The sequence below is a fragment of the Sander lucioperca genome, chromosome 22 (genome assembly GCF_008315115.2).
Source record: "Sander lucioperca isolate FBNREF2018 chromosome 22, SLUC_FBN_1.2, whole genome shotgun sequence".
In the NCBI taxonomy this organism is placed as follows: Eukaryota; Metazoa; Chordata; class Actinopteri; order Perciformes; family Percidae; genus Sander; species Sander lucioperca.
In genome coordinates, this window is record NC_050194.1 from 11,777,712 (window position 1) to 11,918,457 (window position 140,746).

The 140,746-nt window shown below is 40.5% G+C and overlaps 12 protein-coding genes across 26 annotated transcripts in view; 7 read left to right on the forward strand and 5 right to left on the reverse strand.

Annotated features, from left to right (window-relative positions):
* Positions 1–19,250: 19,250 nt before the first annotated feature.
* lyrm1 (LYR motif containing 1) lies at positions 19,251–22,970 on the reverse strand. 2 transcript variants are annotated; one of them, XM_035997228.1, is made up of 5 exons: positions 22,846–22,970; positions 21,526–21,664; positions 21,370–21,430; positions 19,810–19,841; positions 19,251–19,706 (listed from the first exon to the last, which is right to left on the reverse strand). In XM_035997228.1, the coding sequence occupies exons 1-5, from the start codon at positions 22,917–22,919 to the stop codon at positions 19,593–19,595; spliced, it is 420 nt and encodes a 139-aa protein (XP_035853121.1). In that variant the 5' UTR covers positions 22,920–22,970; the 3' UTR covers positions 19,251–19,592. The 2 variants fall into 2 exon arrangements, with proteins under 2 accessions (XP_035853121.1, XP_031147063.1); XM_031291203.2 differs by having other exon boundaries at positions 21,526–21,707; positions 22,846–22,939.
* Positions 22,971–23,290: 320 nt separating this feature from the next.
* On the forward strand, positions 23,291–31,280 carry dcun1d3 (defective in cullin neddylation 1 domain containing 3). Of its 2 annotated transcripts, XM_031291201.2 has the most exons (5): positions 23,291–23,694; positions 24,836–24,918; positions 25,994–26,035; positions 26,205–26,751; positions 29,273–31,280. In XM_031291201.2, the coding sequence occupies exons 4-5, from the start codon at positions 26,309–26,311 to the stop codon at positions 29,814–29,816; spliced, it is 987 nt and encodes a 328-aa protein (XP_031147061.1). In that variant the 5' UTR covers positions 23,291–23,694; positions 24,836–24,918; positions 25,994–26,035; positions 26,205–26,308; the 3' UTR covers positions 29,817–31,280. The 2 variants fall into 2 exon arrangements, with proteins under 2 accessions (XP_031147061.1, XP_031147062.1); XM_031291202.2 differs by lacking the exons at positions 23,291–23,694; positions 24,836–24,918 and adding an exon at positions 24,933–25,677.
* A 246-nt stretch (positions 31,281–31,526) lies between these two features.
* katnip (katanin interacting protein) lies at positions 31,527–52,754 on the forward strand. Of its 3 annotated transcripts, none has more exons than XM_035997226.1 (29): positions 31,527–31,686; positions 32,250–32,404; positions 33,890–33,978; positions 34,266–34,441; positions 34,864–34,976; positions 35,090–35,191; positions 35,344–35,493; positions 35,752–35,992; positions 36,254–36,385; positions 37,083–37,234; positions 37,501–37,607; positions 37,815–37,911; positions 38,025–38,234; positions 38,977–39,114; positions 40,217–41,078; positions 41,624–42,391; positions 42,490–42,698; positions 43,001–43,079; positions 43,169–43,346; positions 43,539–43,704; positions 44,348–44,514; positions 44,609–44,673; positions 48,778–48,888; positions 49,300–49,439; positions 49,525–49,626; positions 49,718–49,878; positions 50,524–50,550; positions 50,885–50,970; positions 51,090–52,754. In XM_035997226.1, the coding sequence occupies exons 2-29, from the start codon at positions 32,393–32,395 to the stop codon at positions 51,146–51,148; spliced, it is 4,899 nt and encodes a 1,632-aa protein (XP_035853119.1). In that variant the 5' UTR covers positions 31,527–31,686; positions 32,250–32,392; the 3' UTR covers positions 51,149–52,754. The 3 variants fall into 3 exon arrangements, with proteins under 3 accessions (XP_035853119.1, XP_031147058.1, XP_035853120.1); XM_031291198.2 differs by having other exon boundaries at positions 32,286–32,404; XM_035997227.1 differs by lacking the exons at positions 31,527–31,686; positions 50,524–50,550 and having other exon boundaries at positions 32,393–32,404.
* Positions 52,755–52,919: 165 nt separating this feature from the next.
* On the reverse strand, positions 52,920–55,469 carry LOC116044191 (cytochrome c oxidase subunit 6B1). 2 transcript variants are annotated; one of them, XM_031291205.2, is made up of 4 exons: positions 55,213–55,469; positions 54,413–54,528; positions 53,853–53,953; positions 52,920–53,167 (listed from the first exon to the last, which is right to left on the reverse strand). In XM_031291205.2, exons 2-4 carry the CDS (start codon positions 54,516–54,518, stop codon positions 53,114–53,116), a joined length of 261 nt encoding a protein of 86 aa, XP_031147065.1. In that variant the 5' UTR covers positions 54,519–54,528; positions 55,213–55,469; the 3' UTR covers positions 52,920–53,113. The 2 variants fall into 2 exon arrangements, with proteins under 2 accessions (XP_031147065.1, XP_031147064.1); XM_031291204.2 differs by having other exon boundaries at positions 54,413–54,526; positions 55,210–55,341.
* Positions 55,470–56,410: 941 nt separating this feature from the next.
* On the reverse strand, positions 56,411–62,245 carry fam234a (family with sequence similarity 234 member A). Of its 2 annotated transcripts, none has more exons than XM_031291413.2 (12): positions 61,940–62,245; positions 60,901–61,206; positions 60,708–60,818; positions 60,397–60,579; positions 59,600–59,724; positions 59,255–59,387; positions 58,829–58,961; positions 58,573–58,716; positions 58,223–58,304; positions 57,964–58,116; positions 57,774–57,876; positions 56,411–57,641 (listed from the first exon to the last, which is right to left on the reverse strand). In XM_031291413.2, the coding sequence occupies exons 2-12, from the start codon at positions 61,169–61,171 to the stop codon at positions 57,430–57,432; spliced, it is 1,650 nt and encodes a 549-aa protein (XP_031147273.1). In that variant the 5' UTR covers positions 61,172–61,206; positions 61,940–62,245; the 3' UTR covers positions 56,411–57,429. The 2 variants fall into 2 exon arrangements, with proteins under 2 accessions (XP_031147273.1, XP_035853701.1); XM_035997808.1 differs by having other exon boundaries at positions 60,901–61,209.
* A 147-nt stretch (positions 62,246–62,392) lies between these two features.
* Positions 62,393–70,653, forward strand: luc7l (LUC7-like (S. cerevisiae)). Of its 6 annotated transcripts, none has more exons than XM_031291417.2 (12): positions 62,393–62,633; positions 64,412–64,482; positions 64,800–64,907; positions 65,624–65,718; positions 65,887–65,985; positions 66,654–66,764; positions 66,924–67,067; positions 67,196–67,372; positions 67,522–67,610; positions 67,713–67,742; positions 67,856–68,017; positions 69,440–70,653. In XM_031291417.2, the coding sequence occupies exons 3-12, from the start codon at positions 64,874–64,876 to the stop codon at positions 69,552–69,554; spliced, it is 1,056 nt and encodes a 351-aa protein (XP_031147277.1). In that variant the 5' UTR covers positions 62,393–62,633; positions 64,412–64,482; positions 64,800–64,873; the 3' UTR covers positions 69,555–70,653. The 6 variants fall into 6 exon arrangements, with proteins under 6 accessions (XP_031147277.1, XP_031147279.1, XP_031147275.1 ...); XM_031291419.2 differs by having other exon boundaries at positions 64,800–64,883; XM_031291415.2 differs by having other exon boundaries at positions 64,841–64,907.
* Positions 70,124–80,391, reverse strand: LOC116044309 (epidermal growth factor receptor kinase substrate 8-like protein 1). Of its 2 annotated transcripts, XM_031291409.2 has the most exons (20): positions 80,291–80,371; positions 79,552–79,595; positions 79,193–79,278; positions 78,934–79,092; positions 78,659–78,808; positions 78,452–78,537; positions 77,202–77,314; positions 76,905–76,945; positions 76,681–76,810; positions 76,499–76,587; positions 76,334–76,408; positions 74,891–75,039; positions 74,199–74,343; positions 73,607–73,659; positions 73,408–73,516; positions 73,185–73,310; positions 72,855–73,011; positions 72,239–72,404; positions 71,917–72,049; positions 70,124–71,139 (listed from the first exon to the last, which is right to left on the reverse strand). In XM_031291409.2, the coding sequence occupies exons 3-20, from the start codon at positions 79,220–79,222 to the stop codon at positions 71,053–71,055; spliced, it is 1,998 nt and encodes a 665-aa protein (XP_031147269.1). In that variant the 5' UTR covers positions 79,223–79,278; positions 79,552–79,595; positions 80,291–80,371; the 3' UTR covers positions 70,124–71,052. The 2 variants fall into 2 exon arrangements, with proteins under 2 accessions (XP_031147269.1, XP_031147268.1); XM_031291408.2 differs by lacking the exon at positions 79,552–79,595 and having other exon boundaries at positions 80,291–80,391.
* A 607-nt stretch (positions 80,392–80,998) lies between these two features.
* LOC116044310 (sodium-dependent neutral amino acid transporter B(0)AT2-like) lies at positions 80,999–94,837 on the forward strand. Of its 2 annotated transcripts, none has more exons than XM_035997807.1 (15): positions 80,999–81,120; positions 84,181–84,400; positions 85,163–85,320; positions 85,612–85,732; positions 86,267–86,442; positions 87,438–87,548; positions 87,645–87,886; positions 88,138–88,321; positions 88,426–88,627; positions 89,394–89,553; positions 89,734–89,896; positions 90,267–90,821; positions 91,784–91,962; positions 93,046–93,048; positions 93,486–94,837. In XM_035997807.1, exons 2-12 carry the CDS (start codon positions 84,181–84,183, stop codon positions 90,513–90,515), a joined length of 1,986 nt encoding a protein of 661 aa, XP_035853700.1. In that variant the 5' UTR covers positions 80,999–81,120; the 3' UTR covers positions 90,516–90,821; positions 91,784–91,962; positions 93,046–93,048; positions 93,486–94,837. The 2 variants fall into 2 exon arrangements, with proteins under 2 accessions (XP_035853700.1, XP_035853699.1); XM_035997806.1 differs by lacking the exon at positions 80,999–81,120 and adding an exon at positions 82,632–82,997.
* Positions 94,838–96,494: 1,657 nt separating this feature from the next.
* Positions 96,495–99,057, forward strand: LOC116044314. The gene is made up of 4 exons (XM_031291422.2): positions 96,495–96,792; positions 96,978–97,197; positions 97,627–97,776; positions 98,402–99,057. Exons 1-4 carry the CDS (start codon positions 96,703–96,705, stop codon positions 98,635–98,637), a joined length of 696 nt encoding a protein of 231 aa, XP_031147282.1. The 5' UTR covers positions 96,495–96,702; the 3' UTR covers positions 98,638–99,057.
* Positions 99,058–100,043: 986 nt separating this feature from the next.
* LOC116044327 (vesicular glutamate transporter 1-like) lies at positions 100,044–113,220 on the forward strand. The gene is made up of 13 exons (XM_031291441.2): positions 100,044–100,548; positions 106,089–106,341; positions 107,012–107,130; positions 107,233–107,347; positions 107,461–107,548; positions 107,881–107,967; positions 109,034–109,170; positions 109,678–109,827; positions 110,016–110,148; positions 110,764–110,874; positions 111,088–111,215; positions 111,722–111,791; positions 111,979–113,220. Exons 1-13 carry the CDS (start codon positions 100,487–100,489, stop codon positions 112,269–112,271), a joined length of 1,746 nt encoding a protein of 581 aa, XP_031147301.1. The 5' UTR covers positions 100,044–100,486; the 3' UTR covers positions 112,272–113,220.
* Positions 113,221–118,696: 5,476 nt separating this feature from the next.
* On the reverse strand, positions 118,697–127,096 carry LOC116044331. Its single transcript, XM_031291445.2, has 8 exons — positions 126,974–127,096; positions 122,528–122,566; positions 122,127–122,348; positions 121,740–122,018; positions 121,235–121,513; positions 120,858–121,076; positions 120,106–120,219; positions 118,697–120,027 (listed from the first exon to the last, which is right to left on the reverse strand). Exons 1-8 carry the CDS (start codon positions 127,005–127,007, stop codon positions 119,546–119,548), a joined length of 1,668 nt encoding a protein of 555 aa, XP_031147305.2. The 5' UTR covers positions 127,008–127,096; the 3' UTR covers positions 118,697–119,545.
* A 13,619-nt stretch (positions 127,097–140,715) lies between these two features.
* LOC116044268 (SH3 and multiple ankyrin repeat domains protein 1-like) overlaps positions 140,716–140,746 on the forward strand; it is a 43,607-nt gene continuing 43,576 nt past the window's right edge. For both annotated transcript variants that reach the window (XM_035997543.1, XM_035997540.1), the window contains exon 1: positions 140,716–140,746. This exon is cut by the window's right edge and continues 160 nt beyond it. The gene's annotated coding sequence lies outside the window, so the exon portion shown is untranslated.

Consider the following 140,746-nt stretch of genomic DNA (forward strand, 5'->3'; position numbering starts at 1 on the left):
CATGTATGTGTGCCCAGGAGAGAGTGCACACTGAGCTATTTGTAGCAGGTCTGGCTCCCTGGGAACCCATCCTCCATCTGTCAATTCCACACAGCCGAGCCCAGCGAAGCCCTGATTTTACCCACAATTTACCAGCAGCTGACCCTTTTTCTCAGTGGCATCACAGACCCCATTATTTCTAAGCATCACTCTCTACTTTAGCTTTGCTTTCTCACTTACACCATCTGCTTTACTCTCTTTCTCGCCGAACATACACACTCATAAAGACCTATCTTTACTCTCTGTATGCTTTTTCACATACTCAGGCACAGTCGCTGTCACACCTACACACACTCGTCTGTAATGCCACTAGAATAGACACAAGAGACAAACAGCAGATGTATACTAAATGGCAAAGAGATTTTGGAAGTCCGAGATGTAATCACGTGCTTTAAGTGCCATGCGGTACTGAAGGTTGAACAAAGGTTCAGAAGTGTGCTGTGGTAACACTGGTATGTTGAGATGCTGAAAAATAGGCCTGTGGCCTTGGAAAAATAAATTAACCATTGGGGCATATGGTGCTTTTTACAGGCATATGGTGAGATGCCACTTTCCCCTTTAGCTTTGGGCCTTTTTGGAGAGAGCTACAAGATGCCATTCATAAGACTGGACTGAGAAGCTCTTCTTTACACATGAGAGCTGGAGTAAAGAGGACATGCCAGGACCATGTACTGTATTTATTTAAAGGGCTGTACCAGGGTTTTTACATCTTTCAAACCATTCATTGGAAATGGCCATAGAAATGGCATACTGTACTGCTGCTTCCTTTTAGGCAGCCATTGATTTCCATTCATATAATATATCAATAATATGACAATCAAACTTGGAGAGACATGCTACTTGCTTAAGATATATATCAATGTATAGTTCATTGCATCACTGTAATTGTAATGGTAAAAGTACATTTGTGTTATAATGTAGTTGCAAACCAGGGACTTTTTGAAAAGTTCACCCATCGGTGGGTTCAAGGACACTTAGACATCAAGAATATCAGATTTGGGTGGCAAAAAAAAATTGCTTTTTCTTTTTACCATGTTTATATTGGCTAGTTGTTTGTCTTCTGGGTTTCATTATCTATATAGCTAACTGAGATAAGATCCATATCAATGCAAATCAAACCAGCTATTAGGCTAACTGAAATAAAACCATGCCAATCTCTAGGTATGGTGAAGGGTATGTGATGATGTGGGGCTATTTTAATTCCAAAGGCCAAGGGAACTTTATCAGGATGCATAGTATCCTGGATCCATGAAATAACTGGCCTTTAAAATTAAAAATCTGCCTTCCTCTATGGGAATTTAACATAGGGGTATGTATAATTATGGCCCCTGTATTTTAAGGAAGAACATTTATTTATTCACAATACATTATTCATTCACAAAAAAAATTGGTATTCTTAAAAGGTTGGATTTTTCCTAATTTTTTTTAATTAAGGCATTAAGATCAATTTCCAAAAGATGATTTTTTTATTCCTCTTTATAGTCAACTTTAGCATGGGTATGAATACTTATGAGCAGCACTGTATATATATATATATATATTTAAACTCTGAAGTTTTTTCAGGTTAGGTCCAGTGTTCCGTGGGAGCAAGGCCAAAGCAGTGCAGTTGTGTCAGCTTTATTCTCCGCTGAGGCTTTACACTAATTCACTGCATCCGATCCCGCAGCATGGCGCTCAATGGCCCAGTTCACCGGCTTCAAAGGCCAAACATTTCTCCCATTGTTCCGTTGAGAGAGGCTGGATTTAAAGGGATGGCTGTGGAAGGGGATGATGTTCAGCAATTTTTATTTTTGGACTGCTACTCTTTAAAAGGGTAAAGTTCATCAGAACTTTTTGTCAATTGTCACTGATGGCAAAGTCCATGTAGCTATATGTGCATGTGTGTGTTTGGGTGTCACTCACCCAAGGTAATCCACTGGAATTCACTTTGGCTGTGTGTGAGATTAAGCTTATTGAGTTGCTGTCCCTTTTTAACAGCTCTCACTGTGGGCGCATGGATGGAAAGTGAGAAATAGACTGAGGCTGTGTGAAATTATTAAAATTCAGCTCTCATTTTAGTTGTGGGAATCACAGAGAGCATACAAACTCTGTCTAAGAGTCATATTTTAATTACAACTATGGTAGTAGAGAAATCAGAATAGTACCTGCTAATTATAATACCATCAACCATCATTCTCAGTGTGTTTTGCCTTTTTCTGTTTGCCAAATTCCGACTTTCTATCAGTTGTTAAATTCATGGTTTTAATTTAATAGTCCATGTGACACTTGGCGAGTGACATTAGTCCTTTGGAATTAAGCCTGTAGTAGGCCCACTGAAGATATTGCTATGCAATACAAAAAAAGATCTAGATCTATGGCAAAAAATGTATTCCCTTTAAGCAACAGGTGACTTCTTTGCCTTTAGCTTTCGTATATACTATATGTTCTGACCATGTATAACCCAGTTTTGTTTTTCAAATGCAAGAAAGTATAAGCAAAGACAGCCATAGAACATTTTAGACAGCCATAATCTATTCACAAATCTTTACATGCAAATAGTGAATTAACGTTGCATATTTAATATGATATAATATAAACTTAATTTGGACCTGAGGTGTTGTACCCTTTGAAATTTTGATGGGGAGAGGACTCATTCTCGTGCTCAATGGAAGAGTTTTATTACTCTGGAGACTTCAGAGATGGAGCACCCAAACTTATGTAACATTTAGCTTTAGTGCATCTAATCCTCTGGCATTAAAGCCTAAAGCTGTGCGTCCGCTCCTAACATTATCCAACTTAGGAGACACGTTGATGGGGTCCTCACATTACAGCAATGAGCCTCCTGAGTGAGTCCTCATGTCACCATTAGGTTCAGACCCGCAGCACCATGAAAGAAGAGGTGCAAACTGACAGCCACCACTCTTCTCTATTACACTGATGAGGAGAGGCTGTTATTAACCCAACAATGCACACGTCAGGAAGACTAGGTACAGAGAACACCCTCTGAGCTTTTGTCTCACCTGTAACTCCATCTCACCCCTTCTAAACTCATCATCCAATTGCATATCTGACAAATTGATGTTGGATTCTTTTCAAGTAAACAAGTAACCACAACTCAGTAACAGCTGTTTTTATGAAATACTGGGCCTAGATCAGTCCTAAAGTCGTACATTATGGCTCTTTTTACAGTGTCACAGTGGACTTCAGTTCCAAGGCATATTCATGAAGCACAAAGTCTTGAGTAGTAAAGCAAAAAACAAAGACAACAGACTTTAGAATTCAAACAAGTAGTTCAGTTTTATCATATATATTGATCTCTACATTCATTGTATCAATGTAAATGGTAAAATTAAAAAAATAAAAATAAGTCCTAATTTTTATTTCTGATGCAAATTTCAACAAATTTTGATTAGCAATTTTTTGTGGTCACCATAATATTCCACACCACATATAATCATAATTAAGCATCTTATTAACCTTGAAGTGACAATTGTCTGCTAATTATACAGTATCCACAAGACTCAAAGCCTTTTTTAAAGTTAGATCCTTTATTAGACAGAAAAGTTATTCAAAATTAGTCAAAGTGTTATTAGACAGCAGTTATGTCAATTAGCCTGCACACACATAAGTATATATAGTAAATGAAATAGTAAATGGATAGTTATTACAATGAGCTAGCAAATGTGGATTTTAAGAATGATTATAGGTCTACCTAGCTCACTTAATGTTATTTACTTCTGGTCATTGTTTTACGCACTGATGCAGCTGCATCAAACCAGAAAAACAAATCCATATCTCTCTCCTTTAGTTTTTGAGTGTCCTTTTTGTGTTGGGGTGCTACTTAGCTGCAGCACACTCTCTGACCATAGTGTCCTAACACTGCAGGATTATTCACTGCGTTGCATCAGAGCTTCACAAGGCAACAACAGTTAGAGGACAGGAAGATCCCAAGTAGTGATGCTTCATGCTCTCATTTTGGAGGACTTGTTTTATTTTTGGCTCATTCGCCACACAGAAGAACTCAAGTGGCTGTGCCAAAAGCACTGCACAGTAACCTCAATGGCCTGGCCATTAATGAATGACAAATAGAGCTTGCTCTACCATGAAGTGCGTGTCATTGTGGTAAATTACTATCATCAAATGTGTTGACTTGGTACATGTAAGGAATCCGACCTGAAACGTATGATCTTCAACATATTTAAGTCATTTTCTGTTTTGTTAACACAATAGCGATTCAGCCTACAGTTCATTAAAGCATTGTTTTGTAATACCCAGAAGAAAAACTGGTCAGTTTGCATAAGCTGTGATCGTTATACCTGGATACCATATCTATATGTTATATGTACAAGTGATCTCTGGGAATTGTAGTGCAACACCACTACAGCAAAACTCGCACTTGAAGCCCACATAATCAACAATTTCTCATTCAATTTCATATCATATAAATATGCTATGAATCCGCTGCATATATTTTGCAAACAGTTTCATAACAATTTCACTTTCCACGCTGATGCTGAAACATGTCCAACAACAGCTATCTTAGCAGCCAGGAAACTGAGCGTTTAATCTTTCAGCAACTGGAAACGATCCTCTAATTACTGTAATTGGCTGGTGAGGAGGCGGGTGTGGTGGCATGGCTCTGACTGTCCTCTGAGCATCATCGCCTCGGCTGCTTTATCAACTCTAACCACTCTATCCTCCTGGATTGTGTTCACCAGTTTGCTCTTCACCTCCACCCGCCGCCACGCTAAATCGATGATTGATGTTGTCGATGCGCATTGGGATTTGGAAGGGAACAGGCTAAAATCCAACCCATTAATTAACCACTTAATCAATACAAAATAATGTCACAGCTGTCTTCCCTTGCAGTCTTATGGTACTGTTGGAATTTATACAGATCAGTACAAGAAGGGGCTCTATTTATATTACGTCTATTTCCATTATTAACTAGTCCAGTTGTCTAATAATTGTTTCCTGAACTGACACAATTGGTCACGTCCATTTTGCCCCAGATATTTTGATATTTAGATGCACTGTGTACCAACTCTTTTCAACTGGGATGAGCAAACAGAACAAGAGGCGATCAAATTGAAGGAATAAGGCAAAACTCCAAGCTAGAAGTGTCTTTATACACAACATTGCTTCAATCAAAACTTCTTTTGAACGTGGCCGGGTTGGCTCAGTGGGTAGAGCAGGCGCACATATACTTTGAGGCTTATGCCTCAACGCAGAGGTCCAGGGTTCAAGTGACAATTTCCTGCATGTCTTCCCCCTCTCTCTCCCCTTTCTCACCTAGCTGTCCTATCCATTAAAGGCGGAAAGGCCCCAAAAAATTATCTTAAACAAAAAGAGAGAGATTTTATTAACCAAGACAGTTTGGGAAGTAACTGAGGTGGGAGGAGTGCGAAGTAGAGCCAACAGTATGGTGCTGTCAGTCGGGCTTAGTGTCAGGGCCTGTACCAACGTTGCTGAACTGGTGTCACAGAGAGTCTCCAAGGCAGTGCACCAGCAGAGCGCTGACACTCAAAGGACATGCAACCTTTTACCAACAGTCACCCTGGACTGCTCTCTCTGCTGGACCTCTCAGGAGTACTCATTTACATCTTATTAACAATCTTTTTTATACATCAGTGTACACTGTGTATTGTGTACAAAGCAGTCAAGTGCAGTATCATCGCAGTTGTTTTAAAATTAGCAAGGCTGTTGTGACATTAAGTCCTTTCAATACTCTTTTTTTTTTTTTTCTTTTTTTTTTTTTTGTTGCAAAATTCAACAATGATGCCGAAGGAAATCCATCACAGAACTGTTAACGAGACCAAACTATCTTTAGACAGAGTCCTCACGAGACCATGATGCAATGCCAAAAAGACATTTTATGTTCAGTACTCTCAGCTTTTCTCAACTGAAAAATGTCTCACTCCAGTACATGTAATTGCTCTCTCCACCTGCTTCACACATGTAAGCCTCAGCTGAATTCAGTAAGTTCACACCCAGTCACTGGAGGTTTCTGAGAGACACTGGGAAATGTAGGAACACAGTAATTCAAGATGGAGTAGAGAAGGTTGAGAAGAATTGTTGGTGCTTCCCTAACCTTTCCTCTGTGTTCTGATGGAAGGTCAAACATTAGCAAATGTAAAGACCTGCCTGTTTAGCCTTGACAGGTACTGCTATTTGATTATTATTCAAAAAACATTATGTTCTTCCCTATCTTTTAAATCTAACTTTTTGTACTTTGTTAGTAGTTGCACTATGATTATTTATATTTGTGGATTTTACTTGAGATTTCTTTTGAGAAAATCTTCAAAGCTATTTCATCCCAGTTTGATAACACACAAAGAATACATTACTACTGAATTTATTTTAAACCATGTGTTTTATCTGGCACCGGTCTATCTGAGGATTCAAAAAAATAACTTTCATTCAGTAACGCTATCTGCTCTCATAATAATCAGAGGCCCAATTTGTGTGGTTCATTTGTCTGTCTAAGTCCTCGGTATTCCTCCCGGCCTTTTCTACAGGGAACATCTAATCAGCTCCTGTGTAATTGGAGCTGTGTTAAGATGATCTGCAGGAGTAGGACGTCTGCTCTAGTCACACACACACACACACACATTGTGAACTGTAGCGCTCTGGCAAGAGCAATTATTACTTCAACATTGGTACCTTTGGTTACAATGGAAAACGGCATGCCCACAGGGAGTTTTGAACTCTAATTAGATGCTGTACATGTTCACACTTTTTCACCTTATAACCTTTAAAAGAATGCATAATTATACAGACTTTGTGGTCTGTCTGATGGGTTTATCGGTGGCCACAGAGGAGGTTTGTGTTCTGTCCTGTCAACTTGACTGGATTTGGGAAGTGGAGAAGATTTATAATGTACTATTTCTGACAAACTGATGCAAACTGTTTAAAATGTTATTATGTTCTTGCCTATAGCATAAATATGATTTTTGTTTTTGTACTGTATTTATTAAGTGGATGTTTCATGCAGCTTATTTGTGGAGGACAAAAAAGCTAAATTATTTTCCAATGTCTCGGTGATATAAACTGGAAACCAGTCAAAATGACAGTTTGTCTCGGTCATCTGCCGCTGGTTGAATGGAGTCTTTGAGAAGCTTTTGGATTCGTTTAGCACTATCACCAAGCTCTGCGTCTGTTGGGCAATCAACCAGTTTCCCTTCACTGTGTCAGACAGGTGTCATTCCTTACCAGTTTCCTTCCTTTTTTAAAACATTTAAAATGGCACGTCACTTTGTGTTTGTTCTTGTATTCTCCCTGAGGAATGATAAAGTGCTCTGTGCTTTTATAGACCTCAGCACTGCTGAGCGTGCGGCTGTCCAGAAATGTAACTACTGCACTGTCAAAGAAGTGAGCGTCCCAAAGTACAACAAGACTTTCAGTATTTTGCAGGGTCAGTGTGGAGTGCCTTCTCCTCCAGTCACTCTGGCATTAAATCAAAGCTTTCAGACTACATCCCTGCATCACAGCTATGCTCCATTTTAGTGTCAACAACGTTGACTCAAGTGTTATAACTAACCAGGAAGGATTCATTTGAGCCTATTTGTCCTGATAGATTACAATTTATAGCCGAAACAGAGGATTATAGCTATAACAGCAGTGGTGGAATAGAGTAAGCACAGGTAACCATTCCCAGTTCTTTCTTGTTCTGTTTTTGATTGCAACATTGCCCACATTTGCCATCTGCTTCCTTGACGCCTGTTGTCTTTTTATGGATGCTGGTTACCTCAGCCAATGGCTAAATGCTGTTTCAAGCAGACATCTCATCAAATTGCATATAAAGCTGGGTACAGTCGCTATAACACTGATAAGGTGTTTCTGTCTGCCAGTTATAAAAAGGGCATTCCAGTTCAATTTCAGCTAAAGATCTGAAGTCTGATCTAAAAGATCTGTATAGAACTGAGGAAAAACCGAGATGTGCAGGGGCTGCTACAGCTACTTTGTACTTCATATATTAAAATACTACTCTCATCTTGTAGTAATTGATTAAAATTCCCACTTATGTCATACCATCAACATTTTTTCTGCTGAATGAGAGAAAACTCCATTAATGCTGTGTATGGATCTGTGAATAGGCTCACAGCTGCTGAACAGGATTAGTCCTCTACTCCAGCTCTTGTCCATTTCTTTCCAATCAAGCTATCTAATCTTATTACTTCGCTAATTAACTGCAGCCGCTGGTATTTGTAGTATCTAGGTCAGCCTGGCATCCCCATGACCTGTGTGGACTGGCTGGATGTCTGTAGTTATACACTAACTCTAAGTAATAATCTGTGACATTTTGATATAAGTGCTTTACTCCTGTCGGTTAATGATTGCTACATCTCCCTAGTGATTCAACCTACAAGTATTATCAGTTCATAAAAGCATTTACAAAACAAAATCCTTTGGTACACAGCAAGTGATTTGTTTGGCCACACTGTTTGACAAGTGATTTTTGGGGGGGATGGTGTGAAAAACCCCGACAGGTATTAGCAACAAAGATGCTTCCAAAATTAAGATTAAACATGACACGTTGATTAAGATGTTGATTGTTAGCAATTGGAAATTAAAGTTTTTTTTTAGGAATTCATTTGCTATAAGCAATGTTTTTACTGCCATTTAAAGGAAGCAGTGACCTTCAGGAGGACATGTCTTTTCAGACAGCTCAAAGGCAGTCTTTAGAGTGATGTGAAGCGACAGGAAGAGCAGACAGGCAAACATTCAGTCCAAAAACTTTCAACTGACAAACTGTACCAGTCTATTAAAGTCACGATAACGTGAAATAAATCACGACTTTATCTTTTGTCTACTAACAAACCAATTTATTCAGCAATAAGTGTTTGTGTAGTTGTGGCTGTTTACTATGATTTTTATAATGTGGTCCAGGTTGCATCTTGATGGTTGGAATAAATTAGTTTTGAAGATTGCAGAATTTGTGACAGGTACAGAAACTGTATAATTTAACCAAGTATTTATGAGATTTCATTTTTTAACCTTTATTTTTAAGCATAACCCATTTCATTAGTGGTTTATTCCTCAAAAGCTGAAAAATGTTCTTCTTAATAACACGTGGCTTAAATACATAGTGCTTTTAAACTCTGAATATTAATGAATCTATGTTGAGAGCTATTTTTATTCTCCTGTCTATAAATAAGCCTTAAACTGCCCTTTGCACTGTGTCGGAAGCCCTATTTTTGTTCCATGTGTGTGTAGATACTATACTGTAGGCACAGTAAAACGCTAACCTTGTTGTCACACTGCAAGAAACATGATCAATAGGTCACTGGGATGTTTTTTCCTGCTCATTAGAGCTCCGTTACCTCATTTTTTAAACTGTATGACCTCAACAATTTGTTATTGTTTTATATAGCCGATTTAAAAGAATCAAAAATATATAATTTGGCTGTTCAGAACGTTAATCTACAAAATACAACATAGGTACAATGAAAAGGAATCTGATTCTGATTTAAATAGCGAGCTGTGAATTGTATTAGTCTTCCTACTCATGGTGACTGTTTTCTCAACCACGCTCTCTTTGTCTGCTCTCTCAGTGCTGTGCAATCACACTCCAAATGAATCATCTGCCACTCTGAGTGCATTGTTTCTGACCAGGTCACCTGTTGCACCGGCACCGGTTCTGTACCAACCTAAACCCTCGGCTGAACCTCATCTCTACCACCGTCATTCTCTGAGTTTGCACTCTTTGCACCTCTCTCTGTTTAAAAAAAATGGATCACTCCACAGGGGAAGAACAACAAACAAGACTCCCATTTCTATCAGAGCAGACACACACACACAGCAATGACAGAGTGAAAGGCTTTTGTATATGTGACACCCAAAAAGAAAAAGCTAACAAAGACAGATAAGCAATGGAAGCGGGTTTGCTTCTGTTGAGGAGAAAGACTATTTAATATGTAATGTTTCTTCCACATTTAGATCTAGTGGAAATTAGAGATGTTCCGATGTTATTCTTTACTTCCCTATACTGATTCTAATACCTGAACTTGCGTATTGGCCGATACCGAGTACCAATCTGATACCAGTGCGTATAAAAATATATATATCTTTTTTAACAAATGACATTACATGTCATTTAGCTGACACTTTCATCCAAAGCGACTTACAATTGCTCTAAATCAGAGGTTGCACGCCTCTGGAGCAACTAGGGGTGTCTTGCTCAGGGACACTTTGGTTGATGTATCACAGCAGGAATCGAACCCAGATCTCCCACACCAAAGGGGATGTGTCATAGCCACTGCGCCATCACCACCACTGTATAAACCGTCTCTGGTTACACTCTCTGCTAGCAGACCAAAACTGGAATTCAATTTCCAGTTTGGTCTGCTAGCCGCATGGATAGGGGAAAGTGTTTTTATCCTGGTAAACCTTAATTATATTATTATAACATAATAAATTTTAACTTCTAGATGCTCCCTGACACCTCAGAGGTGAAAGCATGACTGGTTAGGAGTAACTGCAGCACTGAGCATGCCTGACATTAGTTTGGTATGTGTGTGTGTGTGTGCATGTTTGTGTGTATGTAGGAATGCATGCAGGCACTGGTCTTAATGTCTATGTACCTGTTGTTATGCCTGATTGTGCAACAGTCTTTGCATCTGCCTCTGTGCATGCATTGTGGCTGTATTTGCCATTGTGGATGCGGGACACATCAGACTGATCCTGATGGAGCCTGAACTCTTTATTCTCTAAAGGAGATTCCAGCTCTGGTTACCACACTGACCATGCAACACCGGTCACCTGAAACCTTAGCACCTACAGCCACCTACAACCAGTAGGCCTCATTTGTCACTTTCACCACGTCGCTTTGCATGTAGGTAAATGGTACACTCTTCTATATGTATCTTCTGCCTAAATGTATATATTCAAGTTTACATGGTGACTCATCAGTAACTGCTGCAAACAGATAATGTTTATTACTTCACATTTTGGAATCAGAATTGGAATAAAAACTTCTTCTTTACACATCATGAAAAATGAGCTTTCCGTCATACAATAGGGGAAAATGCACCTGACATACAGTTAAATTAGACATGTAAGATTCAGAAATCAAAGTTATGCATTAAACATGCATAATCATGCAGCCTATCACATTGCATGAAGCAATTCCCACCCACAGTTTTTTCCACCAACTACAATGAGGAAGGTTGTGTTTCTTGTCCTGGCTGCCACTGGCTAACCTTTTTTCCATTTTTGCCTGATGAGGCTGGTGCTGGCTGAGCCTTTCACTGAAACCGTCTCCTCACTTTCACTGCGCAGTGCTGAGACACTCTGGCTCTCTGCCCTGCCGGCCTTCTCCTCCTCCTGGCGCCTTGCTTTGTCTCTGACTGCCCCACCTGCCTCGAACCCAACCCCAGGCCCCCCCCCCCCACTGAGGAGCCACAACAGTGCTTCATCCAGCGAAGATGCAAACTGAGCTAGCACAACACCAACACACCCTTCTCCATTATTCATCTTCCCCCTTTAATGAGTTTTCCATCCACCTTCATGCATCTACCACAATTAAAAGAAACAATTATTGTGTTACATCACTTCAATTTCATTTTATCAAAGTATTACATAGTACAAATGCGTATATTCTGCAATAAGTGCTTCCCTGTGTATAGGAAAACAAGTGAGGAGGAACTGAACAATGGACTGGAAAATCGAAAATGAGTTAACCTTTTTTTAGCATATAGTGTGCCCTAAAACCACGTAGAACGCAAGGTGCAATTGATTTGTCTTTCACACTCATTTATCTCTTGAAACAAATTATATTTAGCCAACAGTTTGCTTACAAACCTGTGTTCTTCAAAGTGTGCCTGCGGAAGTGTAACATACCCTGTAGTCTGATCACATTTTGTGGAAATTAATTTGATAATGAATCCTCCGCAATGACCCTCTTTTCCTTTTACACTAAAGAGCTGTCTAGGCTTTCACTGTCGTGCCAGGCCAAAAGATCGTGTGTCAGTCACACAGATAATATGTTTGTTTACATACCATGATCATGAAAAGAAGGCCAGTTAAATATTTGATGACTTCAAGTTACCCAGGAACAGTCACCCTGTGACCCAACACTAGAATTGGACCTCAGCACATCCAGTCATTGTTAAACACCTCTACAGAGCACTGACTCACATTTGTGGGCACATGACTCTGGTTGGCAAATAATATAAAGCACTCTCAGGCTTTGTGCTCTCTCTGTATAAGACACAATGATGACTCTCAGCAACAAGTAGCCTAAACTTATTCCGTTTCAGATGTTCTGCTATAGTATGTGAGGTGATTATAAAAAAAACTGTAAGACTCAGAGCACATAGGGTGACAGTTTTCACAAAAGTCTCAAGAAGTTCGATGTCTTGCATTGTCAGTCTAGGTCATCGTAAGCTAACAGTCGCCCCATCGTCCCTGACCTCACTTTGACACACTTGCATACGCTTCGCACACTTTCCGTGTAGCGTCCCAGTGGACAGAGTTTAACCAAGCATGCACCAGCACTCGTCTGCGGCCGGCCTCTATACTGCAGGCATTCAGTAATACTTGCTACACTACTCGAGTCAACCCACACACACACCTCAGTCGTCCTCTTCTAGGCTCAGAGTAGCTACTCTGTGAGCTGAGACAATGTGAAACGTGTAGTCCAAACAAAAGGCGAGAGAAAGACAAAGAGTGAGTAGGACAGGAGTGAGCAAGAGAGCTGGAAATGAGACAAATGTCTGCGGCTACACAAAAGGGCAATTAAACGCTTAGTCATGAAAGAACATCTCATCCTTTTATTGTCTATATTTTGTCACACTTTTTTTATTACTCCTGACTTCCAAGGTAACTCACACAACAAATTAGGTAAAACTGTTTTATATTATCATTTTAATATGCTCTGATGAACCTATGGTGGCCTATGGTGCCTGTTGGACCCGAGATGGACACAAGCAAGATGTTCTAAACATCTATATTCTTGAGTGTTTTATTTATGCAGATGAAACTCTCAAAAAGATGAAATTGAAATGGAAAACTCCTATGAGCTCACTGAGATGTATTCAAATCTGAGAGGCTTCAGAAAATGCTTGAGTGCCTTTGAAATCAGTACTGTATATAGCATACCACTGATGAGGATGATTGCTCGTAATTGAATCACCGGAGCAACAATCTAATCAAGAACCGACAATTATTTAAACGTTCAACAAAGAGCTGCAGTTGTGCTTTTTACTTTACAAAGCATGAAAGGCTGTAAAGGTTATAGCTGCAATACAGCAGCAACTGCTGAAATATTATGGCTGTGGTATCATAAAATGCATCAATTGTACTAGAATATAATTGCATTGAATAGCTTTTAGTATTATAGTATGTTAAGGTCAGTAGAGTTTATTTTAATCCTCATTAGCGATGACGTGCCATTACAGTAGTGCTATTATTTGCCTTATCTTGTGTGTTTTGATTGCATTGTATTGTGAAAACAAGCTTGATATTTATTTAATGATGGTTCAAGCGTTGTCAGGACAGGCAATACTGTGATCTGCATAAAGCATTAAGGCAAGTTGACCAGGTAAGATGAGGAGATGCATTTCCCTATTTACAAGCATCTAATTACCTTATCATAGCTCCTTAAGTACATTAGATGTGCAACGCCTGCATTATTCTTTACCCTATCATTTCCCTTTTTTCCTGCTCCCACTGTTTCTTCCACCATATTTCCCCCAGGGTCCCTCTGAAGCCCCTAAATAATGCACACCGAGTGAAGGGCTTTAAGGAGCTGTATGATGGATCACTCTCCTCTTTCTGGAGCTGTTGTATTCTTCTTGTACTGAAGCTTATTTATCATTTCTATAATGACACTGCTCTCAGGTGATTCTCTAAATATCTATATTTACACCAGACAGCCTTTAAAAAGATCCCCTTTTTTCCATGATCCAGTTTTTAGTATGTGGTCAATGTAAAAATGGGTCACATGCTTGCTTTGGGACTTTTATTTTGAAAATGTAAATTGCCAGTTATAGTGTTTATATAAAGTTGTACATAGTCTTACTTTTGAACTAATATTTGTTTACAGAAATTCAGTCTGTAATTGGTTATAATGCAAATGTGGAAAAGATGAATGAGAGACACATTTACAGCATAAAGGGAGAATAAATTCTGCTTGCAAACCTTGTCTATTTTGCTTCTTTTTTCTCAAAAACAACAACATTTCAAAACTGCACTTAAAGCTTTTGTTTATATTTTAAATGATGACAACTTTTAGGGAGTGAAAAATCTGTCTGCTGATTCATTCATTTTCTTTATGGTTGAGACATTGTTTTAAGTTTAGAAACCAACACTAATCTCCACTAATCTCAGAAATAAAGATAAAGATATAAATGCACTGAAGTAACAGATAAAGATCCAAACATTTTCAACAAACTTTAAAGATGCCTTTTTCAACCCATTATGAAAAAGGTTTATTGATTTTTTTAGATTATTTTTGGGCATTTCTGCCTTTAATGGATAGGAAAGCTGAGATGTGAAAGGGGAGAGAGAGGGGGGGAAGACATGTAGGAAACGTCACAGGTCAGACTCGAACGTAGCACAAACGATTGAGACCATTTTGGGGAGATTTGGACATAAATGGGGGGCTGGGTGATGTCACTGGCCAGAAAATGTAAAGTTTAATTACTTAAAACCCTTAACAGCACAAACATAATTTTTACGGCACAAACGTAGCAGAAACGAATAGCAGTGTTTTTAATAATTTTTGGATGACATGGGGGTCCAGCTTCACGCAGGTGGTGGGAGACACTCTCCACGCTTTGTTTCATGTTTTGTATTTTCATGTATGTATCAATAGCATAAGCAGTGGGTTCACAGATCACAAGCTGGTTCATTTCACATTCAAATTAACAGCAGGCTCAATGTTTAACAACCACTTGCCATCTTTGCTGGAGTTAAATCGTGTTTACACCTCGTGCCACAGAAGTAAGTGACAATGTGTGGAAAGTAACCGATTTCTGCTCATAGTTGTCACTGCAACGCACTTTGTTTCACGGAGTAAGACAATAAGGGGCTACAAAGGGTCTTTGTATTATATATTTACAAGACTAAGAGGCGACAGCCAGTCAACTCGAGTCAGGTCAATTTTATTTGACTTGACTTGCTAGCAGCTCTGTGAGGCTGTACATTACTTAGGCACAGCAGTGCTTTGAGTGCAATGCTAAGGTCGACATGCTCACAATGCGAACATGGTGCTGTTAAGCAGGTATAATGTTTGCCGTTTTCACCATCTTGGTTTAGCGTGTTAGCATGCTAGCATTTGCTAATTAACACTAAGCACAAAGTACAGCTGAGGTTGATGGGAATGGCATTAGTTTTGCAGGTATTTAACCATAAACAAAAACAGGTTTTGTGTGTTCACTACATCAGATATACAGAAGTAAATCGATTGCAGATACAGTATTTATAAAGGGGTTTTCAAATGTGAAGATGTGCAAGAAGCATGGTTCCTTGTTCATCCCTAGAGAAGTAACTTGCTTCAGTCATAAGCAACAGCGCTGGTTTTTTTTAAATGAATGAAAAATCATCCCATCAAGAATGATTGAAAAAATAACAGTCACTGTTTAACAGGAATGCTCTATATGAATGCACAGAGTAAGTCACTACTCAGCATTAATGTTAAACAGTCTGCTGCTGCTCTCCCATCAGTGGTCAATTATAGTGAGGACAGTCGTTTATCACTGAGGTAATGTAGTCTCCAGAAAGAGAACAGAGAGAGCAGCAACAACCCCACACTTTAACAGAGTGTATTTACTGTGCATCCGACAATTATTTAAGTCTGAAATGGTAATGGATGTGAGGTCGTATAGAGAACCAAACAGAGGACTCGGATGACTTTTTGTGGAGAGGTGGAAATAAATATTTGTAGCTCCGTTTATGTTAAAGGTTCCATTGCTGATTTATTAATGAGCCGGTTGGTTTTAGTCCTGATCAAGAGGCATACTATTATACCGAGCGTCAGAGTTGACCACAAAGCATGTGGTCTACTGCTCACACTAGTTATGTTCAGTCATGGTTCTCAGAAGTGAACCCACTGAATCACATTAGGAATCAAAACTTAGTATGGTGTGACCCCTGGTGGTTTCAACATTTTCTTAACTGCTTTAAATCTTTGTTTGCCCACTCTAACTCATAGTACACTTAACTGTTAAGGGGACTTTCCTATCAGTGCTGCCTTTCCAAGGTTTCATTCTCATTTATTGTTTTCAAGTACATTACTTAGTTCAGATGCTTATATTCCTCAGTTAAAAATGTAATAAGTATTTATTTAATATTAATAAGTCAGTCATGCAATCAGCTGTCAGTCCATCAGACAGTTAGCCCGGCAGAAACTAGAGTTGATGTCCAGAATTACTCATGACAGTCTGTCTTCATACTGGTCTACTTTTTGTAGAAAACCTAGTTTAGCTAATTCTGTTGTTACTGCAGGCTCGTCTTCCAACTGTGCCTCCTCGTGTGACCCCTTGTCATTCAGGAGATTAGTTTACAGACAGTCTCCCTTTAGTATTCCTTTAAGAACCTTATTTTCTGTGTGTGTCACCCATTAGGTCCTGTAGCACTGTGTAGGATCTGTGACTGTGTGACTGAAACACATCTCCACTCTGTCTCCCTGTCCCCAGCAGTGTGAGGACATACTGTCGTCTATATAGAACATGTTAGTTCCATGTTTAAAGCGAAAACATTTAGTTTTTACCAGGTCACTGTTTACTTCTGAAGACACCACAGCCCTGACGCCTGAGGCTGGAGTCTGGTGTGTCAGCCACTGGACTGACGTCACTAAATAAAACATGCACACTTTCATTTACTCTGCGTCAATTGGGCTCCATCATGTGGCTGCATTCAGGCCAATGTGGTGCTGGAGGATATAGAAAATGACCTCAGAAAGTCCTAGAACAGAGGAGACTGTGTATGAAGGTGACTCAGTCCAGAGTGTGAAATTAAAATGATCTGATAAAGTCTACATTGTAAGCTCTAGGGTATTACAGGTCAGTGGTGTACAGTACAGCACTGTATCAGAGAACAATACTGAACTGTAAATGTGTGCCCCTCTGAGATTATCAGAAGTCATGTTTGCTGATCCACATTTTAGATTTTCCACTTGCACCTGGAAATTGGAGCAGAATATAATATATACGTTAGTCCCCACAGAATACATCAGCTGCAGAGGGCTTTTCAAGTGCATTTGGGCTGTAGCCTACTCACTGAAATGAACCACATTATTGAAGTGGAGGTCTTATCATTGATGCAAACTGGTTCAATGCAATAATCTAGTTACTGCACTGTATAAGAAAACCTAACTTTGAATTATTGGTGCTCTTTTTCTAATTTCTAATTCAGGGAACACATTAAATAAAAGAACATCTGTACTTTAGCTAACTCTTGGAAGCAATGCACAAACCAAACTGTTCTTTCACCACACTGGATTCACTATTATTCAGAAACTAAGAAAGACGAAAGAAATATCAAAGCAATATATTCTCTTAAATACATATACTGTAATGTTGGAGAGTACAATATATCAATCTGAGTCTGTTAATTCAAATAAGAGACATTCATTAATGAATTTGGAATAAATGATGACACACTTTTGAGATGTAATGCACAAAGAGTAGGCTACTACGGTTCTTTGAATAACCAACCAGAATAAAATTCCGCAATGACGCTTGAAATGAAATGATGCACAACACAGGGCCTGTTGAATAGGTAGTATGTTTCACTGAGAGAACAACCTGGCATTCTTGATAGCTCCCATAAATAAGTGACTTACAAAAGTCTTTGCTTTATATTTATTTATACTTTTTGTCTGCAAAAGCTGCAAATCCAACACAACATCATCAACAATATATGATGGCAGGAAAAGCGCCAAAAATGTGTGATTCTGATTCCTATCCCTCCCTGAGTCAAGGCAAGCTGTACATCCTAGATGAACCTAGAAGATTTATCTACACTCTGTATACAAATATATTATTGCCCAAGTCTGAAGTGACAGTTACGGTTACACAGATGTCTTTATTTCAAAAAAGAAAACAAATCTATTGTAGGGCAGACCAAATGTTCGAGTATGAGATGTTAAGGGATGTAAGTGTGGTATATCTCTCCAACAATAAAACAAATGGTTACTTTTAAGTAATACATTTAGCTCTTTTACCTCTCATACTGTAGCCTCATCAGAGCATATGGAAAACATAAGATGTCACATCTCCTTTACAAGAACATGTTCGATCGATAAAATAAATCAAGGCGTCTAGATTCAGTCTAAAGCATTTTTACCTTTTCCTTTTTAAAACAAACAGGTGAATAGATGAAAAACTGTTGTATGGTACTACACAGTGGGGTTTTTTTCAAGCCAACTAGTCACTAGTCCATCTATAGTCCATAGATCCATACTTCTGCTGAGAGACTTCAATGCACATGTGGGCAATGACAGACACCTGGAGAGGCGTGATTAGGAGACACGGCCACCCTGATTTTGTGATCGTATTGTCTGATGTGAGGCCACATTTTGTATGTATGTATTTATGTATGTATTGGCTTTACGTTTACCTAGCAGTCCTTTCACAAACTTGTTCATGAATTGCTAGCAGTGCAGCAGAACCATGCATTATTTATTTATAATTAGCAGCGCCCCCACCCCCCCAGTTTTGAAACCACTGATAAAACACATATTATAGACTTATTTTATTTTTACCTCCCACCTTTTAAGTTATGTCTTATCACAAACTTTACACATTTTTTTATTTCTGTTTTTCAATCCCTCTCTGGTCCTGTTTTGAAGCCTTCCTGGAAAGCTCTTTGTAAATTCCTTCTCATGTTGTCATTGTTGCGCGTGCTTGGATGTCTGTTATCATGGAAATGTACTGTACTATAAATGGCCTTTCGTCTACCTCACCCAGTCCTTCCTCTTTAGTTTTTCAGAAATTCAAAGGAAGTACACCATCTGCATACACTACAATGGATTTTAGATGAGTGAAAAATGATTTGTATCTCCAGCTTCCTCTGTGCTGTTGCCAACATTCCTGGAGTTTATTTCATATTTTCTGCGTGAAGAAATGGGCTACCTATATGGAAACGCTAAGGCAATGGGGCAACTATTAGGGGGTAGTTCCTAAAAAGGTGCATGCTTGGAAAAGAGAAGACAGTCACTGCTGAGTGTAATATCTTGCCTAGATACTACATGAATTCTTCATCAACGCACATAAGTATTACTAAAATAAAAGACTTTAATACAACTTTATTTGTGTCTTAGCAGTTGTGAAAAAATGTAAAGTATACATCACAACAGTTTTTACACATAAAAATAAATAAAATATACAACTTGATCTTATATTACAGGTCACTCCATGCTGACTGCCTTCCTGAGCTGAACAGAAGCTGACAATCTTCAGCTACTGTTTACAGTAAGAAAATGACAATGAAAATTACCTAATTGACATGTGTTCTTGCATCATTGAGTGCTTGCAACAACTCAGCCCATGAGATCAGCTTGTGACTGCACTCTAGTTTCCTGCCCGTGGTAACTTGGAACTCTTGGCGAGGAGCGAGGTAATCAAGCATCAGGTCTCGTCATGTGACTCTAAGTATATTGGCTTGGCCTGCTTCCTCAAGCGCTGTTGCGCTCGCATCTTCCTGCCTTTCTGAGTTGCCAGTCCCATTGGTGGTAGGTATGTCTACAGGAACATTCAGAGAACAAAATAAAAAATTCTCAACACCACAATAACTCACACGGACATAAGAAATATCCAATTTGTCTAATAAATGGTTATTACTTACAGCCCTTGGATATGGGTTCCTGTAATGTAGACCTGTGAAAAACAATTATAGTGTCAGTGTTGACTGTCAACATTATATAAAACCATAAAAAAGCTACAAAATAGCTACAAAATGTTCCAAAGTCGGAAAGCTTTTTATCCTTGGTCCTCTACGGAGCAGCTGATTCTCTCAGAATATGGACGATTTTGCCTGATTTACTCCTTTCAAAGGCAGGATGTAAACTGTAGTTAAAGTATCCCTGTGGCCAAATGATAGCACCTGTAATGTCAAAAGGGAAGGGCTGAACATGTTAATATTGCCTCTTTGCCAACTGAACTCATCTCTTATATGGTATATAAAAACAAAAAAACATCAAGCATGCATGGGCATATTTTTGTGTGTCTGTGTCAGTCAATACAGCTGGTTTTTATTTCACTTAACTGATGACAATATAAACCCTGTTAATGCTCTTGGTTGTCAAACATTCAGAACATTATGTCAACGTTTACTCCTCTGCTGCCGACTCCTGCTGAAACACAGAGGCCTGTTACTACGAAGCAAGATTTAGCATTAACAAGGTAATTTCAGGTTCAACCCAGGGTTTTGTGTATCACGACGATGGATCACTTGTTACCGGGTTAAATCGCTGTGGTAATTTATGCTGAACACCTAACCTGGTCGGGAGCAGGTTAAATTGGAGATTAGAGATCAACCGGTGTAAAAGCATCGCCTACTGACCAATCAATACTCGATTGATAACGGCGTCACCGTTCTTCCGGCGGAGCTCGGTGCGCATTTAAAACATTCAAAGACCGACAACCCCGTTAACATTCCCTGATGAGTATTTTTATTAAAGATATATATTTTCAGCGGAGGGAATTAGGCTATTTGTCGGCTTGAGCCATGTGTTGCCAATGCGCACATCGGTTTGAATTATGTTTTTATATTTTCTCTCACGATCTCGCGTACCACTGCCAGGGTTGCAACTGTTAACATAATAGGCTAAAGCAACGACAGTTTATGGAAAGTGTAATTACGGTCAGATTGTGCCTGACTGATGGGGAAGTGATATTGATAAGCGTTGTGATTTACGCACAACAGCGTCGGCTTTTTTGTCAGCTTTCCTTCCTGCGTTTTGCCTTTAAAACCGTGTCTGTGTTCTTCATATTTCTGTAGAATTATAGTTTGCTCTTCTTATGTAAAATATGCGGCTCTGGTAGATGTTTGCGATTGGTCATGCTGTGCAAACACCACCTCTTTTATGTGAACGCGCGCATTGGGAAACCTTAGTTTGATTAAACTAGTTGTTAACCAGCGTCGTGACACAGGTTAGGTGAAGCCGGGTAACTGAAATAAATCCAGGGCATGTTGATCTTGATTCGTAGTACAGGCCTTCATCTGAACTTGCTCAGTCACTCAGTAACATTACTTCATTTAGATGTGTTATATTAGCTAGATAGTACCACCGTATAAATCGTTATTTGATTTGTATTTGACAAAAAGAAAACATCAAAAACACTCCTCACCTGAGTAGGATTAGACTTATGTAAGGAAATGTGTGGCATCTCTTCACTCACTTACCTATTTCTATCCTTGCTACACATTCCTCTATACACTTCTTTATTGATTCTTGATCTGTAAGCTGATAAGAAGCACACAGAAGAAAAGATTAGTCATGCAAACTGACATACAACTACCGCTTTTTCATTTCTGTAAGCAGTGTGCTGTTGTTCACACCTGCTGGTTCTGTCTGAACAGAGTGCAGGCCTCCTGAAGTATGTATTGTCTCTCACTCTCTGTATCACTTGCAACTCCACTCTGTGCCTGCCAGCTTCGGGCGATGCGAAACACACGCATGTACAGTGACAACACCATCCTGCGAGTGGAGGACGTCATTGATGCTCAATAACAGCAGTTACCTGCACAATAAAGAATTTTAAGTTTGAAAAGAATAATGGCTTTACAAACCCTGTTACTGTTTTTCTGACTGTGTACTTTTCAATTCCTGCTAAGAAATGTTTTTTTTAACAAGGTTGAAGGTATTACAATAATGATTACACCCTTCTGTCAAGTTACACTTGCTCTGTCAATTGTTAATGTATCTGTCTGTACTTAGGGACAATGTAACACATAATAGGCCTCTAGTTTTGATACCAACTTGCTGGACATTACATACACTTATGATCAATAAGTTACCAGAGGGAAAAACCCCTTCTGGTGTCCCCAGGATCAGATTAATCTGTGAGGGATCTCTGGGGCAAAAATGTTCTATTGGGCCATTCTCGATCACCCGCCTTCTGCCTTCAGTGCCTTGTATATGTATCCTGACACCAGACACCTCCAAGTTCACATGAAGTGTTATGTACACAGCAGACTAAACGTGGCAGCGCCATTATTTGCCCAGAGACCAAGAAACCAACCAGTGCTATGTAGGAAAAAACTCCAAAGTGACCCAGTTTTTCAGTGCCTCAGTAAGTTTGTAGTGATTTGATTAAATAAAACTTTATTTAAATGTATATTCATCATGTGCGCATAACATAACAAACAAAAACGAAATAACAATCTCTACAATAAAGTCTCACAAGAATAGCTAATATTACAAGAACCTTGGATTTTTGGGGAAGTCTGGAGCCCCGGGGCAGTTGCTCGTATTGGTGGGTTTCTTATCCAGCCTGGGGTGTTCTCATCATTCTACACTAGATGTCACTAAAACCAACACAGACCTGTTTCCCAAACATAGCTGATACATGACTGCTTATGAAGTATTAATCGTATGTTCTGATATGTGTTGGGTTGAGAGTAAAGGAAGTCTAAGAATAATGCCATAAGTCACCATTAATAACGTTAATGAAATACTTAACTTGTATATGTAACGTTACACTTGTCAACATGAATGTTATGATACATGTTAGCTATCATTGAGCGTTCTCCTCACAACATACGTCTGCTGTTAAATAACAGAAATTACATTCATAGCGAGAAGAGTGCCATTCACATTAAAGACATGCATTATTGGCATTGCGCTCACTTTACGTATTTAATATTACAAAGACCTACCGACTGTGTCTGAAGAACTGTTCGACAATTGTAGCTATGGAGAGAAGCTTATCTATGGGAGAGCAGAAACACATTTGTCGCTTGATGATGACGTTTTCCCCGGTTGCAAAGAAAAAACATAAATAAAGAGAAACGAGTGCCCTTTACTTTTCGTCGTAGGTAAAGTTGGAGATGTTTAACCCATATATAAAGCAGTAGCGTCACCAGATTCAATTCACTATTTATAGACAAGTCTAAGCCATTTCAGATGAGTTACAAAGGGGTTTTGACACGTTTCAATATTATTATCTCAATGGTGTAAATGTCATCATCAAAACACGTGATTCAGTAATTGACATTGTGGTAATTTATTCATATGGGTGTAATGTAGTATTTCCACCCCGTTACTTTGTTAAAATTAAAAGATTAATCTTGCTATCGCTGAGATGAAGATCAGCTGTTGGCTGCTGGTAGGCAGGGAGGAAGTGATGCAGGAAAATGCCCACAATGTAGCAGCTACACTCAATGACGAAAAAAGGGGGAAGCACAAAGAAATAGGCTGCTAGTCCAAGGTGGTCATTTAACTCGCTCCAAAGAGCGAACACAATTCATAATGGATTCAAAAGCACAGTGTGGTTGCTAGCTTTTTACTTGTTTGTTTTTTTCTAAAACGGGGTTAAATTCGATATTGATGTGGAAGTTTTTGTCAGCTGCCAGCTAGTTAGCTAGCAATATGAGTTAACGCGACGAGTTTGCCTCAGTTCGTTTCTGGTCGCTCCGCTACCTTGGCCAACTTACTAACTACTTACTTTGTACTGGCGTCCCTGGAGTTATGAACATCACATTACACACACTAGAATTGTCCAAAAGGTAAGTTTCTTTACTATGATAATTGTTCGGTGTCTTAATCGAAAGACCTAGCTAGCTTAGCCGATAGCTAACTTTTAGTTAACCGAGCTGGTGCTAGCTAGCTATGACGACGTCGTCAGGGCCAGAACGTTTTGATGTAAATGGCTCGGTGGCGGTGATGTCTCGTGAATCGATAACAGCTTCACAATAAGTACCATTTGAATTAGTGAATAGATGAAAGTGCCAGGTGTACATGGTTATCCAAACGCTGTTTACTGGGTGTTGTGCGTGTGCTGTTAAGCTCACTTGATCCTGTTTGTGCTCGCCACTTCCCAACGAACATAACTTGGTAAAAATAACATTAATGCTAGCTAACGTTGTTTAGAGCAGCTACCTGACTTAACCGACGCTGTACATTGACAACAGTGTTGCAAATATCACGCATTCGTATTCTAGCTCAACTTTGTTGTCTCTCAGTTTGGGGACTAACAATCTGACGTTAGTTAGCTTAAGTTAAACTAATGTCTGGATATTTAACGTTAAAGTGTTTGGCTACCATAGCATGCCTAGCTTGATGATAATTACAAATTCTAATGAATAAGTAGGCGTTCAGACTTCCGTCAAATTGTTAGTTAGATGAAGCTAGCCAGTATGTTCCAGTGAGACGTTTGCCTGGACATGCCCAGTTTAATGATCAGTACAGTCGATTTGCTTCGATGCTGAAAACACCTTACCTTAGACTAGGAATCGTGGCTGGGCAAAATCAGTGATCACCACACAAAGTAAAAGTTGGTTTCAGAAGTTAAACATTGAATTCAGAAGTACCTCGAAGACGTTGTGGATTTTACAAGTCCAGTGCCCTGTGAAAGGTCTGTCACTGAACACCTAATGTTAATGTTAGAGATTTTCAACCCCAGAACCAAAGACGTTAAAGCCCTGCTTGAGTCCATACCGCACAACATATTTTCGGTGCAAATGCTTTATAACCATCTTCTTTGTAGTAGTTATAAACCAGTGATTGAATAATCCAGCAATGAGGCAAAATAATTTGTTGTGCTCAAATTACATTTTCATAGCATTTTAACAAAAATAGTCCTGCAGGTTTAGGGAATGATGTGCTATCACTTTCTGTTTATGATGACAAGATCCTGTGTCTTTTCAGCATTGCGGATGTCAAGGTCACAATGATGGAGGAGAATAGAAAGACACTTTGATCTGTGGCAAATGCCTTCAGCGGGATTGTCTGTAAGTAATTTCCTGACCAGCTACTTTTATAAGTTATCAAACACTTGATCAACTCATACATTTTATGATTGTAGATGTTATAGCAGAATGATTAATTGCATTAACGTACGTGTGAAATCAGGCTAGTTTGACAGTAATTGGTTAGGTAGAAGAGAGATAAGGCTTTTACATGTTCCGTTAGTATGATTACTACAAACACATTACATGCAGTCCGGTCAGTAATGAAATTTTCATCCTGCTCTCCATAAAAGTATCTGATGTCATTACTTGCTTATTGCATGTTCTGCAAATTAAGTTTATATTCTCAAGTTATTTGACGTGCCAATCACAACCTTAGTCACTACTGTGGCAACATGTAAGTTCCTATAGCGATGTTACTTTTCAGTGTGACCTTATCTTTTCCATGCATGTACATGCACCTTGCTTGTATAAAAAAACTGGAAACCTTATAGAGGAAACCGCTTTTCATTGAATTTTTGCCACCAAAGGTTTGTGATAATCACATTAAAGTCTATGTGCTAACATGACATAACTATAGCTGTAAAAGGGCTTAGAAAATATTTTGCAGTTTTTCTTGGCAACCATAGTAGCTCCACCGTCTTGGTCCATGGTTGCTATTTTAGCAAGTTTATCATTTCTGTGATTGCATTTTTTCCATCTGCTGCCATTACTGCTGGGATGTAGTATGGCAGCAACACTGTATACACTGCCTATACTATTGTAGAACCTGGTGAAACTCACTCCTGATACCAAGCAAAGGTAAACATGTCATTGATGTGGATATAGTACATAGGATTGTGAAATTAAGAACAATAAAGCTAATAAGATACATCATAAATTATATAAATCAAGGTAGGCAATATTTTAATTGCCTATAGATGACACTAAGGAAAACCTAAAGTTTTTTTTTAGTGGCTCTATGTAACAAAACCAATTCTACCTCAGTAGGTTTCTGTGGTTACCTGTGATGTTTTTATTGTATTTCTTTTTGTAGAGGTTTCTATGGTAATCTGCACTGTGTACACATTGGATGTATACATATAGACTGTTGTTTTCTCTGGTCTTCTCTTTTTAGGGTTTTTAAGTCTGGCAGTGGATTGTGGAAGATTTGGTACAGGTAGCGTAACTTCTTGACCTTTTAATGTTCAACAATCCCTGTAGTTTGATCGTGTTCTACTAATAGCCACAGAAATGTGGATCTTGATCTTTTGTTTGTGAGCAAGACTGACTCAGTCTAGAGCTGCACTCTATGACAGTTAACATTTTTAAATTGTTCTTCACCTCAGGCCTGAGGGTATGTTGAGACGTCTCGCAGGGCCAGAGAAGAGGCGTCTAGGTGGTTCGGACGGGGACTGAAGGCGAGGAGGAAAGACAGACCAGGGAGGAAGACATGGGTCAGTGTGTCACCAAGTGTAAGAATCCAACGTCCTCACTCGGCAGTAAGAGTGGAGACAAGGAGAGCGGCTCCAAGTCCCACCACAAGAAAGGAAGCAGTGCTGGTGGTGGGGGCCCCAAAGAAGAGCCCAGTGCGTTGTGTAGCAAAGCCACCAGCGAGCTGTCGAATGGCACCAAGGCGTTGGAGGTTACAATGGAGACACCCGTCATCCCTGCGGTGATGGGGGAACTGCACAAGGACGAGTGTCTGGATGGAGATGGGCTGTCAATGCTGCGCATTGAGGAGTTGTTCCACTGCTACAAGGATGAACAGGAAGATGCCATCTTGGAGGAAGGCATGGAGAGTTTTTGTAATGACCTGTGTGTGGACCCGGCAGAGTTCCGTGTGCTTGTTCTTGCCTGGAAGTTTCAAGCAGCCACCATGTGCAAGTTTACAAGGTAAGGTGGAGGTTTGGGGAATGAGGCGTGTTGTTTTCACTGGTATCTGTTTATCAGGATGAACTAGCATAACTACTGCATAAGTATAGGTGAGAACTGACATTTTGATACCTCATCCCAGATGACTAAAACACATTTCATTAGTGTCTGCCCTGATTTAATTACCACACAAGATGCTGTTATTATATAAATATATCTTCTTTTTTTTTTATCTTGGTGTTATATCTGGCAATTCTCAGTGTGTCCTGGTGGCCTAGTTGTTAAGAAGAAAAAGAAGAAATACTTTTTTTTTTAAACTATTAATTCCTGGGGGGGGAATTCAATTTGTTCACTCCTTCTACACACACACACAAGACCCATAGACATGCATTTGGGGAGATGGTCAGGTGCTCCAAGCAGTTCAAGGGCACCTCAACAGTGCCCAGGAGGTGAACTGGCACCTCTTCAGTTACCAGTCCACACTACATACTTGGTCCATGCAGGACTTGAACCGACCAATGTCTGGTTCTTAAAGGTGCGCTATGAGTTCCTGCATGGTTTCGTCGCAATTTAATTTTTGTCTCAAATCATAGGAATCTCTCCTTCATCTGCTAGCTGTCTGCCCCCTGAATACACTGTGAAAAAGCCCGGTCTCGGGAGACAACACAGGGGTTGTAAACGTCAAACAAACACTAGGGCACAGGCTGTGCACCAAAATATAACAAACCATGTTCCAGCTTGGGGGGGGTTTCTACAGACATGTTCTACAGACACACTATTGGTAAACCTCAACATGACCACTAGCCCAGTTGCTGGTCACTGATAGCACCTTTATTCCTGACAAGGCACTTTGCCCCAGGCTGCTGGTGTCCATGCTAATGAACAATGAAAATAGGAAACAACAAATTTTGGGTAAATGTAAAAAGTTTTTAGATAATTGGTCAGTAATTGTTACATTTAAGAAGAAAGTATAATATAGCTGTAATAAATGGTTCACACTTAAACACTTTTATTATTAACAGACAAATCACCCATGGGATGTGCTGATCATCATCAGCGCCCCCGGTTTAAATCTGGCTGGGCTCCTTTTCTCTATCTTTCTGTATCTCTCCCTCATCATCTCTCCACTATCGCTATCAAATAAAGACATTAAATGCTTAAAAATTTTAAAATATACATATATACTTTAAAAAATCGTCCACTTAACAAATTGGGAGTTCACCCTGTCTTTAATATACCAGAAACCATTTTTGTATGGTTTCTGATATCGATAACATGTTCAGGCTAACCAAAATATTGTGCCCCTCCAATAACTAGCTTGATGCCTAATAACTACACTTCTATTTCCTTGCATAATCCGCTGGATTTTTGCGATATCACGAGATTACGAGATAATCCATTTTGTCAGGCTTCAAGTAATACGTTAGTGTCCGAACAGCAGCGGACCGAACCAATCCGTGTCCGGTGAGGAGCCCTTGGCAGCTGCAGGCATGGTTTAGGGGTGTGTGATGGCCGCGACTGTTCGTTCAAAACAAAAATGGCGGACGTGATAGCCGGACAGTTCATCCATTTACCTGCCAGGTATTTTTTAAGTGCCTGCCCTTTTCCAAACAATTTCCAATGACGTCTTCTCAGATGGTTCTGTGTTAACAACCTGGCGCATCAGGCTAACACTTCTACCCACACTTGCAGGTGTTTGACCTTCTAGTTTTCAGTCTTTCTCTGTGCAGTGGTCCATCAATCCCACCTCTCAAACACAGTTTTCTGCAGCTCAACTAGACACACACAAACAGTTTTCCACCATCAGGTAGGGGGCACACAGGAAATGAATCTTGCTCTGCACACCCACTGCAGTTAGTGATATGGCTGCCTGCTGGCCATACCCCCCCCCCCCCCCTCTCTGATTTTTAACTCAGCACTTTTCTATCCAAAGGCTTTGGACAACACTACACTTTGGTTACCAACGTGTTTCATTGTCAACTGATGCTTACTGAAGCTGTTTATATTATATTTGACTTTGAAAGCCTATATTGTTGTAGGGCTCAAAAACAAAGAACATCTGCCTGAAGTGAAATAATGTTTGTCAATGTTACCTTAAAAGAGTGAACAGTTTTCCGTACAATTTTTAAATGTATTCCTTAAACTGCTTTCAAGGTTTTTAAAGATTTTTATTTGTCATATACTAACATATCTCTACGTTGTGCAGTGAAATGCTTGTTTGCCTCCTCCAGTACTGTGCTTCAAATATAAATCTAAAAGTACAATATATACAACAGAGGAAATGTAAACAACAAAGTTATAGGTAGTTATTATAGTAGTTATCTACAGTTATTATAGACACATGGCCCTTTTTGTTTGCATTAGATGACTTCACAATCTTTTATTGTAGCTCTCAGTAAATTTAGCGACTAGTTAGCGTTAGCTCTGGTGCTGGGTATTTAGCTTTGTTGAAAGTATGTTCTTTGCTTCTGGGCTTTATCTTGCCAAGTGAAATGGTCCACTATCATTCTGATGTCTGGTCCTGTTTACTTTGTGTCACCAGGAAGGAGTTTGTTGATGGCTGCAAGGCCATTCAGGCAGACAGCCTCGAGGGCATCTGCTCACGTTTCCCCGTCATGCTGCAGGACGCCCAGGGTGAGGAGAACTTCAAGGACCTGTACCGCTTCACCTTCCAGTTTGGCCTGGACGCCGAGGATGGCCAACGCTCGCTGCAGCGCGAAATTGCCATCGCCCTGTGGCGCCTGGTGTTCACCCAGGACTCTCCTGCGATCCTGGAGCACTGGCTGGACTTCCTGTCGGAGAACCCCTCAAGTATTCGGGGCATCTCAAGGGACACATGGAACATGTTCCTGAACTTCACCCAGGCTATTGGGCCTGACCTGAGCAACTACAGCGAGGACGAGGCCTGGCCAAGCCTCTTCGACACCTTTGTGGAGTGGGAGTTGGAGCGTAGGAAAAAAGAGGAGGAACAGGCACTGACGGCAAAGGAGGAAGAGGGGAGGTGTACTGAGACAGAGTGTTCTCCCACCACAGATAGACTTGAAACAGAGGGAAGCCGCGGCTCACAGACATGGGGGGGCCACTGACCACGAATCAAGAAACATTTTTAAGGGAGGAAAGGATATGATCTACATCTGAACTGTACATCTGTGAATCATTGGATGAATATTAGTATTATCATTACAGCTGTTCATTTTGCTCTCCTTTTCTGTTGGGTGGGATTCCTGCTTTGCACCCTTATTTTTTTGGTTTTTGAAAGGGCTCTAAGAACTGTTATGTTTTAAGCACTTCTATTTAAGTTATTGTTTTACTTCTTTTTTTTTTCTCCTCCCATGTGTGTTTTAGTAAATGGAGATGTGGTCCATTTTAACCTCCACCTACCTACCATAACCCAGCAGAGTTAGCTTGGTTTTAAAAACGGGCAACAGAAAGCCATAACCTTTTCCCATTTAAGACATTTAATTTTGACCTGGTAACACTGCTGATGTGTTTAGTACAAGCAAATAGTTAATATTAAAGAAAAAGGGAAATTTTGGCAACCTGTCTACAAATAATTTATTACTATCAAAATATGAGCTTTACCGTCAGGGTCAGTGAAATCATTTTGATTGGACTAATCTGGATAGATTGTATACTTTTATCTTGCAGTGCTGTGAGGATGAATTGGTTGCACTTTTTTGCCTTCACTCAACTGTTGGCCTGCAAATACACGGCAAACAGTAATGTATTACAATTCTGTCACAAGGGCATTTTGTTTTTAAAGATAATACAAAGTTGTAATATCCATTTAAATACAAGTTGGTTTCCATGGCAACAGACCCACCCTCTCTTCTGCATTTTGTGTTTTTGAGTGCTACTAGTGCAGTGAGCGGCTTAGCTTGTTCAAGCAGCTGGCTGTGCTTTCTTTTGACCTAGCATCTACCATTTTGATGTCCACTTGTTCTCAAGAAGCGGTTAAGTGTGTACAACACAATGATGCTGGCCTTTCTCAGATGCCTCATTAATCATATTGTAGGAGGTCTGTAACACAACAAATCGACTAAAGCTAAGTCTTGGTCATTTCTCAATAGATGACGCCTAATCCTGAGTTACATTTAGGACTGTTACCCTGGGTGCCACACAAACCTTATATTGTTTACCTTCAGGAGTCTTCACATCCTTGAACTGCTATACAAAAAAAGTGCACACTTCACAAATAATGTTGACTGCTGCTGGTGATGATTGTAATGGATTGCACAAAAATCGATGGCATGCTTAGGCGCTACTTGCAACGCTTCGCAGAGAGATTGATGTCAACCACATTATTTCCATTTTAAACCTTTTCCAAACTGTAGATTGATCTTAAGTATAGCCTAGGGTATATTGGGATGAGTGTTAATTGCTGGCTAATCAAGACTCAGTGGTATGGGTTCAGTGTGGTAAGAGGGTGGCCATAATCTGATCTGTTTGGTTTACATCTACAATGGTTTTATTTCAGACCCATTTGTCCTTTTTATATAAAATGTACTGATTTATAATAAATAAAAACAGTGTTGAACTTCTGACTGTTGGACCATGGAAATATGTGTGATTTTACTTCAAGGATCTCCTTATTTCTTTGTAATCTTCTGCTATGCTGAATTACATACTACTGTCTTCAGGGCTGTGTGTGTGTGTGTGTGTGTGTGTGTGTGTGTGTGTGTGTGTGTGTGCGCGCGCGCGCGTGTGGTTTTGTAGCGCAGGGTTTTGTGGAGGCTTGTCTCTATATGTTCTATATCTATGCTTGTCTCGATGTCGGAGTTGCTGCAGGCGGAGAGCGGACAGGCTGGGGGCGTGTCTGACACCGATGTGGATCTCCCCATTGGTGGACAGCTATCCTGGTTACCAACCAACACTACTCACTGGGGACATGAGAAAACACAGAAAACTCGTAAAATTCAAAGCTAATTGCTAACAAAGTGCTGTTTTACAGGGACAGTAAGTGGTTTTCTAATATCTGTTAGAACCAGAGTGAAATGTGTACGATAATATGAGAGCAAAAGAGTGTTTTTGTGTCATTTTATGTTGACTAGCTAGATACATGCTAACGCTAACTAGTTAGCTTCTCAGTTTGTTATTAGCGTCAATGCTAACTAGGCTGCTTGCTAACGTTGTCTCTGCTACTAGCTAGCTAGCTAAGCCCAGGAGTTAATTTGTGCGATTAACCGTTGACCCGTAAAAGTACTGGAAATTGGCAAAAAGCGTTAGTTAGCCGTGTAACGTTAATGTTGCCACAGTCAGAAATGTCTCTAGCGTGTTAGCTATTAATGCCATACAAATCAATCCAGTTAGCAAACGTTACCACACATCTGTCAACTCATTGCACGAATAACGGTTAACGTAACGTCATGCTGTCTCAAATGAGTTTTTGTTTATACTAAATATGTTAACTTTTGGCTTGGAAATAGTGGATATTATGTTTTAGTTCTATGATCGTCTAGCGGGTGGGGGGCGACATTTTAATTGAACTGCATTCAAGGTAATTTAGGTTTATGTCACATGTAACCTTGGGGTTGTCATCTGTGTTCCCTCTGCAGTGGTAATCCAACACAACACAAATTTCAATTATATCTTCTCATCTGAATCATCTGCCCTCCAAAATATGGGATAGGGTTATGTGAACAGCATCACCTGCAGCCACACAATGCATAACGAGGTGAGCAAAGATCGTTTTTACATCTGCTCTGCCAGAGTTCACACCCCTGTCATTTTACTTAACACGAGACACTGTCAAAAAGCTCTCTAATTTTCAGTGCATTCGCAACAATGCATATCATATTTTAACAGTTTTCTCTATTCTCTGTCACTAACAAGTACTCTCTATTCTTCCTTCAATTTCCTTTGCTTCTCTTCTGCTCCTGACATTGACAGATGCTGTAGCCTATAGTTGACTTGTAGAAATTAAGTAAGGGCTTTGTGATTTCTTTGCTCGTCTTGCATGATGATTTATGAAAATGGAATGGCATGATAGGTGACTGTGTTATGCAGACAACTGATGCTCCTTCCAAGACACATGTATGTGTCTAATTTACCACTGGCTGAGGGTCAAGGCCTATCGGTCATGGCCAACATTTCTTAAGACTGAAGTTGGCAGACATCTGCTGTTTTAATGACGATGATTTAATTTGAGTCCAGAATGAGTCCAGCGACGTCTAAACAAAATTCATACTTTGAGGATTGTAGGCCACTCTGTTGGGATTTTAAATTATGTGATACTGTAGATGTATTTTTTTTTTACAATATGCAAGCTGGCTTTCAAACACCATTTGTCAGTTGTTTATCACTCTCTAGTTGACATTTTAAGTGTTGATTCACATGATAGATTTCTGACATGTATTGTCAATGCTAGTTTCTTTGAAAGGGCTATGCTTTATTTCTAGGGCGTAATTTCCACTGTGGAGAGGGGGGACATGTCCCCCCCACTTTTCAAAATCCCTTTTGCTTTGGTCACTATTTTGCCACCTCATCTCAAAATTGAAAGTCTGCATGCCTTTAGAGTTTATGAAATATTGTCATGATCCTAAAATCATCATTGTTTCAGCGTGTCCACACAAACTATATCTTGTTCAGCTACAGCTGAAATCATCATGATACAAATGGTGTGTTGTTATTCAGCAGAAACATATTAGACTGTTTAGAGATGGATGCACCTGGACTCCAACAATGTTAAGGTTTGCAAACGTGTTAAAGTGATGCTCAGTTCTTCAGAATGTTTTCAGCAAGAAAACATTCCCAATTTTTTGACATCTCATTTTTAACCTCAGGACTGACACTGACTGAACGTCTTTTGATCCTGATGCCATTCTTGTATTGTTAGATGGTTGAACAGGCACATTTGGCACCAAAGACCCTACTATACCACATAGCAAGTTACATAAATGTGTTTTGTCTTATCTGCTATGGACTGTGAACATCTTGACACATTGCATGTGCCATATTGATGCATTATTTATTTAAGACTGGAGGAGCAAGTTGTGCTTAAATTTTGTGATGTGGGTACTTGTGCAACAATGAGGTGTATTGTGACAAATAGCTGATGTAGGCTTTTCTGACGTGTGTGTGTGTGTGTGTGTGTGTGTGTGTGTGTGTGTGTGTGTGTGTGTGTGTGTGTGTGTACGTACTAATGCTGGTGTTCTTTAAGGAGAGTAAGACGTGCCAAGGAGAGAAGCTAGCCTCTGCTGTGGACGACACTCTGGATGAATATTTAATCGCCCTTCAGCACAAAAACAGGTGAAGTATGAGCACAAGCTGCTGGGGAGAGCCAGATTGGATTTCACAGAGGAGATACACAACTCCTCCACGACTTTCAATGCTGCCTAATAGGAGCACTGATTGGTTACTTGCTTTGAGATATACTAAATTAGTGTGTGAAATGTGGGAGAGTGGAGGTTAGAGTAGCTTGAAAACGTGGTGTTCTCCTGTGAGTCCTAAATCTTGATCTTAGCCATCTATAACATTACATACACTGATTTTTATTCATATTGTAGAGGTAGACACCAGTTTTCTTTTCTCCTCAGGATCCTAAAGCGCCTTAAAGTCAAAGACCCCAGGGAGATTGAGTTGGAACAGCTTGAGCAAGGTTTTTCCATTTATCTTAATGGAGCCAATGCTGAAGCCAATAGGAAGCAGCCCAAGAGCTCCAACCACAAGTCTGTCACCTCCCCACCTGCTTGGAGGCTGGCACGTACAGCAGGTACAGTATGCTGCTGCTGGACCAAAATAAACCTACAGACACTCAAAAGTAAAACGTCTTATATAAGACCTCATTATTTTATATTATTCTTTGTTTTTGAGTATTCTGTCATTTTTACACTGAAATGGAAGGCGCCACCTCATACTCATATTACACATGTTTTTGTTGCTTCTGTCATTTTCAGACCATATGGAACACAAGCTAATAGCCACCACTCCTCAGCTTGTAGTTTGCATGGTATGATCCCATGCCCAGTCCCAGTGAATAAATGATAGTGACAGTTGTAGCTGGCAGCCAGTTTTTTGTTATTTCTTTATGTACTGTGGACCATCTGCGTATGTGACTGCATGTTCCTTTTCCTCTGAGGCAATAGTCAGCTGCAAGCTGCTCATGTTCCTCTCTGTGCTGTTACTCATCGGCAGATGTCTGTCGAAGCGCCCACCAGTTAACTGAAGACAGCCATAATCTGGAGCAGACTCCCAGGAAGAGGAACCACACTTCCCCAGGAAAGGTCCAGAGGAAAGAATGGGTGCAGGTAGAGACTTCTGTTTACTTAATATATTTAATCCTTGATTGTGATGCATCAAAATAAATATTTTCCTGTGAAAGTACACATGTTAAATATTTCCTCTTTTGACATGTTGCCAGGATTCTGTCAGAATTCGAACAGAGGAAGGACCAAGTTTACAGATCTCCCCAGAAAAACGCTACTCTGAGGATTTTGAGCCTTCTGAAAGTGTAGACATGGAGGTAGAGTGAAGACATAACAATGCCTACTAGAATGTGTGTGGGTGTTTTTTTTTTTAGGGGAGGGGCTATGTGTCAGATGCAGCTGCCTGTACTACTTAGCATCTCTCCATCTCTGCCATTTCCCTTCTATCCAATCACCATGTTTCATGCAGAGCTCCAGTCCGCGCTCGCATCGTAGTCCCTGCTCCCCAAGGAACACCTACAAGGTGTCGCGCTCCTTCAGCTCCAGGCATGAGAGCCAAGGAGGCCAAGCAAATCAGGAGTACAATGAGAAGGTACTTCTCAACCTTGAGGAAGTGAAGGTGAGCAGAAGAAGAAATGTGTACACTGTTTTTTTTCATCATTGTCAAGGTGGCGTTCGATGTACGGAATCATCTAAATTTGTTTCCTGCTCTGGGTGTTAATTTATAAAGTTTTTTTCAGTGGTAGTCACACATATCAAGGGAATGCTTAAAAGCTCAGCATGCATGTGTGTACGTTTGCGCCTGTGAGTGTTTACACTGATGACTGTGTGCAACTTTGCATGAATGCATGCGTAAACGCTGACCTTTGTAAACTAGGTTCTGCGACGCAGCCTGGAGGTTAGCATGCGGCGAAGCAACCGTGGCTCGGCGGGGGAGGAGTCGGACGAGGAGTGGGTGGAGGAGCAGATCGAGAGGGAGGAGAGCACTGAGAGTCTGGACGAACTGGGGCTGCCTGTTTCGTCCTCCAAGTCCTCCTCCAACCCTCGGCCCAGCAGCTCCCAATGCCGTTTTGACTCGGCAAACCTCGTTGTCCTGGACTTTGGACCCTCAACTAAAGGTAGGCTTCAGCATATGTAAATTTGTTATTGATTTTTAGGTCAAGTCTTAATTTGCCCAGAGTGGCTCCATCTCCTGCTTATCTGCTTCATCAGCACTGACCTGTACACATAGAGAATAGGCAAGTACATTAGCTGTCTGTGCACAGCTCAAGTTTTGTGTTAGCCTGCCCTTGGCCCTTTTAATGCCGATAAACTCACAACATCACACTATATATTCCTAGTATGAAAATGTTCCTGTTTCATTTTCTCCATTATTCCAGGTCGTAAGATTGAACGCTCTCTGTCTGCAAAAAGGAAAGAAAACACTGACACCTTTATACCTTCCAAGCCCGTGTTGGTGAAGAGCAAAACATTAGATATGCCACCTTCCAAAGAGAGCTGGGATGGTCAGAGTAAGTCTTTTAACATTTTAAAATCCATTCATGGTTTAACATTTAATATTATATGGTCCACAATCAGATTTCCCATTTTGAGTCAAACTCTGTATACAGGTCCTTTTTTTTAAAATGTTTCTGTAGATGGATCTGTTATGGCGTTTTTCCATTACATGGTACCTGCTCGACTCGCCTCGACTCTACTCGCCTTTTTTGGTTGCTGCCAACAGGTACTTTTTTTAGTATCACCTCCGTCGAGTTTCCAAAGGTGACGTGAAAACCTGCAGACTACTGATTTGTTGGAGAGAATCGTCACTAATCACTGAGTCATCATATCTAGCGACAGATGGGGGTGTCCTGAACAATACCGTCATTTTGAAATAGTTTATCCAGCTGTGTTTTTTTTGCTTCCTCCAGCTTCTTTTGAAACAAAATTTGTCTTCTGGCTGTGGCAACAGCCACATGGCGAAAATCAAAATCAACACACCTTTGACGTTCTGTGTGTGTGTGTGTCGCGTTAGGTCACGGCAGTTTCCTGCGGCGTCGCTATGACTACCAGCCACGCTCGCCTCACGCATGAGGCGGTACTAAATCTGCAATGGAAAAAGGAGGACGTGGCATCGCGGTCGAGTAGAGCTGGTACTAGTAGTGGGTAAGCGCCATAGACAGTATGGTGCGTGATTGTTGTTTGAAAGATGTGTGCTTCTTGCTTAAGGGCCAAGGAGTCGGGTGGAGAGGCCCCTGTCAGCAGCCAGAAAGGCTTCTGTTGAGGAGCGAGACTCAGACGAGATGGCATGCAGGGTGCGCCAGGCCATCCAGAGAGAAAACGACCCTGTGCAGAGCCCTGAGCTCTTCAACCGCAACATGGTCTGCCTGCCCCACACTGTACATACACATCCCACCCCTACCCACTACTTATTAAAAACCTTTTTCTTCACTGTTAACAGTTGTTTTTATGCCACCTAGAGTAACTATTCTATTACGACCTAATATTTGTTTTCACTGCTCTCCCATAATTCAATTCCCATGTACTGTTATACAGTCATAACAGGGATAGTGTTAAGTAATAAATTCTGCCCCTTAAGCTTATGTATGTATCTCTGACTCTTCTATTTTGCTTCTTCTTTATCCAGGGCAGGGGACACCAGATGATGAATGGCTTCGGGCACCACAACAGCCGTGACAAGGATGGGAACAGTGTCACCGTGGCCATGCAGAGAATCACGCTTATGGGCCCCGGGTATGCTGACAGAATATGGCACATACATCCTTTAGTGTCAGAACAAACACAATGCTGTTTTATAAAACAGAAATGTATGGTGTGTACACCCTCTGATCTTGAAGAATTACATAGCCACCACAGTGCTTAGCCATCCCTCACCATTAACATAAAGGTCGGGCATCATAGACAAAGCAGCAGAGCTGAGGATGTCATCCTTCTGTTCAGGCAACAACAGAAACTGCTGAAAGCCTTGGAGAAACTTGAAGCAGGACCCAGCTGCAACATTCCTCAGAGTGTCAAAATCGACTATAGCAAGCAGCCGGTGAGTCAGTAACACCGTCTCCCAGTTCAGAATGAATAATCAGAACAGTGCTCGGTGTGATGGAGACATAAGTGTACAGAAGCACTTGTGAATGTTTTGTGTTTTCATTGCAGAGAAAGCTGTCCTCGGCCGATGTCACCCCAACATTATATGTTACCATGGAGATCCTGTCAAACTGGGGGAACGCTTTGCAGGTTGGGCTCACTGAGTTGCAGTTCTTCTGCCTCAGAAACAAGAAGGTGTATGTGTCTCCACACGACATAGACATCAGGAACGCTGACTACCCCGGGAATCTGGGGGCGCTTGTCAACGGAAAGGTGAAGGTGAGCCTTCCATCGTCATCACATTTGCAAATTACAGGGTTCATACGTTTTGAAAAAAAAACTGGAAAAGTTATGGAATTTAAAAAAAATGCAAATTCCAGGCCTGGAAAGGTTTTGGAAACATAAAAATACCCAGAAAGTTTTGGAAAAGTCATGGATTTTTTTTTTTAACACAGCATAATAATATGTGATTAATAAATGTATTTCATGTCGTCCTAACCTCAACCTTCTATTCAGGGCGCGATATTACGAATCCCACTATGAACCACATAAATTCATTTTATTGTTAAACTTCTGAGGGTAAACTTTAACACAGATTTGTATTCTTATTGTATAACGTTGACTGACATTTTCAGGAATACATAGTCATGGAAATTTGCCGAAAAGTATTGGTTAAAATGCGTATGAACCTTGAAATTATCTTTGGATAAAATTAAAAGTACAGTGGACTTTTTTTCACAGCAGACAAGACATCGTGACTTGTCAGTGTGACTTATAGCAGGAAAAGATCATTAATTAATAATTATGGCTCTGCTCCACATTCTTGTCCCAGTAGGCCATTACAATAAACAAGCATGCACAACAACAGGGCTCTGAAGCTTGAACACCTAAATGGGAAGCAGCCATCACTTTACACCTGTCTGTTGTGTAAAAGGCCGATTACATGGTAGTTCTTGACATTTGTGAAGTAATGTGTATATAAACACAATACTGATTTTTGTTCATTTTCTTTGGTTTACAGACCACCAAAGAGCGCCACATGTGGACGTGTTTGTTCCACCCTCCCATCCAGCTCTACTTCATCATCAGGAACACGGAGCGCTCCCCAGACTTTGGAATATCTCGCATCAAAATCTGGAACTACAACACAAGCCTCAATGTATGTTTTTTTTTCTATATGTGTAATAATTACAGTTTATAATAAGTTGAATTGTTAGATATCATTTGTTCAACACAAGTGCAATCCGTTTCACACATCATTTGATTTACCCCTCTCTCCAGTTCAGAGATTATTCATTTAGCTGTCTGGAGCACTAGATCTTATAATCCATCGTGCTTGTTTGTCGTCACTATAATACGGTGGTGTATTGGTGTGGGGCCGTCAGGGAAGTGGTTCTCTTTTAGCATTGGCTGGCTGAGTTGCCAGTCAGACTGTCCAAATGTGGAACAGTGAGAGATTAGCCCCAGAGGATTAGTGTTGGGGAAACGTGGGCTTCTGCCTCTCAACCTCACTGCTGTTCATAGAAGGGTACAAAGGCCCCATTGTATCTCTTTCTGTGTTACTACAGCTATCTAGAGTTACTTGATGTCTTGAACCTGAAAGGTAAGGAGCTGTCGGTGGGGAATACGTCTGAGTTTTACCTGGGTTTAAAGTAGTTTACTGTCTAGACGATCGAGTAGATTTGAGTTGGGCTTTAGCCATTTCCTCATGGCAGCCATGGCTTTATATCTGTGAGAGCGCTAATTACTGCTAGCTTGGACAGCTCTTATTCTTCATATGAGAAATAGGTAAAACTATACTTTCTGGGATTGCAGCTTTCATTCATTATTTACTCAAAATATTACATCATTTGAAATGCTAAATGTTTTCCTGTGATAACAATTTAACCCCAAATCCTTTCCTTTTGATTCATTTGCATTTTATAGCTTTACTTAAATATGTAAAATCAATTTTGTGTAGATGTTAGATATTAAAATCTTAAATAATTGGGCATTTTGTAGCTTGTAACCTGACTGTATATTCATTACATTACATGTCATTTAGCTGATGCTTTTATCCAAAGCGACTTACAATTGCTATATATCAGAGGTTGCACGCCTCTGGAGTAACTAGGGGTTAAGTGTCTTGCTCAGGGACACATTGGTTGATGTATCGCAGTGGGAATCGAACCCAGATCTCCCACACCAAAGGCATGTGTCATATCCACTGCGCCATCACCACCACCTATTCAGGTAAATTAAAGCTCTGTTTCTTTTTTTAGGATCTTGACATTGGTGCACGGCATATAAAGCTGTACCTTAACAGCACATTGGTGTTTGAAGGTGAGCTGGAGAAGGGCTGCGGCAACCACGTCTTTGACTATAGCACCACAATTGACCTCCAGGATTTCCAGGTTTCAGACTCCTTGTTTTCCAGCCCTGTTTCTTCAGGACACAATCTACGGGGTGCCAGCCCCCAGCGCCATGAGGACGGAAAGGGTGGGGAGGGCAGCAGCACCCAGCACCACCACAGTTGGAATCCGCAGCCATCAGATGCAGGCCAGGCTATGATAGACATGCAGGAAAAACCAAATACATTGCTACCACCCATCACTCCTTCACCAGTGGGGGTTTCATCCTCCGCTCTTCGCTCCTCCACACAAAGAAACTCTTTTGACCTGTCTGCTTCGGAGGAGCCACTCTCTCTCCGGCAGCAGGTGGAGCAGCCTGCGACCATGGAGCAGACAGTCACCACCCAGCCATCCTCCTCACGGGTGGCCCCCCAGTGGCTGCAGCCCCTGAGCAGAGGAGCTCCAGAGGGCTGCGAAGCCAGCAGGGAGAGGCCCCGATGGCTGGTGCCTCAGCACTCTGCAGAGCCCAAATCTCCGTCAGCCTCGTCCTCTTCAATGCTCCCGGAGCTGCCGTGTAACCCAGGCAGAGTGTGTAGGGGGATGGAGAGGACAGTGAACGGGGATCAGTGGAAGGCTGACTCTTTGGACCTAAGCTGCGACCTGCTGGAGGAGCTCGTGGAGCAAGCCCAAGACAGGCCCATCAGTGGACGCAGGAGCTCGTTTCGAAACACTGCAGTCATTGCCAGGCAGACAGAGGAGCAGCACCTTAGAGCTACTGCACTTTCAAACACAGGTAGAAATGTCTAAAGTTATGATACCTAAACACAAAGGGACACTTTTATATGTGATTATTTCACCCTTGTGATTTCATTTGTGCTGTATTTCACCTATTATTAAGCAATCAGGCTACCCACAAGCTCTACAAATGTCTTTCAAATGATTTAAATAAGATTGTGGAAAGGGGCGGGTTGTTGGGCTTTGTGTTACAAAGCTGACTGCCGCTTCTATTTTAATCTCGCAATCTCCCAGACAAATAAATAAACCACTTGATTTAAGGGCCATTTGTGACTTGCGCAAGTACAAGCAATGTACATCCCAAAGATACTGTACATGTGTGTTTTCACATCTTTCTCTTGCCTGTGAACACATTTTAAAACAAGGGAACTGTTAAATGTGGTCTTATTTGAAATGGGCTCATTATTTGAATGTATATCTAGACAGAGATGAGATGTTTAGTGTATGGCATGTTTGATGATAAATGTAAAGGCAGTTTACAGTCCTAGAAAGATTTCCTGGGGCTTGTTAGTAATTATTAGCTAATCTTTGTGTATTCTCCAGAGGAGCCGATGCCATTGGTGAACACAAGCAGGAGGCAGTGCACCCCTCTGGCCCAGCTACACAGCCAACAGGATGACACCCTCAGGGAGTCCTGGGACTCTCTCACTAAGTTCAACCAATGCCAGCGTGGACGCATCTCCAACATGGGCTTCGAAGGTGACATCTTTGATGAGTTCCTCCAGCGCCAGGGCCGTGGTCCAACCACAGTTCCAGTCAACCCTTCCACAGCACCCAGGAGCCCGCATTCCTCCATCACCACTCAGGGGCCACTGTGTGAAGGCCCTGACGATGATCCATCCATGGAACGGGAGGACGAGTTTGAGATCCCTGTGCTGCCGCAGGGCCAAAGGCTGGTCATCAACATCCTGTCCACCTGGGGCGATCGCCACTACGTGGGCCTCAACGGCCTCGAGGTGTTTAGTTCCAGTGGAGAGCCCCTACGACCTGCTCACATCCTTGCTGACCCTCCAGACATCAACATTCTGCCTGCATACGGCAAAGATCCACGCGTGGTCACCAACTTGATTGATGGCGTTAATCGTACCCAGGATGACATGCATCTTTGGCTAGCACCTTTCACCCCTGGTTGTAGCCACACCATCTTTCTGGACTTTGGAGCTCCCTACCAAGTGGCCATGATCCGTGTGTGGAACTACAACAAGTCACGCATTCACTCCTTCCGAGGGGTGAAGGAGGTGGAAATGCTGCTGGATGGAAGGTGCATCTTCAGGGGCGAGATTGCCAAGGCATCAGGGACCCAGTCTGGAGGTAGCTGAACAGAACAGCCTCACAAGTTTTTAATACTCTTTTTTGTGTGTTACTTTTGATCAAGTTTTCCTTTTTTAATCATTTTGCTGTCACTTCAGAGTTGGACCAATTTGGTGACACTATCCTGTTCACCACTGATGATGACATCCTGGAGGCTATGTCTCGTTATGATGAAACCTTCCTCGGTGAAAGTGAGGGTCCCGAGAGCCTGGTGGCTGAGGAGGAGCTGCAGAGACCACGCACTGCTGATGGAGAAGGAGAGGAAAGACCCTTCACACAGGCTGGCTTCCGAGAGGAAGACCTCAAAGTAAGTACAGGTCTTTTCAGCAGTGGGAACAGATTTTCCGAATGTTTTTTTATCTACTTCTTTAATGTTAAACGTCAAAGTTATTTAGGCATCTTATTCCCAACTGTGACAGTGATGACTAAACAAAGACCCAGAACATTCAAACCATCTGTTCAGCAAAAGAAATGAGGATTAATTGTGTAGAAAGCACAGACAGCACCTTGCTGGCAGCGCAACAGGCATCAAGAGTAAATTATTCATCACACCATCAGCAGGACAGTGTAACACAATTATGGTTTTAATGTGTTCACATGTTGTCTTAGTTGAAACTTCACCTCAACCCCACTGTGAGCCAGTCTGAGGAGAACATGGAGCATATTCCTGGGATGTACACTGGAAATTGTGAGTAGATAATCAGCATTCTGTCGTCACATAATCAGTTCTCTGTTTGTTGTTTAGATACTTACAGTAACGGTCTCCCTCCTCTCCAGGCCTTAGACTAGAGCTGGTGTTGACTTGGGGGGACTCCCACTACATGGGCCTGACAGGATTGGAGGTGGTGGGGAAGGATGGAGAGAGTTTACCTTTAGACCTCAGTATGATGGCTGCCTCACCAGGGGACCTCAATGACCTGCCTGAGTACGAATACGACCTGCGCACACTTGATAAGTACGTCTGAAACTATATGCTGAGAATGTTGAAAAACACTGACATTTTTTTTTTTTTACAGTAGATGTAGTAGAATAACTTTCATTTTTTAGAATGATCCTTCTCATTTTTACCAGTTTCCTCACTCTACTTTCTGCATATACATTTCTACTACGTCTGGTGCAGTCTTCAGTGTCTTTTTTCATTACCCAGGCTTATAGATGGCCACAACATTACCACTGATGACCAGCACATGTGGCTGATCCCTTTCTCCTATGGAGAGCCCCACATCTTGAACATAACGTTCAACAAGGCCCAGACCATCGCTGGACTCCGTATCTGGAACTACAACAAGTCCCCTGAGGACTCTTACAGAGGGGTGAGACACGTTTCTGTCAGGCTAAACCAGTATTTGCTATGAAGGAGCAGTTGTTACAAGAGACAAATGCAAGTTATCTATAAATTATGATAGTAAACCGTATACACTACCGGTCAAAAGTTTGGGGTCACTTAGAAATTTCCATTCCACTCCATTATAGACAGAATACTAGCTGAGATCAGTTGCATTGTTTTTTAACCAGGGCAGCAGTTTTCAGATTACATTATGTGCTTACATAATTGCAAAAGGGTTCTCCAATGTTTTCTCAATTAGCCTTTTAAAATGATATCAGATTAGTAAACAGAATGTGCCTTTGGAACATTGGATGAGCGGTTGCTGATAATGGGCAATGTAGATATTGCATTAAAGATCAGCCACCCACTCAGATCAGCTGGTATTCTGTCTATAATGGAGTGGAATGGAAGTTTCTAAGTGACCCCAAACTTTTGACCGGTAGTGTACATCAAACAATATAATACTGTACACTGTGAAACAGCTAAATATGATAAATTACATTGCAGTGTCAGTTGCTTCAGGTGGAGCCAGAGGGCGTGGATTAGTTTTTACATTTAACATGAAAGGTTCTATGCAGGAGATTTCAAGCAACACATAAAACATACACATTTCCCCATGGTTGGTTCAGGTGAAGGTGATCCATTTGTTCATGGATGATGTTGCAATCTCCCCATTGGAGGGATTCCTGATCAGGAAAGGACCAGGCAACTGTCACTTTGACTTTGCCCAGGAGATCCTCTTCCTAGACTTTCTCCAGATGCCCACCGCCAACAAGAGTGCAGTGGACTACCACAAGTAGGTGCCAGGCATTTAAGTTGCATATATTGCTATTTTATGAGAAAGTTTGAAAACTGCATTTACTAATTAATAATGTTGTTGTCTAATTCAGAGGAAGCTTCAAGAAACAAGAACAGGCCAGCATGGACTATGAAGCTCCCATCATGCCTTGTGGATGTATCCTGACATGCTTTGTGTTTATTGCCACTGTGCAATATTGTCAGTTAAATCTTTGGATTTGTTCAAACTGCTGGAAAATCGGACTTACTGTCCAGACTCTTCATTGCAAATGACAACATTTGTTTTTCTTAATACTTAATTAATTAATTAATTAATTGTTTGGCCGGGTTTGCCACGGAGCCCGGCCGGGCACAGCCCGAAAAAGCTACGTGGCACCTCTCTCTCCAACCCATGGGCCCACCACCTGTGGGAGGAACCGCTGGGGTCGGGTGCGCTGCCACATGGGTGGCAGTGAAGGTCAGGGGCCTCGACGGACCAGACCCGGGCAGCAGACGCTGGCTCTGGGGACGTGGAACGTCACCTCTCTGTGGGGGAAGGAACCGGAACTTGTGCGGGAGGTGGAGCGCTACCAGTTGGATCTGGTGGGGCTTACCTCTACGCACAGTCTCGGTTCTGGAACCATACTCCTGGATAGGGGTTGGACTCTTTTCTTCTCCGGAGTTGCCCAGGGTGTGAGGCGCCGGGCGGGTGTGGGGATACTCACAAGCCCCCGGCTGAGCGCCACTACGTTGGAGTTTACCCCGGTGGACGAGAGGGTCGCCTCCCTACGCCTGCGGGTTGTGGGGGGGAAAACTCTGACTGTTGTTTGTGCGTATGCACCAAACAAGAGCTCGGAGTATTCGGCCTTCTTGGAGACCTTGAATGGAGTCCTGTATGGGGCTCCAGTAGGGGACTCCATAGTTCTGCTGGGGGACTTCAACGCGCACGTGGGCAATGATGGAGACACATGGAGAGGCGTGATTGGGAGGAACGGCCTCCCTGATCTAAACCAGAGTGGTTGTTTGTTGTTGGACTTCTGTGCTAGTCATGGATTGTCTATAACGAACACCATGTTCGAACATAGGGATGCTCATAAGTGTACTTGGTACCAGAGCACCCTAGGCCAAAGGTCAATGATCGATTTTATAATCGTTTCATCTGATCTGAGGCCGTATGTTTTGGACACTCGGGTGAAGAGAGGGGCAGAGCTGTCAACTGATCACCATCTGGTGGTGAGTTGGGTCAGAGGGTGGGGGAAGACTCTGGACAGACCTGGTAAACCCAAACGGGTAGTGCGGGTGAACTGGGAACGTCTGGAGGAGGCCCCTGTCCGACAGACTTTCAACTCACACCTCCGGCGGAGCTTTTCGTGCATCCCTGTGGAGGCTGGGGGCATTGAACCCGAGTGGACAATGTTCAAAGTTTCCATTGCTGAAGCTGCGGCGGGGAGCTGTGGTCTTAGGGTCTTAGGTGCCTCAAGGGGCGGCAACCCACGAACACCGTGGTGGACACCGGTGGTCAGGGAAGCCGTCCGACTGAAGAAGGAGTCTTTCTGGGATATGTTATCCCAGGGGACTCCAGAGGCAGTTGCAAGGTACCGAAGGGCCCGAAGGGCTGCAGCCTCTGCCGTGAAAGGGGCAAAGCAGCGGGTGTGGGAGAAGTTCGGAGAAGACATGGAGAAGGACTTTCGGTCGGCACCAAGGTGCTTCTGGAAAACCGTTCGCCACCTCAGGAGGGGGAAGCGGGGAACCATCCAAGCTGTGTACAGTAAGGATGGGACGCTGCTGACCTCAACTGAGGAGGTAATAGGGCGGTGGAAGGAGCACTTTGAGGAACTCCTAAATCCGACTAATACGCCCTCTATGGTAGAGGCAGAGCTGGAGGATGATGGGGGATTGTCGTCAATTTCCCTGGTGGAAGTTGCTGAGGTAGTTAAACAACTCCACAGTGGCAAAGCCCCAGGGATTGATGAGATCCGTCCAGAAATGCTTAAAGCTCTGGGTGTGGAGGGGTTGTCTTGGTTGACACGCCTCTTCAACATTGCGTGGAAGTCGGGGACGGTGCCTAAGGAGTGGCAGACCGGGGTGGTGGTTCCCCTTTTCAAAAAGGGGGACCAGAGGGTGTGTGCCAATTACAGGGGTATCACACTTCTCAGCCTCCCCGGTAAAGTCTACTCCAAGGTGCTGGAAAGGAGGGTTCGGTCGATAGTCGAACCTCAGGTTGAAGAGGAACAATGCGGATTCCGTCCTGGTCGTGGAACAACGGACCAGATCTTTACTCTCGCAAGGATCCTGGAGGGAGCCTGGGAGTATGCCCAACCGGTCTACATGTGCTTTGTGGATCTGGAGAAGGCGTATGACCGGGTCCCCCGGGAGACACTGTGGGAGGTGCTGCGGGAGTATGGGGTGAGGGGGTCCCTTCTCAGGGCCATCCAATCTCTGTACGACCAAAGCGAGAGCTGTGTCCGGGTTCTCGGCAGTAAGTCGGACTCGTTTCAGGTGAGAGTTGGCCTCCGCCAGGGCTGCGCTTTGTCACCAATCCTGTTTGTAGTATTTATGGACAGGATATCGAGGCGTAGTCGGGGTGGAGAGGGGTTGCAGTTTGGTGAGCTGGGGATCTCATCGCTGCTTTTTGCAGATGATGTGGTCCTGATGGCATCGTCGGCCTGTGACCTTCAGCACTCACTGGATCGGTTCGCAGCCGAGTGTGAAGCGGCTGGGATGAGGATCAGCACCTCTAAATCTGAGGCCATGGTTCTCAGCAGGAAACCGATGGAGTGCCTTCTCCAGGTAGGGAATGAGTCTTTACCCCAAGTGAAGGAGTTCAAGTACCTTGGAGTCTTGTTCGCGAGTGAGGGAACAATGGAGCGGGAGATTGGTCGGAGAATCGGCGCAGCGGGTGCGGTATTACACTCAATTTATCGCACCGTTGTGACGAAAAGAGAGCTGAGCCAGAAGGCAAAGCTCTCAATCTACCGGTCAGTTTTCGTTCCTACCCTCACCTATGGTCATGAAGGCTGGGTCATGACCGAAAGAACGAGATCCAGGGTACAAGCGGCCGAAATGGGTTTCCTCAGGAGGGTGGCTGGCGTCTCCCTTAGAGATAGGGTGAGAAGCTCAGTCATCCGTGAGGAGCTCGGAGTAGAGCCGCTGCTCCTTCGCGTCGAAAGGAGCCAGTTGAGGTGGTTCGGGCATCTGGTAAGGATGCCCCCTGGGCGCCTCCCTAGGGAGGTTTTCCAGGCACGTCCAGCTGGGAGGAGGCCTCGGGGAAGACCCAGGACTAGGTGGAGGGATTATATCTCCAACCTGGCCTGGGAACGCCTCGGGATCCCCCAGTCGGAGCTGGTTAATGTGGCTCGGGAAAGGGAAGTTTGGGGTCCCCTGCTGGAGCTGCTACCCCCGCGACCCGTTACCGGATAAGCGGAAGAAGATGGATGGATGGATGGATGGATTGTTTGGTCTATAAAATGTCAGTTCATATCAGTAACATATGTGGTAATACTTTAATATTCTATATGCAGCCATGTTTTGTGTAACAGTCACGGCTGGCCCAGTGGTGCTTTAATGATTGATTATTATTTTTGTATTATGCAAAAGGTGGAGGTGCAGCCAGCCCAAATAACACCCCCTGTGTGCCATCATTAATTCATGGCAAATAGAGTTTGTTAAAGATGAAGGCTGTGTCCAATAATCACTCTGTCATTCACTCATTCACTACTCTCTATTTAATAGACACTCGTTATGTTATTCTATACTGAGCAATACATTGGGATTTCTGACACTAATAAGCCATCGTCAAAGTAGTGTACACTTTCATGGACACTTCTTTTTTGTTTTCCATTACTGGAATTTTTGAGGGAGATAAAGTTCAAACTCAGAATTTAGAAACTCAGGTAACACTTTACTTGAAGGTATCTACATAAGAGTGACATGACACTGTCATGAACACATGACACTGTCGTGACACATGAACCCTAACCCTAACTCTAACCCTAACCCTAACTTGTCATGACAAAAACCGAATGACACTTAATGACAGAAGCGTTATGTCATAAATGTTTATGACTTGTTTATAATGTTTATGACACGTTCATGACCGTGTCATGTCACTCTTATCATAGATACCTTCAAGTAAAGTGTAACCGAAACTCAAATAAAATAGTGGATAGTAAATACGGTGCACTACACAGTAAATAGAGAATGACTTTGGACACAGCCCAGGCCTGATTTTTTGCTGTACATGGGGTTTCATGTTGTATATTCCTTGACCTTCACCCATCAGTCATCTTTCAGCTGCAGCTGTTAACAACCTGGGGAGACCCGTACTACATCGGCCTCAACGGCCTCGAATTTTATGACCAAAACCACGAGAAGATCATTCTCAGTGAAAACAGTATCCTTTCTTATGAGTTTACAACATCCTTCATGCATCTGTCTTCACAAACCTAAACTCTCTTCACCATCTAGAATGTATCCATATAATCGTTCAACTTTGCGCAGTTAAGAATTTGTGGTGTATATCCATAAACATTGAGAACATTTACGACTTTTTTTTTACGACTTATGGATATTAAAAACCTACCCTGATACCATGAGATTAAGATAATACCTACACAGTTTGCAGTTTGCATCATATTATCTGTTAAAGATATGGCTTTACTTGTGGGACAGAAGAGGAGAAATAAAGGAAGGAGGCACATTAAAAGGCCATATATCTGCTGCTTAGCAATAAATTAGTAATAGCTGTTGAAGGAGTATTAATGGGTATAAATGTGTGTCTGTTCCTCAACATTATTTCCACCAGACATCGCTGCATTTCCAGACAGCGTGAACGTACTGGACAATGTGAGCGGTGATGTGAGGACTCCAGACAAATTAATAGATGGAGTCAACAGTACCCAAGATGGAAGATGTATGTGGTTAGCCCCGGTGCTCCCTGGACTGGTGAGGATCTGAGAGAGAGTGCATTCAGTTAACACACTCTGTTTTCCAGTACATTTGTGTAAGTGTATTGATTGTATCCACATAGGTGAATCGTGTGTACGTCATCTTTGATCAGCCAGTGACGGTGTCCATGATCAAACTGTGGAACTACTCAAAGACACCACAAAGAGGAGTAAAAGAGTTTGGGGTAAGCCTCTGTCTGCTGTGAGCTAAGCAATCACTTCTTTTTAAATGTGGACCTCAAGCAGCAATCAGTATGTCTCTCTGTGTGTGTACAGCTGCTTGTGGACGACCTCCTGGTGTACAACGGCATCTTGGACTGTGTAAGCCATGTGGCACGAGGCATTCTGCCTACCTGTGATCCAGTGGTGCCCTACCACACCATCCTGTTTACAGACAACGCCTACATTGCACACCGTGAGAGGAACACTGTCATCAGGTACCCTGGATTTTTAGGGTGTAGATATACAGTATGATTGACTTCTTTGGGTTCGTGGCTGATTGTATGAAAAGTTCAGCGCCAAATGGTCTTATAGACAGATAACTGATTACCCTATATCTTTGACGTTCTACTTCCGGGATTGTTCTGGTGCCGCAGGAAATTCCGCCGGATGCATGTATTTTCGCAGAGTTTCCTTCCGCTTTCTTTTTTGTTACAATTTTAAACTCTGGTGGATTTATGAGGACTATAGTTAACTGCTCCTCAGATCTCTGCAGGGTAAATCCAGACAGCTAGCTAGACTATCTGTCCAATCTGAGTTTCTCTCGCACGACTATTTTGCAGCGGCTCCATGCGAACCTTATCGTCACCAATGACGATTGCAATTGGTTTAAAGAAATGCCAATAAACCAGAGCACGTTTTTCTCCCATTCCGGAATGCTGTGTGGACTAGCCAGACCCTCCTCCGCTCCGCAGCGTGTGGATGGTCTGGCAAAGCGAATTACTGTGAATAAATTCAAGACCGTTTGATATACAATTTAAAGTCTGAAACAGGAACTGATGGATAAACAAAGAAGGTTAGATTCAAGCCCATTGCCAAGTGGTGAGTTGTTTTGAACAGAGATGTGCTCTTCTCCACTTCAGCCCTCGTGGCAGCAGACACCACCAACCGTGAGTAACAGAGCCTGTGAAAGCCCTGTGGCAGCACCTCCCTGTGGTCAATCCCTGTATTGAAGATTCCCCCAGTGCACTCAATTGTCCCCCAGCCATCCCACCACACCCTCCTTACCACACGCTTGACTTGTGATGCCTCGGTCCCTCCTCTCTCTCCTTGTTCCCTCTCTAGCTCCATCCTTGGTCTCAAGGCCTGGACCCACTGGCTTCAAGCTTTGTTATCAGTCAGCCCTCCATTCTGTGTTGTTCCTTTATTCCAGTTTTCCAATTGGCACAACAAATATGCTTACATGTATCTGCTTGTGTCTTCCTTTTTTTCGCTGTGTTGCAGTAATTATGTGGAGGACCAGGATGTGAAGATGACCAATGAGAATCAGATAGTCCATCACAACAAGAAGAAGCAGACAGCCGACCCAGGTGAGTCAAGGGAACAACTGGACTCTATAGGAAAATCATCATCAGTAAAATAACTTCAGCGTCAAATTTGAATGTGCTAATTCTTAACTAAAAGCTTATTTGTTCTTCCCTTAATGCAGCTCTTCGGCCTAAAACCTGCATGACCGATGGTGGGAAACATGGAAAGAGGAGGTACTGACAGACAGATGATGAAGAAGTGGATTCAGTGCTCATGCAAAGAGAGCGGAACTGAAAGGGCGGAACTATGGCTGAATTTTGAAAACCTCCCTTATTTTCAGCAAAGTCGAGTTTGCAAAGCAAAGATCGAAAGTAGCCATGGTTTGAAAGGGCGACTTGACAGATGGTCCACAATCAAAAGAACAGAGCTTGCACAGATAACAATGGGTTTGCACACACACGCAAGCACGTGCACACACACACACACACACACACACACACACACACACACACACACACACAGGATTCCACTTTATGGTTGGATCATTCACCAGGACACGTTATACTGGACACATACTGTATGGTTGCCCCGGTTGTCCCTCCCACAGTGCCAGGATAAACCTGTGAGGCTGCATTTTTATCAGCCCTATTATTGTGCCTAGTACTAAACACTATATCTGTGGCTGCTACTTGTGACTTCTGTGTTGCATATTTAAATGCTGCTTGTGGCGTGTAAATACTTTAAAAAACAAAACAAAAAAAAGGCCACATGAATACACTCTCACATCAGGATGTGGCCACTGGTACAGTTATTAATGAATTGTATCCACTGATGAGCCTAGACGATCAGCTCTTTGCCTAATGGGTTTGAGAACTGACCAACACTCCCGCCAGTACACCAACCGGTTGTAATGCTATGCAGACACTAATTTATATCTATTAATGATTTATATCTGTTGGCTAATATATTTTAAAGCCTAACGGTTTTACTTGGGGAAGTGCTTCCAGGGAGCTTTTCACCTTTGAAAGATTTATATCGAAGGCTAAAGTGGAAACGCTTGTAGTTGAAAAAAGTACAGTGGTCCTTTTGTACATTTCAACTTGAAGCTGCACAAAGCTTCAGACTCCACACTTGAATATTCAAAATGTATATTTGGCTTCACAGAATTAGGTCAGTATATTTTTCTGCTTAGCGCCAGGTAGAAAAAACAACTTGTTTGCAATCCAAGTGACCTTTATTGAAGTTGCTATATAAGGTAGATTTTATGGAGGCAAACATGTCATGAGCAAGTAAAGCAAGTTTTAGTAATTTGGTTGGAAATTAAAAAAAAAAAAAATCTACATTTGCCAGTTTAGATTTTGAGTAGATTCAGTAACAGGCAACTTCTAATATGCAAATACTATAATCTTACCTCAAATTGAGAAGAATTATCTTGAAAAAGGGATTTATCTTTATCTATCTCTACCTTCACTATAATACTTAGTAGTTGGTGTTGTGCTGTTCATTCATTCAATATTTACTGTACTAACTTGTTGCATGGGAAATTAGCTGTTACCATCTTTAAATGTTACTTTTGTTTGAAAGGAGTTTTTACTGCTTCATTGAAAAATCATTTTATCCTCCTTACATATGACAGGAGTAACCGTTATGAAATGCAGTTTTATGTATTTAATTTCAGCGTGTCCAAGAGCAACAATGGTCAATACTCTGTATCTCAGTCCTGCTCTGTAGGGTGGTGGCTATTATTGTGTGTGACATTAGTGTTTTGAAATATTTAATTATTTTTCTAATCTTGATTGAATATGTATATTTGATGTAGGTTTATTTGAAATAAATAAAAATGACAAATATATATATATACAGCATATATCTTCCCTTCCCCCAGTTTTCTGAAAAAGATCATGTCCTGACTAGACCCCATACTGTTTTGAATTAACACAAAGTATCTATTAATACTCACTGGTGGGATGAACAGCTCACCGTAAAGGAAAAACATAGGGAACAACTGAGCTACATAAATATATCCTGAGATACTTTAATGCAGAATCTGCTTTACATTTCATGTATTTGTAAGGAATGACCATTCAGTTACAGAGCATCAGTAGTGGAAAGGTGGTGATGGAGCCACGTGGACTCCCACCACTTATACAAACATTTAGCTGAGAAGATTACATCTTTGCAGTCTAACAGCTTTGGAAATGGCACTCAGATTTTTCCTGGAAAGGTCCCCTCTTCTCTCTGGTCATCCCATTTCTGGACCTAAAGGGACAACATTACAGAACTTATTTTGAGACATCAACATCTTTTTTTTATCACAAAGGTTCAGAAAATGAGTGAAACCCTTTGTTGGGTCATGAGAATGAGTCAATCTTCGACCATGTTTTTGTTTTTCATTATCAGTGATGTCAGAGCTGTCAAAGGCAAAACACCTGCTATGACATCACTGATTGGGGTGTGACCTAAAAGTACAACAGGCAATTGTACTATGCGATTCAGTGTTGATTTACCCCACATACCAAAGAAAATGACACTACAAGCGATGCATGTGTAAAGTATTGAAATAGTCAATTTAGAGGAAATGTGGTAATGATATGATATCTGATTCAAGTGTTCCATTTTATGTAATGTGGAAGACCTTATACTCAGGATTTGGTTTTAAAAGTAACTCAAAAGAGGCTGGACATTCTTGCATGTTTATTGGGCTGGCTTATTTTAAGCGTCAATCTCCAATCTCTTATTTTGGACTAAAACTTGTCACAATGTTTTGATTCTCAGGACTGAGCAGACTTACAGGAATGTGGGGGAATGATAAAGTTTTTGACCCAAGTTAAACAAACACAGCCCAAACAAGGGAGAGTATATTTACTGCCATTACTATTCAACTTGACTGTCTTTTTAGACAGTGGTTTCTCTCGTAAAAAAAGTTGATTTATAAAATATTTACCCAGGATAATGGGCAGAGTGATTTGTAGACCCTCTTGTACCAGTCACAGGGGGTGGTGTCCACTCCTTTGGCATCCAGAACTTTCTGGCAGCGATGATAGTCTATTAATAGAGAAACAACAACAATGAATATCAAAAACATCCAGGGTCATGTCAGTGCCCCTGAAGAAATCTCAAACTGGATTATCTCCAGCCCACAGGTCAGGTCAACGTGTATAAGACCTTAGCTGTAATGTGTTTAACCTGAACTAAACATGTTGTACATCATTAATCAAAGGTACAATAATACATTTTAACCCTTTTGTTGACTTCGGGTCACATTGACCCGTTTTAAATTTTTGTTTTATATCATGTTATAAAATATGGGACGTAGATATAAGCGCTGAAAATGTGTAGAAGAAAAATTTAAAACGTTGGAAAAAGCAAAAACAAACTGAAAAAAGGCGTCAAAAACGTTGAAAAAAAAAGGTTGAAGGGAGGACAACACAAGTTAATATCTACATGGCACAGCATGTGTGGTTTTAATTAGTTGAGTGCTTTGGCCTGTACATGCAGTCTTACCCAGGTAGTTGGACCAGCAGTTCCTGGTCTGGTTCTGGTTGGGGAATCTGGCATCAAAGGGAGCAGTGCGATATTTCTCAAGTTTGGCCTGAATGTCCTCAGCCATTTTCACTTCTGTCAAGAGAATACCATCGATGGTTACGTTTTTTTCCGTCACCTTGTCATCAAGCATAAAGATCCATCATCCGTCAAATAAAGACAGATGTACATACATGCACCTATAGCTGTAGCCCAGGTTCGTAGACAACCTGTACAGTATGGACTGACTTCTTATCAAAGCTAAACCGATGACTACACGCTCAGCAGGGGAATCTTTTGGGGAGATGTAGGGGTGCTTCTAGAAATTTCGAGTTTTCATCAAATCTATAGTATAACACAACATTATATATGCGGTCAAACAAGCGTAATAATAGCATAATAATGGTAATAACAATATTGGCAGATAGCTTATCAATATCCGTGTTCACCAAGCCTAAAAGCATTTCCTAACATGACCCAGTTTCGGTTTCTTGTTCATTAAAAACAAGTCATAATCTCATTTAATTTGACCAAGGTGATTGAATTTCTATATTACAAAGAAAATGCAGCATTTTGATAATGGATTAAAACCTCTTAACCGCAACTCAAATGAAAGTAATAATTTTCAGAGGAGACAGCTGAGCTATTCTTGGTAACTATTCTCTCTTAATGAATGCATAGCCTATAAAATACATGTGGCCACATGCCAGTATGAGAGATAATTATCATAATAATATTTTTTTTAAGAAAAATGAAAGACATGCAGGTATAAGCGTTACCTTTTGTAGCAGTTGCTGGCTCGAGCTCTAAGTGACTTTTATACCGCCCGGTGAAAGTGTACGTTCCTCTGATAAGCATGTGCGCATGTTGCAGCCGTGCAGTCCTATGATACCGATATGGCGGACGCAAGTCACATTGAAATGACAGGCAACACAGCTCAGAGTCAAACTACCCACACAGGTCTGATTAAGTGATGTGCGGCTAATGAGAGGTAACGGGATGAAGACACCACAGGAGCAGCGTGGTGTCGTTTTATTATTGTTAGTGTTGTCTTGTAGTGTAGTTTTAGGTTTCTCACACGACTTTTCTCCAGGCAGAAGTATTCTGTCTTCAATATTTACGTTAATCATTGATAGATGGCGTGTGGCTGCACTAAGTAAGTAAAGGTATCTCAGGTGGTTTTGTTGGAGCTTTATTAGGGAAAGGCAACAGCGCTTTTGTTGTGTTCCTGACCTGAACTCTACATATTTTTATTCAGCTGAAGAAAATTAAAACATGTGAGCGGAACATGGCCAGTTTGTCCAAACCAGGAACTCTGTCTAGGAATAACAACCGCCAGGTCACACTGCGGTAACACGAGCCTCCGAGTTCAAAACCATGACATGGGCAAGCGGCAAGCCCCTCCGATATAATTCAGGAGGGCACGAGCCTGTCAGCAGGCATGCGTCATGGTGAAAAAGTGACGCGCTGCAATGATTTATTAGCTGTACGCTACGTGACTGACTTCCATGCACCCATGGACTGCAAGCCCGCCAGGCTCCATGCTGCAGGCTTGTTGCATTGCAATGCAGAGGGCAGCAACGGGTTACTGTTACAGCCTAATATTGATATTCTGAATATCTGAGATAACTGGGAAGTGTTTTATTGTGTTTGATATAAAATCATATTAAACTAGGCAAAAAAATAAAGTTTTAATAGATTACCAACTGTTTTTGATGAGTGTTTTTAAATGAGATATTTCAATATTAGATTAATTTATTCATAGTTTGTTTCGTGAAGTTTATTACTCTATACTTGATTCTTGCTAAAAAATCTTGCTAGATAAAAAGGAGCAGACTAAAAGCATTTTATTGCTTTCAGTTTGTGTGGTTTTGCAGAGGGCTACAACTTCAATTGCTACAATTAGAAAGATGCCTCAGGTATTTTCTACTTTCCTTGTATTTGCTCCTAATATAAGACATATTTGAGAAGACACAAAAGTTACTTTAAAACTGTTTAATATTGCTCAAATTCAAACAATTCAGAAGGAAAAGCCAGCTCCAACAAAGGCCCACATGTTCAATACATGAATGTACAGCAAAAATAGGAACATCCTTTTCATTTATTTAACTAATAGAAATCACAGAGAAATAAAACAGCTTCATAAAGAACAATACATGCACAGCAGTAACTCAATATCATGAAAAACATACTCAGACAGCCTACTCAGCATTGAGTTCCTGAAAGATTTAGTCAGTGTGCATTAAAGAGCATCACTAGTTACAGCCTCTTGGATTGAGCAAGTAAGGGACACATGTATTGATGATTGACAACATTACCATACTACAAAACAGCCTAACTACTATCACGAACAGAATACGTAACAAGAAATGTAACAACATAGTGTGTACGTTAAGGTTGGTGGGGTTTCCGTCGTATTTCAAGTTTCAGTGTGCATCTGTCTGTTTTACTGTACAGGTTTTAGAAAATGTACCAAAAGAAAAACCCTGTCATAGTGCAACCATTCCTTTCAAGCTACTATAATTTGAAATACACAGGAACTATCCCCTGTGGTGGCATGATGCATCAACTTCTTTTAAAGCCCAGTGCGACATACACAGTTGCATAGATTCAAATAATAATTAAAAAAGAGCCTTGCGTTGATGCATGAAAGTGCTAGAAACAGTACAGCAAGGCAGGTCCTCTTGATGATTTATCAGCAGGAGAAGAGCAGAAATGCTATGCCATTGTCAGGGAACAGTAGCTCTTTGGACACTAGCTCAGATCAAATATATGATAGTATGTATGCAGTCAAGTCTGAAAACAGATAATGCCCAGTTTGCCCAATGGAGATTAACTGAAGCAAACCCAACTAAACCCTCTAAATGTTTTGGTTGTCAGCAGTAGTGTGGAAAGTCATAGTTAGTGTAAACACTTTGGTTTTGAAGCTAACATACAGTCAGCTGTGCCAAAATGGTTTGAACGCTGAGGATACACTCTACATTTTACAGATGGTGCTTTCACCAGTCACTAAAGCGGAGACGATTTAAGGCCTCTTTGATGTCCTCATTTGTCTCTGAACTTCCGCCAGTACCAATACGGAGTACTTTGCTGTCAGGGACCTCCTGCTTCATCTTTCGCTTGCTGAGGACCACAGTGCCTTCTGCTCCCTCCGTCCCAGGGCCTGTCAGCAGGATGTAGGCAGCATGGCGTCCATGCTCCAACAGAGTGGCTAAGATAAAAACACAAATACAGTCACACAAAGAGCTGACCCCTGTGTTTCCTCACCCATCCAACCACTGATTCACATGTTGTAGTTACATCATAAAACGACTTTATTAGAGCATAAGAAAACCAAAAGCACCTTTAAATGTTATGATGTGGTCCATGAAAGTGGTTGACTCAAGGAGGACTTTAGAATAGAGAGGGTGGAGCAGGTAAGAATGTTGGTCACTTGCGAATGTTTCCTGCAATGAAACATTTGAGTACCGGTTAGCATTTTTTGAGAAGTCCGTTAACATGCATCTTTAAAAAAAAAAAAAAAAGGCACTTACAGATGAGTTGGTCTCTGAGGGCATCGTGCCCCAAAACACAAAGACCGAGAAGGAGTTGGTGGTGTGTATTGAGGCAGGTCTCGGTGAGTTAGGACTGGCCAAAAGGTCGACCTCCCACAGCACATGACCGGACTTCCCATCAAGAATTATTACCTACATACCAAACAGACAGTGGCACAGTGAATGTATGATTCAAATCCATCACTGTATGAAAGAAGCTGGACACAGAAAATAACTGTAGGTATCACAGCACTCTTACCCTCTTTGTGTAGTTGCTGACATCCTCCTCGATCACAACATCAAGGACATTGTCTTTGTTAAAGTGGCCAAAGGAGGGCTCACTGAATGAATGTAAACACAGAGAAGAAGACTTATGTGACTCAACCAACCTGGTTATAATGACTAGTCTATGGTTCACTTGGACATTTAAAGTGCTCCCCCAAAACAAAATGACCAGAATGTAAAGATAGATTATATTTCTGACTGGCATCATAACACTATTTGATTCTCTGCCAAAAACATTATTTTGCATTGTGATGAAACTAATCCTCTCAGCTCTAATTCATTTATTTGGATGTGCAATCTAACCCAAACAAACAGAATTGTTACCTGAGGACTGAGCTGGTATTGAATCTCCACAGTAGCTGCAAATGTTTTCTATCGACTAATGCCACCTCCTTCCCAGTCACAAGCAGCAGGTTGGGTGAATCGTCTGTTTCTCCTGTTCTTAGCACTTGTCTTACTGAATCCGACCTACATAGTAGAGATACATATCAGCTAAAGCCAAATGACGACAAGCTGTTACTGTAAGTGAAATCTGTGTTGTTGGAAGGGAATCTAAAGGGGAACGTATTCTGCGTTTTACTTGTAGATGGGTACAAGGCCGGATGTTGCACTGGCATTCTTCTCCCAGTGCTTATCCTTCTTGAGGCCCACCTCCATCCCTGCTTTAGCTTTGGCAGCAATCCTCCACAGTGCCAGTCCATACAAGCCAGTGTCTGTGAATGAGCACAAGATTACTCACTACTGCCATCAATTGTATACATCTACGTACAACAGCTGTAAGAGAACTTCAAAGTTGACTTTTTCTCTTCAGATACGTGATAACGGCTTTTTATAGCTTTGGGTTATCTTCTCTTTTAGTTCTACAGAGCAGCTGAATTGCAAATCTAATTTCTGAAACGTCTTAACTATTTTGATACAGTGCAGGACTCCTCCATTAGGAAAGACTTAGCTGGTCTAACTGCAGATGGACACTAACATGTTGTGGAAGCTGATTTTGGAAACAAACCTGTTTGTAGTAGTACATAGTAGGAACCTTCTGTAGTGCAAAAGAGAAGATGATTGGCTGTCTCTGTGGAGTCAAGAACAACCGTAGAACCAATCTGGACACCCGTCTTCCCTGAGAGGAATAGCAGCCGAGTCTGCAGATATGACGAGACGCATCGAAATTAGTTGAACTCTATTTTGCTGCAACATTATCGGATCATTACACTGCCAGTGCTTATTATTTGCATAATTAAATCCTTTCTTAGCAGATTATTATCAAAGACACAGACTCAATCCTTACACTGTAAGAGAGGAGCAAAGCAAGGAAATAAATGTAGCAGTAGTAAATGACACAACTGATGTTTACCTGTGTTTTGTTAGATGCCACCAGAGCCACATCGCTGACCTTGTCCCCATCCAGATCTGGGACACTAAGAACAGGCACAGTGCTGTGCAGACCAGGAGGCTGAGGCTGCTGCCACCTGACGTCACCTGTACACACACATCACACAGGAGCAGGGCACTTTAAATCTGACTGAGTTTAGCAGATTTTTTTTTAGCATTTTAGGCCTTTATTTGATAGGACAGCTGAAGACATGAAAGGGGAGAGAGAGGGGGAATGACATGCAGCAAAGGGCCACAGGTTGGATTGAACCTGCGACTGCTGCTGCAAGGACTGACCCTCTACATGAGTTTAGCTGATTTTGAGTTTAGTCAAAGTTAATTCTTGACCTTGGAAATAGCAGTCGAGAAAAGGTGGTAAGTGGGCCTTGAGATTATTTTTTACAAAGGTTTTAACTGCATCATCAGTAGAGGAGCTTTGCTCAGTATGTTAAGTAAAATAAAATGTTCTTATTACTAAAACTTTATTTCATGTTCACAATGCTTTAGATTCTTGCTTTAGTTGTTACATTGCGATAAATTGTCCATGTATTTGTATAAAATACATGGTCTACAGCAATTTTCACAAAAACGCATAACATCAGAACACTTTAAATGGTGCTATGCTATAATCCCATTAAACTGTGTTGTTTTTAATGTGTTAAGATTGTGTTAACATGTTTGATGCTAGGACTACATAGATCTTTAAAAGCTGTATAGCGATTAAAAAATGTGATGTCATTTATAATATACTGTATATCATACAGAGACTGAGTCACTAACCAGTGTGTTTGTCAACAGCTGTGAGTTGGTCAGAGTGGGATAGGAGACAGTCCCACATTTTGCCTGTTTCTTTGTCCAGACCACACTGGGCCCAGTGGAACTCGGGAGCCAGCGGACGCTCCCACAGCGTCTCTCCATCTGTCCCGTCCACTGCTACAACAAACACACATGGCGAGGGCAGACCTGGAAAACACACGGTGGGTCTGAATTACACAAAACGAATGTAATACAGAGCTGCAATATAGAGAGCAATCCAACTCTTCGTTTCCTCATGATTAATGTATAAATTAAAATCGAATAACACTTTATACCTGCATCATCACACGTATTGTTTTGACTGCCTTGTGTGTTTTTGAGGACAAACACGACATCCATCACCTTGTCTTTGCTTGCATCTTCAATAGCCAAGAAGTCATACGTTGCTGTGGCAGAGAAGAGAATCATAGTAAGTCTTACAAACAATGAAACACTAGCAAACAGTGAAAAGCACAAAATTGTACACACCCGCTTCAGAGAAAGTCCGGTTCCAGGTAACGAGATACTGTGGTCTGACAGGACATGGGATGATGAATGAGAAGGCAAACACTATGGTGAGGCAGAGGAATAAAGAGAAGAAGAAGGCTGCGGTTCGCCAATGGGTCAGTTTGACAAAACCCAAGCCTTCCTTACAACTCTTCTTCTTCAGCTCTGTTGCTGATGGTGCTGTTCCCATCTCTGCCCCGTCCTCTCCTCTCTTCAGGGGCTCGCCTTCAGTGGCACTGCCTGTGGCCTCCATTGTTGCCTCATTCAATGCATTACCGGCCCACGGATCTACTCAACAGGGAAAAGAGCTTACAGTCAAACCTCACCTCAGTATAACGCTGGTCTTAAATCAACACCAAAATTACAAAACCCTGTTTATCTTTATATCCTATTATGACATAGAGTTTGCTGTCCCCGTGTGGAGTAAACTACAAACCCGCATGTGTCAAAGTAACCCGCATTTATAACAAAACTGGCTGGCATTCACAGATAGAACATGAAAAAATAGTGCAGGCAGCCGTGTCAGTTCAGCTATTTCTGCTGCATCAAGCTTTGTGGACCTGAGCCTATTCAGACGTGCCAGCACTGACTCCAGAGATTTCCCAGACCCGAAAACAACAAACCCATAATGACTAATCATCATCACCCAGGCTAGCATACTCTGTTATTTGTTTTAACGTTATAGCCACGGGCTTATTTAAAAGTAACGTTAAGTTAGTTAGCAAGCTAATTAACGTTACCTATCACAACTATTTCAAAATCAGAGAATTCACCGTACGATGTTAGCTAAGTAGCTCAAGAAGAACGTTTTCCCCCCAATAGTTCAATGTCGGATAGCTATCATTGTTAGCGAGCTTTGGTTTGGAAAGTTCACGTGTTTGCTAACTTGTTGAACACAGGTCAGGCCGCAAAGAAGAAGGAATAAGTTACAGGCTAACGTTGTCACGAAAATCCCGCCACCTGACGTTCAATGAAGAATTAGGCCTAACGTTACACTGAATCAAAAAAATAATAATCTTACTTTAATCTCCACTGTCGTCTTCGGTGATCACTGGTGTGGTGGTTAAAGGCCTGGCAGAGCAACACAGCTGCCTGTCAGCCTCAACTCTGTAAACAAATCACACGTTATGGATAGGTTTAATGCCCTGAGTTTGTCTCTTGGGTAGCCCTTTCTCTCTGCCTACGTTGAACAAACGATGTCAAAACCCCAAACTACGACACTAAGCATAACATTAATCTTCTCTAACATAAATTTAAATATAACTTTTAGTTTGGGAAGCTAGCAGGGGATGATAGCCAGCCCGTGAGTTTGTGCTGCCTGAGAGGTTAAGTTCAGGGCACATAATACGACGTTATCCAACGTTGCGTTCAAGCCGCTCTGGTTGGTTAATTCGCTTGTTCTCAAACGTTACGATTGGTCGATTTCATTCTAACAGCCCTCCCTTTAGCGTTATTCACTTCAACGGAACTTTCAAACAGGGCCTGTCGTCATTTCCCTAATATAAAACGGAAACTGGCGAGTCCACGAAATAGAGAAAAGCGACGAGAGGTGATGCTTGGACGAATATATAATCAAATAACAACACAACAATACTAAGGAACTGTTTTCAGTTGCTTATTTTTCTATAGTGCTGTCGACGGAAGACCCACAACAATGTCTGCCCAAGCTCAAATGAGAGCTTTGCTCGACCAGCTAATGGGAACAGCGAGGGATGGTGAGTTGTTGTAGCATGCTAGCTGAGCTAGCTAGCTAGCCAAGATGGAGCCACTGCTGCGGCTGGCTTGTGTTGGTGTGTGATGGACAGACCTGCATGAATGGATGTAATACTGCAGAGGGCTGTGTAAAATACAGTAACATTGGATTCAAGTATCACTTACGGATTAACGTTAGGATTTAATGTGTGTATCCATTGAGGTAATTTTAATTTAAAAACTCGTCACGTGTTTAGTTCCGCCTTTAACATTAACGCGTTACCACTTTAGCGTTAAATGCATAGCTAACGTTAGTAGCTAAGTTAGCTAGATAACGCTACATAGCATTGAACGATATAGCTACAACAGTTATCCATCCCTGGTAATAATCCAAATTCTAACTAATTCAAATGTAACAGTGGCGTTAACGGTATCCACGTTAACGCCACTGTTACATTTCGTAATTATCATAACGTTAGCTAGCTAGTTAATACACATTTAAAGGAGACGCATGCAAAACGTCTCATTGGGCCTACCAGTTAAGGCAAGTTAATACACAGGCAAAGTTGTTGTGTATTACTCAACTGGAAAAATGATGATTGCATCTCATAATGTGAGAAGGCAAATGCATAAGAATATTGATATTATGATATTATGGCATTGATATTATCCCCTAAAGCTCAGTAGTGCTAACGTTGAGCCATTATTGGTTAAAGAAGTAGAACTGACGTTAGTTTAAAAAAAATAAAAAATAAAAAGTACAATTAGCAAAATGTATTTGAAGTATACGAAGTCAAATCATTTATTATGCAGTAGAATAGCCACTGTTAGTCACTTATTATTATTATTATTATTATTATTATTATTATTATTATTATTATTATTATCATCATCAATGCTCTAATGCGGGAGCAGTAGTTAAATGTCGTGACTGGTTAAAGGAGGGGCTAATATAAATACTTTGTATAACGTTACTTTTGGATAGTTAATTTCATAGCTGTGCATCAAATCTTACGTTTTAAGTTGATATGTTTTGTATGAAAAATCCTCATCAGCTAAATAACCTGGAACTGCAGCTGTCAGATAAATGTAGGTAGTAAAAAATATATTTGCCTGTAAAAAAATTAGTAGAAGCATAAAACAGTAATATGCAAGTGAAGTAAAAGCACATTAAGTTTCTACTTGAATTTACTTAACAATCTTTTGTAATTATAGATCGTAATTTTGTCTTATTTGGTTGTTCCCTTTATTTGGATCCCCATTAGCTGCTAACAATGTTCCTGAGTCTGTAACTAGAACAAACTGTACCAGCACTACTGCTTGGTATTTAAATACATAATAATCTAATTTAAAAGTGAAAGCTATGTGACATAGCCTATTTAGCGAACCTGACAAGTGCATTCTGTTAAAAATAAATGAATGCTATTAGATAGTATAACTACTGTTGTCTCTATGGGCGCTTTGACATGCTGAAGTACAATTTTATTTACTGCTTCCAGCCCTTTGGATACAAACATTAAAAGGTAACTCAGCTGCCAAGTCTGATTTTCATGGGCAGAAACGACAGCTTATTGCTGCCCTGTCATTTTATAAATCAGAGGTTCATCCGGTCAGTTGATTGAATGGAACTACAGCCCTGTGGATTATCTTTTAACAAGTTGATAATTCGATTTGAACAATGAGAGTGAATTTGTGTTGTGAGCTTGTGGGTGTATGTGTGATGAGATTGATATCAAATTCTTCCCATACATTTGTTGCATACAAACTGAACAATTGTGGCCCCTTTATTTTATTCATTAAGGTTCAGTGTATCTTTGCCAGCCTACAACAATCTGCAAAGGAGTTGCAGAAAAGCCTCATGTTCATCGAGCCGTGAGTCACACATAATTTTTAAAGCTGTTATGATGAATATCCAAACCATTTGTTTGCCTTCCGGAAGTTATTGTAGCTTTTTTTAAATACACAAATGGGTATATCTTCAGTGGCACTAGAATTACAATTTGGAGTAGTATTATGCAGCTTGAGCTAAGACGTCTGGTCGCGCAGAATCCAAACAAGCAGTTCAATCACAGTTTTCAATGAGACGTCTGTTATCAGAAGGCAATTTTAACAATCATCGGAAGAAGAAAAAACTTTGCACACATCCTTTACAATCTGACTTGTGTATGACTCCCAACTTCTTACTACAGGTATGGGCAAGAAAACTGTTCCCATTTATACTTTTCTACAGCGGGTTTAAAATTCTGCAGCTGAGGTCTTGAAGATGCAGAAGGGTACAGTATGTGGTGCAGATCGCAGTGTGTATAAACTAAATTTTTTCCTTGGATTTCTTTTGTGTTTTTTGTTTTGAATTTCTTTTCAATGTTTCATATTTGTAGAAGGCTTGGCTGGAACATTTGTCTGAAATGTTTACATTTCTCGTCACAGTCTTGATAGCAGTCTTTCCTGCATAGTTATATGCATTGAAATGTAATGAAAACTTTATGAAAATGAAGGTACCTCTGTTCACACTAGTTAACTGATGCACACGTTTGTTATTTACCTGGTTTGTGTCCCTCCCTATTAGCTTAATCTCATAATGCTCCACACTTACGGAGTGGACATTGGCCATATCACAAGTTAAACTGAGTTGAGGCTCAAACATCGGCATATTTTTATTAAGGCTTGGGAAAGGTTGGTAAGCACCAAGAATAACCGGAGCTACATGTAACTTTTACTTCTTCAATCTTGACACATTCATGGATAATAAAGGTAGTCCAGCAGAGGCACATTATATATTACAGGTAAATATGTTATACCAACGAAGTATGTGTAAAGTTTTGACAATTGGAAAATGTAACAACAATCTTGGTTTCACTCACTTAGATGGGTACACAATCCTTGAATGCATTTCTAGTGACACATACTGCCCATTTAATGTTGTTCAATTACAGTATAGTAAAGCACTGGATACCTCGTCCCTGATAACAAATATGTGAGGTCTTTCTCACTGGTTGTTTTTGGACTATTTCAGGGGATGAAACGCGACAGAGGGTCAAGTTCACTGACGAACGAGTCTGCAAAAGTCATCTTCTAAACTGCTGTCCACATGACATCCTGTCTGGAACTGTAAGTGGCCTACAATTTAAGTCTTACTACCCAAAAATATTCCAGTATTTATTTCACATGATATCAGTAAATGCTGGAAAGAACAACTAAACCATGTACTACAAGTAAACCATTTGATATCATCGTGGAGTACAGTTTGAGTCATGTGTGCCTGTGTTTTGGTGACAGCGTATGGACCTGGGAGAGTGCACCAAGATCCATGACCTGGCACTTCGGGCAGATTATGAAATTGCTTCCAAGGAGAGAGATCTGTTCTTTGAGCTTGACGTAAGTGATGTCCTACTATAAATAATACAGTTGTGCAAATCATAGAATTGTGTAGTAGAACACAGATTAACTGTTGTTTTAGGGGCTGGCTGGCTTTGAAGACACAGCTATATGCTTGGTGTTGCTTTAAGTATTAAAGTAAGTGGTAAAAACAGCCGGTGACAGTGGTCTCAGGTCACATCATTAAGCATGACCAGAATAACTGCACTTTTTATGAAGCCGTTTATTAGCTAATTTGGCTATTTTTAACAGCTTCTGTAAAAAAAATGACTTTTTGTTGCTTTTGTGGAGAAGTAGCTAGTGGCTCATTCATCCTCCTTAATGATGCTACAATGGCGCTTTTCACCGATACACCTGAGTTGCAGCCACGGAACAACCTCAGTTTTAGGCCAAATGTTTTAGGCAACATGTGCACTGTAAAAAGAGAATTTGCTCAATATAATTTGGAGATGTAGACAATGTTATTGCAGAGTTGACTGTGGAGTGCAGCGCCTCAAGGACCCCAATATTTTTTTGGGTAGCAGTTAATGTCTATCACTCTCAAGCAAATGATTGTTGGAAATCAGCATAGCCCTACTAAATGTTTGCTATATGGCTAATGTATAGAAATCTACCAAGCTACACGTTTACGTCTGTTTTTCTTTTGAAAACTATTCTCGTTCCAAAAGGCGGTCGAGCACCTGGAGTCATTCATTGCCGACTGTGACCGGAGGACAGAACTAGCCAAGAAGCGCCTGGCTGAGACCCAAGAAGAGATCAGTGCTGAGGTGGCAGCAAAGGTGAGTGAAAAAAGATTTGTAAACCCAGACATTGTGATCCCCATGTAATACATTCTCACTTGTGACTCACGTGAACTGAGTCACATTTTTTACGCAGCATCTAGTTTGCTAGTGTGTTTTGGGATAGATGTAAATTGTGTTGTTTGTGCTGTGTGGCAGGCAGAGAAGGTCCATGAGCTGAATGAGGAAATAGGGAAGCTCCTGGCCAAGGCTGAGCAGCTTGGAGCCGAGGGCAACGTCGACGAGGCCCAGAAAGTCCTCCAGGAAGTTGAGAAGGTCCGCACTAGGAAGAAGGATGCAGAGGTAAGGAAGTACTTGGGACCTTGGGAAGTGCTTCCATTTTAGGATGATGTGGTGCTTTTCCTTTATTATAAAAATTTCATTTTCTTATCCTTTAATGCATCTCTTTTTTCCTTTTCTGTCTCTCTCAGGAAGAGTACAGAAACTCAATGCCAGCCTCCAGCTTCCAGCAGCAGAAGCTTCGGGTGTGCGAGGTGTGCTCTGCTTACCTGGGTCTCCATGACAACGACCGTCGTTTGGCTGACCATTTTGGTGGGAAGCTTCATCTGGGCTTCATTCAGATCAGAGAGAAACTGGACCAACTAAAGGTATGTGCCAGCCTGTCCCACCATGTACACCAGAAACCCATTGCTACAACAAACATTTCATTTCAAGTGTATCCTGTAATGAGTGACATGGATGGTTTAGATAAGGATGGTTTTATCTCTAATTTGTACTGCATTTTTATTTTAATCAGAAAACCGTGGTCGACAAGCAGGAGAAAAGGAACCAGGAGCGCTTGAAGAGACGAGAAGAGAGGGAGAAAGAAGAAAAGCTGAAGAAGAGGTGAGTGCAGACATTCAAAAGCCTGGTAACATTTATGGAAGTTCATTTGTTGTGTGATTTTTACGGTTTAAACTTATGGTTTTGCGTCCATTTATTTCATAGGACCAGATCACGGAGCAGAGAGCATAAAAGGTAAAAAAAAGCTACTCCATCCGTCCACATTTAAAATTGGTCAATTCTGATTTAATGTAGCTATCTTAAGGTAAATTATAACGCAAGTGCCCCTGCCTGTTATTTTTGATCAGATCCCGTTCTCGTGACCGCAGAAGGAGGCGCTCACGCTCCACATCACGAGACAAGCGCCGTTCGCGCTCACGCTCCAGGGAGAGGAGGAGGAGGCATCGCAGCCGATCCCGCTCTCGCAGCCGAGGACACCGTCACAACCACGAGCTGAGCTCCAGACACAAGTAAATGCACAACAAAGCTTAAACAATACACACCACACCCCCACAGAATATAACTTCCAAGAAAAGGCTCCAACACACATTTGTCACGGGATGCACATGTTTTGTGTTTGTGGATTGCTGCTTTTTCAGAAATGTTGCTTCGTCTAACAAACTGCTTCATAGATTGCTTCACTCAGTAGTCCACATCACATTAAACAGTAACACACCTCATCCTCAATTGACATTTTTGGCAGAAGCTTGGAAGTTATTTGTCTGTAATCTCTTTAGCCTTTAGCAGATTAATAAGTAGGATATTGCACACTGGTGGTTATGAATCTTATCTTAAATTAAAGACTGAGGAATATCCGTCCTGTTGGAGTTTATAATTTAGCTCTTTACAAATACACCCTTGCTATCTACAAACCCCAATTCCAATGAAGTTGGGACGTTGTGTAAAACTTAACTAAAAACAGAATACAATGATTTGCTTTTCAACCTATATTCAATTGAATACGCTACAAAGACAAGATATTTAATGTTCAAACTGATACATTTTACATGTCATTTTGAATTTGATGCCTGCAACACGTTCCAAAATAGCTGGGACAGGGGCATGTTTACCACTGTTACATTACCTTTTCTTTTAACAACACTCTTTTAACAACACTACAGCACACTTTTCCACTTTGCATCAGTCCATCTCAGATGAGCTCGGGCCCAGAGAAGCCGGCGGCGTTTCTGGGTGGTGTCGTCTTTCGCTTTGCAGGGTAGAGTTTTAACTTGCACTTGTAGATGTAGAGACGAACGATGTTAACTGACAACGGTTTTCCGAAGTGTACCTGAGCCCACGTGGCAATCTCCTTTTTACGTAAAGATGTCGGTTTTTAATGCAGTGCCGCCTGAGGGATCGAAGGTCGTGGGCATCCAATGTTGGTCTCTGGATCTTTTGATGATATTATGGACTGTAGATGATGAAATCCCTAAATTCCTTGTAATTGTATGTTGAGAAACGTTGTTCTTAAACTGTTGGACTATTTGCTCACACAGTTCACAAAGTGGTGAAACTCGCCCCATCCTTGTTTATGAACAACTGAGCCTTTTGTGGATGCTCCTTTTTATACCCAGTCATGACCAATTAATCAGTTCACCTGTGGAATATTCCAAACAGGTGTTTTTATAAAAAAAAAAAAAAAAAGCAGTCCTCAACTTTCCCAGTCTTTTGTTGCCCCCGTCCCAGCTTTTTTGGAACGTGTTGCAGGCATCAAATTCAAAATGAGTAAAGATTTGTTTCAGTTTGGGTTCAAAAGGATTTGCTAATCATTGTATTCTGTTTTTATTAAATTACGTTTTACACAACGTCCCGACTTCATTGGAATTGGGGTTTGTACTTTTTTCTTCTGTATACTTACTTCACTGAATATCTCGTGCGGCTTCGTCACCCAGGTCGTCCAGGGACCGGGAGCGCTCATCCAGAGACGGGTCACGGGACAGGAGGGACGGTATGAACGGCAGGTCGGACTCCCGCCGGGCAGACGACAGGGATATGGGGGACCTCTGAAGACCAAACTCCATCCATCAGGACACCCAGCCTCCTCCTGTCTCTCTCACCCGTCTGTCCATTTATAATATCCTAATGTCACACACAGTCCTTGCCTTGCCCCTTTTGTTCTCCCTTCCCGCCACCTTTCTTTGCTTTAACAGTTAATGCAGCCGACCCAGATATATCAAAAGATTGCATTTGGATGGGGGGAATTAGTTATTGATCAGTAGTGGAGTGTATTGTAATACCCACATCTGTGATTTGGTGGCTGTCTGTATCCAATACATCCCATGTCTTGTTAGAAACTACCCTTCAATGATTCCAACAGAAAAAAGCAAACAAACAGATGGTCTGCTGGACTGAAGCATAAAGTGTAACTGATCCATATTCTTTTGTTATTAACTGATGGTCTTTTGATACAGAATCTGTCTAAATATCTTATATCTGAATATGTTTTGGGCCTACTCTGAAAAACGTCATCCTATCTTTTTTTTCGGTCTCCCTCAAGATTTCTTTTCACCAGCTCCTGGCAGGAGTTGTTGACTCCGTGAGTGCAGTTCACGAATGTCTGTCCACATTTTTTTTTGGCCACTTAGTTTTCTAAAGTCAAGTTGAAGTCAATCCCAATCCCAATTCAAAAGGTTTTAAAGTTATGAGTAGTAGTATCAATTTTGTTTCCTATTGTCCACTTTTCTTTTTTTAACTAATCTAAGTTTTATTTTATGCTGCCAGTAGTGAAGGGAATCTATTTGAGACTTTAGCCAGAATAAGTAAATGCTTGTTTTGAATTGTATTGGTGGCAAGTCTCTTGTTTAATAATTTGTTTCCATCTTGATTTTTTTATTTAAATAAATGGTAACTTCAAAGTTTGTGTCGGCATGTGAAGCAGTAGGTAAAGAACAATAGGTAAAGATGCATTAGAAGTTCAGTGCTGTAACTGTACATACCTTAAGTCTTTAATTTTGGCCCAATTAAGACAAATTCCTCTGAATAGATTTATAACTGCAAACCGATTTGAATGGATATACTGCTTTACCTAATGTGTGAAGTCATATCTGTTTATGTTCTGCTGGAAATCTTCCTTTAAAGTCTCAATTAAAAACCATCACCATTTAAATGTTTATTGTCTGCTGGCCTCTCTCGCCAAGGTCATTGTCAAGGCATGTTCATCATGGTTAAATTATTAGACAAGTATTCTACAAACATAAATACATTTCGTTTTAAGTCAGTCTTTTCTAGATTGAAGAAAACTATTGACATTAAACATACATTACAAATAGTGTTTTTAATGTTACAATTAATTTGTACAGCGACTGCTTCCATTAAAAGCTTACGTTTTTGAATTGCTGCCAAATACTTTTAAGATGAACTAATTATGTCATAATGGCATGTATGGTATAGCATGATAGTCTTGGCAGACATTGTTAGATGGTCAAGTCACTGTCGCATGTTTGCTCTCTGGAATATATATATATCTGCTGGACGAACACAATCCTTCATCGGAAACTCTTGCTGCTCATAATGTGCTGCTCTCCAGTTTCAGATCCACCTTCATTTTCTGTTTCTCCATGACTGTCTCCAACTCTGTGGCCCTTCTTGCATCCTGTAGAAAGCAGAAGCAAATTAGACCAGATGAAGGTAAAAGGCTCAGTATTTTTTAATTAACAAGAATGCTGTGGGATAATACAAAGATCTATAAGCATCTGATACAGTATTTGCCTAGGATTAAAATGCCGTCAACAACAGAGTTCAAAAGGTGTTAATGTAGCCTACAAGGCTGAATAGAGACCTTAGTGAATACTATTCCCGTATGACACGACAACTTAGAGACATAATTTACCAGGCAGGTTTTAAAGTAATTCACTAAATACAGAAATGCCAGAATAAACTGACTCAATAGCATCAACAAGATGTTTTATCAGTCCAAAAAGAAAATGTTCATGCTCACAGAATAAACTAGTGTGAGGCATTCCACCATGTTCCAAATGTATATGAAATGTAGATTCATTTTCAAGTTTCAGTATCAAGTTTTCCAACTACCTGATTATGTTTAAAATATTTAAAAACTATAATTGCACTTTGGAGACTGGATGCAGTGTCACTGTCCTAAAACTAGTGTGTAAAAATGTTTTTTTGGGGGGGTTTAACCCGTTGTAACTTGCTGTGGTTTTTAGTGCATGCAGTGAAAAAAATCTTAGCAAAATCAATTAAGCATCATAGGCTACTCATGATTTTGTCTTTGCCTGCTGTCAGAAATGTTCTGATGTCTCTCCACACTCTCAGATATTGACTTGCTTGATTACTGGTCAAATGTGTGTAGTGCTTACTCAATTGTTTTGTCATTAACTTTGAAAAAAAAAAAAATTGTCCTTTAACTCACCTCCAGCAGTGCTTTCTGCACAGTGAGCTGGCTGTACACTCTGGCGCCCTCCTCTGGAATCACAGCTCGTAGCTCCTCCTTGTTGAGAGAGAAGAGCTGGGCGCCTGTCAGCACTCCCAAACATGACACCGTCCTGAGGAACAAAACATACAAATGACTACAAAATTGGAATCTCAAAAAAACTTGTATTCATTTCCTTTAAAGCTGCTTATCAGTGTAAAAGGGAGGGTCATTTATGTTGACTTTTTAATGAACAAATAACATTGTACAGGGAGCACTCCCAGTCTGTAAACATCTGGTCAATAGTTGGAATGTCACTCACGGTTCACTGAAGCCCTTCCCTCGGAGCCATTCGGCTACCTCGTCTGGAGGAGAGTGGTAGTCCAGAGGCACGGACGTCTCTGAGGAACGAGGGATGACCATTGGTTTGTTCACATTGGTCTTTCCATTGGTCAGCCTCTGGAGCAGCTCGTCATTCATCAACATGACTGGAAAATTTAAAAGTGACACAATTACATAATTAAGTACATATTAATGTGTAGCTCTTTTTTTCTGGAGGCATTATGTTTTCATGTTGGCCGTCAGTCCGATATCTCAAGATGAATTGGTGACACTGATCTTGGGCGTCCACGTTGGAACTGTGGTGATTGTATAGATTTTCTGTGCTGCCGGGTTGAAGATGTGTGTAAAGCATCCACGCCAAAAAATACACCTAATACATTTTATTTATGTCCTTCAAAGTCTTCACTAGCCTACATGAGTCTGGACAGACATGGATGGAAACTGCAACATGACTAGTTGGCAGAGGAATACAACCGCAAGTTTGGTAGTCAGTTTGTTATCCAATCCAGTCTGTGTGCTTTTAATCTCGGACACACACACACACACACACACACACACACATACACATACACCACCTACACACACTTTTTTGGTACCTTTATTATCTGTGTCATCTGAGGCTGGTATATGTTGACTGTATGGCGGTAAGCTGCGTGGGCGCTGGGGGGTGTGGGTGTTGGCCTGGGGTGTAGCAGGAGAAGAGCTGCGTGGGACGACAGAGAAGGTCTTGGCGAGGGGAGGCGGAGCTGGAGCCTGAAGGAATGAGGAGCGGGGAGAAAATCACACTGAAATTTACTCGGGTATGTAGGCCTACAGGTGAAAGCATACCTCTGTAGTGTGTGTGTGTGTGTGTGTGTGTGTGTGTGTGTGTGTGTGTGTGTGTGTGTGTGTGTGTGTGTGTGGGTGTGTGTGTGTTTGTGTCTTACACTGGGGGGTTTATTGTTCACGGGGCTGTCTATGTGAGCCAAGGGATCCAGGATATTGAAGGGAACAAATCCGATCTGGTCGAACCGATTGCGACACTTCCACCAGCGCTTGGATGATTCAATCACCTGTCAGACGGAGAAGTTGCTGTCAGTCAGCGTACTGTTGGGTGTATCTTATCAACCTTTATGAGGCCTTACTCTGTGTACTACTTGACTGTATTACCTCGAGTGTCTCCCCATGCTGCACTGAAAGCTCACTGCTGTTCCTGGCTATGAAGTCGTAAGTGCAGCTGTAGAGTCTATCAGACTCTGGTGGGAGTGTGCTGCCGTCTCTGAGAGGAAAGGAGACAGGCTGTTATCATGCGGTCGGGGGGGGGGGGGGGTGTAGCAGAGGATGGATTTGCTTCTTTAAGATCACCTACGTTTCATCACTGATATGGGTGTCTGCAGGACCAACTGGCTGTTGCTGCTGTGGCTGAAAGCGAGATGGACATTCGTGAATATACAACAGACACACAGGGCAGAGAGAAACAGGTAAAGCATCATCATACAACATCATCATCATCCTCTTTTATGAGTCAGCTTTCAAAAGAAAAACAAGGCGACTAACCAAGAGAGTAAAGTAAGATGCTTGAATTGCAAGTGCATTCATCAGCAAAAACACCTCTTTCAACATTCATTTAATGTGGCAATGGGAGCATCATTAATAATTATAAGGTATGCTTTGTTGCTATGTTATTGCAAACACAATCCTATCATCACAAATATCCACTAGGCTATACAGTTTTTAGCACTGTGTGACAGAACTGTGAGGTGAACTGAGCCAACTCAGAAAAAGTGCAGCTCTAGTGTGTATTGTACTTGATATTTAGGCCTACGTATTGTTGCGTGTCTGCTATTACGTTCAACCTGTGTGTTGTACTTTTACCCACTCGTACACACATGCTCCTCTCCCTTGACACACAATGGAGCTAGTGTCTAACTCATATAGTGTCACACACAGGTATTCCTTACCACTTGTTGTACTCGGAGGGCTTCATGTTTGTGCTGTGAGTCGACTGGATCCTCCCAAACCTGCCCGTCTGCTCTTGAGGCTTCCGGCTTCCAACCGTCCAAGAACACAGGAGTGTAGGGGGCTACGGGCCCTCTGAGCTGAGAGCTGAGAAAAGACACACAGACACAGTCACTGCATCGGCCCTCGTTACACTTGGGTTTTACTTTACAGTGTGACTAGTCTCGCATTGTCAGACCTTCCTACACAGCGCTGCGGAGGAGGGTCTGGCTGGTCCACACAGCATTCATGGGAAAAAAACATGCTCTGGTTTATTGACATTTCTTTAAACCAATCACAATTGTCTTGGGTGGCGCTAATATGGGACCTTTAAAGATGGCAATAGCCACTATTTTGTGCCAATACTAAATATCTACACATTGGACCATTTTTATGTCCTGTTGGCTGGGTGTATATATTTATTACATAAAGATGCCCCATTAAAACATTACTATAACAAATCAAAATGTCACTGTCGATTTTATGCTATGCTAGAGGTGAACAAGCAGCCAATATTTGATACATATGACAAAGTAGAGGTATAATAAATTATCTCAGGAGAAGCCAGGCAAAATAAACTAAATATATTCCATGTTACTTCACTTAAAAAAATACCACTGCCAGACTGGCTGGCCAAGTGATTGTTGGTACTGACCGCGGCAGCGTCCAGTTGGGACCCAGAGACGTCCACAGCTGCCTCTCCTCCTCGCTCAGGTTGTCTTGTAGCAGGGAGACAGCAGAGCTGGTCAGGGCGGGGCTAGACACTGAGGCTCCCAGAGCTGGTCCCCCTGTTGTTCTCACCATCTGTACACAGCCAGATAAGACAAAACCAGCATTCATGCTCCCAGTCTGCAAATACGAGGTCTGATTATGAAAGTCTAACAATGATTGGTGCTTTAGGAAAAATGGAGACAATATTCCTGCTGATTTCAGGTTGGTACACACATTATTTAATTAATTTGCACATGGGAGTTATTAATTAAGCTAAACACAACCATTGCATTTACAGACAAGCAACACACACACACACACACACACACACACACACACACACACACACACACACACACATGAAGAAGTGACATACACAGTCCCAGAAATATGGGGCTGTTTCCATTCAGGTGTGTCAGTGTACACAAATCAAACACACCCATTCTACCCTTTTATTCACTTGGACTGATTCATAACTCATTGCTTTAGTGTTATATCAAACATCAGCCGAGACACACCTGACATTCCATGATTGATGTTTCACATGTAATTTGTAATGAGTCAAATTATTCCAATTTCTGCTGACTCGTGGTGTGTGCAGTACTTTCAGACTGCAATGTCAAGAGTGAAGGCTACATGATTGTTTGGCTTTCATGTAAGAGTTTTTGATTTGGAAAGTTACAATATTTTTGTCATATAATTTTACATCACAAATGACCTACTTCTGACAGCTGGAATACACCAGTGCTGTAATTCAAAGCAGCAGTCAGGGGACAGCAATGTGGCCTTTGAAGCAAAAAGAGACTCCAGCTCAAATCTAAACCAAATGTTGCACCAAAGTGTGTACCAAGAACACATACCTGCATACAAATACTGCCACGTAAAACCAGACCAAAGAAGTGCTGCTGAGTGTTTGGAATTTCAATTAGGTTATCACACACAGGAAACTGCCCTGTGTAAATACTTAATGGAACTTTCTGTATTCAACTACACTGACATAAAATATTTCCATTATTTTGACGACACATTCTTTTTTACGCTTGTGTTTAATACCGGCTCATGGACAAACATACTGCCTTTATCCTGCTTTTCGAACCATTACCTTCAGGTAAATAATCAAAATAACATCTATTAGGCTATAGAACTGAATTACCATGGCCGTCTCCAAATGTTATCTAAACCTTTATCCTCTGTACATCTGCTCCCATATAGTAAATTATGTGACATCAGGAGACACTAGATTTATTTGAAGATATTCGTCACGTTCAATCATTAGGTTATTTCCCATTTTTTGGGATCAATAAAAATCTATCTATCTAATTAATCTGTGCTGCTATAAAAGACGAGGCCTTGTGTGTAGTGGAGATGTAGAGGTTGTAACACTCACCATATCCAAAGGTTTGAATATGTGGTGAACAAGCTCCTCTGATGAAGGATTGGAGATGGTTGACTTCAGACGGGCCTATAAAGAAAGAAATAGAAGAATTAACTATGGAGCACAGCAAAATAACCCCCCCCAAAATATGTCAACATGGCCTGACTGGATACACACCAACAGGCTGAAGCAATATTTGAATTTCTGGAAGATATCGATGAATTCCTCCTCTGGTGGAGGACGGGCCTTCGCAGTGAGTAGATCTTCTGTTGTACAGAAAAACACAAGAAAATAGATCAGCACCCATAAGCTGTGTTATTTCAACTGCAAAAAAAAAAAATCCATCTTTCTCCTTTTACCTTCAGCACTTTGCTTTTTACTTCTCTTCTTTTTCTTCTTCCTCTGGTTCAGCACCGTCGCAGCCTCTGCAGTCTGCTGCAGCTTGCCCATGAAGATCTCAATGTCATTGAAACAGTGATTGAGGATCCCCTGAGGAAAGGAGAACCAATTTGTTACTCTGTTCAGATATGAACTATGCCAAACAGGTGACAGAAAAGACACAAAGGTGATGAAGGAGGCATACCACTTCTCGCTCTGCTCGCAGGAAGGAGATATCAGGCCCGCCTGTTGTAGAAGAGAGGTGAGGATTCAGTTCATCCATTTCCATTCATAGCCCTGGTGCATTTGAAATCCCTGCCCCCTTTACCTTGAAACCCCCCCCCCCCCCCTTACACACACACAAACACACAAAGCAATCTCTGTGTTCCTAAATACCTCTCACTTCTCTCTTTTCCTTGCTCTTGCCTTCTCATCATGTCAAACCCTTACTTTTAAAGTCGCACACAAGCATTAATGTGAAAATAAATGACTTTTTTCTTACCTCTGTGTCCAGGGTAAGGTGGAGGATTGGCTGGTGGGGGATTCGGAGCATGTGGGACGGGGTTTTTTGGGATTTCATAAGGGTCGATCATGTTTCCCTCACTGCGAGGAAGCCTAGTGGATGAGAGGGAGAGTTTCAGCCCTGCTACACTCTACAGGTAATGTTCACAGCCTTCTTGTTGATGGTGGCAGGGGCTGTTCACTCAGCACAAAAACAGGAAACACCCTTAAAGAAGTCAAACACACAGTGGATTGAAGACAGTTTCATTCTGAGAGCCTTGGAGACAAGTTACAACATATTTGGTCAGTGAATCCAACCAGACAACGCAGTCCTCTATCAATACACATAATGTGATGACTCTGAAAATCAACCCTGCTGCCCTTATTCCACTCTGAAAGTACAGTAAACAGTCTGACTGTGCTTTCTCATGGCTAGAGCCTACATTGAACACAACACTGTGCTTCAGTCTAAACTCTCCTTTTAAACAAACCAGCAGTCAGTTTTTAAGTGGAAGACCCAAGGACGTGGACAAATCTTTGTATGTTTGCCTACTCTTGCCAAAAAATGCAAATACCTGTGAGAGTGTTGACTCAAACTTTACACTCGCTTTATTGAATCATTATCCAAAAATCCAGCCATCTGTCCGTCTTACCACATTTTGTCTGTCCTTCACACGTCCTATAAAGAGATTTCTTTTTCCGAAGCAGAAAATCCGTTCAGCGCTGCCGTCATATCCCTCCACTGCTCTCTCCGCTTTCTGTCACAATGGCCTGGTTAACTGTGTCACACCTTCCTAAGTTATGTGGGAACCAGTAAAACAGGTCTTTCTCCCTCTCATCTGTTTACACTGTCCTCCCTGCTCTCTCTCTCTCTCTCTCTCTCAGACAGGTGGATGGTGACACCATGGCTGCTTTTATTCATGGGAAAATATGACAGAGGCAGTGAAATAGAGGAGAAACGCAAACAGTTTAAAGGGAGATTGGTCTGAATGATCATTTATTATCCGTGTCTGTCTTTTGTTTGGCTGCCCATTATCCTCCTCCCGGACAATGTGAATGTAAATATTCACACAGAAACACTTTCTTCCATTAAAAACCACAATAAGACATGGAAATTGGGCACTTAAAAGCTTGAATTACCATAACATTAAATGAATGGTTTGCAGTTTTAAAGACTACAAAAGAGCCACTTTGATGTTTTGTCAGAGATTTTGTTTTTGTCTTGTCACCATGACATTCACTGTAGCCTACCTGAGGGTATCAGGGAGCTTCTTACTCCTGCTGCCGGTGGAGGAACCTGAAACTGCGTGTGCAATGTCGTCACGGATTTGTTCTGCCTGCGAATAAGAATCAGGAAGTGGCATCACTCGTTTAACCTGAACCAGGCTGATGATTCAAATGGTCACACGAGAGTCAGGCGGGACACACTGGGGAAGGTGCTCACATGTTATTACTCACCTTAACAGTCTCGCAGTTAAAGAAGAGAATGTCCGGCTTCTTCAGGTCTGCACTTTGGCAGACCAACAGAAGGAGGGATTTGAAGTGCTTTTCTGTGTTAATGGCGTCACAGCGGTAGATGGATTTGAAAAGGTAGTTCTCCAGCTCGTCCTGCACGAGTAGATGAAACCGAATGTCATTAGGCATGCAAAATATGAACGGCATTTCTCTTAGAAATCTTCATCCATTGAATCATTCACAGGCCTATTTGTTGACCATCAGGCTTCGGTTCTCACCTGGCTCTGTGTGTCTCGGAGATGGATGGCCTTCGCTCCAACATCCAGGTACATCTGTTGACTCCACAGCTTTTGGTTCTGAGCCAGGACGGAGAGACGGGACTGGGCTTCCTCCACATTCTGCACATCCCCGTCCTGGAGTGAGAATGTCAGCAGGTGCTGCAAGCAGGGATGAGAGAAGTAAAGGAGGAAGACTTGAAGAAAAAGGCATCTTTAAAGAATATCACTCTGAGGAAAAGGTGTATCAGATCAGACTTACATTAACAAGATATCGTGAGATGTGTGTCATCCTTTGTCTGGTGTGAGAAAATGGAGAGAGCAGCTTTCTATGAATAGCCTACACAGCTGGATAGAGGGAATCGGAAAACATTTTAGGTGGCGTTACAAAAAGTGTTGTCAAAGGACCTTTGATCCATTAACAAACAGTTCAACTGGTACTGATGGTGTTGTTTTAAGGCAGGCAGCAGTTTAATCTTTTTTTCTTAAGCTTTCTCCAAACTAACAAGTCCTCATTCAATTTTTCCATACCCCTACGCCAGCCTCTGCTTCAGCAACCTGGCATTACGTGAGAATGAGTGAGCTGCCCAACCAGTCTAACAACAGTACAATTGATCTCACCGTTCAATCTCTCTCCTCCTCAGTGGCCATTGATACTGGAATCACTGATATCAAGAGAGCAAACTTCCAGTATCACTTTACATTTCCTTAAGACTGGTTTCATTAAAAAAATACTTTACCAAAAGTAGTTTCCATCTTTTTTGTGCATACAGCCTGAGCCAAGCTGGTGTGGTTGGTTTCATACTCATTTAATAATATAGTATTTCAAAATAAAAGTCCAAAATTAGCATTGCAATGTGTGCACACTATTGTTAAGTGAAAATACATTTTAAGATGACTGAATTCCTACATCAGCTCTTCTGAGAATCAACCTTCCTGTACAAAAAAAGCGGCGTACACTCCATAGGACATGTCTATATTACAACACAATTTGGGAGGAAAAAGAACATTTTTTGGTCCGAATTTTGCTAAACAATATAAATTTGTTGCAACAGGGACATGACCTATGATTCAATTTTGAATTTCAGTAAATCCACATAAGCAGTTCCATTAAATGGACAAAAAGACTGAATTAGCAGTGGCTACGTTTTGAAAGTAACATGACAAATTAGTACACAGTAATCACAGGTGGCACAAAAAAATGTCAAACGTGACAAAATTTCACAATGTCTTTTAGTGCAGTTTCTGATTCATTGTAACTGTACATGCCCAAATTCATTTAAGAGTTAAGTAGTTTTAAATGTTACGAATTCTGACTACAACAGAGAGATGATTGGAAATGGATGTTTGATCAACTTACCGAGGTTGATAGGCTTCCAATACTTTAAATACTTTATTCCTGGTGTTAACAGTAAAACCTTTCAGTGTTCTGGGTCTTAGTGTAACTCACTCTCCTCTACATGGTATTAAAAGCTTTTAGGGCAGAGGTGTGTCACCTTACGCAGCCCTGCCCCGTCTATACCTCACCTTAGAGATACAAATATTTACTCATTCTTTCTCCTCTACACCCAACAAGTGCACGCATTTCACATTGAGGGACATTTGGGTAAATTGTACAGTGCCATGGCTACAATTGACAAAACTGAGGTCATGTTCTCTGTATTTTCTCTTGGAATTTGGGATTTTTAGCAAGCTGGGGGGAGTGTATGCTTTAAGCTGATTCCAATAGAGTTTCACTATTCACTCACCAGAATATGATTCTAGCAGTGTAGAGAAGTTTTGAACTGCATTTAAACCTTATAACGTTATTGGAACAGTTGCAGATTTTTAGCATGTTACTGATAGTTACAACTTCTTGGCACCCTGGGAATAAACTAAACATGTTTATGCACATTAATTAGGTTTGGGCAGAGTGATAGAGAAAGACTAATGTCTAATCTCTAACATCTCTATGGCTCTGGGTTTGGGGGGTGTGGCAGGGGTACTCTATATACTATGGAGTTTAAAAAAGTGGGGTGTCACATTTCATAACAGTCTTTTATTGGAGGTGGACAAGTCTCCACTTTATCCGCCAATAGGGGAGATAGGCGGAGTCAGGTGAAGTGGCAGAGAGGTGACCACTTGACTTTGGTTTTAGGACATTTGGAAACTTTGTGAAGGACCTATAGCTCTATCATTTCATACCACAAGGTATTTATCACTTATTAATAAATACATCCCGTTATTTCCAAGCGCAGATAATACTGTAGTATGAGTTGGTAGTGGCAGTAGACTGTGTGTTTTATTTGCCTCCAAAACAGGCATACGTGGCATGCAGCGTGCGTGACTACGCGGTGCCGTTTAGAGAAATGTCACTAGCTGTTAGTTCAATACTGAGAGAACTATAGTTATCCTGTGGGACTTCTCTCTGGGATTCCTTTTTAGATTCTGTAAACAAATGTTTGCAGACTCTAAAAAGGAATGCTGTTACAACCACTGTTCAAGGACGTGAAATGATTCCAGTCTATGCTAGATGATAGGAGCCGACTATTGCATCAGCCAGTTTTATCTTTTCATAAACTAAAATTAACTAAACCAGGAATAGGCTACAGAAAACTGAACAAATTGTGAATATATCACCGCGTTATGTTTGACAATCCATTAAAACGTGGATCAAATGTGATCAGATGATTTATTATTATATTATTTATCAACTTGTCATCGTTACTATTTAAAATGGTGTCCTGTCAACAGACGACCCCTGCTATGACAAATACTAAAAGAATGGTAGTAGGGTCCCACTTCCACTGTTAAACTACATCAAAGTCACTGTTGGAAAATCGGTGTTTGGGCTTCTGCTGCATTCATGACTCCTCCTGTGTATAGGAAAACCCCCGGGACCCAACCATGAGGACCATTTAAATTGAGCTAAAAGCAAAAGCTGCAAATCGTTGTCGAGTTGGGCTCAAAAACGTCCACAGCACCCGCAACCCTTTCACTACATTTAGTAGCCTAGCCTATCTTATATTACCTTTTTTATTTGAACTTAACTGGAGTATTTCCATTTCTTTTTCTTGCACCTTTATGAAGCGATGATAAGTCAATAATTCAATTAAAGGACAAACATTCACTGCTTTCAGCTTTTAAAATGTGAGCTGAGTTTCTATGTTTTCTATCTATTTTAAAATTTCATAGCTTTTGGCTTTTGGATCGTTAGCCTAGTTGAACAAAACAAACTTTTTGAAGACTGCATTGGGTTCTAAAAAACTGATGGATACTTTTCAATATTTTATATCATTTTGTAGACGATTAATCGATTAATTAGAGAAATAATCGACATTAATATTGGTGCCATGGGACCCACAAATGTGGGTACAGAATATACTGTATTTAGTCAGTGTCATCATCACAGGGCAAGAATGTGATATAAAGAGAGAGAGAGAAAGAGTAGCAGAAAGACAGACTATTCCATGCATGCAAAATGCATTAACATAATGTTTATAGATGTATAAACTATCTGTAAGCGACACAAAAAAATACTGCTCTGAAGTCTGATGTTCCATCATCTGCTTTATATGTTTCTAAGGGAAACTATGTAAACTATATGAAAAAATATGGACATGGTCCATAACGATTAAATTAATGTTTGGTTCCGGCTGCCACAAGTTGGTGTTTTTTTTTTTTTTTTTTACAGATTTCGTGCAGCCCCTGAATGCAGCACTGTAGTAATTGTCTTGCATCACGCGGAAGAACCAAACCCACGGCTAAACCAATAAACCGCGAGAACACGCCCGCTATAAGAAAGACAATTACCATATTCAACGCACATACCGATATGCGTTTTTATATCTTACTATATAGTTAAAATCGGCATCAAAGTATCTGATATGTTACATTAATTTTGACAAATAGAAACGGGAGAATAACTCAGCTCGCGACGTGGTTGATAAGTGACAGACCAAACAACAGCCACACGTGCTCGTTTCCTGCTTTGAAAGGACCGAAGAATAAAACATTATCGCCGACATTCTCCATTTTCTGCCATCTCCGGGTTTTGTTCTACCTCTTCGTTGATTTTCGGGTGACAGGTAAGTTTTGTTTATCAGAAGTGTTTTTCGTGTGTTCACAAATATCAGACAGTCCAGACAAAGACACATGGTCGGGGATGTAACGTTAACGTTACTTGGCCATGTGGTAGCTTCAGGCAGGCACCGCGCAAAGAGGCTACAACTTTATTTCTTAAAAGTAAAGGTGATATGAACATGCATGTTTGGAAATAGGTGCTCCAAGTAATGAGGATTATTTTATTCCCGCGTTACAAGGATAGGCTAATGCAATTAACCAGCTGGTGGGATAGCTGGCTGCTGTTATGTAACGGCTACACTATGCCGCGTTCTATTTACCTCGGAACTCCGTTTTAACGAGGTCAAAGTCGGAAACACGCCCCCTGACCTCGGATTTACGAGCTCGGAACCATAGCTCGGAACTCGGACAACCTCGCAGTAGCCCGAGTTCAAAATCCAACATGGCTGCCCCCTGTATCAACAATTGTGAAAGCTGCAGTAACCTAAGCACTTCTGTCTTATTTGTGTCACTAAATCAGTCGTTCACACAGGCATGTCCAACTTCTATTTGTGGACATGTTGTTACGCTGTTTGCATGCACAAAAAACTGCGTAATGTGTTATCAACTGATATTGCTAACAATAGCTAACCGGGCTAGCTAGAGCTAAAACAATGAAAATCCGACTTTTTTTTAGAACGCATTCAACTCGGGTATGACGTCATTCCCAGCTCCGGCTTCCGAGTTCCAAGGTAAATAGAACGCGGCAGGTGCCAGTCTTTCGATCACCATAACGTTTATTTAACACTCTAAAGCTATAAAACTGAACATGAAGACATTCATGAAGGTAGGATTTATTACAGGACTGTTAGATTAGACTGCATCAGTCTTAGCTTGCCGTAGCCACACACACACACACACACACACACACACACACACACACACACACACACACACACACACACAGAGCACCAGTGTATCCCTGAAAAAAGTATCATTGCTTGCTGGAGTCAGAGTAGTATGTCTGTTTCAGGTACACCACGAGTAAAGGCCAGAAATGACTGTGCAGCATCCCCTAAACAAGCTGCAGAAAAGTCTCCATAAATCTATGAGAAATCAACAGGATAGCTGTGTTGACTATCATGGATAGTCAGCCACAGCACATTGCTTATGTACTATCCATTCTCACCATTTTTTTTCTTTTCTCAGATGGAGAAGCAGCCCTTGCCAACTGACGATGACGGGACAGGAACCACAGAGTCCGAGATTGACTGCTATGTTGGTGAAGAGAGCCAGCAGGGCTCGTCTGAGCCTGCCGCTCGAGCAGGATGGAACAGTAAAATAGAGTATTTTTTGGCTCAGGTGGGATTCAGCGTCGGGCTCGGGAACGTGTGGAGGTTTCCATATTTGTGCCATCAAAATGGAGGAGGTGAGTACCCATTATTGTCATGCATGTTAGATGGCTGGATAGGATTGGGTCCTGTTGGTCCCATGGGACCCACAAATGTTGTGGTTGCAGAATATACTGTATTTAGCCAGTGTCATCATCACAGGGCAGAATGTGATATATAAAGAGAGAAAGAGTAGCAGAAAGAGAGACTATTCCATGCATGGAAAATGCATTAACATAATGTTTATAGATGTATAAACTATCTGTAAGCGACACAAAAAAATACTGCTCTGAAGTCTGATGTTCCATCATCTGCTTTATATCTGTTTCTAAGGGAAACTTTGTAAACTCTATGGAAAAATATGGACGTGGCCCATAACGATTAAATTAATGTTTGGTTCCGGCTGCCACAAGTTGGTGTTTTTTTGTACTTTTGTCTTTGGTGATTTGGCAATTGACAGTGATGAGGCAGATAGGAAATGGGAGAGAGAGCGGGGTATGACATGTTACAAAGTTTGCGCTTATGTGGCATGCATCGTTGTAACCATTCGGTTACCAAGGGGCTCTGTATTTTTTTTTTTTTTTTTTTTTTTAGATGAAAAAATCAGAAAAAGCTTTGTGTGTCTTATTTAACTTGAGGAGAATGACTTAGACATATTTTCAAAAGAACATTGTGTTGCAGGTGGCAGTCATCAGAATGGTGTGGGATTTAAAGATCACAGTCTGGCACAAACATCTGCTTCTCCTTTACATCATGTCGGTTCATTTGTTAACCGAGTTCTGGTCACCTCTTCTCCTCAGGAGCGTTTCTCCTCCTGTATGTGCTGCTGATGCTGGTCGTGGGCATTCCCTTGTTCTTCCTGGAGCTGGCAGCCGGTCAGGCCATCCGACAGGGCAGCATCGGAGTGTGGAAGTACATCTCCCCCAAGCTTGCAGGGATTGGCTACTCCAGCTGTGTGGTAAGATACTGATTGTAAATGATTGACCCACCTTTAGGATTGTTAAGTATATGATGATGAATGTATTCCAGGTGTCATTTTGTGTTGCACATTTCTGCTTCAGTCAGTAATTTCCTGTTTCCCGGAACACCTTTTTGCCATTGTATAGAAAAGCACAGTGCTGTATGAGTAGGGCGAGGGAGCAATGGTGTATTTATCCAATTGAAAAAAAACTATGATGAGGTATTTGCAAAGAGGCAGGCTATTGTGTGATGATAAAAACCGGATACTCTTGTTCTCACATGTCCTCAGGTATGTTTCTTCGTGGCTCTCTACTACAATGTGATCCTTGCATGGAGTCTTTTCTATCTTGGGAACTCGTTCCAGTACCCGTTGCCTTGGGAACAGTGCCCAGAACCGGTTAACGTAACAGGTAAACACACAGCATTAAAGGAATTCTTCACACTTAAAGTCATCATTCTGTATATCAATTACTCACACTGTGTTATCCTGAATTCTTGAAGAAAACATTGTCTTTTGTGGATGCCTCCACGGTGAATGGAGAATCTGAAATTGGAGTAAATCCTTGATGAATTGAAGTAAATGGGGGCCACGGTTAACAGAAACTATATCAAAACATCCATTTACAAACTCTCACACAACACATGCTGTGTAATCTAAGTCTCATTTATCCAGTCGTATGCTCAGTACGTCCCCCTATTACTTCAATTTATTAGGATTTACTCCATTTTCTGATTCTATACTCACCATGGAGGCAGGTGACAAAACTGAATGTTTTTGTAAAAAATTCAAAGTAATGCAGAGAAAGTAATTGAAATACAAATTCTAAGTATGAAGTATTTCTTTAAGGTTCAAAAGACATGAGGAGTAATTAATTTGTAAATTATTCAGCTGTGTGTTACATGTTAGACTATTATTTGATTTTTTTTTTTTCTCTTTACACCAGTAAAAGAATGTGAAAAGAGCTCCCCCACATCGTATTTCTGGTACCGCAAAACCTTGGATATCACAGACTCAATTGATGAGACGGGCTCTTTCAACCCTTACATGGTCTGCTGTCTGCTGGCGGCCTGGACAGTCGTGTGCCTGGGAATGTCCAAGGGTATCAAGTCCTCTGTCAAGGTAGACATAATAACACAATTGTATCCTGTGCTACATTGTTTTGGCATTCTCTGTTTGCTCCAATCCCAGTCATGTGTTGGGCTTAGATTCCAGGGTTATTGTGGGTGAGGGAATCTCTCTGGAATGTCCGGCTTAGCTGTTGACCCACTTCAAATGGCAACATCCACATTATGGGTTAAAAAGTATTGGGTGAGTTTTGTAAGTTAGCATTTATTTAATACTGTTGTTTGTTATCCCTAACGCATATCAGCCAGTTCAGTCTCCGCAGAGCTATACATTATAATGAACAAACACAGGAATTCAACCCTGCCTGGAACAAATATACTATATCAGGCGTGGAAATAATTATCTTCTGTATTAAATGTCAGAGCTAACATCTGAGGGGAAGTTTATTACCGCTCAGGCTGAAATCAGGTGTTTCACGCAATTACTGTACAGACTTAATATTCTTGATTTTAAGAGGGCCATATGTTCAGTGTATAACAAGCAGCAGGCTCTACACTTAAGATTAGATGGAACATCAGTTATCTCTGTGGGGGAAATGGGTTGTTAGAGAAGCAAAATCAGTAGGATTCAACACACAGTTTATATAAACTCATAGAAGCAATTTAACGAAAATAAATCTGTTGGAGCACAGCGTACTAGCAAAAGAAATGGATATTTGGGGCGACCTCTAGCTCACCCAGTAAGAGCATGCGCCCCATGTAGACTGAGTCCTCATCTCTCTCCCACCTTTCCTGTATATCCACTGTCTCTATCAAATAAAGGAAAACCACCAAAAAAAGTCATCTTAAAAAAAAAAAAAAGGAAATTTGTAGTATTGAGTGCAATTTGTCATGTGTACTGATAATTTATAAAAATGATAGGGAGCCACTTGGTGAGAGTTGTGCCTTTTCAACCCAAAGTGCTTTTGCGCACAGCCAAAACCAAAAAACTCACTTTACTTAGCTGTCTGGATTAAATTGTTCATGTCATCATTCTTTGTCACTTCCTAGGTGATGTATTTCTCCTCCATCTTTCCCTACGTGGTGCTGTTCTGCTTCCTCGTCCGAGGGCTCCTGCTGAATGGGGCCTTAGAGGGAATCTCCTACATGTTCTACCCCAAGGTATCCGCAGATAAAATGTCTAGTTGAGTGTAGAAACGAGAGGCAGATATGAATAATTTTCCTGACGCACCTGCTTTTCCCTCTATACATTTCTAGCTGGAAATTTGGGCAGACATTCAGGTATGGCGGCAGGCAGCCACGCAGGTCTTCTTTGCCTTAGGTCTTGGCTTTGGGTCCATTATCGCCTACTCCTCTTACAATCCCAAGAACAACAACTGCCACCGCGATGCCTTCACTGTCTCCACTATAAACTTCCTCACATCTGTGCTGGCCACTCTTGTGGTGTTTTCTGTGCTCGGCTTCCGCGCCAAAGGCAAGGCCATGGAATGTGTAGTCAGGTATGTTTAATTAGAGGATAAACGTTGAGTTATGCATCAAAAGACTGCATGATGTTTTCAATGTAAGTCACTAGTATATACATATTAATTTGTCCCTCACATTGGTACAGACTGGTACGCCCTCTTTAATTATCTGTGTCGCACAAAATATTTTGCATGTTTTCTGAAATTATTTTCCTCTGAACTGTTTTCTCTTGACATGTCCTGTTGCATAAACTGTATGTTTACAGTTCTGTTTCTTCTTTTCTTAGTAATATGAGGGAGTTATCAGAGCAGTTTCGCAGTAGTAATGTGCACCCAAACCTGATGCCAGGCTTCAATTACTCTGATCCCAGTTCTGTGGCTCTAGAGGACTACAGGGCCTGGTTTAAACAGTATGGACATATGGTCCCAGGCAATTTAACAGACTGTGACCTGGAAAAAGAGATGAAACAGGTAAATATTGAGTTCTTGGACTAACATCAATTTGCTTTCATGCATTTTTTTGTATTTTATAAAAATACATAAAAGCTAAAGCTGGCACTCTTGTTTGTGTTCAGGGTGTGGAGGGCACAGGTCTAGCTTTCATTGCCTTCACAGAGGCCATGTCACTCCTGCCTGGCAGCCCCTTCTGGTCAGCGCTCTTCTTCCTCATGCTGCTCAACCTAGGACTCAGCACCATGTTTGGCACTATGGAGGGCATTCTCGCCCCACTCACTGACCGCTTCAAAACTCTGGCCAACAACAAGACCAAATTCACAAGTAAACACTTTTTTTTTTTTTACCTCTGCCATTGGTTTTTCTTTTAAGGAGGGGAATCCCAATCAATGCAAGCCATACATTACAGTACATACATTTAATTTGGTTTTATTGCTCAGCCTTGAGTCCTAGTGGCATTAGACTGGCCAACTTTTTGAACAATGCTCCAAATAACACTAAGTGTGAATTTTGTGTTTCCCATAAAGTGCTATTGGACAGTAAAGTTTAATGTCATTACCCTGCTGGCAGATGTCTCACTCATGTCATTTTGCCCAGAAAGTTACAGCAAGTAGATCAGTGTCTTCTCACATGTCATGGAGCTCAGGCTAAACAGGATTCCCTGCCAACCCAACAAACCATCAGCTGATTTCACTGTAGAGCAGAGAGAGAGCGAAATTATTAAATATTAGGGGTGCACGATTCAGAAAATGTCAATATCAATTTTTAGGCTCAAGATTCGATTAAAAAAAACGATTCACGGTATGTAAATGTAGTTACTTTTCCCATGTGATTGCAGTAGACATACAATTTAAAAATTTAAATAAAATATGAATCGATTTTTGGAATTCTATGAATGGCTTTTGAATCGGTAGAGCTTCAATCGAGATTCGAATGTGAACCGATTTTTTTATTTTTTTTTGCACACCCCTATTAAATATACCTTCTGAAGTTGTTCAGGATAAACCATAAATGTATCCATTGTGCCTGACTGCCTATGCTGTCTTTTAAAGTAGTACTGTTTTACCCTAACATGTTCATGTTGTTGCAGTTTTCAGCTGCATCATCGGCTTTGTAATTGGACTGCTCTTCACCCAGCGTTGTGGGAACTACTTTGTGATGATGTTCGATGATTACTCTGCCACTCTGCCCCTCATCATTGTGGTGGTTTTTGAGACCTTCAGTGTGTCTTGGCTATATGGAGCTGATAGGTGAGGTCTATTTTCAGATTGTGAGTGACTGTTTTAACTCTTGAAATCTTAAATTCCAGCTAAATGTCAACTAATCAGTTTAGTTTTCTGAGACTTATCAGTGTCTTTTGTAAAAAATAAATAAATAAATAAATAAAAAAAAGTAACTTCTGAAAGTGAATTACTCCTGTGTTTCTGAAGGTTCCTCGATGACATTGAGGCCATGCTGGGCTGGCGTCCCCATGTGATTTACAAGTATCTGTGGAAATACATCTGCCTGATTGCTATGCTGGGGCTGCTTGGCGCCACCACCATTCGCATGTTCATCAAACGCCCCACTTATATGGCATGGAACCAAGAGAAGGTATGGAAAATTGTATTTAAAAAAAAAAAAAAAATACACCCTTAATGGGTTAACACTGGGAAACACTATGCTTGTTACACACACACACAGGGAAGCGCAGTAGCACACAAACATGCAAAAGATCACAAATAAAAATATTACGGTGCAGATCCGCCATCATAATAGCAATGTGCCAAGGTACAAACGTGCCTGGCTAAAGGGAATGGGAGATGACACTCTGGTTTCTTCACGCCGTGCGCTTAGATAGTTAAAATAGGGCCCTTGGTGGTGAATTTCTCCCAGATCACATTGAATATGTAAAGCAGGGTAGTTATAAGTTACGGTTGTTTAAGTCCTTGAGTGATTAATTTTGATTCTTTTTTTAATTCAGGCGTCTGAGGAGCCCCTGGAGTACCCAGACTGGGCTCTGGCCGTTTTGGCTATACTCATCATATTTGCTATGATGCCCGTGCCAGTGGGCTTGATCCACGCTGTTCTGCAGGACAGGAGAGAGCAAACAGTCAGAGATACAGAGACGGGTCAGTACAGCATTGTTAGCACTGATGACAAGTGTGAAACTCCTATGACTGACATGTCAGACCTGGACCGAAGGAACGGGAGCGCCGTCTCCTTTTCCTAAACACTGGACATGATGTCACACAGTGGGAAAGGACTTGCAGTCAAAATGTCAGTGGGCCATTTTTGAACAATTTAATTATCTCAAAGATTTTAGTGCAACTGTGGCACAGAAAGCAATCGCAAAGTGGGACAAAAGATTCCTTATTTTAATATTTAAAACTTTTTCCACTTTTTTATTATTATTTTTAACTTTAAATTAAGTCCAAGGTATCCAGAGAAAAATACTACTACTTCAACAAGTACAACTTTTAATAAAAAATGTTTAATATGGAACAAAAAATAACTTATTGCTGTGTAGTAACACAGGGTAACCCCTAGGGCTGCAACAACGAATCGATAAAATCGATAAAATTTGATTATTAAAAAAAGTTGGCAACGAATTTCATTATCGATTCGTTGTGTCGCGCGACACGCCACTCAGTCGCAGAGATAAAAGCAATTGGGTTGAGTGCCATGCGGAGCGGCGCGGAGCGAAAGAAAAGAAAAAAAGAGCAGAGCGGGGGTAGAGGAAATAAGGAGAGAGACCGGAGAGACCCTTAACGTTGTTCTGAAACACATGGCGGAGGCAGAGAAATCAGTTCGACCTAAGTCATCCAAGGTGTGGGAGCATTCACACTACATAAATCGAAAACGTGTTAATTGCAAGATAAGCAAAAGCGACACGGAATGGCACGGGCGCACCACGGTGATGATTCAGCACCTAAAACGTAAACATGCCGGAGTCCTTGTTGAGGAGGAAGGGAGTTCAACAGCAGGGTAAAGTCACTACAGAATCCTACTTTTGTTCCGTTTTGAAGTGAGGAACGTAACGTCCCTCCAGTGGTGCTGGTGTGGTGTTTACTCGTTATCCAGCTTGACAAGCATGACAAGATAGCATTAGCTCGTTAATAACAGTAGTAAAGCAGGACTAAAGACACGTTTTTATTCACTCGCCTTTTTTGGCCCATTAATTTTTCAATCTGTTATCATGTATATATTCTGTGCTTTCTCCCATATCAGTTATTGTTGACAAATATATTCGTGTGTGTTGGTTAAATATGGTAATAATTTAATGAGGTGTGTGTGTGTGTGTGTGTGTGTGTGTGTGTTCGTTCTTTGGGTTACTTACCTTTACACAACTATTAACTAAAACAACAAGTATGTATGTAAGTATGTATTGAGTTGATGTAAATTAATGCTTTTTTGTTTTTTTATCCGATTCATCGATTAATCGAAAAAATAATCAACAGATTAATCGATTATTAAAATAAGCGTTAGTTGCAGCCCTAGTAACCACTAAACTGATTGTTACGGAGTTGTACAATGTGTTTTCAGTATAAGTCACAGACATCACATCATGTTTCTGCATTTCTTAGTTTTGTACAAATAGTTCACTTGTCCATTTATCTAAAATATCCTACATGTTTCACCTTTTATAAAAGCACTCTTGTGTGAGATGCACCTCTTCAGTCAATCCATACATGTCATGCCACTTTGACAATGAAATTTCACTCCTCCTCCTTTTGCTGAGGGAAGAATTACATCTTACCACTGTTCAAAGTAGAGGTCGACCGATTCATCGGTTTTGCCAATTAATCGGCACCGATAGTTGATTGGTGGAACTATCGTTATCGGCAAAAATCCATACCGATGGTTGCGTCCGTTGCTGGAGCGGCTGAGAAGCGCGCGCTGTCATTCATTACACAGTACGCGAGAGCTGAGAAGGGTCTGCTGGCATCATGCATTACAATAGCGGCCTCTAGAGGCGAAATAAGAACTATCACTGATGCCTGGTGTTTATTTTCGACACGTGTTACTGCGCGCTGCACGGAGAGCACATGCTGTGCAGAGAAGGCTGACATCAGATGCTCGTTTAAAGCATCGACAGCAAAAAGGTATGTATACAGTACATATTAATTTGTTGAATAGATGCTGCATTAGTAGAGAAAGAACAGCACAACAGTATATTTGTTTGCTTTCGAGGCTGAGATGACGCTAAACATTAGTAGTAGGCTAACTTACCTCAAGCGGTTAAAACACTGACAAAAATAAACGCAAGTCCGACCCAAATGTCAGAATCAGAACCCTAAAGGCTCGTCCACGATCCCAAACGGCACCTCTGATTCATATTTAGATCATTTAATAACAGTTAAACGTAGAGACTTACTGATTGCTGCAGCTAAAAGCTAACGAGTTAGCCGTCACGGGGGTGTCTTTGGTGTCTTTCTAGCCTTTACAGGTGATTTTCTATCCAGCCTGGAACTTGTGCCTTTTTTCGGGGTTGTTGAGCATTAAATCCAAACTGTTACATCCAAGATTTATCAACTTGATGTCCATAATTCATCACGTTTTCGGTCATTTCTGCCGCTAACTCTGTGCTACCCATAGACAGTAGGTGCTACCGACAAGGAGATCTCCCATGATGCCTTTGTTTATGTTTTCAACCAATGGGAAGGCAGGTCCGTCACACATTACGCCTTATATGGGCATCCAAGCGAGAACAAATATATATATAGTATAAAGTGGGAAAGATAGATCCCTCCAGGTCAGAGATCGTCTGTTACCGTTCTAAACCGTTCTACAGAGAAGAATGGCGTCACTGTTTTGAGATTGTTTGTCTTTTATATGAATTATAATGCTCATTATGTTTATTTTTGCACTGGATGACTCCAAATATGTAGGAGAACTGTTTTAGACAACACACATGCTTGTGTAGCATTGCTGTGGGTGTAATATAAATAAATATGACATTATTTTGATTATTGGCAAAATCGTCTAGACTTTTTTTGAAACAATGTATGTATTTTGTCAACTGTATAAGTTATAAATACTATCGGTCGATTAATCGATTATCGGCAAATACGGCCCAACCTAGCTATCGGTATCGGTAAAATCCACTATCGGTCGACCTCTAGTTCAAAGTCTCTTCTGCATGTTACTTGTTTGGTAACTTTTTAAATCTTTTTTATTATTAAGTCTTTTTACAGCACAGTGAATTTGACAATTGTTATGATGTATTTTAAGCAGGGTTTAAGTTTGTGAGTTATGATTTGAGTTGGAGTTACAATTTGAGTTGAAGTTACAACAAAAAGCTAAGTCTGAATTAAAACAGGAAAAATGGCGGCATCACTGTATCTGTGTGTACGGCAACAAAACATACAGTGCATGTTGCACGGCACAGATACTGTCCAGTTAGATGCTGCACTTTTTGCTGTCGTTAGATGTTACTCAAATGTAGGAATACTCAGGACGGCCAGAGAGTGAAAGGAAGATACTGGTAAAGGGAAATGGATCCGTTCTATTTTGCCACAATGTTATATTTTCCTCAAAGCTAAGGAAGTATAGTTGTACAAGTTTTGTGAGACTGTTACTTCAAGAAAGAGTTGATTTAGCTATGTTGAAATTAAATTCAACTATTGGGTACTATAATTAAAAACTCACTGGTTTGGTTCTACAGTTTGATATCATACTGTACTTACAGTATACTGTTTGCAGGAGCATACTACAATTCATACTGTACATGTATTTTAACATACTCTGTTCAAACCAACCTGTGATCCAACCCCTGCTATACAGTATTAAAGCATTTGGTTTTTGGCTTTGTTCTACGCTGATTGTTGCTTTACCATCACCGTTGATTTTTTGCCGCATGTCAAGTGACAGAATGGTACAAATATTAAGGTAAACTCCTTTTTGTAATGTAAATATGTATTATAGATAGTACAAGTAGAAACTCTTCAAGAACCAATGTAATTGCAAATGTGCGTGATTTTTCTATCATTTATTATGTGTAAATTGGAAATTTGCATGATATATTTTTTTTTTTTTCTCTGAAGTTTAGGTTAAGGAGGAAACTAGTTGCATGTTTGTTTACACAGGCTAGACAAAGCCACTGACCACAAAGTACTCCTTTGCTTCAATGTTAAGGATGTATGATGTAATTGTATTTTGTAAAAAAAAAAAAAAAAAGTTTGATTTATTTGGTCATTATTGTCTTTTCGTGGCCATCAATGTGTAGTTTGTTTTACATTTTCAGTGGGTTACTATCAAAATGAGTTGACCGTATGCTGTTATATGGATATGTGCCAAAACTAAGTGCCTTCAGATTTAACTAGGCTGGCCGAACAAAATCTTAAAGGCATTCCAGCAAATGTATAGTTTTAAAAAGACTATTCTTTCGGCAGATTCACTTTTTAATAGTGTATGTAGCCTGTGAGTCTGTATAAAATGATTTTTTTTTTGAGGAAATGTAATGTAATACCATTGCTATGTAATATATTTTTGCCATTTTATTAAAAGTTTTCTTTCAGCACAACAGTATCTCGAAACAATTTTCGCTATTACACATGTAGCTTAAGCTAGTAATATAAACATTACTCTGTATTGATTTGTTAAATGGTTTTCTATATGTACATTATGTTGCTAAATACAAGTGAACTCAACAGTGCAGTTATTGTAGCTGTACCTTTTTGGTAAACATTTGTTAAATGCAATATTTTTTACGTTTTGTCGTATTCTGTCACACATTACGTCTGTCAGATAACATTTCATGGTATGTACATACAGCTGGCTGGTGATTGTAGTTTCAGTTCAGTGTTCTGAGTGCATGAAAACGTTCCAGCTCCAAAGCATTTAGCATCACAGTATTTAAAAAAACTCATTAAGTTTAAGGTGTAAGTGACAACTGAGATGAGAGGCAGGAATCTAAACCACTCCCTCAGAATAGTGATGTTTCTTTTCTTTATCTAGGCGAGGCTTGTTGAACATGAACGTGTACACATTTACTTTGAAAAGCACGGTACACACATTTTTCTTTCTTACAGGACTTCTCCACTGAAGCATTTGGTGGTTACATCACTTACTTATAAGCTCAGAGATTCTGGCTGGTTTTTTTAAGGAGTGAAGAGCATTTCTGCAACAATGCTCTCCACCAAAACCCACTTCCATCACTTGCTGTGTGTTGCTGCACAATTATCAGCTTGGGAAAGTTTAAACATATCAAGACTTCTGCCGCCAAAGAAACATCTGAGCAGCTATATACAAGGGCAACATGCAGAGGTAATGTGAAGATTTTTCTTATGACCTGTGCTTGTACCCTCCCCCCCTCCCCAAGCTCTGACTGACTGTTGGTAGACTTCAGTTTGTGTCTGTAACAGTCTGGCGGCTCGTATTTGCAGAATGCATGCAGGTGGCCTGAAACATAAAGTTCAAGGCTATCAAGATATGTCTCAAGGCAGGTGACCTATTGTAGCTTTTCCAAACACTGTTTTGACTGTTTCTTTCATATCTATTAGTCCTTGAGCAGTTTGTGTCCTTATAAGGCTGTGCAGAGTTTGGAAGTGGGACACACACCACCTTTACTAAAAAATTGTTTCAAACCAGCAAGCTCAGAGGATCAAATATCAGACTGTAAAGGTGACCAACTAAACTATGAAGATCTCTATCTCCAGTTTGTCCATTAACATTGAAGAATAAAGAGTTGAGTGTAATATAAGGAAATTTTGGCATCCGTCTGATCCACCATCAGTAGAGGAGTGGATAAATGAATTTCACAAAATAAAATGTGTCAACTTTGTCTAGAGAATCCCTCAGGTTACTGTATTCTATTTTTCAAATTTAAATACCATGTATTTGTATATGTACAATTATACATCTCATAGGGATTTATTTGCGTAATAGTTTGGACTTCATATCAGATGGGACTCGGCACTTATTGTAGGCCAGTTGTACGAGATTGAAGCAGTACATGTATGTGTCAGCAGGGAGCTCTGTTGCACTCATGTCAGAGCATTTCTCTGCTGAACACTCATGTTACAGCAGGTTGTGTGACCTGTGCAAAAACATTTAAGCTCTTATTTAGTTTGCCATTTTTATATTAGATAGCTCCTTTTTCTCATTAAAAGACCTAAATAAAAACTGATTTCACTTGTTATGAGCGAGCAACTGCTGCCCTCTCTCCAGTTTTTTTGTTTCTTTTTTTTTTTTTTATATTTCTGTTCAAACTACAAATTCAAGGTCAAAACATTCAAAAACATACAAGACCATGTGCCAGAGCAGAACTTGCTGAATGAAAGCCTCTGAATTAACTTGATCCTTTGTAAGGCTGCTTTTTCTGTCTCAACATATCACTTGTGTAAGCCATTTTCTTGTGTAAGCTTACAGGTGTCCCCTTGGAAATGTTAGGTGTCTGAGGAGTTCAGTTGTCTTGGATGCAGTCTCACTTCAGTCAGCCAGAGAAGCAGAGAGGACAGGACCAACACCCGGCTGAGAGAAACACGACATCCTCACTTCGACCTCAGGTAAACACAAACGACAAGATTGATTTTAAAATGATAAAACTTTCCTTTGCATAACAGTGTGTGTGTATATAACTATTAACAACAAGCTGTAGAGTATGAACAACTGCAATATTGTTTTGACTATTATTGATTTACATACGTACAGTAGCTAGTTGTGGTGAGCATTTTGCAAGTTTCATTTGCAGGCGTACCAGTGGAGGACCCACATGGCGGCCCTGGCAGCTCTTTGCTTGCTGCTGGTGTTTCCACTGAGCAGCACCCAGAGCACCCTGCGGTCTGAGCAGGAGATCAATGCCCATCAGGCCCCGGCAGCGCCGCCTCCTCCTCCTCCACCACCACCACCATCACACATACGGGACCTACTCAGAAAAGAAGAAACCACTCATTTAAATGCAATGCAGTCATGTAAGTGTAGTTCAAAGAAATGTTGTTTAGTAGAACTATAAATATCCATCCTGTGTTAATGTCAGAGAGGCAGCATAGAATAGATAGAATATACTTTATTGTCCTGAGGGACATTTTTTCTCAGGCATAGTGCTACAACACAAACATGTAACAGAAAAAACATTTTAAAATCAACATAAAAACATAAACATAAGATCAACTAAACATCTTAGGGCATAAAAGAAGGACACGTGACTGTACAGACAATGCAACATTTTGAATAGTAATTGTAATGATTAAAGTGCAAAAAGTGCTGTTGTGCTAAGATTTACTGTTCAGCAGCTTACTAATAAAAGCTTACAAAATGCTTATATATGCCATGCTAATGTTCTGCAAAGTGAGGATTTGTGTGTGAAAAGTGTGACTCTGATGGTCTTTGTGCCTCCACAGATGCCCATGTAGACAAAGACAATGCCAAAGTGGGTCTCTTCATCGCTGCTGCCATGGGAACCTTCGCTCTGATGGCTGCAGTGTACTGTATCTACAACAAGTTCTACACCAAACATCAGTACCTGCACACCCATCTTAACGATGACTCAGGTAGATTAATAGATTTTTATTAAATTCGTATTTCATTAGAGCCTCTTTCAGTTTTAGAACCAAACTGCATTGCCTACAGGGACTGTCAGAAACCTGCATAGTTGTAAAAACACACATATCTGCCTTCACTTCAAAGTGGCACCACAACAGAGAGGAAAAAAAAGGAAAGTGACAACTATGAGCATAGAAACTTCTCTTTCAGAGTGATAAAGGGAAGCTATGTACAGAGAGTCACCTCATCAGCAGGAACAAAGAAAGACTTCCATCCAAAGAAAACTGGACTCATCACCATCTGATATTTTCCCTCTCTTGTCTCTTGGGTATCATTTGTTGTAGAGCACCACAGGACGGCTGGGATATTAAACATCTGCGCAGTGTGTCGTGTTTGTTGATGTTGTGCAAAATGACTTCTTGGAACTGAAGCTCTTCTTGCTTGCTGCCATTCTGAGATACTAATAACTGATGTTGCATGGTGTAGCTTTAATAGTAGAAATACAACAGAAAATGTGTAGTAGTGTAGTACATACAGAAATGTGTCTTAATATTCAGTGAGCTAATATCTAGAAAATGTTTACAGGAAATATCTACAATTTTCAAGTGACGTTCCTTATATATCTGTCTGCAGATTTAACTACAGACCCCATTGGCCCTCCCCCTGTGTTTTTCCATGGCTCTGCTGGCTCCAGTGTGGTAGATGTGCAGAGAACTGGTTATGGCTCGCTCTCAGACACTCCATCCATCATCTCTATGCCACCCAGCCTGTCCCCTCCTCCCTGTGCCATGTCCTTCCCTCCCCTCTTCCTCTCCTCTCACTCTCTGAGAACTATATCAGCCAGGGATCTGGAGAAAAGCTGTATCTGATACTGAGACTTTTGGATGACAGTAAAAAATGAAGTAGTTATTTGAATGTGCACATTGTTTTTCGATACCTATACACATAATAATTTTTGCGGGCAAATGGCTTTGCACATACAGCTCACAGTAGGAACAACAGTAGGAAAATGCAGAAGAATGAACTTTTTTAGCAACATTTGGTGGTAGTCCTGTGCTGTGTCTGTATCTGTCAGTTACCATTGTCAACCATAGACCCCCTGACCTGTTGCCCCTTCACTGCCCATAATCACCACCAAATATGCCCCAAACATTTGCCTGTGCATCACCACCATTACTATAGTAATTAACTAGATCTTTCATGCACCTTATCAAATACTACCCATCCTTTCAGTAGGCGTCCAGTATGGTACAAGAAACAATAAACTGTCCAGAGATAGAAAAAAATGTTGTCCTGCTCATTTCTACTTTTTATGGTAAATAATTGCACTCCCATAGTTACATATGAAATCTGATTTAAATACTGTAGGGTAATTTTTTACTAATAACATTAACAGTGGCTTCATAGTAATTAAGTGTCCTAGTAAGCCATGCACAATATCAGGACTCTGAAACTGAAGCAGTTAAATGGAATGAAGCCATCATTCATTTTATTATTTACACCTGTGTTTTTTCTACAGTGACAGGTCAAGATGTCTTCAGACTCAGCTACACCGTAGGACTTCAGCTATCAGAATAAAACAAAACGTGTGCACCACTTACCATGCAATGATTTAAAAAAGTAGATTTAAGAGCTTCAAGTCATGCATACAGTCACATTTTGAAATGATTGGTAGATGGCATATTCATAACTGCAATGCAGTGTATTTCTTTTAAACTCTTATGCTCTTGGTAGATAGCACATCACTAACTACAGTAAATATTAAAATTACCTTTTTGGTTTTTGAGCTCTTTTGGCCACTTCAATATAAAGTAAGCTCCATATCAGTAGCCTATATGTAAAGGGAACATCACTGTAATAAGTTGTATGAGCAGTTCTCATACAAAAAGGCTTGCAGTAATGCGTTATGGCAGTTCTGCCACTGTCGGCATGACGCACAGGACTCATAGCTGAGACGAGAAAGTAAAACCACAAAATCTTGTTATTTTTTTTTTTAAATCACGTTCTTTTTTGTGTTCTGCTGTGGATCTAATCCTTACATTTGTTTGATAAAGAGTCTCAGGTCATTTAATCTCAAATAAATCCAACTAGAAATCATAACAGCATCCTGGGAGCAGCATGCCCCTCCCCTGTTACAAATAGCCTATACCTGGGAAATCTGATAATATGCAGTATTTTATCTAACCTCTATTCAAGACTTATGCCGGTCCAAGAATAGCCGCTGCTTGAATAGTCATTACTTACGCCCGACTGCGAGAAAGGAAGTGACATGCTACCTTCCACTCACTACACACAATTTGGAGAGATTAGCGCGCAGGCAACGGTAATCTGGTTTCAGGACCACGGCCAGAGCAACCGTTTGGCCAGGAATCCTGTCGAAAGTTGCCTCCAGAGCGGTGTGAACCTAAAGCGGACACCAAAGAGTGTGAAGAAGTTCATTTGGACGTTAAAGACTCAAAGTGGGACTGACAATGTTTGCACGGGTTATTTTAAAAGCAGTTAAAGCAGATTAAATCTCTGGGTCGCTGGCTACAGATTTCACTGCACAGGAAACTGCGGGTTAGGGAGTCATTCAGTAAAATCAAGTTGTTATTTTTTTTATTTTATTTTTTTATGTGTGAGTGAGAAGCAAGGGGCGGAGGTAGTAGAGGAGAAGGCTGTGCGCTCAATCGGGAGCGCGCAAAGTCTGCACATTGGTCGGATCCTGGTGTCGTGAGGATGGAGATCCGGCCGGACAGGTTTAAGGTCGTGGCGGCCAGGACTCTCGGGAAAATATACGGGTATGTAGAATATCCCTGGGACATATTACTGGATACAACTGGAAAATGTAAAAAAAAAAAAAAAATGCAGGTGTAATTACCTTGTGTTAAAAAAGAAAGTTCATCTTTTGAATTTAATTTATAACAGTCTACAGTGGCTTAAATGTGATTGCATGGGAGTATTTGTCTTAATAAAAGAGAAGCAAACTGCTCCTTTGAAGATCAAGGTGTCCAGAGGGCTGGGCTAGAGTGTTTTTGGATGACCTGCCACAACATCTGTCCCTCTATAGGCTATTGAATCTGTCACATAAGAAACTGGCATACATAATGTTTCACGTTAAGCAACTGCAGTCATGCAGTGGCTGGTGAAAAAAACGAACAAATATTGTTTCTGAGCACACAAATGCTGTAAATCTAAAACCTAAAATCAGTCTCCTAAAGTCTCTTTCTCCTTTGCTTCTGAGGAACAAATACACAGAATTAAGTTTCATTTTAGGCCCATCGGTGTAAGATGAAGCCTTGGATCGATAGCTGAATTCATTTCTTCCAGGCTTTTTCTGCAGTGTTTTCACATTGTTAAATTATGGATGCCTTGTCACGGTTTTATGTGGAGGCTGGCAATGTTGTTCAGTTTCTACACAAAGTATGTTTTATAAGGTTGTCCATTCTTGCAAAGAGAGTAACTGTTTGTTTAGTATAAAACAGGCCTCTGCGGCCTGTTATTCTGTCATTATGGGGCAGTTTAAGGAGACCTTCATTAACCCTCACTCTGGTAAAGGCTTCAACTTTTCAAAAACAGCCAAACTTATGATGATGGACTAATGGGGCCATGGACCAAGGTAACATGGCAGGAAAAAGGCCACAAGACACATGCGCAAAGAATTCAAGTGTGAGTTTTTGAGAACTTCCGTAGCTCTGCTTTACAACCAGTCCTAATGGCAATAAACTGTATTCCGTGACACAACTTGTCGCTGAGAAAAGGTGTGTGAGGTAATCAGGAGTCTGGCCTGTGATGGATATCTGAACGCGAGAAGGCATTAATGGACTCCCCTTCTTCCTCTCGGGATTTGATGTAGCGTCTAAACACTTATAAATCCTCTCCAGAAATAGCTACTGCTCTTCCAAGCTGTCGGCCCACGTAAATCCCTGCATGCCGTACACCTTGCACACCTCTCTCTCTCTCTCTCTCTCTCTCTCTCTCTCTCTCTCTCTCTCTCTCTCTCTCTCTCTCTCTCTCTCTCTCTCTCTCTCTCCCCCCCCTCCCTCCCCCCCCTAAGTAGCCCGACAGCTCGTCATCGTGTCCCTTCCCCCCTCAGGGCACCTCATAGCCAGGATTAAGTCACTCCACCCACGGCAAAGAGCCCGCAACGGCCTATAAGCTTTCATTTCCGTGGAGCGCACGTGCTCTCAGGTGCTTCCTTGGTACCTTGCTGCCGTGCGTAACGCGCACCGGCCCGTCCCCCGGTGCTGTTCTCTGCACGCAACATGCACGCTTAACGGACTCACAGAGAGCAGACATAGCCGCGTTGACAGAGTATTCTTTATTTTTTTGCACGGAGCTGTATCCGTTCTTTTATTGTTCATTGTTTTCCCTATTCGGTCTTGTTGCTATTAGTTATAGCATATTCTAGTCCTGTTAGTTCCATTTATTTATTTTTGGTTCTGTTTCAATCTATTAAGCTGTGCCATATTGTCTTTTCCTATTAAGCTACAGACAATAGTGACTAAATCACCTGAAGTCGTGTCAACATAAGTGAGACCAAACATAAGCTTATTCCCATTTAGGTAGAACTCATAAAGTCACCTGTATAAGGGCTGTAATCGTTTGGTCTATATAACACCAGGGAACAACTAAAAACGCCCATCACAATTCCTAAACATCGAGGGGATGTCATGAAATGTCTTGTTTTGTCCAAACAGCAGTGCAAAGCCCAACAAATGACATTACTATAATGATAATTCACATTCACACTTGAGAGCCCTAAACAAGAGAATGTTTGAATTTTTACATAAAAAATGACTTAAATTACTAATCAATTATCAAAATAGTTACTGACTGACTAATGGATTAATTGACTAATCATTGCAGGTCAAATCTATGTATAGATATTTATAAATAAATAAATACTGTGCAGTTCCCCTCTGTGCTTCCTGCATCTCATTTCTGAATCTTTTACCTAAATTAATTGCCCTCAGTATAACAATTCAATTCATTTAACTAATGCAAATGATATCCAAAGTGTACTTCAGTTGTGTGACTACAGTGCTTGTAACAGTCCACAGTTGATATTCTAACAATTGAAGTCCAGCAGGAGGTCCGTAGTAATAGTGTCATGAGGAGCTTTTCAACCTTTAAAACAATCTTCCCCAGTTATTTGACTCTCTCTTATTCAATCAATGATTCCAAACTGTTGACTCAACTGTGAACCAAGCTGCTGAACCACCCAGACATTTGTCCTTGACGTATGAATTAAGAGATTAACTTGGAGAGAGAACAAGGAATACTCACTTAGAATAGGTCATGGGAATTCAGCTTTCCTATATTCCTATTTGATTCAAAACCGAGCACTTTTTTTTATTGGGTTGAATTGGTTCACAGAAGTGTTGTCATGGTGCAACTAATACAACTGAGAGAACGTCAGGTAGCTTGTGAGGATTACAACGGCTTTTCTTTAACTCAGGGTCAGTCGTGAAAAGTCACTGCAGCAGATGCAGTATATATGAAATGCAGGCATGTACATTTTGGCAATCGTATTGCAGTGAATGAAAACTCCATGTGGACATCCTCTGGATACTGCGAAATAAATTGGTGTTGAAGAAGAAGGAAATGTTGCGAATTATGTGTGAGACTGTGCGTGAGCCAGGGGAGTTGACGATAAAAGGCAGGGTTAAAGATGAAGAGGAGACAGAAAGAATGAAGACAGAAGCCCGCCCAGACAAAAATAGTCCAAGAGAGCCAGAGATATTAATAATTCAAGAGTGAGAATCATTAATACTTGATCAGTGTCGGAGACTGTTAGAACCTCTGCTTACAGTAACTAATAAAGCATGTATGTTGCATAACTGTGTAGCTGTTATTTTACTGTTGTTGGGAGTTTTTAGGTGGCTGCTCTGAAAAAGAACACGAAGTCCAGTCTTTTTGTTTACTCAATATGTTAGTATCCATGTCAATTTTAAGTCTCTACAGTACATCTTCTGCACCTAGATAGCTGCAAAAATGGTTGTATAAAGAGCAGCTGGTGCTTTTCTTTCACCTGGTGTTTCAGAATTGTGATTGTCCTCGTCTCTGGTGACTTCATGGAGCGGTGACATTCTGGTTTAGGACTGGGTTTGTTAGAGTATGCAGAGGAACAAAGTCTCACACAGCTGAGAGAATAAACCTATTATGTTCCTACAGTAGTTGGAAAGGCCTATATGTTAGTAGGATGTACAAAAAAGTAAGGCTGTTTTTGTACAAACAAGGGATTTTGGGGGTGTGTGTTGCCCCATTTGTCTGTATCAGTTTAAATCTCTGAACTCTTTCTGCACCTCCAACCATCTAATGAGGTAAAAACAAGCTATAACATCTTAAAATAAATAAGGTAGCAAGGGAGTTTGCTAGTTTACTGTAAGCTACATTGCAGCTTTTTTTCTTTGGTTAACATTGCGAGATAGGGCATGGCTTTGGCGGAGGTCTGCACTCTCCGAGTGCCCTTATGGTTTAAGCTGTGGTTATTATTTTTGTGCATTACCACAGAATACATTTCGTTGTTGTAATGGTGTCTTTCTGGGGTGGCCTGCAGTTTTGACTTCGGCTATTGTGTCAAAATTGCCAAACGGCACAGCATTACACTGTCAGTGGTAGCTTGACTCACCATAAAACACTGACCTACTGCACAGATAACATTGTTTAATTTCAGTGCGTTTGTCCCTGAGGAACTGATAATCATTTGTCAGTTTCCATATGTTTATATGATGTAAATATCACATACAGTATTTAGTCTATACTTGTTCTTCCAGTTACAGTAGAGATTTTCAACCCAACCATGATGAATGTTCACAATGGCCGCTGTGGGAGCAGAACACTGTTATTAATGGTGCGCCCCCGTGGCTCAGTCGGCTAAGAATCATAATGCACTTAAATGTGGTTCAGTTCTAGCCCAGGATCCCAGTCCCATTTTCTGTACTGTACAACCAGCTGTCAAATAAAGTAGTCTATAAAATACACCACCATCCCCCCAATCCAAGCATTATTCATGCTCTGCGCTGTTGGGTGTTGTATTTTGGCTAAAAGCTGCAGGGCTGAGTGGACTGATATACACTCTTATGTACTGTATGTATCTCTCTACGGTGGTTGTGAATTACATTTACCAGAGTAAATGAGAGACAGTAGGGATATTTGCTTTTAACTTTTACATGTAGGTAGGCTATATGAACATAAATATGTATAATAAATAAAGCTGTGATATAAAAGGGGCTCTATGCTGTATCATCTGGACCTACAGTGCTCGAGTCTGAACTGGGAACTCAGCATTGCACATGTCATGTTTTATAGAAGACCTGCTGCGTTTAGATACATATTTGATGCCTGTTAGACTGGAGGCTGGCAGAGGTCATGGTTTCTCAGGGTTTCTCAGCAAGCCATATGGATGTTATAGACAAAAACAGAAAAAGAGTAGAGTAGTTAACCTTGTTTGGAAGGTGAAGAGGGGCATGGATGCACCAGGATGAGAAAAGCTTTTTTTTTTACTCATACTGTATTCCTCCCTGTCGGCCAGTTCTGTCAGGAGATGAATGCCTGCAATAACAATACCCAATATATTAACACCTTGAGAAGACAGGATAAGTCAAAGTTATGTTAACAAGCTCCAGTGGTGGAAGGCTGACAGATAACTGTGCTGACTGTCTCTTGTGAAGATGCTAGAGTTACCAGTCAAATTGACAGCGAAAGATTGTCTGAACATCTTTTATGTAGCCAAGCTGTCAGTCTACAAGAACAGGATCTGTTTTCACTGCAGCAACCAGAGTTTGGAAAACCTTGGTGGCTTACCGGCTGACTATTTGCTCTTAAAGAAAATCCACAATATATAAATAAGAGTAAGCTAAATGTATTTTCATTTTGAGGGCTCAATAACTGCTATAGTTGGGCAGTTGACATTTTTTTTTATAAAAACAAATATATAAAATAAATTGCTGAATCAGCAAACAGTACACTGACTATTTGGTGTTTTCCTCAAATGTCAGTGTGTTTTGGTGTGTATTGGCCAGGTTGCTTCTGTGGAAAGCTATCTTGATAGGGCAAGAGTTGCTATACAACATTGCAAAGGGATGTTTCAAGTGATAGATAGCCCAGTCAATCACATAAAACTACACAAGGTGACAGAAGAAATATACAAAGATTTTGGCTCTATCAAACTATTACAATCAACTTCTTAAGAAAACAAATTCACTAGCCCTTACTTTAAGTGTGTGTATATTCTTGATACAGAACAAAGTGACTGACTTAAGTCTAAACTACAATACTTTTACATATTACGTTTTCCATTCCCTCCATTTTGGGGTTTCCAATCCCTTCTTAACAGAGCTCTAGAGAAGAAGCAGGAAAATGGCGAGACCATCGAGCTGTCGGCGGAGGGCCGGCCAGAGACGGTGGAGGAGAAGGAGATGCCTGTAGTGGACTGCACATGCTTCGGCCTGCCCAGGCGCTACATCATCGCCATCCTCTCTGGCATCGGCTTCTGCATCTCCTTTGGTATCCGATGTAACTTGGGCGTGGCCATCGTCAGCATGGTCAACAGCCACACCATCTTCAGAGACAACAAGGAGATCATAGTGGTGAGTGGCAGTGGATGAGGTGGGAAGTCCACAACAGCAAGGCAAAATAAATATGAATATGTTTCTGGATTATTTATGTATGAGATAAGAGACACACTATAGTGCCAAAAGTATGTGGTGGATTTCTCTGATTTTTGTGCACTTTTTGTTTGGGGCTGTTTTTTTAAAATAGTTTGAGATAGGCCCCTTTATCCCAACTAAGGGAAATCTTAATGCTACAGTATACAATGACATTTTAGACCGCAGTGCACTTCCAACGTTGCATGGGAAAAGTCATTTCCTGTTTCAAAGTGAGATCCATGAAGAACATTTTTTACTAGTTCACAGTCTCTTACTCTATTAATGGTGCAAATGGAAATGGTCAGGTCAAACAAAGGATTGGGTCATCCTAAAGTCTGTCAGTCAACGTTACAGTCAGTGGGGTCATCAGCATTGAAGTTTGACACAGCTAAGTGATGTGAAGGAATGGTTGATAGATAGATAGCTAGATAGATCAGGTCGAGCATACACCCCAGGGGGACCAGTAATCAATCACATCAGTTATCTTGTTTTGATTGTTCTTCCCTCAGCTGTTCTGTTCTGGCAGATAAAATATCACCTCAGTATGTTTCAGGGATCAAACTCTTATTCAGGTACATGTGCAGATTGATAATGTTTTGCCTCCCAACAGAAAGCTCAGTTTGACTGGGATCCAGAAACAGTGGGAATGATCCACGGCTCCTTCTTCTGGGGATACATAGTAACCCAAATCCCAGGAGGCTTCATCTGTCAAAAGTTTGCAGCAAACAGGTCTGTTAATCCACTATTAATGGTATGCAAGGGATACCTGTACATCTTTTTGTACGTACTGAACTGAATGTCTCTTCCTGTCTCTATTCTTTCCTTTTCCAGAGTGTTTGGCTTTGCTATAGTGGCCACGTCTTGCCTGAATATGCTCATCCCTGCAGCCGCACGGGTGCACTTTGGCTGTGTTATCATTGTCAGAATATGTCAAGGACTCGTGGAGGTGATTGACTCTATAGCTTGCTCATAAACACAATAGATGGGTAACAAGAACGATTTCTATTTACATTTTATTAAGAACATTTATCATAGTGTCATTTCTTCCCTATCCTGTAGGGGGTTTCATATCCGGCCTGTCATGGCATTTGGGCAAAATGGGCACCACCTCTTGAAAGAAGTCGCCTGGCCACAACAGCCTTTTGTGGTGAGTCCATTATCACTGTACCTGTTTCTCTTTTTGTTTTCACTTTAAGAAAACATTGCTAGTTTAATACAGCCACAATTAGAGCCGAAACTATTAGTCGATTAATCAATTAGCTGATTTACTACTAGCTGATAACTACTTTGGACCAATCAGAGTATAAATATAAAAATATAAGAGGTATAAAGAGACAGGCTTTAAAACGGAGCGTTATAGATAGATGGTGAATACAGGTATATCGAGACAGACATAATGTGTTTTTTGAACATTAAGGTTGTCAGATTAATTGAAATGAATTGAAATTGCAGCCCTAAACACATTTCTTTTTTTTCTAGGCTCTTATGCTGGAGCTGTGATTGCCATGCCATTAGCTGGAATCCTAGTCCAGTACTCAGGATGGTCATCAGTCTTCTACGTCTACGGTAAGAGACCCTGGACCTTTACACAGGGGCTACTTTTTTCAGACCAAACCATAACTTGGGAAACTACACATTAACTTGTGTAGTGAACTGTAAATACATAATTAGGCTATGACTGATTTCAATAGTTATGTAACGTTAGACCAGTGTTTAAGTCAAGACCATCTAAATCGAGACCAAGTCATCAGCAAGACCAGAGTGTATCGAGACGGAGACAAGACCAAGACCAGACTAGTGCGAGTCCCACATCGCAGGGCACGATAAAATGGGAAAATGCTAACCAACCAGTATATACACAACTAGCTTACATGTTAGCTAATATTTCCTAAACCACTTTGTGTGAGGGATGAATAGATCTCTGAAGAGTTTGAGGCTAGCTTGCTTCGTTAGCGTCACTTACACAGCATACACAGCATACCTTTCTTTATGCTTCCTTTCTAAGTGTCGATAAAAATGTGAGGTGGTCCCAGCTGTCTCAGTCAGCGTTACATTGCAGAAGTTACACACTGCTGTGTGTTTTCTTTTACATGTTGTTTTGCAAATAAACTCCTTATGGTTTAAGTAGCCACATTTTATTACCGACAAGTTAGAGCTAGAGCTTTTTCTCCTGTCACCTGCATTCACTTTGTTGGGAGTGCATATTTAACAGTAACAAATTTCAAATTAGAAATGAGTCAAGTTATTGGTTAAATTTAAAGCAGGAAGTTTTACATCCAATCACAGTAATGATGTTAACATATAAATCAGACAATGCACAGGGCAGGCAGTTTAGTGATCTCCCTGCACTGTGGTCTTGACCGATTTTGAAATAAAATCGTCTTTATCTGAGAGACCGATTAAAAATGCGGTCGATTCTGAGACAGAGACTTTCAAAAAGACCGATCTTGAGTACTACACATTGGTGTAGACACATGAATCCAGCATTCAATCCAAGTCTGTACCGAGGCAGAAGCTGCAGTCAAGGTGTCTCCTGTTACAGCTTGTTCTTTTTGACCTTTCTTTCCAGTTTTGACACCTACATTACTCCTCTTTTCCCTGCCTGCCTTCCTTCCTTCCCTTCTCCCCCCAGGAAGTTTTGGCATCATGTGGTATTGCTTCTGGATCCTGGTGTCTTATGAAAGTCCAGCAGCCCATCCCACCATCACTGAGGAGGAGCAAAAATATATTGAGGAAAGCATTGGCCAATCGTCACAACATACAGTAACGGTCAGTACATAGAGTAGATTTCTCAGGTACAATATGATTCAAACACTGTATCACACCACATTGGCTGATGTTAACAGTACTGATGTATCTGCCTGTCATTTACATTTCCATCAATTGAATAAGAAGGCACTTTTTTGTTTTATGCTAAATGTTGAAATAAGGACAAGATCGCAAGTAAATTTGAACAAGCAGAGCAATGTCAGGGAAATAAGGGTGGAGCTTAAGAGGGTGTCAAACTTCATCATGAGCTGATTCTAATAATAGTATAGAATATATTTCATCAAAATGAAAGCAAGACATAGATTTAGAAAGTCTGTATCAGTGGTGACCTCTGCTCATTTTTGTATGCATTCATGCATTCAATTTACTCCATCCATCCTCTTGTTGATCACAATGTCATGTTTTTCTTTTTAACAAATAAAGTGGTCATTAATTAAGGTCGACAACAATTTTTTAGTTTTGTGGCATAAGTCAATGAAATAAGTAATATGTTTTTCTGTGTTACAGAAATTCAACACACCATGGAGGTGCTTCTTTACATCCATGCCAGTGTATGCCATCATCGTGGCTAATTTCTGCAGAAGCTGGACTTTTTACTTGCTTCTCATCAGCCAGCCAGCATACTTCGAGGAGGTGTTTGGGTTCGAGATTAGCAAGGTAACAGGAACCAGATGTACTGCCATACCAGAAACAATACAGAAGTTTCCTTAAGTACAATAACATGATACTGCTGAGAAAAGTCAAAGCTGCGGAAAGTCTGCTTTCCTGGTTTATTTCAGTGACCATAGGCTATCCTTAGAGGTCTTGAATCTATTGCATAAAATATATATTTTTTCTCTCGCTAGGTGGGCATAGTTTCTGCACTTCCTCACCTTGTCATGACCATTATCGTGCCCATTGGTGGCCAGATCGCTGACTATCTGCGCTCCAACCAAATCATGACCACCACTAACGTCAGGAAACTTATGAACTGTGGAGGTAAGAAAGGGCCAAAAAGAAGGGAAAGCATAACTAGATTTGCAGATAAATGCATTACACAAGCAATGTAGCTGACTTGCTGTGCTCATAGTATCAGGTAGTTTTCTTCAAAGACATCAAAACTGGAGCCATATTATATGATATATAATGCCATTTTAGAGCTTTCTCTGGATATAATTAGAAGTTTTTGTAACTTCCCTATTTTTAGTCAGAAGTCTGGTTTAGTCATGTGACACTGATAAACTGCACAGTACCTCACTGGCTAATTATGGAGTTAACTACAGTATTAAGTCAGCCGTGTGAGAAAACATTTGCTGCATAAGGGAAATGATGACTCACTGTAAAAGCAGAAGCCTCTGTCGGCTATTTTTGAACTACAGATAGAAATCGATAGCAAAGTGAAATGGAGAAGCATACAGTGTACGCATCACTTTTCTAGAAGCTGTCAGTACTGGGGAGAGGTTAGTCAACAGCATTTTATGAAAAGGGAGAAGAGGAAGGCATTAAGAAAAATGGCCTCAAGTTGACTTAAAAAAGCATCTTGCATTGAGACTTAATGTTTCCCATTAACACATTAAACTAATTCTCTGTTTCTATTCTATTGCTCTACATCAGGGTTTGGGATGGAGGCAACCCTGCTGCTGGTGGTGGGCTTCTCTCATACAAAAGTTGTTGCCATCACATTCCTGGTCCTGGCTGTGGGTTTCTCTGGCTTTGCAATTTCAGGTGAAACCATGTTTTTTTTAATTCTTACTGTTCAGGACACATTCTGTATCAATGCATCTACATTGCCCCCATCAATATCAATAAGACCCTTTTAATCAACTTGTTCTTTTAAACCTTTTGGCCACAAATATTACTGTAGAATTTGTAAAGCTTGTGAATATATAATTTCCTACCATGTTATGCAATAATATTGTATTTATCCTTCCTCATAAGGTTTCAATGTCAACCACCTGGACATTGCACCGCGCTATGCTAGTATCCTCATGGGTATCTCCAACGGTGTGGGCACTTTGTCTGGTATGGTTTGCCCACTTATAGTTGGTGCCATGACAAAGCATAAGGTGAGAATTTGTGTTGTAAAATACACGCTAAAATACATTTCTGTCCTCAGTTCGTTGTCTGAGGGTGTGTTTCTGCGTATATAAGTCAACTATGCATCTCCAACTGAGTTTGTTCATAGAAAATGTTTCTAAAACAACAGCAGAGGTTCCACTTCCTCAGAAAGACTTCTTTTAATGTTGCCATTTTGCATGTCTCAGAGTCTTACAGGGAGAAACTGACCACTAAGAGGGACCGATAGTAATTTAATTTTGAACTGAAAGTAGCTCAATCGAACAGAGGTCCCAGCCAGAAGTAAGGTTAAATCTTAAGGTGTTTAAGCATCAAGTTTTATTGACCAGAGTAAAAGGTATTCAGGGTTTGAGCAAATGTATCGACACAATACATCGGCAAGCCTCTCTTTGATTGGTTTGATTTAATGTGTTTAACTTAAACAAAACACAAAAACACTTTTTTTCATGCTCATTATCTCTCTTCCTCTTTTTTTCCTCTCACTCTCCTTTGATAGACGCGGGAGGAGTGGCAGGGGGTGTTTCTTATCGCCTCGCTTGTTCATTATGGAGGTGTTATATTCTATGGTGTGTATATTTCCCTCGTAATTTCTGTTTCCACCCATTCCTCCATAAACCAGAGCATTAGGGTGTTTAAGTATGCAACAAGTTGTGCATTGTTCTTCGTGCAATCTCCTGAAGATTGGTTGTCAAAAGTCTGAATACTATACAAAAACGCTGTATCTTACGGACTGATCATGTCTCTGGGCTGCAGGCCTCTTTGCATCTGGAGAGAAGCAATATTGGGCGGAGCCGGAGGAGCTGAGTGATGAGAAATGTGGCATCCTGGATGAAGATGAGCTTGCAAACGAGACAGAGGAGCTGTATCGCACAAGTGGCGGGGGAGGCTACGGAGCCATGAACCAGGGAGCGGATCCCAACGGAGCCGGAGGCATGGGGGGAGGAGGAGGCTGGGTCTCAGACTGGGACAAAACTGAGGAGTATGTCCAACCAGCCGGAACCAATAATTACCTTTATGGAGGAGAGGGGGACCAAGGGTTAACATAAAACCAGCAGATCTTCTGCCCATAGCCTTTAGTGAGGCAGAAGCAGTACATCAACAGGGTGGAGTTTCACCTGATGGCATGAAGAACTTTGAAAGTGCGGATTTAAAAACGAATGTGGGAGGGGACCATTTTCAGCAAGTCTGACTGTATTATCTGAACTGAACTGAATTCAAAGAGACTCCACAGTGGAGGTGAAGACATTAGTAAATATAAAATGTGTGTTTGTGTGTGCAATTGTGTACCTTGTGTGACAGACAATTTAAATAATTTAATTTAGGACTCATCGCCCTCTCTGCAATCTGTCTTGGGGGCGGGTTGTGTTTTAGGCCTGCTGTGGCTTTTTTGATGTTTATTGACTGTAATAATTGTAGACATGTCTATATTATCTGACAGGATTTCATTTGTATGCCTCTCACTTATAATTGAATTATTACAAATCTTTCGGCACACATTAGTCACAAGCGCACACATTGTTGGGTGAAAACCTATTGAGTTTGATTAATTGGGTTTAAAAAAAAAATTCATAAATGGTTGTTGAATTTCCACAAGCAGAGTATGTCCCTCCATTGAAGTTAAAACGGGGAAAAAAACAACACTAGAGCTACAAGGTTTTCACACAATGTTATGAAAGCTTTTTTTTCCTAAATACAATGTTTTGTCCTTAATGTGCACACTTTTAAGAAAAAGCATGTTACTTGTGCCAATACAACAAAATATTTTGCCCTGTAGTATTGGTTTACTCATCCACTGAGAAAATAATTTCATATAATAACACTTGCTAATATTACTGTACACGGCTTTCTGTGAAGTCTAAATAGCCCATACTGATATTTTTAGATGCAGCATTTTGATTTTCTTGTGCAAAAATGTTTTATGTACTAGGCCTCGAACCTGTCTGCCTGCTGACAAACTGGGGAATAAAAATGCCTCGTATAATTTAGAGACACTTTTATCAGGTCTCCTTGAGGCCATTTTCTTCAAAATCCAACATCAGAATTTTGTTTAATATGATTCATTGTTGTTATTTTACTTAATTTACTGTTGTGTTCAGGCGATTCATGCTCTAAGTGTAAACATCAGGAAAAACACTTTGCTGTTGTCAGCATATAACCTAACAACCCCCACACATGCCAGTCTCTGCTCTCTGTCACAGTGGCAAGGCACAAAAAACACTGAGCCAAGGCTATGCCAGTTATGTAGCATAAGTCAAATTTAAAAACTGTGCAAGTAAATGAGAATTTTCTCTATCACGTAGTTCTCAGTCAATCTCGTTTAAAGGTGGACTTTCATTACTCTTCCCTTTATTTTAATTATTATAGTGCAGCAAGCTGAAGATATATGTTAAATTATCAGTAAACGAAAGACCAATTAACAATAAAAGGTTGATTATGAACATCAACACAATGACATACATGACCAATTTGTTTTACTTTTGTTAGTAGATGTTCTAATGTATCTAGTTATAGCCCCCCAAAAAAAAGGTATAAGATTGAAAAATATCCCCGTGTAGACAGGGCTGCAACTAACACTTATTTTCATTGTTGATTAACTGGTCGATTATTTACTCAAATAATTGATTAGTTTTTTTGGTCTAAAAATGTCAGAAAGCTCTAGCAGCTCTAGATCATGGAACAGTATCACTTTGGCTGATACTGTTCATTGAATGGAGTAGTTCATTGATAGATGAAATGTTAGGGTTTTTATTGTTTTTGTCATTTTTCATGAATTTAAATTTTTTTTCTGGATTGTAAACTAAAACTGAGTATGTAAAACTCATGTACATGTGGAAAATATTGTATAATAAAACTTAGGGGTGATAATTCCTGTACGATAATTATAGATATTAGTTATTATTAATAGGCAGTTTATTCTTGTGCATTATTCCAATTTTCATGTTTTAATGTTTGATATTAGTTGGTGTATCTTACTAAAAAAAGATGATTACAGTTGAGTTACATTTTTAATCAGCTTTTTTATTTATTTTTTCAGCACCTGTTTTGTCTTGATCGATCCATTTTTCTTGGCTTCACGTATGATTCGGGCACTAAAAATGTAGGTCTTTAAACCTTTGGATACAGTGGTTTCATGTTACCAATAATGCTGTACTCCACTCCAGACAATGTATCGATCACTGAGATAAAGTATAAAAGCATGAAAATGAAGAAGAAAAATAGATTATGATGGCACTAGAACAAGGGACTATTCCTCGAAAGCATGGTATTATCCTGCATCCATCTGTCAGTGAGAGAAATAGTAGTTACCTGGATGTAACCCCAGTTCTTCTAACAGGCTTTACTATTGGTTTACCACATCAAAGCTCTGCCTTGGTACCCTGAAACTGATCTTTGCACTCTCTGCCCAATCAGGAGGTAGCAACCACACACTATAAAACATGCAGCAACTGGAATAGAACAGGGGCCAGCTGGGCCTGTAGTTAAAGGGCTATTAGTCTCGCATTGCCAGATCTTCCTCCACAGCGCTGCGGAGGAAGGTCTGGCTATAGTCGACACAGCATTCCGGGATAGGAGAAAAACGTGCTTTGGTTTATTGGCATTTTTTTAAACTAATCACAATGGTCTTGGGTGGCGCTAAGCCCCGGACGGAAAAACGATGCATCTGCAAAATCGGAAAGGAACTTATTTTGGTGGAACACTTTCAAAGGTTGTTTTAGTTGTGCAACAGAAAACTCAGATTCGACAGAAAGTCTAGCTAGCTGTCTCTATTTACCCTGCAGAGATCTGAGGACCAGCTAACCATAGTCCTTATAAATCAACCAGAGTTAAAATGCCAACACAAAGAAAGCGGAAGGTGATGTACATCCAGCTGCAATGAGGGACATCTGGCAGAATTTCTGGCGGCACCTGAACAATCCCGGAAATGAAACGTGGTTGATATAGACTAGGGGGCTCTGTGCGTACTCATTAACTTACATCCAGGTAGGGCTGGGTACCGAATTCAATACTTTTTAGGCACCGACCGAATTGCCTCTAAAGTATCGAGTATCGAAAAATGCACACCACGAGCCTAGGGGTCCCACAACCCAACCGCACACTCCAGACTCTGAGCGAAAAATGACCAAAAGGCAACAATCTGACCCAGATGGTGCCTCCACTGCAGCAGCCCAAGGTGCACCACTAGGTAAGCAGCTGACATCAGTCCGAGCAGGGCAGGGGTCGGCCTGGTGCCTCCAGCCAAGGGAGAACAAGTAGCCTAGGCGGGGTGTCCATCCGAGGCTGGCAGCGACGAGTAGCAGAGGCCGCAAAGCTTGCTGGTAGTCGAGGCCACTCAGCAACACTGGAGGGTGGCTGGAGATTGTGAGAGTAAATCTCTGCTTTAAGGTGGCTGAGTGAAAAATAAAGATGTACAGTGCTAGTGCTTTATAGTGTGTGGTTGCTACCTCCTAATTGTGTGGTGAGTGCAAAGATTTGTCTAAGGGTGCCAAGGAGGGGCCCATTAAAGACCATTAAAAGCTGAGGGGGAGTTTTGGCATCCTATGATGGTCCCTATTGAAAATACTAAAATAAGCTATTGTTTTACCTCAAAATACAGAGTAACGATACTGAATACCATGATACTGAATACAGTTCTGTCTGTAAACACTGTTATTGTTGACCTTTAAACACCCATTAAGCACGCTGTCACCTGATAAAACCTAAAAACAACAACAATAGTTTCTTGTGTTTCTTCACTTAAAAATGAAAAAAATAAATAAATAATAAAAAATATATATATATATATATATATATATATATATATATATTACTGGTCCATGTTCCACTAAAACCCAAGCAATACTGTCAGCTAGCTAAGGATCATACTTACAGTAACTTGATAATTACCAAATTGGTTCAAATATTAGCTAGACAACCTCAATTGTCTAATAATGAATAACTTTAAAAATAAAATAACCAAACAACATTAACTATAGCCTATTTACTTTTATTCAATTTAATAAAACTAACCTATGAGTAGCTTGTCAATGTTTTACGATCTTAATACACTCTCATACCTAGCTAGTCTAGCTTGGACAGATAGCGTCAGGTTGTTTTGGAGTCGCCATCTTTTCCAACGTATTGACAAAAGTAGTTAACGTTAGTTTGCGGTTTGAAGATAGTCCTGGGTTACATGTCAGGGGTAAATATGTCAATACAGGCGGCTTTCAACAAACGTTGAGTCTTCGGATAAATTCCTGTGATTAAAATATGGACACTTTTGAGGCTGACTTAGGAGTGATAGATAAAGGCCATGTCTGCTAGCAAACAAGGCTAAGGTTACAAACAAACAACCCATAAAACTCTTTAAGTAACAACAGGCTTAGCCTGGAACACAAGATATACTATTGTTTTACTTGCTGCAATCAAAGGTAAGTTAAGTAGTCATTAAATATAACACCCTTTCAAACTTAATTTCCAATAACAACAGAAGCCTAGCGTTATTGTCAGTGCCATATAATCTTCACACCGTAAGTCTTAATGCCTTATTCAGATTTTTTGCTCAGATCTGATGTTTTGTTTGGCTGTTCACATGACCTTTTAAAATGTGGCTTATATCAGATTCCAGTGTGAACTGTTTGCGGTTTTGAAATGACCCGCATGCGCAAAAGAACAATAACAATGACATCAGACGCAGCACGCTGTTGCACTAAAGTTAGGGAGGTTATGAAGGAAGTAAGCATTTTCGCTTTTATTTCAAAATGTTTGTGTAATGGCAGCCATAACATTAATGAGCAGGTGCTGATGAGGAGAAGAATGAAGAGAAAGAGAGCTATTTTGGCCTTTTGTGGGGTTATGGCTGCAAATTCACTACAGAGGTCTGTGTGACCGAACGACCGATTTCGAGTCAGGACCGCTACGGGCCTCCACCAGTTTCCTCTGCGCCCGACCCCGAGGGACCGATCCCACGCGCGCGCCGGCCCTCACTTTCATTTCGCCACGGGGCGACCCTCTGACTCGCGCGCGCGTTAAACTCCTTGGTCCGTGTTTCAAGACGTCTCCGGTGGGTTGCCGACATCGCCTTTTTTACGTGAGCCGATCCCCGCCCCGGCGACGCGACGCGGTTGGGACACACTGAGGACAGTCCGCCCAGGTTGACCGCTGCACCGGGAGCAGGGGGCCCCGCCCCTCCCCGCGGGGAGAGAGGGCGCAGCGAGGGTTATTCGTAAAAGTCGCATCAAATCCGCCTCTGTTGTTCACTCCTCGGCCGCATTGAAAAAAATCAGATCTGGGTCTGATTCAGGACCACATATGGAAGTGGCCTGAATCTGATTTGAAAAAATCAGATCTGGGCTAGATTTGAGTGTTCACACTACTTCGGATTTGGGCCACTTTTGCCTGCAGTCTGAACGTAGCCTTAGTTACTTCGCATTAGAAAAAGGGCATGCATCCACTAAACTATACATACATCTTTTTAAAACGGGAAAGCACATTATGCCATAACACCTTTTTTAGGGCCGATAGCATTGCTTTATTGCTTTTGTGCTTTTAGAATTGCTTTTATGTTGCCCCTCAATGTTGCTTCATGTCTCATTTCAGAGTGTCAGAAGAGAGGAAGTATCTCTTGGAATCAACAATATGATGTTTAAAGAAGGGCCAGTCCTGTTGACTGTATGCAAAGAAAGTGATGGGTAGGTGTTTTATTTTATTCCCCAAAAGTTTAACTAGGGTTGTCTCCTCTCCTTTCTGAACTAAACACACTGGTTGTTGTCTTGACCTAATGCAACCTTTCTAAAGGGTCTTATACACTAGACGCAGCCCAGCTGGCGCGTGCAAATGTGACGTCATGGGATCGCCGTGACTATTTATACCCGCGCTGGTGCTCGTGACACTAGTTGCAGTCTTCTCCTGAACAGAGGTGGCGCTAATGAGCAAAGGCTACAGACGTTGCTCTTTCTACGGACTAGAAGAAGAAGAAAAAGATAACCAATGGCAGAATTGGCAGCAGCACTGCCGTCAATGCTTCGATTTGATTAGATGACCTACTTGGTGGGATCAAGCCTTTCATTCACCATAAAAGAATTCATCTTAACCTAGTACGTTTACAAGAGAGACTAGCAGTCACTGTGAGAGTCCTGGCATCCATTTTGACGTCACGATAGCGCGTGCCACCTTGGATGCGTCTAGTGTAAAAGGCCCTTAAAGCTTGTCAAAAGACCAGTTTTGTCGATTTGTTTGACCTTTATTTTCATTTCCCCCTCTGCATCAGAAACATTTAGAAAGAATACACCTGGGTTGTAAGCGTAATGAATTCTGATTCTTGAACCTTCATTGGCATTAATTGATTGAAGTTAGAAAGGCATCCAGAGGTTAATCATGTCCATACAGTTTGTAATTAAGTGATTGTACAAACCACACATTTAATCAGAATGGATTTATTTCAACACATAAAATACAACGGGAATAATACTCTCTTAAGTTCATCAATATTATGCCATTTTTAAATTTTAATGCAACCGCAGAAGTTATAGAAACATCACAAAAAGCGTTGGTAAGGTAAGTACATTTTAAAACACAAAAGTCAAATCATTAGACTATTCTCCATCTACAAATGAAACTATATAATTTTATAAGGAAACACAAATAAAAAAATAAAAAAAATACACATTAAAAAAAAACCTTCAAAACAGTTTGTGAAAAATCTTCATAATGCTGTTAGTGGGAGTATATATATATATATATATATGATTACTATAGGTTGGAAGTTAGTTAGTTGACAGGATCAGAGCTGATACAATATTTGGTGTTTGACTGTTGGTATCACAAAATGAATAATTTTCTTTTCTGCTAACTTGTGATGGCAATTTACATTTTACAGAATATTCCATGTAATTAACATGATAAATATAATTGAGAAGGAAGGGCATCACTTATTAGTAACTGCACTATGCAACAAAAATCATCTTGTTGTATTTTGTCTTTTTTAACTGACTTTTGTTGTTAGGTCAGAGTATTTCTCCCTGCCCATCGTATGATTACTATTATTATATATTTTATACAAATCTCTAGGCTTTTAGTCCGACACATATAATTCTATAGATTTTTATTCAGAAATCCATGACACAAAGTTACCCAGAGTTACTTACATTTCTTATACAGCACTACAATGTTTAACTTCACTTGACATCACTTGACTACTCTAGTTTGCGGGAAAAGTGATTTTTCTTAAGCATAAAAGCTACTGAGACCTATCTTTCCTTTTATGGCTCAGTATTTTGCTCCTCTGCCTTGCCCTCCATCTTTTCCTCCACTATCTCATATTCTCCGTCTTTGTCCTTCTTCTCTACTCCTTTGTATTCTCACTCACCTCACCTGCTACCCCCTCCATTCCCAAGGTGTGGTATACCCCCTCTTTCATTCCCTCTTTCTTCAGTGCTTCGTATCCCCCCCCTCCTCCTGCTACCCCCTCCATTTCCAAGGTGTGATATACCCCCTCTTTCATTCCCTCTTTCTTCAGTGCTTCGTATCCCCCCCCTCCTCCTGCTGCCCCCTCCATCCCCAGGGTGTGGTATACCCCCTCTTTCATTCCCTCTTTCTTCAGTGCTTCATACCCTCCCTCTCCACCAACTGCCCCCTCCATCCTAACAGTGTGGTACTCTCCACTTGTCATTTCCTCTTTCTTCAGTGCCTCATATTCACCCTCTTTCTTCTGTCTGCCTGGTGCTTCTGGGTGAAGGGTGTCATACTCGCCCTCCCTTTTGGCACCCTTCTGCAACATCTCATATTCGTCTCGTGACCTCAGTGGCATATCCTCGTAAATCCGTCCTAAAAATAAGAAAGGAGTGCATGTGATGCCTTCAGTGTGCTTCCAAAAACTGAAAACGTAAAGTAGTAGTTACTCACCTGTGGCATTTCTCTTCTTATACCGTATTATAAGATATAAAAACACAGCGGCTGCTAAACCTAGAATCACCAGCGCGATGACTACACCTGTTAGAATGGATATCGGAGATTGATCTGAAACAGAGACAGCACATACATAACAATAAATATCTGTGACCCTGTGATAGTTCATAATAGTTGAATTCCCATTATTTGTCAGTATAAAAGTGTACTTTGATATATGAATTTCAAAGCATGTGACAACTAACAGAGCTCTGACAGGCCAAATAATCTGGAGGCAAACTGAAGTTGCATTGTTTAGTATTTCACTACTAAAAAGTTGTACAGCTCACACGGGTTGCATTAAAAAATGGTCAAAATTGATGCCTAATATGCAGAGACATCCTAACGTTTAATCCCTAGCATTGGTTGAGATCCAAAAACACTGGATCCTGCAATTACCAAAATGCAATTCTATTATATATATTCTATTGCATAATGAATAGACCCTCCCTGCTTGGTAAATGATTTTGTCATCCTCCTTTACGTAAGAAACTGTGACTAACAGTTTCTCCAGATTTCTGTTAAGAATTTAAAGTCTCGAAGCCGAAGGTGAGATAACTCTGGAGACATCATCAGGGTTATTTTTTAGACTGTCATGGTCACAAAATACATTATACAATTATACAGAGTTAACTGCTCTAAATGTGTATAAATATATCAGGGGGGAACAATGTCAAAGACCTTTAGCAGAAACAAAAGCAGGAACTCACAATCATAACCACTGCTGAGAGAAGACCTCCCGTCGCTCCACACAGCTCTACATGCATAAGTACCACTCTCTTTTGGCATTATCCATTGGTGGTAATCCTTCAGTGCCCATGGCTGATAATTATTCTTGTAGTACCAACGATAGGAGCTACTATCGGGACAAAGTGGACAAGAACATGACAAGCCAGTGTTTGCAGTGAGAAATGCCTTCATAGGAGGCGCTGAAAAAAAGGACAAATGAGAAGACCGACTTAAAAGGTGTCTACTGGAGAAACAAATGCATGTGGAAAGCATACACTATCGCACAAAAGAGGGAAAACTTTAGTAGTTAGGAATTTAGTACACCAGCAGTCAAAGAGTGTTTGTTGGATTTGCATACCTTGGACAAACACATCTTGATCATCAGAGACCACTTTGTATGGGGGCCCTTCAGTGCGCGCCTTGTGTGTGAAGGTGGCACCACACTTATAACTTCCCATTGCAGATTCTGTCACATCAGAGATTGTGTAGGTGGACCTGAGACCTTCAAGAATGATTGAATTGTTTTTGTAGAAAACAGTGTGACTTATTTGATCTGTGCCCCAGGCAAGGCACTTCAGAATCAGACTCTCCCCAACTACAGCAGGCAGAGGATACATTTCCAGCGATACGTCCTTCACTGAAAGAAAATGAAGATTGGATTGGATTTATACCCTATAGTTAAATGACTAAACTAAATATGTATAAATAATAACATTTCTGCGGCAAATATATTATGCAAATAATGATAATGCTACACTGTGAAAGGGGTCGCTCATAGTCACGAATCTACAGAAAATGCTCACCTGAATCTGCAGCTCCCATTGGCTTTGTATTACAGAGCATTAAAATAAAAGTAGGCCTACCTGAGGTCCTGACTGTGATTTGGTTACTTCTGTGTTGTTCGTTAGTATCAGTACACCAGAAAATGATCTCCGGTACGTTCAGTCTCTTGGGTTGAAAGACCACACTCAAACTGTCATTCCTCAACTTCAATTTAATCTTCTTGGTCTGCCCTCCCCTATCGACAAAGCATTTCCAACCATTCAGACCATCCTCATGTTCAAGCTGCAGGACAACAGAACCATCCGTCCGAACCACTGGCTGGCCTGCCACGATGGTGAGTGAGGCACTGGGAACGTAATCTGAATGGTAAATAAATAAATTATACAATTATTTGTATGGAATGTGTATCTCCCTTTACATGTTTGGGAGTTTGAACTGTAACACTTATGTTCATGTGGTACATTTACCCAGGACTTTGATGGAGAAACTGTCACTCCTTTGCCCGCTCTCGCATTGATAAGAGCCTGAGTGCTTGGGTGAGGCAGCTCCTATCTTCCAGGTGTCGTTTGTCAATGTTTGTTTGATATCGTTGTAGTACCATGTCACTCCGCTCCCACTTGTGGTGTTGTTACATCTCAGAAAAAATAAGTCCCCAGAGAAGATCTGCTTGAGTATGGGTGACATAGAAACTATGGATGCAGGAGACAAAGGAAAAAAAGACAAAGTATTTTTGGAGGCACAGTTAATGATATTACAAGAAACTACAAAAGGTGGTTGTTGCTGCGAACGATTGACATTTTACACCCCTGCAAGGTAATATAGGGAAGATGGAGGGCTGACACCATTTGCGTGTGTGAACACTGATTACCTTGTGGCTTTTGCTGACATCTTGCCAGAAGTGCGAACACTGTAACAAAATATAAACAAATGTCATTCTTTAATAAAAGTCTTTCATGACTAATCTTACACAGTTTACAATAGTATCTTCCATTTAGTGCAGGGCATTTCAGACACTAAGTCAAAATTCAAAATGTTGAATCATAATATTCACTTTTGTTGGGGCGAAATCTTCAAATATTTTGCTTGTGACTCCAACGGTGTGCCCCGGGTTTACTCTATGGACGTTGAGCTAATGAAGTTAAAGTTTCTAGGTGTAGTACAGTAGGGAGTGCTGTTTTATTTAGTCTGGTCAGACACAGTATCTATCGCTGCTCAGGTACTTCCTGAACTAAGTATTTAGTAAAGAAGCTGTAAAAAAATAAATAAGCACTAACGGATCAAGTCCAAGACCTGTCAAGTTAAATTCACGAACATAACATCAACTTGTTCCTCTTGCTCTCTCTAGTATTTTGTCATTCAAACATACTTTTTTAAATAATTTTTTTTTACAGCATATCAACACTGATTGTTATTTGTTTGGCAGCTTAATTGTATAATTTAGGATGACAGGACAGTCTCTGTATATCGACAGTGTACAAAGGACTATGGAGATTAGCCTGTATATGCTGTGCGTAAATACCTTATTTAGCTGTAGCTTTACTCAATGCGTTATTATGCAGATATAAAGTCTCACATGCTGTGCAGTTGCACCTACAGCTGATCTGTAGTATTTGGGCTAATTATTAAATAAATCAGGTTTATAGTCCTGTGTATTATCATTCATTTTTTCATCGACCCAAAGTTCCGCAGTAGCACAAAGTATTCATTAGGTTTTACATAGTCATTTACATTTTTTTAAAAGTACTATATATTATTCTTCACATCACCTCTGTTTTTTTATTTTTTTATACGCGGCTGTAAACATCTTCCTGCTTTGTGTGTGTGTGTGTGTGTGTGTGTGTGTGTGTTTTGCAGCATTGTACATTTTGTTTTACTTTATTTTTATGATGCAGTGAATTCTAATCAATATTAGGAAACATATGATTAACTGGCATTAATATTAGCTTCTATAAATCTTTGTATCTAAATCTAAATATTTGGCTTTATGATATAATAATAAAGGATATTGAGAATATAATGATGTTTCTCTCATAAAATGACTGCAGCAAAATTGTTGATTTTAAATAAATAACTAAATATCGAATCTTGTGTGCATGCAATTTAATACTTTTATGAATTACGTACCTACTGTTTCTAAGTATTACATAGAAAATGCAAATAAAGTTCTGAGCCTTTTCTTACAATTTATCAATCATTTCATTATTATCAATCTAGTACAGAAAAATACTTTGCACATCTACAACGTCACACCGGTGCGTCGGCGGGGGACAAGTAGGTCAAAAATTGCAAAGAAAACTCCCGCACACTGTCTAACTTGCAAAAAATATATAAAGTTTAATAATAGGCAACGTTTCGGTACTAGACCATATTCATTCCATTTTTCCTGAAACGTTGCCTTTTATTAAACTTTTATATGACTATATGACTTTCATATGACAGTGTGCGGGAGTTTTCTTTGCAGCATTATTATCAATCTACACATTTCTACACAAAATGTTTAGCAGATATATAAAAGGTTGTTGTTTTTATTCTAAAATCAGAATAAATGAAAATATTGAAAATATTCTCACATATTTATAAAAAATTTAAAGGATATTCAACATTTCCAAAAATATAGAAAACTATTTCATTTGAATGTTCCGATACAATTTGTATAAATTGGATTTGTATAACTTTCTGCTCCCCGTTTGTTTGCATGCCTAGTACACACCATTACATGTAAAAGAATATATTTTTTCAATTTAGATATTATATTCAACATTTTTCTAATACTGATGCAATGCATGATGAATTTGGAAATGATTAATACAATTTAATTAACCTTAACACCTTGAGTTAATTGTGTTAGTGTAGGCCTCCAAAGAATTAATGTAAATGAAAATATTTCCTTACAAGGGTATGAAAACCAGTCTGCATGTATGTACATGGCTCCAGACTAACTTTTTTCACTAGGAGCACAGTGGCCCCCAACTGAAAATTGTAGGGGTGCAACCAGAAAATTTAGGGGCACACACCGTAAATCAACATGCTAACCAAATATTCACATTCACACGGGGTGGCTGTGGCAGTGCTCAGTGGTAGAGTGGTTGCTTGCCAATTGGAAGGTTGTTGGTTCGATCCCTGGCCCTGCAGGCCCATGTTGAAGTGTCCTTGGGCAAGACACTGAATCCCGAGTTGCCCTCGATGCTGCGCATCAGAGTGTAAATGTGTGTGAATGTTTATCTGATGAGCAGGTGGCACCTTGTACGGCAGCCTCGGCCACAGTGTATGAATGTGTGTGAATGATTCCTGTACTATGTAAAAGCGCTTTGAGTAGTCGTTAAGACTAGAAAAGCGCTATATTAAAACAGTCCATTTACATTTCTACTAATTTCCACTGTATTACTAATAAATACTTTGATAATAGATGCAGAAATTACAATGTGCTGTTTCAAATTCAGTGTCACTTTTGAAGACGCAACATAGAAGGTTAACCGACAGCACCATCGCTGTCATGAAAATATATATATATATATATATATATATATATATATATATATATATATATATATATATCAGCTTTAGTCTACAATTACAATGAATTCAACTTAAAATTAAACATGTGTTGTTTAGGCTACTATTGAACCAATATCGGTACCGATACCTGAAATTCGGTTCCGTTACCCAACGGTACTTTTTTTTGGTACTTTCCCTCTAAAATTACAAAACAATTATTTCAGTTGTAAAAATTATTGTCAAACCTATTTCTCCTATGTACTTAGAACATTATGTTATTTTGTTAGAAATAACACTCTAAAGAAATTAAACAAAAATAAAAATAAAACCCCTCCCTCTCTCCTCCCAAACCCATCCCTACAACCTATTAAATTGAATAATTATTCATTTCTTACTCACTGTAACTTTTATTCTTGTATTTGTATAATCTTTTTTAGCCTGTTTTATTTTCACGACCGTTTTTAATTGCTCTTTAATGTTTCATGTAAAGCACTTTGAATTGCCTTGTTGCTGAAAGGTGCTCTAGAAATAAAGTTGCCTTGCCTTACAACCTCAGCCCGTCAGTCAGCACCAGGGCACAGAACCACTGTTGTGCCTGCTTAGGAAGTGTAACGTCAACAGCACCGCAACTGCTTTCGGCTCTCCATTAATATCATATCGCAGGAAATGCTGTCTACGTGAAGTTTTGAAAAACTGTAACCACACTTGAAACCACTTTATCGGCATTTCTGTGTCTCACAAAACTGCAGAGCCGACGTAGTTTGCACAGTCAGCAGCTGTACATGTGTGTGCGAGTGTGTGTGTTTGTGTCAGAGCTCCGCTCTCTGTCAATTTTCAGAGAGGACAGATAAGCTTGAGCTTAAGCGCTCTCAGGTACCGAAATTTCGACGTTTAACGTGTAAAAAAGGGGGCAAATTTACTGGTCGCACATGTGCGACTGGATGTAAAATTCAGTCGCACACACTCAAATTTTGGTCGCAAAATGCGACCATTTGGTCGCAGTCTGGAGCCCTGCATCCGTGTGTACATAATCAAGTTGATTACAATTTGTGCTTTAGCTTAGTGTAATTCAGTAAAATAACATCTTCCAGCTGAAAATACTAATCACACAGCTTCACGAAAACATTTGGCTGAATGCACAAAAGGTTTGTAATATATTGCATTTAAAATTCTGTAATGACTGTATGGAGAGCCAAACATGACAAAAAATGTATTTACTTATTTCTATTAGCTAAGATAAATGTATTTATATGATCTCACCTTTTAAATCAAAATATAATAGTTTTCTGATTTTGTTTTAACATTTATTTTTCCTGACTAGAGATGATGAAAAGTGGCTTTGCCAACGCCCCGCTCCCCTCTCACTGTGATCTGTTGCACTGCTTAATTGCCTTGCTAAAGGGCACCTCAGTGATCTTAATGTAGGCAAAACTTTTACGCATTTGTTAAATCTTAAATGCAATTCATTAAAAATGTTTAGCTATATGTAAGAACATTTAAATATGTTTTAGCAAGATTCCAAATGGCACTTAGTTGTATGTTTGATTAATTGCCTTTATCACCAAGATTGGCAGCTGCAGTGACTCCACCCGAGGCCTCACCCTTAGTTTCTGTGTTATAATTTCATATACTGCAAAATGTGAGATACGATGTTATAAATACATAAAACATCTGTATAAAAGCAATAGCAAACCTCACCAAATTCCAGCTGAGCATGATATAACTGTAATGTAATACTAACAAAAAGGAAAACCTTACAATGCTAAAACAAACTTTAACCCCAGATATCTGGCTTTGTGTTCCATTGGATCCCTCTTACCTGCCAGGAGCAGCAGATGTTGTACCCCCCTCATGACCCTGCCAGAGTAACACAAACGAGTGAAACAACTCAGTGACTAAAGGCGTTGAGAAGTGACCAAACCCTGACTGACTGTTTTGAGTCAAGTTGAGGAAGTGGCTATTAAGGCTGAGTCAGTGTTGCAATTCCAGTATCTACATATATTTCCCCTCTGCAAACCTATTTCTCCTCAATAGTGTTCCCAGTAGTATACCTAATGAGATCTTAACAGAACTTAACTAGTACAATTATAAATTGTGACAGAGGAAGACAACTAGAGAACTTTACCCCAGAAAGTACTGTATGCAGTACCCGGGAACCTAAGCACACAATATCATAACTACGAAAAACAGAGATGAAAGAGACACAGGGTTTTTCAAAGTAAATATAGAACACAAAGAAAAAAGAAGGTGAAACTAGAAGTAGATGGTTGAGAAAGCTTTTAGGGTAGTTACTTCTTTATGACCTCCTGAAAACCTTAACAGAGGGCAGTTAATACTTTCTGTATTACAATTATGAATGGAAACATATGCAAATGCTTTACCTTCCCAGCAGTGTTGGGCAAGTTACTTCCAAAATGGAATACATTATAAATTACTAGTTACTGTCATTTGAGAGTAATTAGTTATATTACAATATTACTGTCTCTGAATTGTAATGCATTACACTACTTTTGCATTACTTTTGAGTAGCAGAAGTTTGACATGGCAGGTAGCTTGTGAATTTCACCACCGGATCAATAGTCTCCTCTTTATCCACTTTAATACATCATAGATTATTCATATTATTTTGTATAATTAATATGAACTAGTGCAGTGCCCGTTGAAAATGTGCCTGTTTGGAATGGGCCGATTGCTTGGCCTGTGGTATTGCCTACCCCAAAATGACTTACAGAAGGACCCCAAACCACTTCATATGCAACTCCCCTGTATACCCTACTACTAACTTACTGATTTAGCTGACAGAGAACGTTGCAGATTCAGAATGTAATCACAAAATATCACAATGACAATGTGGAGTAATCAGACATTAGCGTTATGGACTCATGGCAGTGCGCTACACACCCGGCGCTAATCAGCACATATCTGCGTTCATCAACCACCAGAACCGGACTGTGTGTGTGTGTGTGTGTGTGTGTGTGTGTGTGTGTGTGTGTGTGTGTGTGTGTGCGAGAGAGAGAGAGAGAGAGAGAGAGAGAGAGAGAGAGAGAGAGAGAGAGAGAGAGAGCGAGAGAGAGAGAGAGCGAGAGAGAGAGAGAGAGAGAGAGAGAGAGAGATGTCTCTTGTCGTATGACTGTTAACTAATTTAACATTTCAGCAGAGGTGTTAATTTCCATACAGGTTTAGTGGCTTGACTGTTAACGGTGAAGTAGGGGATTTGATTCGCGGCGGTATTTTGGCGACGGTAATGTAATTAGTTAGCAGTAGACTGAATTAAGCCAGGGTGATCTGATGAAAAGTGATGAGAATGTATTGCATTGCACAGCGCTGTGAAGGAATAATCTCAGAGATTAGCCTACGTTATATTCTGCCTCTGGTTAGAAGTAGTGAATAGGCTACAGCTCACAGTAACTTAATACAATATAGTGTCTGGGTTTTGTTTAATATTTAGTGTTGGAAAATGGCATTTTGTTGAGTTTCATAGCGAAAAAATAGAGACGGAAAGCGTATAGCGCCTTTTTTACGCCAACCTTATTCGCCAACAGTCGCGATGTTCCTTTCAGCTACCCGCTCGTGCTCCTGGAAAGTGAAGAAAAGGAAGTTTGTTGTATCAAGCAATCATAACATAACATTGGAAGCAGGAAAAGAGTCAATGGCGGTAACACCCCTCTTTTTCCTGTGAAGAAATGTTTCGGTGAATTCTTTAAAAAACAAAACACCACTAAATGTTGCGTTAAAATGCGTTGTAACTCGCGTTACTGAGATTGTAACGGGTATAATATTACGGAAATTTAATTAGTAATGCATTGTATTACTGCGTTACAGCAAAAAGGAATACATTACTGTAATTGCGTTACTTTTGTAACGCGTTACTCCCAACACTGCTTCCCAGTCTCTGCTGCACTAAAAGAGGAGGTCTGACAAACTACAGTAGGGAGTAGAGCTGTAATCGGGCCTTAAAAGTTCGGCCCGACAAGGCCCGAGCCCGACAGAATTCGGCCCGAGCCCGACAGAATTCGGCCCGAGCCCGAAAAGTACATTTTGATTGACAGATTTTTAAAAGCCCGAACCCGTTTACAGCCCGACTGTACAAAAGGCCGTCTATCAGCAGTGATTAGAGTGCATGTCGGAAAATAGCGCGGACACGCGCTTTACTCCGCAAGCGGGCACACGCACCACTCGGCGGAAAAGGGAGAGAAAGAAAAAAGAGACTGCGCCGCACGCACAGAGCTCTTTTGTCTTCCGTCAAGAATGAGTAATTTATACACGTTTTAACATAATTTATTCATGACTAACGTAGGCTATAGGCCACTTGGAAGTTGGAACAAAGAAATAAAATAAGTCCTCCAGAAGCCAGCCTCTGTTTCACCTCCATTTTCACGCTAATTGAAACGCTTCACCTGACCGCTCGTTTACTGCGCAAGCCCGAGCCCGTGTAACATGATAGAAATTAAGACCGAACGGTCCCGTCGGGTTCGGGCAAAGATCTTCAGCTCTAGTAGGGAGACCGGGGATGGTTGTAACAAAGGGATAGTTGTAACAGCATCACTAGAAGTGTGCAGATTTTACAGCCAAAACATACATTTTCAGGTAAGAAAGTAATTTTTGGGACCAAGTCTATATTTTGATTAGTACTGATACTGTTGAAGTTTGAATTAGGTAACTTGTATCAGGTAAGGGACTGTTTGTTATTTAATTAAGGGGCCACCGGAGGAGTTTTGTGGCCTCTAACCTAAAAAGACTTGACGCTCCCCTCATCAGTAATTATTTTCCTATGACCCTCCCCTTGCATGCAAGTTTGCACTTAGCAAAGAAGTACAGATACCATTTGATTTTTACAGCCATGACATACAGGAGTTAACCTCTGCATTCTCATCTTACACATCACACTCCTCTGTTATGCTGTGGTGGCCATTTCAGTAGATTTACTCACTAACATTGTTGTGGAAACACAATAAGCATGGAAACTAAATGCACACTTCATGCGTTACTGCATTACTTAAAGTGCCCATATTATGAAAAAATCACTTTTTCTGGGATTTGGGGTGTTATGTTGTGTCTCTGGTGCTTCCAAACACATACAAACTTTGAAAAAAATACATCCATGCTGTTTAGAGTGAGATACAGTTTCTGAATGTGTCCTGCCTTCAGTCTCTGGGTGAGCTGTTCAAAATCGGCACGGCTTGTGACGTCACAAGCTGAAACGAGCAGGCTAACCGCAACCATTAGCTCGTAGCGTTAGCGTTAGCATGCTAACGCTAGCATGCTAACGCTAGCATGCTACCTCGTTCTCAATAGCAAAGCACTGCTACAACACACACAAGTTCACCATAATCTACAAAAGAACTACTTACATGTGCGCCCTCATTTAGAAGTCTCCCAGCTAATCCTGCCTTGTAACTGACCGAAGTTGTAGAAACAGCCTTTCTTTTACTGTCTATGGAGCTAGCTAGCTGACATGATCTACATCTGAGCTACTGAGCATGTGCAGTGCAATCAAAGATAGTACAGAAGAAGAAGAAGAAAAGAGGTCTCACTCTGTAGCTAAAACAGAGACCAGCTGAAAAGAGGATCTGCAGCAATGAGAGAGAGCGGTGCAGTACAACAAAAAGATGGTGTTTTTTGAAAATTAAACCATGTAAACCTATTCTGGTACAACCTTAAAATACAATTATGAACCTGAAAATGAGCATAATATGGCTGCTTTAAAATACTAAGTTACTCCTCTAGTAAACTAGTATTCATATGAAATAAAACAATAAAACATTGAGACCATTCAACAAAGGACACTGGGATATAACCAATTCAACACTGGTTGCTATGGACTTGTCACTAGGCTTCGTCATTGTATATTTTAGCACATAGATAAAGGTGCCGAAGCTGAACATTATATTCCAAAACACATGTTTATTTTTAATACAGATTTTAAGTTACATTGTAACAATTTAACAATTCGCCCTTATGAAATTCAATCGCGGCACGGCTGTTTTGGAACGCAATAGACTTGACAGATAGAATAGCTTAAATTCAACTAAAATGTAACAGTGAACACTCAGTGTTCGACCTACAGTCTGTTGAGATGCCTCTCCAAACGCAGAAACGAAGCGCAGTCACACCATAAAATGTTAAGACACGTTGAGAAAAAAGATCTGTATTTTGCCGTAATCCAATGACACGAAAAAAAAAGTAATCCACAGCGATCATCCACAAACAGAGTCACGGTGTATCCAGGAAGGCCTATACGAGTGTCACATTCACCAGCCAGCTCCAAACAGGTGAACGAGGCCTCTCCACTTCACCTTTAAACAAAGTGGAATAAACATATAAAAGTCCAAATCTACACAAAACCCGCAATCAATTAGTAAGTTCACATCACATTTATATACATGGCATTTAGGAAACCTTTATTGCAAGGTTGGCACGGCAAGATGTCCAGACTTAGTGCCAGGGGCGCACGCCAGGAATTTTGGGCCCCATGACAAAAAATCAAATTGGGCCCCCTCTGTGCAGCTGTTGTCCCCACATCTCTAGGACCTAACTGGTTTGGATGGATTGCGGGAATGGGGGTGTTTGTTATTATTAGAAAATTTTGAGCATTAAACACTTAATTTCCTGCATTCTGGTGAATTTGTATGCACCTATATCTACCTTTTTCTGAATCAATTTATGCTGGAAATATCTTTATGTAAAGGGAAACATAGATTATAATCCAAATATAAAAACATAATGGAATATATTGCAATAAGGCTCTCAGGCATTCTGTATTGCTTTCATCTATTTATTCTCCTGTAGATCGACTTTTCTAGTTATATCTGAGTCACCACACACGTCGCCTAGGCATCATTTACTCCTTCCTTCTCTTTTGCATCTTTTGTTGAGGAAGTAACCTCCTTAAATGTGCATATGACAATCATTCACCTCAATGATACATGAATTCATTTTAATTTATTAATAAACCCCTGGACTGTAATATTGTTAAGTTTGAGCAAGATTTCTGCTTATGTTCAAAACTTTGTGCACATTCAAAATATATCTGTGTTCTCTGAGATTTGGAGATCTCAGACCTTCTGACAGACACAGGGCCCCGTTTGGGTCTCTGGTCTCTGAATGAGCGAACCTTTAGGGAAGTGGCTGTACGCTGCTCTATGCTGCTCTATGCTGCTCTATGCTTTTTTTTCATTGGTTGTTGCATTAAATCTTACCCAGATACAATAGTGTTTTTTTCTGATCGGCTATTGTGTAGCCCCTTTCTTTTTTTTGATTGGCTGATAAGTGGCAGGCTCAACTAAGAACTCCAGGGGAGACGCGCTTGATTCCTGCCGGTTCCATAGGCAGAGCGGCGCGCCAGAGAAATTTTGGGCATATTAAATATATTATAAATATTTTTTCCGCGTGAGAAATACAACGTGTGGCGGGAGTGCGTGACAAAAGACCGAAATGAGTGACTGACTGTCACGCTCAATGTGTGACACTTGAGAGCCCTGCAGAGAAATCCCCACAGACTCCCTGCTATGATGCTAACTGGCATGTCATTGAACACAATGTTGCTCACCTTCTTCACTGGGACAGGGAGGGGCACAGTTAGGGGGAGACTGGAGTGCTGCTGACTCATCTGTTGTTAAGTCTGCTAAAAGGGGCAGGGACAATGATTTAATATGAATATCTTGCTAAACGTTTCCCTGCACTGATTAAATGGTGATTAAATGTAGGCTAACACTGGTCTGTAGCTAGCTAGCTTATTTCACTATGGACATTAAGCCAACAGGTTAATACCACTCACAGACTATAGGCTACCCACCTTTCTTGGTGAAAAACTGGGTTACAGTTTGACACCCTTTCCTTTGTCTTTCCTCTCTTTCCTTTTTTGAAAACCAGATTTTGATTTAACGTTACTTGACGTCACTATAGTTCTGCATCTGCAACTAAACACCATCACTGAGTCTGAGTCATGGATGTATTAAGAGAACTGGATACAGTGTTCGGCAGGAAGCCCTGTACGTTCCAATGAGAGTGCTCAAAAGCGCATAAAGCAAACATGGAGCTCGGCTCTTCCGCATTGTTGGCCCATAACGCTGGTTGGCTCACGATGGGCATGCGCACTAGCAACAATTTGTTTGCGTTGTCGTAGCAACCAGTAGCAACATGCGCGTTCATGAGCTTCTCTGTCGTGTCTCTTACAAGTGGCGAACTCATGAACTCGCCATTTTCATTGTCTAAAATATTCACTAACGTTAAACATTGTTTTCGTTGTTCCCGATCGTTTACATGCTTAGCTAAATAAACGATAGATGTATTTAGCTAGACAACCAAGGAGATTTAATAATTATGTTGTGCTACTAGCTAGCTACCTACTAACTAGCGCTAGCTAGCTGTTAGCCTGCAGTTTCGTGAACAGAGCTCATCCATGGCTTCAGCTCTCATCCACGTTACAAGCTTTACAGCATACAGCCCTCGGATGTATCATAAGAGAGAACCAAGGCGATGTAATCACAATGTCTGTAGTAGGGTGATTCTCCAACTAGGAGCACTTTTGGCACTGTGAGCTTATGGAAATTTCACTCTCTTAAAACACACTTAAAACAATCTTCCTAGCTTCATTCATTTGTCTTCTAACACAATATGACAGTGGGCAATTTTAGAATTCCATGGAATATTATTATTTTTAACAGTTTTTCTGAAGAGCGCTTTCAAAGATGTCATTTCCACCACTTCTCAATTTATGTATTTTATTACAACATAATATTGTAAAACTGATTATATAAGATGATGTATCAGTCAACAACATCAGTGGCTACCTAATCATGTAACAAAATAAATCTTAATACTTCATGAACTTAATAAATTTTTATTTAAAGTTGCTAAATGCCACGAGTTGCCACAAGTTGGAATTTTTGCCTACAGCATTTCATTTTTGCTCAGGTCTATGTTTATTTTTAAGTCACTCACACATATATTGTAAGTAATGAACTATCAATACTTGATTTAAAATACATTTAGATCCACATCATTGGTTATTCTTATTTTTTTTCTTAAAAACTGTGTAGTGGTGGAAAGTGGTGGAAATGACGGTTTATGGTGGAAAGATTGTTTCTGTTCATTTTTACTTAAATTCCCAGTCCAAAATATTTTAAAACCATGTATTTTATTATTTAACATATATGAGTTGAATAATATACCCAGTTTAAAGATAATGTTTTTAGTTTTAAAAATAATGATTACAAATTATATGAACCTCAAAACATTCATTTCATTCAAAAAAGCTGTAAATCTCTGAAAAGCTTTGATCTATCTCTCCTCACTTTCTTCCTACCCCTGGATGTAGATCTTCCCACTATGGGGGGATTGTCTGGGGTGTGTTTGGTGGCCAACACAGCGTTTGTGGTGGCTATACAATGTCGCCGGTTTCGCTGATTGATCTTTCACTGTTTTCTTTTTCTTTCCTTCTCCTTACTGGAGACCTCTAAGATTGATTTCACTATTCCTCTTTCTTTTTTCCTGCGATATCTTTCTCTGTCCTTTTCTAGTTTCTGTTGATGTTTAACTGGATCGGCTTTTATTCTGTCCCTGTATTCCTGTGACTTCTTGGCCATCGACTTCGGCATCTTAAATATAAATATAGATAAATAAAAATAAATATGGAGTGTACTGGAATGGTGATATATAAAGTTCTCAGTCCAAAAGCACAAATATGTCAGAAGAACATGCAAATAGTGCACAAAAATGGCATATATATCATGTCCAAAGCTACGCCTGTAATTTCTCAGAGGTGGAAATGACATTTTAGCAGTTTTTCTGCAATATTAGCACACCCTCATGTCAGGCTTAGCTAGTTTTGGACTTAGCATGTTGTTTACTCGTAATAAACATAAATACATTATTTTCATATTTGTTGTACATAATTCAACCGATCTACAGCCAAGGTGGAAATGACGCTGAATAAAAATACTCTGTATAAAAGCTTGAGTTACCTTGATTTATTTTCTTGTGCTGAAGAGCACATGTGCCTGAAGTTTCATCTTCAACTAACACTTTTTTTCACAATTATTTCCATGGTTACCAAGTAAATAAAATATTTAAGGTGGCTCTATTAAGGTGGATTTTGTTGAGGGAGGTGGAAATGACGGAAAACCTGGGGACAGACTTATTTTATTCCAAAAATAGTTTAAAATTGTGATATGCATATGGAATTTCGATGGTATGATATTATTTTATTTGTCCTTAAGACAAACATATTAAAAAATATTTTTAAATTGATCCTTTAATATAATTTTTTAACATTCAAAGAGGGCCAGTCTGGGTTGGGGACAAAATGAAAAATCTGCTAATAAACAGCCTTGCAAAAGCATTTTTAAAAGAAAACAGGGGCAAGATTTGGTGGTAACTAGGATGTTGGAGCATGAACTTCATAATGACAATGTATTGTGCATTTGTTTGTTTATTTATTTACAAAAAAAAGGCCAAGGACACAAAAGTGCCTGTAGTTGGAGAATCACCCAGTAACGTTATGTAGTAGGCATATAGCTAGCTATGTATAGATCTTAATACAGCCATGCTAGCTACCCCTGATGTTAGCAACTAGCTAGCTAGCCGATAGCCCGCCAGTTTGGGAAACGCTAATGACGTTACATCCACGTAGCTAACAGGCTTTACAGCAGCTACATACATACATCCCTGGGATGTATCATGACTTCATAAGATAATACCATGGACGTAATAATAGAACACATGGTGAATTACAACCATTAGCTATATCCATTATTATAGCTAGCTACATGAGCTCGGGAGAACAGTCATATGAGCGGGCGGGCGCAGTCCCGCGGCTCTACTCGCGTCCACTATGCACGTTCATCATGCCAAATCTAATAATTCTGGATTCGCTTCTAGTGAATGTTAAAAATGTTAAAAACGTAACGTTTTAAACAAGGACCCTTTCAGTCTTCGGGCTGGTAAGTTGATATACCCAAAAACAAATTATCCGCTGAAATATAGACGTTTCTTTCGCCATGCAAAGTCTATGTGAAAAGTCTTTCTGGGCCATGGGGTGCAGTACCACCGTTATCCGCTAAGCCCATGGTGGCTTTTAGACTCGGCGCTCTTCCTGGGGGCTTGGTCTGAGTGCGCTACGGCAGGACCAAACCATTTCATGCAGATACAGGGGGGTGGTTGGTCTATATGGATGTTTACTTTTTGGTCAATGGGGATATTTAACTTTTACTGACAAAAACAAGTAAAAACAAAGAGATCATTCATTTTATTATTATATTTGAAATATATATACTGAATGATGATGGTTTAATAATTTTAGTTAAATTAGTTTTTACCTATTTTTTGGGGCCCCTGTCAGTCATGGGCCCTTGGAATTGTCCTAACTTTTCCCCCCTATAGGCACCCCTGCATAGTGCAACAGTAACTTTAGTTTTTTGCGTCCTGCTGCTCCCATCGTCAGCCAGGTAATATTTTTTTTACTAAAGCAGTATATGAAATCAGATGTATTACCTATCACCATTTAGTTGTTTTGTGTTATTTAAGATATTTATAAAATATCTGGTCATGCCAGATGTAATTATTCCACTCATTTTTTAAACAATACAATTACCCGTTTGAGCCACCAGGGGGGCAGTGCTCCTCCTGCCCCTCCCCCAGCAAACTCCGCGTATGCGGTCAGACCCATCTGCTAGGGGGCCGAGACTGAGAGCTACATGGATAAATATGCACCAAACAAGCCACTTTGAAATTTTGCTCTTTTCATGAATAAAAAAGTTGGGTGTTGTACTGTCACAGAGGAGTGAAGAAACTAGTATTCACATTTAAGAAGCTGGAATCAGAGAATCTTTTTTTTTCTCCATAAAATGACTCAACCCGATGAATTGATTTTTCGAAAGAGTTGAGTTAATCGATAATCTAAATATAATAATAATAATAATAATAAATAATCAAAAATTACCACTGTTTATTAATTGGTTTCCAAGTTTCCAATGTTTCTGAGAAATGGAGAAACTGCCACAGCTAAAGGGTTCAGCCCTTACAGAGAAAGCAGAAACCACATGAATTATGTTGAGTTGTTGGTCACCGTTGACAACAGTGAGGTGTGAGGTTTGAGGCTAAAAGAGGACATCAAAATATAGTTTTGTTTTAAAATGACATTAAAATCATCAGTCAACATGTGACAATTACTATTAATCGATACACAGATAAGAAGGGATATTGTGACACACTCAAAGAGCTTAATAGGACATAGTTATATAGCACTTTGTAATGGTTTATGTGCAGGTCATTTCAGGACACTGTGGTTTTAGATAGCATAGGAACCAGCTCTTGCACAGATATTATTTCACGTCAGCACCATCTTCTTTCACACAGTCTCGAAAAGCAGAACACATATTTTAATGCCTATAAAACTCACGTACTGCTCTCCTGCACCTAAAAAAATGTTGCATGCAAGCTAAGTGACTTAAACATCCAAAAGCATCAAAAGATCGGTGTATTCTCCTGTCAGAAAAACTGTATGGAGATGTTTCAAAGCAAAAATGCTAAAAAGGCACCAACAGATACTCACATGGTGTGACACGACCAAAACTAAATGTGTTGTTTCTGTTTCTTTGTCTTGTTTCTTAGAATCCAAACAATGTTTTATTTAGTGCAGTGGGGACATTTTCGACTTACTGTAGCAACACTTAATTCCTGTTATTACACATAGTTTCATAATTCTCTTTACTTTGATAAGAGGATGATAAAATCAGACCAACAAGCCACAGTATGAAGGTTGAAACACCTATTTTGAGCAACTACATTCCAAGAACTACAACGAATGTTAACACATTTCTGAGCAGAAAAAAAGAGCAACATTCTGAGAACTGTTTCATTGCTCACTGTAGTAGTTCCGCTGCTGCATACCACACCTCCACACTCACATTTAAAAAAAAAAACATAGTTTGATGTCTCTGTTTCAGTTACTTGAAATGGCCACCAGAGTCCAGCACTGCGTTGAGAAGATAATTCATGAAAAAGGCCTTACTGCAGGTTTGAGCCTGTATGTGGCTGACGGTGTCTGCACAGTAAGCAGCAGTTTCATTCCACATCATATGATATATAAAACGTTTTAATTTCAATAGTGAGTAACTATTTAGGGCTGTGAATTTGCAAAGCAGTCTTATAGTCTGCGTGCAGCAGCCACAAGTAGTGAGTCACAAAATGTTATTGTATCATTTGAGTAATATTCATATCAATTGAGTTGCCGTATTCACACTCGAAAATCTACAGACATCATTTTATGTTATAAGCTATTGATTTGAAGCAAACCCCTCTCTGTGCCTCACAGCTTAATAACTATCAATAATCAATAATTTTCTCTCATCCTGCCCTCTACTCCCATCTCTTCTTCTGCTTTGTTTTCATTTTCATTCTGACTCTACTACTCTACTAAGTAAGTGCACTCACTAAAACACACAAATAAATAATTAAAAACCTAGCCAGCATATTCTTACTACTGTATGGTCTATCTGCCCGTGACCCACTTTTCTCTCCTTGCCTTTGGCATGAGAGAGGCGTTCACACAGAAAGCACAGGGAAAGCTAGTTTCTCATTCTCAGAAAAAAAGGACACTGGGCAGCAAAGGCAGCGGAAGCACCAAGATAGGATGGAAGTGTGATGAATACACACCATGGAGTGTAGCACCATTAAAGGAGAGCACCCACTAGAGCTCTTATCAAGAGTTGCAATGCAGGTGTCATGTCGTCCTTAAGAGGTGGGATATGGCAGGATTCAGAGTGTACTATTGTGTGCATTAATGTATTTCAACCCAGCTCGCCTTCCTCTGTCCTCCAATGTTCTTTTTGATTATCTCTAAAAGCAACCCTAAAGCAAGCATAAGGACAGTTATCATGCACACACTCCAACTGAATGATTGGGGTGGAGGTGCAATGTGCATGTCATACCTCTCTCTCACTCTCTCAGCAATGTTTCCCTGTCATGTTCAATATCTAATAGAGGCAACAATACCATACAAATAATCAGCGCTATCAGTCCAGTTAGTGTATTTGTTAATTAATACTGGCACAAGCAGTGACTAGCAGATCAGTACATTTCATCCGAAGTGCTTGTTAAAACCATCTCCCACCACACCAACGGCCTGAATCTAACAATTTCCTTAACCTTTCAAAACCGACAATCACCCCCACTTTACGATTGCCATGTGTGAGGAGGTGAGCAACTTGGTAGGTTTGAAACATCTCTCTATTTTCATTTTTCCATCACTTTTGAGCGCACAACCAAGTACAACACCATGGATTGGATAGACATGGAAGAGTGTGGTAGTTGTCAACATCTATACACACTTTTGTCTTCAGACGTGATTGGACGACATGTCGTAATAGCTAATTAGTTTTAACCATCTCCCAACCTTAAGATAACACATCAGCGTTAAGGTCATTGGTCTTTAGATTTTAGAACAAGGACAGAAATACATGTTTTTTTCTGTTAACACTGTATGAACCTAAAGATCACACAGAGGTCCGATCCTATGTTCTAAGATAAGGTGTAGAGGATGCAAAAAAATATATGATTAAAAACATTCAAACAAATTCCATGTTTTTGTTATATTAGTCTATATATTAATCTTCATTTTTCAGTTGTATATTTTATGTTTTTATGTAAAGCACACCATGCTTTCCTTCTTCATAAAATATGCTATATACTGTACATTTGATAGTTTGCCATGCTTGTAGTTATGGCGTTTGCATCAGGTCCGTCAGTTTGTTACTTAAGTGTCAGGGTTCTAATTTAAGACTTAAATTGTAGTACACTCATAGGCCAATCGGTTTTAATTCTGAATGGATATCTGTTACATTACTATCTTTTAAAGTAGGACAAATTTGACGTTTGATTGTAGTTCTCCCCCCAGATTAATCAGTGTATGTTTTTAAAGGGTCAGTTCACCCAAAGCACTAAAAGCATAGGCTGAGGTCTGTGGATCATGCAGAATTAACGGGACATTGTTTCTGCTGCTGTTGATCCTTTCAAATATATTTTTTCAATTTGGTGAGCATAACAAACACAATGTTCTTTAGCTTCACTGATCTGGGATTTGGTCAGAATTCCCAGCAGCAGAAGTATTTTAAAAGTTCACTTAATAAAACCAGAAATGTTCGCATGGCAAGATACCACAAGGGGTAACTGAAAAAAATAGGTTTTTGTATTTTTGTGTGAGTGATTTAGTGATTTAAATGACAGAATTTAGAGTCAGACCAGTGGTCTTTGACAGATTCATGAATATTGCACAACGTATTCCACACATGTAAATGCAATATCTGTCGTCTTGTATTTCTACCGCTTAGGTAATAAAGCCACATTTTATGAATGGAAAAAATGAGTCAGGAAAAGCAGTTCTTTATTTCTATGAGGACCTGTTAGAATCAAAGACACAAGGGAGACAAAGAAGCGGCCTGAATCCATCCACTGTGCGTGAAAGACAGGGAAAGATAAAGGGGGAGGGAATCGTATCATGTGTTTAGATTGATGGAGTGACTGAAATAATGAGTAAGAGAGGGAGGAGAGGTTGGAATGTGTGGTGAAACAGTGAGAGACAAAAAAGACAAGA

Coding starts and splice junctions, on each gene's coding strand:
- fam234a (XM_031291413.2), bottom strand. CDS start 61,171: ATGGAGGCCACAGGCAGTGCCACTGAAGGCGAGCCCCTGAAGAGAGGA. Junction 59,725..60,396: donor AGCTGTTGACAAACACACTG/GTTAGTGACTCA, acceptor GTGTGTGTACAG/GTGACGTCAGGTGGCAGCAG. Junction 57,642..57,773: donor CCACATCATAACATTTAAAG/GTGCTTTTGGTT, acceptor TTTTTATCTTAG/CCACTCTGTTGGAGCATGGA.
- lyrm1 (XM_035997228.1), bottom strand. CDS start 22,919: ATGTGTTTCTGCTCTCCCATAGATAAGCTTCTCTCCATAGCTACAATT. Junction 21,665..22,845: donor CAGTTCTTCAGACACAGTCG/GTAGGTCTTTGT, acceptor CTCCACTCGCAG/GATGGTGTTGTCACTGTACA. Junction 19,842..21,369: donor TGTAGCAAGGATAGAAATAG/GTAAGTGAGTGA, acceptor TGTTTTTCACAG/GTCTACATTACAGGAACCCA.
- dcun1d3 (XM_031291201.2), top strand. CDS start 26,309: ATGGGTCAGTGTGTCACCAAGTGTAAGAATCCAACGTCCTCACTCGGC. Junction 26,752..29,272: donor ACCATGTGCAAGTTTACAAG/GTAAGGTGGAGG, acceptor TTGTGTCACCAG/GAAGGAGTTTGTTGATGGCT.
- LOC116044191 (XM_031291204.2), bottom strand. CDS start 55,288: ATGCTTATCAGAGGAACGTACACTTTCACCGGGCGGTATAAAAGTCAC. Junction 54,527..55,209: donor GCCAGCAACTGCTACAAAAG/GTAACGCTTATA, acceptor TTCTCTTGACAG/AAGTGAAAATGGCTGAGGAC. Junction 53,168..53,852: donor CACTCTGCCCATTATCCTGG/GTAAATATTTTA, acceptor TTGTCCCTTTAG/GTCCAGAAATGGGATGACCA.
- luc7l (XM_031291414.2), top strand. CDS start 62,573: ATGTCTGCCCAAGCTCAAATGAGAGCTTTGCTCGACCAGCTAATGGGA. Junction 67,068..67,195: donor CTAGGAAGAAGGATGCAGAG/GTAAGGAAGTAC, acceptor TGTCTCTCTCAG/GAAGAGTACAGAAACTCAAT. Junction 67,743..67,855: donor CGGAGCAGAGAGCATAAAAG/GTAAAAAAAAGC, acceptor ATTTTTGATCAG/ATCCCGTTCTCGTGACCGCA.
- LOC116044309 (XM_031291408.2), bottom strand. CDS start 79,222: ATGACACACATCTCACGATATCTTGTTAAT. Junction 78,538..78,658: donor TTAACTGCGAGACTGTTAAG/GTGAGTAATAAC, acceptor TCTTATTCGCAG/GCAGAACAAATCCGTGACGA. Junction 76,946..77,201: donor ACCTTACCCTGGACACAGAG/GTAAGAAAAAAG, acceptor CTTCTACAACAG/GCGGGCCTGATATCTCCTTC.
- LOC116044327 (XM_031291441.2), top strand. CDS start 100,487: ATGGAGATCCGGCCGGACAGGTTTAAGGTCGTGGCGGCCAGGACTCTC. Junction 109,171..109,677: donor CGTCACAACATACAGTAACG/GTCAGTACATAG, acceptor TCTGTGTTACAG/AAATTCAACACACCATGGAG. Junction 109,828..110,015: donor TTGGGTTCGAGATTAGCAAG/GTAACAGGAACC, acceptor TTCTCTCGCTAG/GTGGGCATAGTTTCTGCACT.
- LOC116044314 (XM_031291422.2), top strand. CDS start 96,703: ATGCAGTCTCACTTCAGTCAGCCAGAGAAGCAGAGAGGACAGGACCAA. Junction 96,793..96,977: donor CATCCTCACTTCGACCTCAG/GTAAACACAAAC, acceptor TTTCATTTGCAG/GCGTACCAGTGGAGGACCCA. Junction 97,777..98,401: donor CCATCTTAACGATGACTCAG/GTAGATTAATAG, acceptor ATCTGTCTGCAG/ATTTAACTACAGACCCCATT.
- LOC116044331 (XM_031291445.2), bottom strand. CDS start 127,007: ATGAGGGGGGTACAACATCTGCTGCTCCTGGCAG. Junction 121,514..121,739: donor AATCACAGTCAGGACCTCAG/GTAGGCCTACTT, acceptor ATTTTCTTTCAG/TGAAGGACGTATCGCTGGAA. Junction 120,220..120,857: donor TCTCAGCAGTGGTTATGATT/GTGAGTTCCTGC, acceptor TCTCTGTTTCAG/ATCAATCTCCGATATCCATT.
- katnip (XM_035997226.1), top strand. Junction 35,494..35,751: donor TCAACCTTGAGGAAGTGAAG/GTGAGCAGAAGA, acceptor TTTGTAAACTAG/GTTCTGCGACGCAGCCTGGA. Junction 42,699..43,000: donor TCCGAGAGGAAGACCTCAAA/GTAAGTACAGGT, acceptor ATGTTGTCTTAG/TTGAAACTTCACCTCAACCC.
- LOC116044310 (XM_035997807.1), top strand. CDS start 84,181: ATGGAGAAGCAGCCCTTGCCAACTGACGATGACGGGACAGGAACCACA. Junction 85,733..86,266: donor AGAACCGGTTAACGTAACAG/GTAAACACACAG, acceptor TCTTTACACCAG/TAAAAGAATGTGAAAAGAGC. Junction 87,887..88,137: donor GCCATGGAATGTGTAGTCAG/GTATGTTTAATT, acceptor TTCTTTTCTTAG/TAATATGAGGGAGTTATCAG.